Consider the following 137,687-nt stretch of genomic DNA (forward strand, 5'->3'; position numbering starts at 1 on the left):
TTTGGTGTATTTTTAGACATATTGGCACGAGCCGCTTGTTTTGTTTGCAGAAGCATTGATTTGCCTTCTTTCTTTTTACACGCTTCCAGGAAAACGCCAAACTTTAAACAATGTATTTCAAGTAGGCAGATTTAGGTTGCGTACAATTCAACTGTAAATTTATGTAGAAGTTAGAACAACTCATTTTTTTTCTTATATTAAAATCAACTACTGTAGATTCGTTATTATAAACAATCATAATGTAGTAACTGTGAATACAAGCCTTCTAGAAGTATATTAAGTAGTTTTTACATTGTAAGCTTTTCATTATCTATTCATCACAACAAAACAAAAACTAAGGTCAGATGGTTATGTTGTACTAGTTATATTAAGTTAAATTGTTTTTGTATTTATTTTCAACTAGTTGAGTACATGCAGTTCTTATATTTTACTTTTCATTACTCGATCAGCAAGTCAAAACAAAAAATTTAGGTTAGGATAAGATTAGCTTCGTTTAGAGAATGTTACATTACATTAGTTTTAGGCACAAGATTCAAAACATTTATTACATAATTCTGTCATAAACTACTGACTTCTGTCATAAAGTAATAGTTTCTGTCATAAACTAAAAAGTAAGGTTAGATTATTTTGGATTAGGTTAGGTTATAACTTTTTAATTGTTCAATATTAGTCTTTTTCAATTCAATTTCAATTTTAACATTCTTTATTCAGTGTAGATATGCAGATACAATGGTGTTGTTATAAAGGGGTGGCGTACATGTGAGCTTAAGCTCATTTAGCCAGATATTAGTCTTTTGTAATTTTTTTGTTCTTATATAAACATTTTTTTATTTGTTAGGAGGTTTCTCTTTTATTCGTTCATCGGCTATAAGGTTCTTCAGCGTTATGTGAACGTGTTTGGAGTTATAATTTTAGAATTACCAATAAAATTGTAATAAAACTGATTTCCAGTGCATTTATTGCCGACAGCAATAGTTATAATTGTTTGACCATTTCCTTCAACCTAATTTGAAGCGATCGATGTGGGCTTTCAATGCCGATTACAAAATGCACATGTGTGTGTGCGTACAGTCATTTTCCCATTCTCTAAATTGTATTTCATAAATACAATTAGCGTTTATTAATTAGTTAGCCCACTCAGAGTGGGCGCGACGGGTGCTGCCTGCTACAGATCGAATCTTCTGGAACTCTCCTCTGAAGCCATCTGCATTTCTTTGCTATCTGAAAATAAAGGAGGAAGATTAAGAGTGAAAGATTTATTGTATAAGCAAATTTTCCAGAATGCTGAGCAACAGTGTACAAATTGTCCGATGGAGACCTGTCCATATGTTCGGCCCACGGTCGAATGCCCCAATCTGTATTATGGACAGGTCCGGCTTACTTTTTCCACGTAATCCGCGGCCCACGTGCCATAGAGTGGAGAGGAAGAAAGAAATAAAGAACGATGAAAGAAAAAAAATGTATAGAGAAGAGTGGAGTCCGCTTAATCAGGCAATTACTTCACGCGCATAATGTACATCATAATGGAAGTAATGGAATACGGAATGGATTTCCGCGAACCAATGCTATCGGCCTAATCGAATCTTAATTTGCAAACGGCCGTACGTGTGCAATATTAATTTCATTTCTCGCGCCGTATGTTAATACCCTTTTATTGCTCCTTTGTATTCGGTTTACATATTGAATATTTCCTCTTCGGATGGACTTTGTGCGTGGTCCGAGGCTATGATCACTAAAACATGCGAGTCTTAATATCAATTGTTTCAAAGCAAACTTTGATACTGACAAAAATAATTTATATATTGCAAACTTGATCTGACTTTTCTATAAGATGAAATGACTAATTACTATTGACGCTTGTTCATACAGAAACTATTTGAAAAAAATTGATAAAAAAAATATAAAATTTCATTGTAAAAGAACAGTATTTATAGTAAAGTAATGTTACAAAGGCAACTGCAGTAAAGAAGCAAGCGTTTGAAGAACATTTAATTCTTTTTTAACAACGGTCTTCTTCTCTGCTACGTTCCTCTTTAGCTGCTGCGTTTTCGATGCGCATCAAGATAAAATACTTCGAGATAAATTAAGCTCATTTACTTCTCGTATTCTTAGCGAGTTCCTTCTTTTTTTCTTCTCTTTTTCATCCATCTCCTGCTCCTGCATCTCCTCTCTTCGGCTGCGCTTATGCGATTAAATTGCAAAACATGTACCTCATAATTGCGGCTATTACATTATGAAAACTCACGATTAAGAGCCTTAAAAGACTCAAAGTGTGCAAAAATAATTGTGGCAGCAGATGAAAGTGCCATTTATGTAACAAACGCGTGTGTACTTCTGCGCGCAGTTTTCTTTTCTTTTCCAATCTCTGTTTCTTTTATTTCTTCTTTTTTTAGGCTGGATCCATTCTTGTCGAAGCGCGAACCGTCGAAGCCTCTTGATTTCTGGAACTGAGATTCCATTACTTCTATTTTATGTCGTAATGTTACACTCGCTCCCCCATGATGAACGTTTCTCATTACAATTTCAAATACAATTTTGAAATATACAAAATTGTTAAATCTCATATAATTAACGTACATACTGATTCTGAAAAGTAAGTATACTAAGCAAAAATTTAGTAAAATATACCAAAATTTTATAGTATAGCGAAATATCAATATGACTGGACATAAATAAATAAAATTTAACATCATCAATTTAGGTAGTAAAAAATGATCTAATTATGTGATCTTGCATAATTGTAGATTGTCAGACAATAATTTGTCTGATTATGTTGTCATAACTTTCTCGTAATTTTTCTGTCAGAAATAATTATGTTGATTATAGTTGATTGTATTCAAATCTACCTTACCTTTATATAATTAGTGTCTATTAGACAAATGGGTATCAGAATTTATTCGATCGAAGTTTCATAATTGGTATTAACTAAATTAGGAAGTTGAATGAAACATAAAAATTTCTTGATTCTCGATATCCAAATAAGAATGAAGAGGAAATGAAGTAATGTCAATTCTCCATCTAATCATCAATAATCATAATTTGTTGAAATTAGAAAAGCAAGTAAATTAAATAAAAATTATATTTGGTAATATTTGGCAATTTTTTGAAAATATTGTCAGAAATATTTTAAATAATTTTACAAAAACATTACAATTGAAAATGTTGACAAAACATATTTCTAAAATTACTTTTTAATAATGTACATTTCTGTTATATCTAACTTATAATGAGACCACAAGTCTAACTCAGTCATTATTGCTTGTTAAATTAAAAAATAATTGTATAATAACTATAAACAACGACAATTATACACAAATTATTGTCAAAACTAAATTCTTGTTTTTCTTGCAAAATATGTTAGTTTTTCGCATTTATTTTATTCATTAAAGTATGCGATTATTTGTTTATTTGAACAGGTGAAGATCGATTTCATTATGCTAAAAAAAAATGTGACTAGTAAGTGCACGGTTTTGCAATAGAGAGTAAACATTTACCCCCAAAGTGTTAAAATGTTAAGGTTAAATGTAAATATAAATATTAGTTGCTGAAAGTTGCGAAACTCTAAGGAATTCCGATCGAGGCAACAAACATAAAGGATGAATGCAAAAAAAGAATATGCGTTTAATTGAAATTAGATGTAATTACGATAGGTAATTAAGATATGATTATCAATTAATGTAGTTTGGATGGAGGATAGGATTAGGAGTGGGACGAAATCGTCGCATCGGATATAAATCATAATTAAACGTAATCATCCAGTCGTTAGTTTTTCCCACAATGGGGAAGAAGCCGGGCGCGGCCTCCGAAATGGGGCCGCAACAATTGTTGGTCGTGGGACGACGTCGACAATCTTCCATTTACAATTGAATTCGTTAATAATTATTGTCTCCAGCCGCATGCGTCGACCTCCCGATGAATGTTTTTTTCGCATTACCGTCGTGTGTATGTATTGTATGTGCAAAGGCGGATCCGAATGGAGCTTTAATGTTCTTGTTATTCCGAAACGATCCTCTCGTTATTCCTGTTGCTGTTGTTGTTGTTATTCCTTCGATTTCGCAGTCGCAATTTTCCGCAATTTGCATTTTGGCTAGCGGCGTTACCATCGCCGACGTAAATTTCCACGACCCGCAGGACCCCAAGGTCCTTCCAATCGGAATTTGTTAGGTGTGCAATATCGATCGATCAAAAATCTAAAGAAAACTCAAATACTTATTTTATTCTTCCCATTAATTTTCTTCTTAGTAATTCATAGAGTTACGATGGCGCTCGTTGCATAACGCACTGAGTCACTCCCGAGTCCTTCGGTTCGCTCAAAGCGTGCGCCCACGCATCGCACTCTCGTTTTTTTTTTCTTCTGTTTCTCTACACTTTTTTTTCTCTCTTCCGTCGTCGTTTCATTTCGTTCCTCTCGGCACTGATTGAAACGCGGCTCCTTAACAAATGCGAGCCATTTATTATTATTAGATGATGATGGTATTATCTGGTGCACTTAAGGCGTCCAGGGTCAGAACGAGTCCACGCAAATGACTTTATACAATCATCGCTGACTGCACACGATTTCATAAACCATTAACATATTTGCATTAGAAAAAAATATATAAATTCAAGCATTGTGCAATTATGCATTTAAGACCGCAGTTTGTTTAAATTTCTAACATCGTTTTATTTCATAATAATAATAATAATTTATTGGCCAAACATCGATACGTAAGAAGAAGAGAAAAAAAAATACAATTTATATATAAATAAATTTTAACATACAATAGTTTTATTTCATTTGATCCAAAAAGTTATAGTAATAGCTTTGATTTAGAAAACTTAAATACATTTACAAGTCTTATATTAATGACACATTTTAGTAAATCTCTACCACAGATGTAAATCCACATGATTTAATAATATTGATATTCTAATAGTTTAATTCATTTTATATATATGCCTTTTTGAGACATAATCAATAATGAACGCTACAAAATAAGATTTTTTAAAGAAACATCTTCAACCCTTTCGGACGTTATTCAGTGGATAGTAATTTGAATCTGTGGATTGAATCCGTCTCGAGATTTGGATACACTGATTTCCCAATGATGGATGGGTTGACCAAAAATTACTCTAACTGGGAGCGTGATTATACGACATCACAAGCATACAACCAATTACAATCGGTAAACGCTTATTCCTTTTTTCTTCCTTCAAAATTGCAAGTCGTTCATTAGTACACTGTGCGATGTACATACACAAAGAGGATGGGAATGTTCTTTTTAAATATTCCAGTGATGTTAAGTTCTTCTTTATATCGGAATGAAATTTGCAGCTACGTTTATCAGCAATACTGTATTTAGGGAAGAAGGTTGAAGTATCAAAACAAATACAAAACTTGCTGGTATATTTACACACTATTTAAAATGCATTATTTCACATTTAGTCCAGAGAAAACACTGAGTGGTACATATGTGTACCTGGAGTACTGAAATGGTTAAAGCCTCACTGTTATTGACAGACTAATTTTCGTCCGATATGCACTAACGTTACTTCAAAACATTTTTGCATCTAAGATTATGATATTTTTAGCTTGTTAGCCTTTCTAATTCATTATCAATGGAAATCTATTGGCTCGAAAAGAACTTTCGGTTTTTTAGTGTGAAATAAAACTCTTTGTTTCTATATAAAGAATGAACTTATTTCATATATTATATATTGGTCCGATGACTTTTTATCATCTTTCTGGAAGCTTCATGATTCTGCGCTCATATAACTTATCAGCAAAAAACGTGCAATTTTAGGTCATCATAATTAGTGAAAGTTTTACTATTCAAAGTATTTTGCAAACTTCGAAGTAAATGGTAATCTAATGGTGCAAAATAAGTGTTATTTATCACTTCCCAACAAAAGCTCAATAATTTTCCACGAGTTACCAAAGATGTGTGAGGTTTTGTATTGTTTTGATAGAACAAGATTTGCCAATTCTGTCCATTGTCCTTTGATTGCTTCCTCCAGTTTCATTAGTTGTTGACAATAAACATCTGAATTGATCGTTTAGTTTCTTGGATGCAGCACAAAATACATCCCACAAAAATATAATGATCTCTTTTGATAGAATACTAAAAATTTCAATATTTTTTAAAATATAAATTTATTAATTCTACCATAACTAAAACATGTTATTCAAAATCTAAAAATCGTATAAACTTACAAACTAGTTCCGTTCCAAAGGGTTGATCGTAAGTCGAGGAACTTTTAAAAAATTCAAAATATACTTATCTTACCACATTTTATCATAGTTTTCACTTTTATATATGTTAAATTCCGTATTACTGACTGCATATATTTGAAAAAGTACTTACTTACATATACTTTTCATAGAATTTTGTTCGTAAATCCGGGAGTTCGTAAGTCGTGGGATACCTTTATTTGGATATGTATTCAATAAGATCAATCTATATAAAAGAACAGTACAAAACTGGAAACACATTTTATTTTAGATATAAAAAACGAATCTGAAAATCCGCAGTTACAATTCCGTTATAATTGGATAATTAGACAAAATGATATAATAATTGTTATTTCAGTTAACTTTGTATTCTTTGAACTAAAAAACGGATATATTCAATTAATTTGCAACAAAGTGTGGGAACATTTAGAGATTTCTCTATTTACACTCTAACTTTTGAACTTTTAGAATCAGTTAGAAATATGTATTTTTTAAAATTTACAACAATACCTCGCAATACCGCTTCAATCAGTCCGGATTCACTATAGTACGGTTTAAAACTTTCAAAACAAACGGAATTTTAATTGGGTGAAATAAATAATAATAAAAATAGTAAACAATTATTTACATAATGTAACAAATAATTTTTTTATTATGTTATATTAAAAAATGATTAATTATTTGAAAGAATTGTTATATAATTATATTAAGAAATTAAAGATTTTTTTAAATATTTCTAATGATGTATGGTTAATTTATATTGAAAGTTTTGACGAGTTTTACATAATTAATCATCATTAATATAATAAAGAAAACCATTAATAGTATTTAAACTTCGAACCATTTGTTAATAGTACCAACACATTTCCAATAATCAATCGATGACTTTTATTGAATGATATGACGAATTCTATAAATAATATTTGCTAATCGTTTATTTATATATTTTTTTTGAAGGAAATAACATCATCGTTGGTTTTTCTCTCTTAAGTAACTTCCCATCAAACAAAACAAACAAAAAATTGTGACTAAACCGACAAAAATAAAAGGAGATTGCATACATCCATCGAATTGACGCTTGAATCCAATTAAATGTAAATTCCACGTGGAAAAGATCAAAATCACATCTCGCCAAGAACCATTTGGCGGCGTCCAAGATTATATGCGTGTGCCTACGCTACACACATTTTTTGTTTCACCTCTTCGAACCGTGAATGAATGAATTACCAAGAGATCGTTCATGTTTTGAATCCATTAATGGTTTCTCTTTCGCGTTGCAACAGTCCTGGCTAGTAAACGAGACTAATAATAATAAGAATAAAATAAATTATTTCACTTCATTAAACACCTACGATTGGAACTTTTCCTTCCATCAACCAACCAACACACAAACACGAGCGCGTAAACATACGGATCTGCTGGTTCGTCTTAAGAAATCTGAATGGGTTTCATTCACGTTTCTCGTTTTGCATAATTCATTCAAGGATTCGGCTCCGAATGGGCATCAATCATATTACAATCGTTTGTGTTCAGCCAACAAATAAGCATATCGACGTAATTTAAATGAGATACAAGAACCATCAACGCCTTTTCTCTGCTCCGGCAATAGAGAAAAGTGCGTTCGTTTCGAAATGCTTTGTTTCCGTATGCTAATTGCAATTCAGATCTAAATTGCGTTTGCAGCAGGTACAAATGTGTAAATAATTGTTTGATGATACGGTGTTGCCTCGAAATCGAATAAATTAGTTGGTCTGTTTGCGGGGAGACGCGGCCAGATAAATCAGAGGTATAGCAAACTTTGGCAGCGTGTCTAACTCGCGATGAATTATAGTTGGGAATACTGCAATCTGGAAAGTATTTCCGTCCGAACTATGTTTAGATGAAACGTTTTTGATACATTCGCCGAAACTCTGCACGACGCTCGTTTATTATGCATTAATTAATGCCTGCATACTACACCAATTACTCTGGGGGGAAAACCCGTTTTACCTGAGTTAAGTCATGTCTCTCAAACGCGCAATTCGTTATGTAAACAATTGTTGAAAGCATTACCGAATTGTTTCAAACATGTTTTGGTTACAAACATAAACAGTTGTTGGATCGATTAGGAAGATCGTTGGTTTCTTTTCTTGCGATAACAATTATCTCTGATTTACATTTACATTGACTGTACGTTTTCAATACAGAAAAAATACGAAACATTATTACGCAGCAGAGATTAGTTTAATAAACAATATCAAGGCTTTGTATAAAAACAAATCAGAGAAATATTTGAATATTTGATTTGTGGACAACTGAAAGAATATTTGCATTTCAGTGTCTTCAAGAATATCTTAACAAATCATCAATTATATATTTGATTGAAAATATAATTGATACACGGAATACCTAAGCAACTTTAAAAACGTCTGCAAATTGATCGATTTTTTCAAAATAAACTTTTTTTTTTCAATTATTTTCGCTAAGGTTTTAAATTTTTTGTAGTATGACTAAAAACAACTTTTGGGCAATATTCGACTTTATTCATCAACATAATCTCCTTCAAGAGTGATACATTCATTCCAACACTTCTCTAACATTTCGATACCTATCTTGTAGAACGATTTATCTTTGGCCTCAAAATACGCTTCAGTTTCGGCAATCACTTCTTCATTGGAGCCAAATTTCTTTCGCTTGAGCATTCTTTTTAGGTCTGTATATAGATAGTAGTCGCTGGGAGCCAGATTTGGAGAATAGGGTGGATGGGGGCAATTTGTGCATTTTTGCTACCGTGTTCATCGACTTGTGGCACGGTTCAATGCCTTGGTAAAAGAGCACTTTTTTCTTCTTCATTTGTGGTAGTTTTTTCGCAATTTCTTCCTTAAAACGCAACAATAACGCCATATAGTATTCGCTATTAATGGTTTTCATTTCTCAGGGTAATCATAAATAAAATTCCGTGCGCATTCCAAAATACGGAGACCAAAACCTTACCAGCTGACATTTGCGTTTTTCGTTGCTTTGTGCGGCTTTCACCCTTTACTATTCACTCAGCTGACGACCTATTTGACTCTGAAGTGTAGTGCTGGATCCTTTTTATTTTGCTTGAACAGCTCCAAACAGCGCTCGGAATCATCAACTCGATGTTGGTTTTGGTATACTGTGAGCAAACGTGGTACCCATACCGAACAGAGCTTTCTCATGATCAAATGTTCATGCCAAATACATTGCCTTCTCATATCTTCAGGTTGTCAGCTATCTGACGCAACTTCAATTTATGATCGGTCAAAACCGATGTTTTTTGCAACAATTTGCCAAAATTGGGCGACGGAGAAGAGTGGAACGAATTTTTTTCTCATCAAAAAGCAATATTTTATCAACACAAGAAATTCAAATTTTTCCATTGTCTTGAAAATTATTACAAAAGTAGCGTCACTAAAACCACTGTAACTTGTGAACTAAAGGTCAGATTGCCATGCAATTTTGACAAGCATCGTTTGAAGGTTGGTACTTCCTAAAAATGGATTTTTCGGTAGAGGCTCTATCTATATCTCATCCTACGAACTTCTTGAGTAAGGAGTAGAATTAGTGTCAAGTAACTTTTTAAAATACCGATTTTTAATGTCTTCACCTTTGGTGTAATTACTAGATAACCACGCATGCTAATTAAATCATCATGCATATTAAAGATAAAACTATGACATTTCGAATAGACTTACATACAGATTTGTGGAATATCAAGTATTCTTGCAACAAGCTATCAAATCTAAAATTACAAAAAAAATCTAATTATTTTCAATTTTTCAAAAATAATAAAATTCTGATAAAAGCAATACAAAATAAATGTACGATTTTAAAACTGAATGAAACAATAATCAATTAAATTATGTTAACATAAATCATGTTCGTCAAGGTATTACACTAACCTAGATAAATATTGAACGCGTTTCGAATGAAATCAATGCAATTAATTTCTCCCCATATTTGCGCGTATTAATTAATGGTGATTGTCAAAATTGCAAATGCATTTCCTTTGTTCCGATTTGCTAACAGCTTCGTTTTCTTTATTAAAACATTATTAATATCAAATGATTCTTAGTACGTTCCGCTTTGATTACCACATTTTTCATAATTTTTTTGTATTTCTTTTAAAAACTTATTTAATGGAAAATAATAGTTGTGCGGTCTGCGATTACGAATTGTTCGAATGAAGTGGGAATCACGTCGCAATTGGACAAATATGGGTGCTGAGGAATACAGTAAACACTGTGACACTCTATGAATATTTACAAAGCGGTTCTCTCCTGCACTCATCGACACATCTTCTACGCATGTTCGTTTTGCGAATCTTCGATGTGCTGAACAAAAAAAAAATATAGTAGCGAAAACACACACGCTTTGACAATCGAAATGACGTAATCCGTAAAATTATAAACGAATCGAAAGTCAGCTACCGTGATTCATAATTTTCTCTTTTATCCAGATTGGGGCATGTTTCATGTTCGACATTAATATTTATCAACTGCAAAACACAAATATTTGCATACTATTTATAATAAGTCCAAGATAACATGTAATTGATTAACATTGTTTGATTAACCAATGTTTCCATGCTCTTACGTTTTTTTGTCGATTAATTAATCATGAATACAAAAGAAAGATATAAAGAATGTTATGTAGTTAATATTAGATTTGGAATAAGGTTGATGGATTGCTTTGAAAATCATCACAGATTAGTACAAGCAAAGAAATATTATTACTCATTGCAACAATACCTCGCATAGTCCGGTTTTGAAATTTTTGAACATTCTTTTTAGGTTTGCAAACAGGCTGTGAGCCAGATTTTGGAGAATAGGGTGGACGGGGAAGCAATTAAAAGTGCAATTCGTGCATTTTTGCCATCGTTTTGATCGATTTGTGAAACGGTGCATTGTCTCACATTTTTCTTCTTCATTTGTGGGTTTTTCGCAATTTCTTCCTTCAAACGCACCAATAACGCCGTATAATATTCGCTATTGATGGATTTTCCTATCTCAAGGTAATCAATGAATAAAATTCCGTGCGCATTTCAAAATATGGCTATAGTCGGATTTTGAAAATCAAATCAAATTTTAATTATGCTACATACAAATCAGTTATTAAAATTAGTACAGAAAGTTATCTTTTTTGTACATAAATGATACAGACAAATCTCTTTTTGGGCGGATTTCAAACAGATTTCATAACTAAATTTTGATATCAAAAAGCATCAATTCAATAAAAAAATATATATTTCAGAAATTGAGTTATTTATAAATCTGTTATAAAAATTAGTACACAAAGTTATATTAATAAATGATTCAGACAAATCTCTTTTTGACTGGATTATTTTTTGTATATATATTGTATGCAGTTCCTCGATTAGTCCGATTTCAAACAGATTTCATAACTAAAAATGCAACTAAACTTCAATTCAATAGATAAAATAATATTAAAAAAAAGGTTTTACAGATTTCACACTTAAAGAAATTAACTATCTAAAAGAACAAATATCAAAAAATAATTGAATTTAATTGATTGAAGAACAAAACTTGATTGAATTATTTTAATTATTATAAAAATATATACAAAAAAAAGTTACATGAAAGAAACAAGCAAAATATATTAATTTGTTAATAAAAACAAAGAAATGATATTACTCACTGCAACAACTTCCCCATCTATCCATTATAGTCTGGTTTTGAAAATTTCAAAAAAAAAAATGAAATTTTACTTGAGATACATACAAATCAGTTATAACAATTGGTACACAATTATATTTTATATACATAAATGATAAAGACAAATGTCTTTTTATGCCGATTATTTTTTGTATTTATTTTGTATGTAGTTCTTCGCTTAGTCTGATTTCAAACAGATTTCATAACTAAACATGCACATGCTTTTCGTATCAAGAAACTTAAAGTCAATAGAAAAAAATATCTTAAAAAAATAGATTCTAAACTAAACGAAATTAACTATCTAAAAGAACAAATATTTTTGTATGTATTTAGTTCTTCGATTAGTCTGATTTCAAATCAACAAACTACAATTCAATAGTAAAAGTATATTTAAATAAACTTAAAGAAAGAACAGATAACAAAAAAAACTTAGAAAATTATTTCCTTTGATTGAATAACAAAAATTGAGTAAATTAAATCAATTATTATTAAAATAAACAAGAATATATAAAAATTGTTAGATTAAGGAAAAAATTACGTTTGGGTTTGAGCTACAACTAAAAATAATAAATTAATCCGTAAATAAAAAGTGTAAATTTAAATATAATGAAAAAAAAAATAAAAATGCACGTATTATTTTAATAAACTTAAACAGATGGTCATTTCTCTAAACTACAATTGTAATTATAAAAATCCTTTTATGTTGTGTGATTCTGAGAAAGGAAAGGTAAGAAAATATGTTTCAAATAAATTATTCTTATTATATTTTTATTATTATAAGTTTTATAAAACATATGGCTAAACGACTATAATAATAATAATATAGAAACTATTACTGTTAATATAATAATCATATAAAATAATGACTAATATTTAAATGTTAGTAGAAGCAGACGTGTGTGGTCTTAATACTTGTTACTCTATTAAATGGTTTATGTTGAATTACTGTATCATTTTTATAATAATTCTTGAAAATACAAAAAGAAATTATGAACTTCTATTAAACCTAATACAATTTTTTGATTCTAACAATTAAGTTATAATCAATACTACAAAATTAAGGATTATTTTTATGAATTTAATGTTTTAATATTTTGTAAAAAGAAAAATCTGTTTAGATTTTAATGATCGAAATGATAATTAATATATTTAGTTAATTCCTGATTGAAAGCGCAGAATTATCTGCAGTTTGTATGAGCACTGGTCCATCAAACCATTATTATTATTACTTTCTCTTTAATTCGATAAACAAATCTGAAACGAATTCCTTTACGCTCAAGTGAATCGCATGCAAGTAATAATGATACAAACATCTGCTCCATCACATGCATAATGCACTCCACACTTGCGCATAATGCGATCGCTTCTTGCCGCGATGAACATATAAATATCATTAAAGCGATAATAAGACAAATACCCAACTAATTATCCAAGCAGAAGATTTAACTTTTTCCAGATTGAATTATTTGGATATTCGGCGCCAAGACACCTCTCATCCCACGCTCCTCTATGACATAGAATAGAGTGTAAAGAACCTTCGATGTCGCCAATTAAGCCCACGATTGTTAATAGGTAAGAGCAGAAACTCTTTCTTTCTTCCTTCCTTTCGTTGCGCGGATTACGTAATTGTTTGCATACCGGGCCGGGACGGTTTTGCGCAACGTGTCGATCATTATTATATTGTTGTTATTGATTTTGCGTGTGTGCCCACGTCGAAAAGTATTTGTGCAGGAGAGATTATTCGGCTCGATGGTAAATGCCTTTTTATGGTGGCGGTGGTCAACGTTGGTAGATCCGTGTGGGCCGACGGCGCCGTCCGCAATTTCGACCTACAAAATCCACGAAGGTAAAGGAAAGTAAACGATCTACGGAGGATGAAGATAATTTTGATTTTATGAGGTGTCTCGCGTAGGTCAGAGATCCCAAAGTTTCAGGAAAAAAAAAACAACAACAACAACAAAAGTTTGCAAGGATAAACTTGTTGCATTATCTTCAAGAAACTGGAGCACGCTTGCAACTCAAATTGGTGCAGCAAAATGGAAAGAGAAACAAAAGAGAAGTAAAACTAAAGCAGTTTGTCTATTTTTTCATCTTGTTGTTGTTGCTGGGGAAATATTGCAACATCCACCCGATAAAGTCATTAGGAAATAATTTATTCGGTCAATAAATTCCCGTTTAATTCGTGTCTATTTATTGCACGGTCGTATTAATTCTGCAAAATATTGCAATTCAATTTCGCGCAGAATGCTAAATATTTATTGCGGACAACTAGGTCTCTCCACTATATTTATCAGTTACTAAATAACTTGGATTAACCGAGCATTTTCATTTCGAAAGACACTATATTTATGCTGATACTCCGTATCTGCTATTTGGGTTTATGGTTACTAAAACGACACATCTGCTTCATATCAAAATTTTGTTCGCGTTCGAAAATACTTATTAGAAAAATATCTTATTTTAATAATATTTAATTCAAATAAAATTGAAAAATTAAGTTCAAATCTAGTAGATGAATAATTAAGATGAATAGAATTTAAGATTGAAGAAATACTGTAGATCAGCGTTTCTCAACATTTTGTCGTGACAGCTATCATTTCGTGATCGCCTTTGAGAGGTGGTGTGACACGCAATGTACAACCTTTTGAATATGTCTTGTAGAGCATTATTATAATTTTGTAGAAAATGTACAGGAAAGAGGAATGTCTATTTAGTTTGGTTGAGTCAATACGATGTTGATTCAGTTGACGAAGTTGTCTACAAATTTGTTGGGTTTAGAAATTTAGGAATTTATGACCCCTTAAAAAGAGCAACCCATAAGTTGAGAAACGCTGGTGTAGATGACTTTACAATATTCATTTTATAAAATACAGGTATTACCCGACTTATGAACTCCCGAACTTACGAACAAAATTCTAAAAGCTCTAACTTGCTACAAGGATAAAAAAATTAAGTGTCCAAACATAAATTGATATTTTTTTTAATAAAATATAATATATTTGGAAGATTTCTGTTTTATTGTATTTGTTTCTTTTAACGTTTTTTACTAAATAATTGTGATGTCTACATTGAAGAGTATTTGTTAATAAGTATTTTGTTTATTTTAATATATTTTTTCAAATTTATGTAGTCAGTAATAAGGAATAAAAGTAAAAACCACGATAAAGTGTGGTATATTTGGACTTTTTTTTTAATTCCCCCGACTTACGAACAAATTCGACTTACGGACAACTCTTTGGAACGGAACTAGTTTGTAAGTCGACCTGTAGTATGAAGGTTACTTCGAGTTTTCTTTAAAATTTATTATATAAAATTATAATCTGATAATATAAATAATATTTTTATAATATATTATGTAATTTATTCACAAGTAAACTATCATCATAATAACAATGTTTTTTTTATGTTTTAAACCGCCTACAGAACATCAAACCATTTTCAATTATTTTTAATCTGCAATGGAAATAACAAGAAGGCGTATGTTATGAACGTATAAGAAATTAACGTTTTTTTTTTCTCTCCTGCTTTCCAAACCTACATCATTATATAAATAATTTATTGCCATGCATTCCCATAATAACATATCTTTTTTATTGATGTGTTGTCAATAATATTACTTTAATTTCTTTCACACATGTACGTGTTAATACTGTAATATTATATTACGATTTAAAATATAAAAATTGTAACATCGAAAACGGGTTTATCTTACATGAAATCTTCATTTAGAACAGGAAATATTAAAATTAATCGTTTTTTTTTATCAAAAAGGTGAACGAACACTTATTTCTTTTTGGACAAAGAAGCTGGACAAAAGTATTTGAATCATAAAATGAAAATCGTGAACATACTTCATTCCGTATTTGTCTTTATCCGAACAATGAATAATTAAGTGACCATCTGGTTCATATTATTTACTCCGTCGTAGCGTTCCGAGCGTAAGATTTATACGTGTTAAAGGAAAACAACGAATCACGTTGCTGCTTTGAATATTTTTTTGGTCTTCCTTCTTCAACGTACACATTTAGGTCATGCTCATACAAATGTATATAAATGAAAGAAAAATCATTGCCGGATCATTCATTCATTTCTAATCGACTAGTAAATGTTGATGCAGAAGCAAAGATGTTATGTTGATTCAATAAAAATAATGTCCAATAAACTTGTATTGTATTGCATATTAAATGAGTAAAAAGAACCAACGAATAAGTTGGTTTTTTCTCTTATCAAAATTGTTTATTTCTCATATTATTCAGATAAATTTAAAGAAGTAATGCTTTTTTACTTAGTTTAAACCTGATTCAATTCAATTTAACAAAGAACGTAAATATGGTGAATTCAATAATTTGATCTACGTTAATTAGTAAAGCAGTTATAATTATTGACTGAATATTTATTCTTATAAATATGTAATGGATTAAATTTCAATATGTAAGAAAATGGATAACAAAATTTGCTTATTAAAATTCATTGCTAAATAGCAAATGCATGCGTCACTATGTTAGATAAACAAGAAAATTTTTGATCACAAAACAATAATAATACTAATTATAGATCTGATCATAGTTAATTCACGAAACAAACATAAACCAACTATTAATTACTATGTACAGTGGAACCTAACGAGGAAAATGAATTGTAAGCAAAATTACTCGCTTAATGAGCGACGTTTCACATAACGAGAAGAGAAGTCCCGGATTGCGCGCCTTCTACATCATTTTTAAAACTTGTGTACACATATTATGCGTTAAGCGAGGTTCCACTGTATTTGAACGTGAATTACAGCCGAAAGCCACAACAATAATTAAAAACACGTTGCAACTTCCAACTTTCATATACGTCTTTTGGATCAATTCTACCCATTATAGTTTCCGCTTTTTCGAGAGTTTTTCAATTTGAACGCGAATTACAGGCAAATATAATATACATTCCTCAAATATTCTGCTTTCATATTCATCTTTACTTCTTTTTTTAACACTAGATAGATGAAGCCACAGCAATAACTGAATATACGTTGCATTTCTCAAATAACATCCAACATCCAATAAGATCCATATGCATCTTTTGGATTCATTCTATCTATTATAGTTCCCGAGAAAATCAATAAAATGTAAAAACACTGCTTTTCCACAGTAATCTATGAATATCCGCTATATTACCCAAACATCCAGCATTCATATGCATCTTTTAGATCAATTCTATCTATTTAAACGCGAATTTCAGACAAATTGATGAAACCACAGTAATATATGAATATTTACTAAATTCCCCAAATATACAGCTTTCATGTGCATCTTTTGGATCCATTCTATCTGTTATAGTTTCCGACAAAATCAATAAAATGGGAAAACACTGCTTTTCCACAGTAATCAATTCTATCTATTTACAGCCAAATAGATGAAACCAGAGTAATATATGAGAATATCTACTACATTCCACAAATATACAGCTTTTATATGCCTCTTTTGGATCCATTATATCTGTTATAGTTTCAGAGAAAATCAATAAAATGTGGAAATTGCTTTTTCGAGCGTTAACTTTTCAGGTATGATTGTGATGTTTAATTAATTTGAATAAAACTAAACTGTAGCTTATAACATTATTTATTACATTAAATAATTATTAAAATAAATTCACTTTCATATTTCTTTTATAATTAGGTAAATGACATACAAATAAAAAACATTTATCTTCGCTCTAAATGCAATTAGGTGGTTTTTGTGACACGAAACTGAAACAGATCCACCTCGATGTCCACCGATTTCTTCTTGTGGAACTTGTAGGTTGATGGTAAATCATATCTAAGCTGCGCGAGAACTTCACCGGTCGCCCCATGAGATTTAGCAACTTTCAAAACGTGCTCTCTAAAACAGAACACAACAATCAGCAGATGTATTAAAGAAACAAGAAAATCCACCTTGTAGAACTTTTGTGTAAGGAATAGACAGTGTTGTTAGTCAATTTCAAAGCCCGTTCTAAAAATTTCATATCTGTTCCTGCATTGTGTTTAGTACCGAATGGGGGATTCATGACTACCGTGTCAAAGAATCCGTTGAATCTAAAATTTTCATTCGGATTATATAAACGCCAATTGATCGAATAATGTTTTCGTTACACACTTTTCCGGAATCGAATTAACATCGCAATTAATTACATCGACATTTTCAAGTTCCTGTTCTTCCACGTTACATTGTAAAATTTCTAACGCTTCCGGATCAATTTCAAAGCCAATTGCCAATGAGGCCTCAAGAGCAGCAGCACCAATTGTTAAAGCTCCGCAGCCGCAGCCAAGATCAGCGACAACTTTACCTTCAATATCGCCATACTGAGACTAAAATTAAATTTTCAATAGAAGCTTCAATAATTTTTGTTAAACTCTATACTTGTATTGTATGTAACATGTGGGATCCGAGGTGGGGAGGTGTGACATACTGTTCAAGCAAAATCTTTGGTTTCTCAAACCCATCAATATCCTGCAGAAGTTCCTCCAGGTGTCTCAGTTTCATGCATGGCCACATCTTACTTAACATCAAATCTTGGTAAAACGGGAAGTATTATATTCCCAAATGAGGAGTCCTGAGTGATAAAATACCCTGCAGATTGAGAATTAGCTGTCTGCAGAGCAGTGCGTTGCATGGAATTATTATCTGAAGTCGATAAATTGCCTGTGCCCAGAGATGGTAGGGAAGCTGTATTCAGAGTAGACGCAACTCCTTGTTTGAGAAGCAACTGCTTCTTCTGATGCAGCTCCTCAATAATCTTTCTGTTTGCTAATTCTAAAAACAAGAAAAATTAAATTAAATCCATGTAGCATTATATTTACAAAGACACTCACCTCTTTGGGCATTCTGTTGTGGGAAAGCCATTAAGTTTTGTTATAAACAATATCGCACTATGTTATTATTAATTCTGAATACTTTTAGGTTATGTTAGTTTTGACAACTGAACTACCACACTTTCAACAAAAATAAGAGAAAATATGCGTACTATTCTTAAAAATTACTCAATATTATAAGAAAGATTAATCTACAAGTAGTACTTAAATGAAAATAACTGAGTTTACTATAAGTAAAATGAAATTTAGACGCTTTTTGCAGGGATTTAGTTAATTGTTTGAATGTTGGCATCCTTGTACATCCATATTTCAGTGTCAGGATCACAGAGAATAACCTCAATTATTATTTACATGTGTACAGTGTTTTGGTTAAGATGTCTGTGTGGAAAAATGCCCAAAAATCGAACCAGAAGACTCATCGGGAAAGACATCAGCCCGAAGAAAGAAAACACTTAGGGCTTCTGGAAAAGAAGAAAGATTATCTGCTAAGAGCAAAGGATTACAATGAGAAGAAAGCGACTCTGAGGTTGTTGAAGAAAAGGGCCCTCGACAAGAACCCAGATGAGTTCTATCATCATATGATAAATTCCAAAATCGAAGATGGAAAGCATTTTGAGCTTGAGCAAGAAGATGAAGATACCAAGGAACAAGTGAAATTAATGCAGACACAGGATCTCAAATATATCACTTTCAAACGGACACAAGAGCAGAGGAAAATAGATAAGTTACAGTCCCAGCTTCACTTGACCAGTGTCAGTTTACAAGTTCAAAGATCACACAAGGTGTTCCCTAAAAATTTGGAAAGCGAAGAAAAGAAAGAGGAACCAGATTATTTGGCTACAACTTCTCTGCCTGATGTTGATATCAAAGCATTGACATCAGCCACTGAAACTCAAAAGAGACTTTACAGGGAACTCTCGAAGCGTATACAGCGTGAAAAGGAGCTGTCTGTCATTCAGGATAAATTGGAAATGAAACGGCACACATCTAGCAAAGCACATGTTTTGAAACCTAAGTTAATTGAGAGAGGTACAAAAGATACAGCTCCAGTGTGGAAATGGAAGTATGAAAGAAAGAAGTGATTTTCTTTAATAAATGTATTATATATAATAAAGTTTTATTTTTTTTTAATGTATATCATCAATCATAATTGATTCATCCTCTTTAAAGTCTTTTAACAAGACTTTCCCAACCACTTTTAGTAATTCACATCCATCTAATCCCTTGGGCTCAGCAACCTTTACTTTAACATCATCCTTAGTTAAAATATATCCCTTATGTAAATCCCGTGCTGCAACTAAAGTTTTACCCAGCTTCTGATAGCAAGGTAATTCTGATTTTCGTAGTAGCTTTTGAGGCTCTCCTAAAGCAATTTCAAGCATACGTATTTTTGTTACCATTTGCTTGAATTCGTGTGGTTCCAATGAGCAAGCATGATCGGATCCTTTGTAATTATGGTCCAAAGTTAAATGACGCTCAATTACCTGAAAAAACATGAATTAACAGTCTTGAAATTTTAATTAATTATAAAGTAACCTTTGCTCCCATAGCAACAGCAATTGAAGAATACTCTATACCTAATTCATGTCCTGAATACCCAATATTAATATCCTGATATTTTTCTCTATATAAATTAATAACATTCAAATTAATACCGTTTATTGGCGTTGGATACGATGAAATGCAATGCATCAAAACGAAATCTTTGTGCTCACTCTTCACGATATTATAAATACAATCAACAGTCTCCATTGATTGCATTCCTACAATTTTCCATAATATAATTAAGTTCGTTATTTCCCATTTAATTACCTGTAGATATAATTAAAGGGAGGTTCAATTTTGAGGCCGTTTCCAGCATGGGAAAGTTATTTGCATCGCCGGAACCGATCTTGATAAAAGGTACCCGCATCTTTGCCAAGAAAAGCAAAGAAGTCACGTCCATTGCGGACGCGCTAAACACGAGTTCCAATTTATCGGAATAACTTTGCAGCTCGAAGAATTGTTCCTCGGAGAATTCCAAAAATCGCTTGTGATCACCGTACGTTCTCCCCCATGAATTCACATTGGAATATTCGCGATTCAGAGCTGCATCGTTGAATTTCTCGGCTATACAAGTTTTCTGGAATTTCACGCAATCCGCACCACATTCCTAAAGATAACATTAAAAAATTTGTTGAAACACAACTTGCTAAAAGCTTAATGGACACATAATAAATTATGTCCAATATTTCCAAAAATATGTTATTCAATACTTACTTTAGCTACTTTAATTAATTGTTTAGCAATGTTAATATCACCTTGATGATTTTGTCCAATTTCCGCGATAATAAAAGCTCTGTTATCACCGCCGATTGCAACATTTTCCGTGAGTTTTATGGCCTGCGGCATCGTCGTACTTCTCTGAAGAATTCGAACTGAAGAACTAATTTAGGGATGGTAAATTGAAGCGGATGCTACTGACGTCACGTCCGCTGTAAAATAAAGTTGGAGCAGGCGTAGCGGGATAAAATTTAAATTTATTTCATTCATTAAACTCTCGTTTTCTTTTTTTTAACAATCGTTCTATAATATATGTAAATCTACAATTCATACAAATTTTATTTTAATACTGTGTAAACTAAAAGAACAAATGAAAATAGTTTAATGAACATTTAATAAATATTGTATATATCATATACTCTGTGCATTGCAATTAACATTAGATTTTTTTTATTTTTTGATATTATACTCAATTTTTGTTGATAACCTGAAGTGGAATTGAAAGCCCCCATATTAAATAAAAGAAAAAAAAATATATAATAACATTTTGTGTGTGTGTGTTTGTATAGTTTTCAGTTTCCTGAATTACATAAGAATATTATATAAATGCGATTCTCTACTGCTTTCTGTCGGCGGGGCGAATGTATGTCATACCGCCGTGATTGTTCCATTCCTTATCGAATTCTACTTCCAAAATTTCCGCACCTCTTTTTCTAGTCAATCCGGTCTCTGCCAAGGATAGTTCGCACATCTGCATGTCATCCTTACCTAAAAAAGAATATTGGTTTTTACAGATGTTTTCAATTTGAGAGCTATTCGGTTCATCGTAATACCAGCAACTAAAAGCACGGATGGTTTGTCGTTGTACAGTTCCATTTGACGGGCGACGTACTGTCCGTCGAAGTGGGCGAACCACCAGCCCTTCTTGCCCTGATCTTGGCTGGAAGTGATCGTTGGCGGACGGAGGAAAGGTATCTTGAAGTACCTTTGTCCTCCTTCGGAGAGCACAGACTTTTGTTGATCGCGAGGACTCTTCTGCGCCGCGTCCATCACCGATTTCGGCGCTCTCTCGTTTTCGTCCATGGTGGTACGTTTGCGGTTCTTTGCCTTCCACGCGTGGTAAACCTTCAAGCGGCGGTGGAACTCATGTCTGCAAGCCTATCAAAAATACTACATTTAATACCTATGAATTGATGAATTACGTTTAGTGTTTACCTCCAACAGATCAATATCACAAGACGTATTTATAGTATCACGCAATTCCGAATACTTCCACTTGGAAAGGTCATATTTGCCCTTGCTCAGAGCTGCCTGCTGGTTCTTAATGGCATCCGATCTAAACAAATTATAATAGCATCATTTTTTTTAAATGTAAAGACTTTGATGGAATGTTTCAGTAGGTTGGTTTTAATGGGTTTAGTTGGATAGTGAAAAAATTATTGTGTATTAGTCCTTTTAGCACCGACATGCATAACTTGAAATAATTCAGGTTGTACCTTACGAGCTTTTGGGATTGCCGCGTCGGGTCCAGAATCCTTCCGCTGGTTCATGGAAAGAACAACAAGCATTGAGCTGCCACCACAAATATACAATATATACAAATAATATAACGGAATATGCAACAACATGAGCCTGGTTCATATAACAAAATAAGACATCAATAGACGTAACAGAAGCATTGAACATTCGGAATGCAATAACGTTCCAAACTCAAGAGTAAACAGTATTCGAAATATCTGGCAACAGTTAGTAAATACATACTTGCGCGGCAATGGCGGACTGTCCTCTAGTTTTTCGTTGCTCTCCTGCGCCAATCTCAAAGCCAATTCGTGATCCTGCCTCTCCTGTTCCAATTGTTCCTGGTACTTTCTGTTATCCAGAGCCTCTTTCTCCTGCTGGGCATGCAACAGTGCAGCTGCCTTTTTATCTGTGTCCTCCTAAAGTTACCAATCTCAAGTATACTCATTTCTTCGTTACTAATAAATTAAGTACCTGTAATTTCCGTTGCTCTTCCTCCTTCTTACGCCTGCTCTCCATTTCAGCTTTCTTCTTTCTATTTTCCTCCTCCTCGCGTACCTTCATCTCTTCCTCTTCCTTCCTCTTCTTCTCGCGATCCATCTCCTCCTGGATTTTGCGTAACCTTTCCTGCTCCTCGGCGTTCTTCTGTTCCTGCACCTTCTTTTGAAGCGAATTCATTTGACAATTTACTTTTTCCAGTAACTGCTCACATAAACCATCAATGGTGGCTGCACCAATTTTATCATCTCTCTAAATAAATAAATAAATATATAAACCAATTAATATTGATCTATGCACTTTAAATATCTGCAACAACCTTAATCCTGTCAATTGCGCTTTTCACTTCATCATTTAAAGCCCCGATATCCTTCATACTGCTCTCCTTATCTTTCTTCAATTGGGAGCAGATCATCTCCAGCTGCTTTAGTTTAGAGTCTAAACCTTTGATCTTGGTAATGCCTTTGATCCGAGGCGAGTGCTTCTTCTTCGTCAAATAACCTTTAACCGTTTTCTGGATGACGATCAGTGCGTTTCGACGATACTCAATTTTGTTTTTCACTAAAAACAAATAATACCATGTTACTTATAATTGTAATAATTATTTACAAAATAAAGTTACGTTTGATAACAGTCAGAGTAGCGAATTGTGACTTAATCCATCTGGACTTGACCAGGTATTTTTTAACGTTCGATACAACGGATTTAAGATTTTCCGGATCGCTCTTCATGATGCGGTCGAACTCGGAGAATTTCCCGGGTCTGAAGAAGACCCTTGTTATACCGAATCTGTAATCCTTGGGTTTCATTCTCAAACTGTGAAGCATGCACTAAAAAATATTGCATTTAACATAAGCAAAGTCTTAGTTGAGTAAATTATTATAAACCTCGGAAAATATTTTGGGCCTCAACGATCTCAGTTCAGGTGGCAGATATGTTTTGTACATTTCGTAGAGTTCGGCGAACGGCGTTCTGCTTGGATATCCATGTTCCATGAGTTCCAAGACGCTGGTCATTCCGGAACACTTAAGTTGCATCAAATTCAAACCTCCATCGAATTGCTGATCCACCATTTTGTTATTAGGCTTGATGCATCTTATGAAGTTGGTTCCCTAAAATCAAATAGTTCATTAGTCAACAGTTAGCATTAGCTTCGATTACAATTAGTTACATTGTTCTGCAATTTATCCATCAATTCGGATAATTGAGTTTTGAATTTGCTGCCTACGCTGATGAAGCTCAATTTTCCCTTTTGCGTTTCGGCGTTAGCGAAAAGTGACTGAATCAATGAATTGGATGACTCTTGCACTATTCCTTCTAATGAAGCATGCAGTGCGTCATTGTTCTTCTCAATAAAATGTTTCTGAAAAAATATTCAATAGATTTTTTAACTCTAAAACTTATTTCTAGCGTGATTTTACCGTTTGATAGCACACGGCTCCAGCGAAATGTCTGATCAAGAAACCCTCCTCATCGATGATACTTCGGTGGGCTTTCAATCTCGATGATCTGGGGAACGCTAATCGGAAATGATTCTTCCATTGATTATGAACTTCGGAAGTGAAATGTGTGTAGTACGGTTTGGGCAGTTTAGACTCTTCATCTAACAAGTTCAAGATACCCTTGTTTTTGGTTTCAATCAAATCTAGAATATATAGTAATTTAGAAATCGGTTGATTACATTCATTTTTTTTTATAGATTACCGATGCAATCTTGATTATCGACAAATTTAATTTCAGGAACGTTGAGACCTTCTCTCTTGTACAACTCTTGCTCGAATTTAAGGATGGTTTCGTTGAAGAACTGCTGGAACTTTTCGTTGCAGTAATTGATGCAGAACTGCTCGAAACTATTCTCCGCGAAGAATTCTACAATGATATATTATTAGATATAAATTAGATTTTGATTGAAATGAGTGATTTACCGAAGCCAGCTATGTCGAGGACGCCAATGTAATAGCTGGATGCTTGGAACGGAATGCTTTGGTTGATTCTGTTGACAATGTAATCGAAGAGTTTGCTGTACACGGCCTTGGCAAGAGCGTCTCTGGCGTTGCGAGCTTCGTGAATCTTCAAAGGAACCATAATAACGGTACCCTTCATTCCTCCCCTGCTGCTCTGCATGACCCTCGAGACTAAAGCCTGCCTCAGTTCGCTGGAATCTATGCCCAACAATTTCGAGGCAATGACCAAAGCTTTTTCATTGCCATGGGAAACCCTGCATCCGCCTCTGGTGTCTTCCGGATTCTCTTCGAATTCGACATTTCCCAAATGCAGAACTGCAGCAACCATTCCGTATATCTGCATCTTCTCGACATCGTTCAGTCCTAAGCGGCCTAAAGCTTTGTCCAAATCATTGAAATCCTCGACATCGTCTAACAGTGAATCCTTCAGCGGTCCGCTGGACGAATGCGCTTTGCTCTTCTGAATTGCGGACAGTTTCTTTTCAGTTGCAGCGGACGTAAAGTATTTGGTGCAAGAAGACTTCAAGTACTGCAAAAAAAAGAAACTTTTAATTAAGTATAGTAATTTTATACTCGTAAATAATTTACGTTGAAATTGTCCGGTTGCGTGAGCTGCAGACTTTGACGGATGTGCTCCGGGGCTCCGGCCATCAGCATGTAGAAAACGTGATAGCTGCGTTCGTCTGCTGCCGGGCTGCAGATCCTCGACTTCTCCAAGAGATAGTGCGAGATGTGACCTCCCACCACCTGGAATTTGTTGTTGAAGTGAACCTCGATGAACTTTCCGAACCTGGAGCTGTTGTTGTTGCGCGTGGTTTTGGCGTTGCCGAATGCCTCTAGCACCGGATTCGCGTCCAATATCTTCTGCTCGATGGGACCTGAGTCGGCACCCCAGGAATCGCACAGGTAACGAAGCAGGTGCTTCGTGGATTCCGTTTTTCCCGCTCCGGACTCGCCGGAAACGATGATCGATTGCGATTTCTTTAGTACTCGCATATCTCGGAACGCTTTGTCTGCAATGGCGAAGACATGCGGTGGCAATTCACCCAATGATTTCCCTTGATATTTCTTTATTGTCTGCGGTGTATACATGTCCGGAATATCTTTGTAAGGATTTACTGCTATCAGGATATTTGCTACATACGACTGTAATATGAAAAGAAAAACAAATATTATTTAATTTACTTACTTAAGCAATTAAGCCACATTGTATACAACTATTATTAGTAATTATATAAGATGATTATAAATATGGTATTTGAATAATAAATTTATTTGTAAGTCTCCAAATATGTAACTGAATAGATTTTTTAAATCGTGATATTAATAATCCAATCAAATTTATTATAACAACAAAAGAAATATACAGGTCATTAACCTTTCTTAAATAATTATCTAAAAGAATTGAAAACTAAACTGCTTTTATTCTATATAATTTCGAACTTTAGGCTTTGATAACGTCAGTGGTATTTTTAGACTAAAGGGCACGTTTGGCCTTTTGCGTGACGAGACAAATATAAACCTAATTCGCAGAAAGCAATCTCCTCGAAAGAATACTATTTTCAAATCCACGCCCTGCAGAAATACAAATGACCTAATGAGATCGATTCGTGCGACAATACTTACGTAAATTTTATTCTTGTAATATCTTTTTCGCACGTTATTCAATAGCGTGGCCTCGTTTAGGAACATCATTTCACCTGCGAATAAAGTAAGGGAATCGATTAATATGGAAAAAGGTCGATGCGATTAAAAGACGTACAGTTATCATCGTACTCCTTGTTGTGATCGCCGGTTTGGAAGATGTCGTCGTAGGAGCAGACCCTTTTCGGAAATTTGGAGTTCAGAGGGATGATCTCGGCGGCGTCGTCCATGAGCTCGTTGACGTGGCCCAGGATGAAACCCTCCTCCGGGTCTCTGGCCCACACCGTCTCCATCTGCATCAATAATAACACAAATCAAATCAGTATTTGCTTAAAACATATCAAATCATACGGGCGTCCTAGACCTTGGTCACAATCGTACACATTTCCCCATGTTAATTAGCATTAAATTATTGCCGACCAAGGCCAGTCTCTCCGATGTAACTGCCCATGTCCATCCTCCCACACGTATCCCAGACCGACTCAATTGGTGCATTTCGCTTATTATTAAATTGTTTCCAGTAAATAAAAAGCATTTAAAAAACTTTCCGTCCGTCCGAATCGAAGCGCGCAGGGAGAAAAACACAACACGGTCGGATAGAAATAATCATAATAATAAAAATAATCATGTGAATACGTTTGTGGTGGGCAATTATACCCGACCTAAGCATCGTCCTGCAGAAATAGCTAACTGTAAAGTAACAGCTGCATCGCAGTAAGAGCCATTATCATCGCACCTCTTACTGTAAACTCTAACGAGTTAATATATATAAAAAAAAGTAACACTAAAAGACAAATAATAAAAGCAAAAATACTCGTGATTGCTTTGCACTATTCGCGCTGTTGCGATGCCACAGTCAATATTAAATATTAACAAACCGTCGTCAACATAGAACAATTTTATACGTAAACATTGAATAATCTAGAACAATTTTACGATAATTGTTATAATTAATAAATTAGTAATATAATAGGAAATTTGGACTACAAAGTGCAACTTGAAATATCACAGTTAATTTCCATTATAAGCACGTCTGATAACTCAACTTTATTCCCTAATCAATCCATTGTTAAATGTTTCCCCAATAAATAATTTATTAAAATCCATCTGTAAACAGGAAGGATTTTAATCTAATCAAAAATTCATTGAAAATAAATTAGTCTATTGAATCGATATTATGACCTTCATGTCTTTTATTTTTATTTTGATCATTAATTCAACCATTTGCTTCAATTGCATCAACAAAATTTAAATTTCATTAATTTTATTTATGCTGTAAACCTCAATAAGTTCCATGAAAATCCGGAAAGTTCGTGCCGATATTTCGCGATTCAGTGGAATGCTGAAAGTGCATTGCCTGGTGAATAATACGGGTGAACTAATACAACTCTGTCTGACTTCAACAATTTTTGTGGAGTTGTAAAAGAAATATAAAGGCTATTTAGTGACTTTTGTTAGTTAAATTGTGCGAAATTAATATATCTAACGGTTTATGTAAGCAAGCTTCAAAGAAATGCTTGTGAGTGGTTGATTTTGATATTTTTAATATCTCTGATAATTCACGTGTCATGTAGTGTGGGTTAATCTATCAGCTCTAAACTTAAAAAATTACTCTCGTACACTTCTTTTAGCTAAATCAACTTCTCCGTAACCAGAACATTTCTTCGTTATTGCTATAATGGCATTCTTGTCTTTACAGCAATAGAAAAGTATCAAAGTCTAAAATGCACTTTATTTTCTTCCATCTTCAAGGGGGCACTAAATTGACACAAATCATTTTTTTCTTAAGACGGTTGAAATGTCACCTTTCAGAATATATACACTAATATAAATGATTTTTAACAATCCTGATATATTTAGACATCACCAATTGTACTTACCGAAAATCGGCACGAACTTTTCGGATAACCCAGTAAATAACTGATACATTTATAAACTGAGAAACGCTTGATTTTTGTAGTTTTAGTAACATATTTATTTAATCGTAATATATCCAAATAAATTAGAGAACAAATGATTATAAATATGTTTAATGTTTATAACGTATATCAATTTGTTACAGAAATTAATCAATTATTAGTGTAGTTAGGGATAATGTACTGATGATGATTGATACTTTATTTATTTTATATATAAATGTTTATTATTTGACCAGATTACGTTGAGTTCTGCAGCAATTAGAATCGTCTATATTTCCTCTAATAATTCATAAAATAAAGTTAGTTATTATGCAACTAACACAAGAAAACTTTAAACTTTGAGAACTACACTTAATAGAATATTTGAAATTTAAATTTTAAGAATTAATGCTTAGCAATTCTATATACATTTTATCTTATCTATGTATCAGAATAACCGACAGCGAAATTTAATATTTGCAGGTGACACAGTACCAATATTATCTTATAATAATTTTAAAAAAACAAGACAATTAAAAAAATAAGAAAATCAAATATAATTATCGCAGCAAAGTAGAAAAATACATAGAATTAATATAGTATAAAAAAACGAGTAAAAGTTATTATCAGAATAGTCGCTATATAAACATTTATTGTTTAAGAAAATTCTGGTTCAATATATTCAGTTCAATTGTTACAATTATTTAGATTATTTGTCTACTATAAAATGTCCATATTTCCCTGTAACAATAATAACTATAGAGGAAACAAAATAATCGAAAACATAAAGCATTTTGATCCAAAAAATACGTTGATAAAAATACAATCGCAGCTCATTTCTATTTCAGGAAAATTATTAACGATAAGCTAAATGAACTAAGAATGTTATTTCCACATTCACCGAAACCAATTAATCTTATGCGAGAGAGAAAGAAAAAAAATGTTTATTGTAATAAAGCATTCGGGTGTTGTGCATAGACCTAATGACTCATAAATGCCACATTCGCATTTACGTGCAAATAAAAACCAGTTGTGAGCTCGCATTTATATCCGATTGTTTTTCTCCGCAATTTCTTCCAGCCAATAGAAGAAAATTGCTCGCAACGAAATTATTGTAATTTCGTCAGGGAGCAATGTTTAAGTGCGTTCATGCCCATCGCTTTTGTTTCAAAACAAGCATTGTTTTCAGAGAAAACTTACCTTAATCCAGATTAAATATTGTCGCAATCCTTTTTTCCTATTATTAATTGAATCATCAGATTATATGATTCAATGTTTATCTTGTTTAAACCATATGTAATTATATAAATTTTACAAATGATTCGTATGTCCTTGATGTAAAGGAAAGTATAAAACTCTCATCTAGTTTAATGTTAAAGCATGAAGTAAATCTGTGCAAAATTGAGATTTGAGACGAAAGCAATTGGAAAATAACAATTGAACACTTTCTATGCAAAACTGCAATCGATTCGAAATGGAACGAAACAAAACATATTTTATATAACGATGGAAAGATTTTGAAAAAATAATGTCTTTACCTCAGAAAATGATTTATGTAGCGTGGAAGGATTATTTAAACTTGTATTTAGAAAGCAATGAAGTTACTAACCGTAAAATGATGTTCTTTTTAAAAAAACTTCAGTTTTGTGATATTCATCCGAAGAACAGGTCTTTCCGCGCTCATGCCAGTCCACGTTTATATTTGTTTTAATAATGTATTTGGTGATGAGGACGACGATTTTTTTTTCTCTATAGTTGCAATTACTCGCGTATTATGAAATGCTAATGCTTGCGTTTCGAATGTACATAATACCATGGGAAGTAGACTAATGTCATTACTAAAAATATAATGCAAAGGCGTTCATGACACAATTATTATAAAAATCCAGAATCATTTCAATGAAAATTTATACATTTGATTACTGTTTTTTTTAATTTTGAAAGATTTCCTCAAATAATAACTAAAAAAACTAAAATATTTACAAATATCCTGTAAATTTTAATTTGTATTAATTAATTAAGTCCAAGAATCTTTCTTTTATGAATCAAGAACTTACAAAAATAAATCAAGATTTGAGTAATTTTTCTCAATAAGAAAGTATTTTCTTATATCCAAACTATCAGAAATTGAGTTTATTCAATATCATGATCAGTATTTTATAACGAGATAAAAGAAATATATAAATTAATTTTCAATTTTGACCTTTAATGTTGGTTATTTTTTTTTATTGTATTGCATTTATATAATTGTATCCTTGTCGTGCGGAATTCCGCAGAAATCCTTGAGATTCGATGAGTATCTCCACTTTTAAGAACAAATCAAATCAAGAATTGTAAATTAATAAGAGGAAATCGTATTGCCATTGGCTCACGATTCGCCAACGGTTTGTTTATCATCGGATCCGTAATCTTATCAACAGCTGCGATAAGCACACTTTATATTAATACTATTTAAGAATAAAATTGCTTTCCTGTAGGTTTCTATCGAAACCTTTTCGTTTCGTCTAATTTGTTTTTTTTTGTTATTGTTGTTGAAATTCTTCATATTCGCAATTGATGCAAATCTTCAAACACAAAAGACTTTTCATTTCAATTTTAATAGACACTTCCCACGGACTCAGCGAGAGGTACATGCCAACTGAAGAAAGGTTCGTTGCATTATTTAACATTGCAATTTGCATGCGAAATTTTGCTTTGTCTCGCGCATAAGATGGATGGAGCGTTTAATTAGTAATACGCGATTATTTATAATAAACGTGTTCGATTCACTTTCAGACTTCCATTTTAGTTCTCCCCCGCATTATCGCAGCTGATTACAATATTATTTTGGATACTAGCTGTTGCGTAATCTAGTTTATACGGGAAACATATTCAAAAATATGATTATTAATAATCTAATAATATTCATTCAATTCACTTTATATTTTATAATTTTGTACTTTGATTATCAACTTTATCTACTGATTAATTAATTAGTTAACACAAGTATTAAAATTCTAGAAAACTATAGAGATATATAAATAAGTTAATTGAGACAAGCTACAAATCTTAATGTTATCAACATAATTATTTTTTATACAATCTAGATGCATGTGCATTTCTCACAACAATAATAGTAACGAAGTCGTTGCTTCATTTATGTAAACTAGACAATTCGAGTACTTTTGTAGAACCGGAAAATATGTAGAGCATCGTGATTTACATTAGCAACAATTGTAATTATAACGGTTTTTTTTTATTTGTATACGTTTTGCGTTCAAAATTGACATGCTTTATTGAATCTTACCCTAATGCAAACATTCTGCATTGTCTTATCCTTACATGGAAAATAACGTTTTCAACATTCATATTCATGTGACATTTATCGAAGCGATTATATAATGATTATTCTAAAAACATTCAGACTACAACTCTTTTTTCAATCGAAATAAACTCTGTTAAATATTGTATTTTTCTATATTTATTGCAATATGTATTTTAATTTGACACTACACCTCCTAATTTTGTGATGCAGACTATTTCTAATATGAATACAGTTGTAGTTCGACCATCTGATATAATTCTATAAATATTTATTACTAGGCAACGGGTTTATTTGATTTCCTAGAAATACTCTGCTTTGTGTAGAGAGAGGTGAAGAAGGAATTGTGGCTACTGCCTCCGTTCGTAAAGGTTTTTGAGTGATCGAAGAAACGGTTTCGCTCGAGTCTTTGGTATTCTTCATCCGGACGCATCTTCATAGTTCAGTGATCTCGGTGGCCGGCAGCAGGTAACAAACTAACTATCATAGCTCTCGTTTCTCCTTCTGCCGCAACAAAGGGGTATAACAGTATAGCACACGTTTGTGCCACTTTTCCGCCGTTGCACAGAAACGTTCATTACGAAACCAATGATCTTGATTATCGTCTTCCCACAGATTGCGCATTTCGCTGAAATTAATGCTCGTTTTGTTTCCGAATTGAACGCATCAATTACAACGGTTAATTAATTCAGACATTAAGAAAGAAACAAATCGCTCGTAATTTTAATTTCCTACTTCACTTTTGTAGTTTTTACGGCAATGAACACGGAACATTCTTGAACTATATCAATGTTGAATGATTGCTTAAGGAGTTAAGTCGTTAAGCGATTATACGTGTTCATTTATTTGTTCGGCAGATGGCAATAACAATTTCGTTAAGCAACAAGGATATCAATAAATTTACGTCGATTCAACTCTCCAATATTATTTACGGTATTTCAACAGCAGATGCTGCAATTGATGATGACAGGAAGAGCAATAATCTTTCGAAGACAAGTGTACTCAAAATTCCTATACTTCTGACAATTTCAATGTCAATGTGACAACTCGAGTGGTTATATTGATCAAACTTTTTGACGTACGAAAACTAACGATTTAATAAACACTATTATATTACTGCATGGAAATGTAATCTAATGTTCCATTCATTTAGTATCTTATCATTAATTGAATATTGCAATGTAAACATGAAATTGATTAAAATTTTGATACAGATTTTCAAAAAAATGAAAGCTTTATTGGTATATTTAAATGTGTATCATTCATATTTATATCTGCGGTCATAATTGCGTCTCGAGTCGATAATCCGTAGATCCGGTTTGTATCCGGTGGCGCTATTGTTGTCCGAGCCACCCCAACGTCCGGTCGAGCTTCCGGTTTCCATCAAAACTAATGCTATCCGTAGATTTTCAAAAGACCACTCTCACTTGCAAATGACAATTCAAACTCTTACAAAAAAAGAGGACCAACAGATACAACTGATGTTATCTGCAAGAAACAGGTGTAATTTGAATAAATTTGCAATTAAGGTAATCGCTAATAAGGTAATTTAGAATCAAACGTATTAAATGAAATAGTCAACGATTCCTTGATGCTTCAACATACTACTTTTAATTAGACATTAATTTAATTATGTCTTTAAGATATTATTTCATCTCTATGTTATGATTTATAATAATAGTAATCAAATATAATTATAATTTTAACACAATAATCGAGAGTAACAAAGAAGTGTTTACATTGAGTAAATTAGATTTTAGTATAATTATTATATGTATTTAAGCTCATCGCTATCAAGGAAATTATAATTCCCTAAATTATCTACCGAGTTTAACTACCTGGGAAAGATAAAACAATATAATTAGACATTCATATACTTTCTAGAAACATTTAAAATTACTGTTTTTAATTACAAACAAAATTCACACAGTGATGAAATATAATAAATTGATATAATACGTGCATCAAGAAATAAAACAATGTTTTTTTTAATGTTTCATGCTTTTAATACAATTGTCAATATATAGTAATACTTGTAGTAAGTATAGAAATAGCAAATAATAAATCAATAAGTTATGGCCAATAACCTTTGGAATTTGAAACTTAAGCAATTATTAAGTATAAACTTATTTGTTATCAATGATTTTACCGGTTTTGTAACTTGTTTTTTTTGTGTTGGATTTTTAAAATTGAATAAACAACGATTTAAATTTGAAATTTTGAAACATTGTTTTTAATTTACGTGTATATTCTTTTTATCGGTTGCCGGCTGCTCGTTATCAACGGTGTTATGTAAATACGTAGCGCAAATGCTGGAGAACGTATGTTGAACTTGGATTATTACATTTACTATTGACGTCCCTGAACACTTATTACATACACACAGAACAAAGAACAAAAAAAAAATACAATTAAGCAACAAAACTTTCTTGCATAATCTATTATTAAATGCAATGAGTCAACGAGAAAATATTATTAATAGACGGTGTCTGTGTAACATTAACAAACTTTGAATGAAACGTGGACACTGCATATATTTCGTTTAATAATAAACAAAAAATGTTAAACAAAATTTTGCAGAGACTCAGTCGAATATCTTACATAGATTCCAATTAGATTTTATCTGCAAATTATCATTACTTTTGTAGAATAAAACAATATGAGAGAAAAAAATAATAATAGCCGTATCTAGATTAGATACAAAATGTTTGTATGTTTCGTGTTCAATTTTTTTTTTGTAATATATCGATATCAATTAGATATTAAAAGTTATAGGTTTTGAGTTCATGGAATTATTGTAATTTAACTAATTACTTGTTGATTGAATTGTATTTTTCTTTAATGTAATTTCTCTTTATTTAATGTAATTTAAGTAAGTGGATTTGCAGAGCGGAATTATATAGATCTTGGAAGCCGCAAAAGCCGACCAGCAGTAATAATTTGCAGACACATGTGTATTTCCACGTACTGCATTTACATAGCCGAGATTCGCATCTGCGAAGGGAGAATAAATGCTCGGATAATTGGGTTTTAATTGCAGCGAACCGAGATAAGTGTGTTTGTTGCACTTCGTATTTGATTGCCCCGAAGTGAAGATTACGTAAGATCGTTCATCCCTGTTCTCACCGTGTTTTTTTGTTATTATCATTTTTTTTTTGTAATTACAAGTTTCAAGGACTTTCCATTTATCATGGAATAGACATGTACTTTACGAATTTTGATTTTAAAAACGTACACCCACACGATCGCTCACCTTTATTTTGTCTTCCCTGGTCTCGTCGCGGTGGAGAAGAACTTGCCGGTCACCGAAAAAAGAATCTCAACTGAGGAGTTCCAATGGCAGGAACTTTAATGAAAGGAGAAACACGGCTCGAGTCTGCGGATGGATATGCACCTGTTTTTTTTTTGTATGTAACAAATGCTGTGTGCACACATCCAGATGAACTGGCCGGACAACAAACTCGCGCTCGCCGTCGCGGCTCTCAACTAACTCTACTCACCAACAGCTAGTTTGAGCGACACGTAGTGCGCATCCTATCACCTGTGTGTATATCTCAAACGGACAGGTAGATACGGTATATGGAAGGATATACATTTTTTTTTGTAATGCTACGATTCACGTTTGGTTCTCTTTCGGTACCATCTTTTGCTTATTACTAAAACATCTGCAATATTTAGTAAATCATATATTTACACTCTGGCCGTTCGAGCAAACTCCACAAGGATTATTATACTTCATGATCATCGTAATAATTGGATCATAAGTTTGCTTGGTTGCCTAATGAAAGTTTTTTTCACTGGAAAAAATGTTATCGCTTCGTAACCAGTTCTTGTGTCTACCAAAACTAGACGTATGCAATTATATACAGGTTGTATTAAATACTTAAGAGCTCGTTTCTTCGTTTACCTATTATTATACCAAGGACGAATGTCTGGAATATACATCATTTAAATACTTATTTTTAAACATATTTGATATTTGTAACATAATGATGAATAATTCAATGATGTCAAGTTTTGTGGTGTGGAATTTACCAATCAATAAGTGTAAACAGAACTATAGTATGAACAAAATTGTGTATTTTGAAATAACATAAAATATAATTCGAAAAATATTAACTTTTCTTTAAAATTATTACATAATACGAAATTAGGATTTTTAACGATCATACTGCACTAAATATATGTAAATATAGATAACTGAGAGTTAAGAACGTTATTTTTGTTTCGATATGCCACTTAAAATATCAAATTTATATAATACGAGTTCATCTTGTATCTTATATTTATCTCGTATTTTCGTATAATTATTTCTAGTTGAAAACTATACTTATTCGTGTAATAATATAATTATTATATAAGACAAAATATAGGTAGTTTTTGTCTTATGCTGCAATAATACTGGATAATGTCTATATAGGTTATGCATCACAATTCACAAGTAAATATAGTTTATTATTTTTGCATGTTTTTCTTATAAGTGGTACTTTTTGTATACTATTATAGGTTCTTACTTTCATTTCCTTTTGTATTCAAATTAGTAACCTAAAGATTGCTACTGATAAATGCAGTATAAAAAAAAATGAAATACTCTTTGTTTTATTTAAGTACTTGAAAACAATACTGTTAACGGTTTATAATGCAGCTATAAGGTATGAATAATTAGAGGCGCTTTGGGGAATTCAATTGTTCCTTGACTAAAACCGTTACGTTTTTGCATCATGTATATATTGTTTTCTATTAATTCTACAATTTGTTGTTAGTTACCAAATGCTGAGATACAGGATTAACGAACTCATCTTCATTTGTTTATATTGTTCGTCTTCACATTTTAGTCACTTTGATTACATATGATTTGCACATCTTTAATATTGTATTATCGCTTGGACGATTAAGTAAGATAGATATGAACTATACTTTACTATAGTTGTAAATTAATGTATTTATTTACAAGTATATATATTTTTTTTTGGTTTCTTCTTATTTACAGTTTAACTAAAATTAAACATTTAGATGATTGATCATGTGTGCTTTGTTCCTCTGTTTATTGCCTGTAAAAAAATAACAACAACCTCGAAAGAGTGATTTGATGTGTGTGTTTATGTGTGTCCATGAAGTATGTATATGAAAATACTTTGGTCCGAAGGACATGCTTATCTAAAATATACTTAGATACTTGTTGCCGGTAGGAAAGGGGATGAATAGTGTTTGAGTATTTATTCTTCATTCGCTCGCCGGAAACGTAAACAAAATAAATAAATAAGTTGCATTCACCCGCACCGTTCATTCGTAACAGAATTATCATCAATTCGGGAGTTTCATTTCCAAAAAAAAAAAATAAGAAAAAATTCTCCCAAATTAGTTTTGCTTCGGATGTTGCGTGGGCGGAGGATGGTGTGTCTTGAAACACTGCAGCAGGAATGCTGTATAGGTGACGAAGGCGATGCCGATTGCCAGAAGGGCGTACATGAAAATGTTTAGTTCCGGCTGCCGGTAACGGTTCTTGCGTAACCATTCCAGCACGTCCTTCTCTGATTTGAGATCACCTCTGTATATGCTCGGAAACCGTCGACGGAAGTACACAATTGAAGGCAGATGAGTGACACCCCATTTCCTGGCGTACCGAGCGTCCGCCATTTTCACGAACGTTATATCGAAATTGTCGGTCTCGCTGTCGATGTTCTCCAATTTCTCCAGAATCACCTTGCTCTCCTCCGAATGCACTTCATCTGCGAAAACAAAGAAACCCAAATTAAGATTCGTCGTTGAAAAACGTACGGGAGGACACGCACAGAAAAACACCGTGACGAATTCGTTCTCCTCCAGGAGTTTCTCCAGCATTTTCTTGTTGACCTCTTCTATTTCGTTTTTGATCTCAAAAACATCTTGCGAAGTGAGCCATCCAAGAATCTTTTCCGCCTGCGTGAGGTCGCCATCGTAAACCATCGGAGTCTTTTTCCTGAAGTACATCAGAGCAGGCAGAGTGTGCAATCCTTGCTCAGCGGCAGCATCGGCGCTGCAGATTTTAACGAAATCTATGCCAAACAGATCGGCTTCACCATCGATTTCTTCCAGCTGCTCCAGAATTTCTTCGCATTCCGGACAATCATCATCATCTGCAATTCAACAATTATAATAACGTGATCGGTAAACCCATAACAAAATAGCCTTACAGAAGAAAACAGCTAAGAACGGCGATTCGTTCAGCAATCTTCCGAGCATCCTCTCATTGACAGATTCAATCTCGTCAGCCAATTCTCGGTTATCATCATCTATTAACCACTCCAGCAAAGATTCCTCGTTCTGCAGATCTCCTTCGAACAGTAAAGGATTACCATTTCTAAAGTACACCAAAGCCGGGAACGTTTTTATGCTGTATCTCTTCGCCAATTGCGGATCTTGAATTTTCACTAAATGGATTCCGTAGACATCGCATTCATCGTCAACGTTTTCCAAGTCCTCGAGTATTTCCTCGCAAATATGGCAATTCTGCTTGTAGAAATACACAGCCAAGTATTGAGTATCCTCAACCAAATTCTCCAACATCACTCGCGTGATCAACTCAATCCGATCCTCGGTTCTCTGTTGAATCAACCACTGCAGAACCTCCTCTTCCTCAACAATATCTCCTTCAAAGATTCCACCTACGCCATTCTCAAAGTACATCAGCTGAGGCATGTCGGTGGTACCAAATCGTTCGGCAACTTTAACGTCATACGTTTTCACGAATGTGATGCCGTGCCTCTCGCAATCGTCGTCAATATTTTCGAGTTCTTCCAAAATTTTGGTACATTGCTCGCAATCTTCAGTATCTAAAATTGGTTTGAATTGATAATGATTAGTAATGAATTGTATACATTCACAAAGGGTCTTCGACCAAAGCACAGTTAGCTAAGACTACTACAGCAATCAAAAGTAAAAAAACCAATTATTTACGGGGTGTTAATTTTCATAATTTCGTTATACCGTTCGTTCCTGATTCTTCTGTAGAGATTGCGTGATGTTTATGGACCTTTTTGTTGTTATGTTGATTGTCGCACATATCACAAAGTGTCTTGTTCCCTGTACATATAGATTTTAGAGCCTGTTAGTGCATAAGCAGTTTACGACATCGAGATATGTTTGTTGTTGATTGTATTGAAGTTGATCATGTTGTTGTTGTGTAACCGATGACATGTAATGTACTCACAGAAATAGACTGCCAGGGCTTCCTCCTCCTCGATCATGTTCAGAAGATCGCTTCCACCTGTCGCCTCGATAATTTCTCCTGCGGGATCCTTTTGGGTCAACAGCCATTGCAGAATCTGTTGCTCATCATATAAATCACCGGCGTAGATGACAGGTTCTTTTGATCCGGTCTTGAAGAAGAGAATGGCTGGCAAAGCAAACACTCCGTACTGCTTGGCCAAGTTCTTATCATCGATTTTAACGAAGTTGATCCCAGCTGAGTCAGCCTCATCGTCTATATGCTCCACCTCTGCTAGAACTCTTGGACATTGCTTACATTCGGCGCTATCTAAAATAATAAAATTTATTAAGTACAAGCAAGTAAATCGAAATAAAAGCAACATACAAAGAAACACTGCAACGTAATCGGAGCTCTTCTTGATCTTCTCGAACATCTTCCTATTAACCTTTTCAATGTGATCGGTAAGTTCCATATTCTCTGGATCCGTTAACCAGTCCAAAACTTCCTCTTCGTCATCGATGTCACCATCGTAGTTGATCATTTTTCCTTTACGGAAATAGCTGATACCTGGTGGATTCCTGAAGCCATATTTCTTTGCCATCAGCAGATCCTTAACTTTGACAATTTTGATTCCGTATTCGGCGGCTTCGTCGTCTATCAGCTCAATGTGTCTCAAGATTCTTGGACTGTCTGTGTCCTCTTCGTTGTCTTAAAACAGCTGTGAGAACAATTTGCAAACATATTGAAAATCGCTGAACTTACAGAAGATCACGGCCAGGAATTCCTTAGTTTCAATGTACTTGAAAAGTGTATCACGAGTGATTTCCTGGATGCTGGCATCATTCTTTTGATCCATCATCCATTCTAGTACTTCGCTCTCGTCCAGAAGATTACCTAAATGTTTTTAGTTATTCATACGACATGTTCTATTGAGTCTGATAAGAGAGGCTCAGTAGTTTTGGAATGGCTCGTCGACAGAAAATAATAAGATTATAGAATAGAAAAACAATTTATTGGATAACAAAGTTTACATGTTGTTTTTATGCTTTCTCTTTCTTAAGACACTTTGCACGGCGCGGCAGTGAATTGCGATTTCTTTGGTGTTATCAACAAATTGCCCCCCACTTAGAATTCAATTGAAACATCGATTATATACACGTAGAGGATTTCTTTGGTAGGTATAGGTTTTATGTTGCAATTGTATTCGCGGTGGTTTATATCATGCAGCTAACTAAAATAACATGCCTAAACTTAACAAATAACAATTCTTTTAAAAATATCTTAACAGTAGGTTAAAAAGACAATTTTTTATAATTCAAAAAAGAAAAGAAATAATAATAAATAATAATATTATGAAATAGAAATTATAAGTATTGATGAAATGAAATTAAAGAAAGTAAAAATGAAAATGTAAAGGAAAACGGCTCACTCGAAAAGCTTCAGATAAGAGCAGATTAACAAGAATAATTTTGATCTCCGAGATCACATCATCGAAGGCATCATTTGGCTTCACCATGGAAAACATGTTTTTTGATTTATTAGAATTAGTGCTTACCACCACCATATATATTTACCAGTCCCGAAGAAGCCCTTCTTGCCTTTATCCTTTTTGGCAATGGCCATGTCTTTGCCTTTCTGTTTCGACGGAGGCGGAGGCTGTTTGACTACTTTGGCATCTTTGCGAACGGTTTGCATTGGCTTCGGACTTACTACTTGCTTCGTCGGTTGGTTCAATTTGGCCACCTTCGTCCCTTTACTCGGTTTGCTCGGACAGCATTGGTACGGCTGGTAGGACGCAGATTTCGGAAGTTGATTCTTCCCGCCTAACCCGACGTAGAAACAACCATCGCCTGCATCAGGAAACATAATGTCAGATTCATCACTCGCAACAGAATATTCAGAGAGATATTATATTATTATGATATTTTAATTTCATTGGTTTTAGCAGTTAGTAGAAAGAAATTAGACGTAAACAAAAGGAGTGAGTCTGACACTATGCCCTGCATGCAGCATGGGAAGGAAACATGCACAGACAAGGGACGCCCACTCCAGCAGCGTCTACTTCGTCCACAGGTCCATCTAAGGGTCACTACCGCCGTTACCTGACGGCTTCTTTCCTTTCACCAGATGATCAACAACATCCTCATCGTCATCGTCGTCGTCATCATTACTGTTGTCTTCATCGTCATCATCATCATCATCCTCGTCACTATTGTCTTCATCGTCATCATCATCATCGTCGTCACTATCGTCTTCATCGTCATCATCATTACCACTATCATCATCATCCTCATCACTATCATTGTCGTCGTCGTCGTCGTTGTCACTGTCATCGTCATTACTGTCGTCATCACCTAAGACATCAAGGCAACATGCATCCCCCATGCAAACAACCACACCAAAAAAATCCCAGTTTTCCTTTTTCTTTGATAATAGACATTGTACCAATTTAAGCAAAGCACGCGCATCCTCGTTTTGTTTTAATATTAAAGTCACCAACATTTAACAGATAGATAGAGAGAGAATAGACCCGGTCAAGATATTTTTAAAAAAAGAAAACCCAAAAACAAATCAAATATAGTCTTACTTTTCTGTTCAACAAGCCATTCCAGAACTTTCTCCTCTTTTTTGAGGTTACCTATAAAATAAGAGTGATTTTTTTCAATTTCACAACCCTACAATATTGTGCACATGATATGAATGAATTGATGAGAAAGATCAAGTAACCTTTCGTTTCCTTGTTAGTCAATGTTATCTTAAAACTTTCTTACCATCGTACATAATGGGAACACCGGTTTCGTAGTAAACCAGTGCCGGAAAACTGAAAATGCCAATTTCCGAAGCCAGTTTAGAATCTTTGCTCTTCACAAACTGAATTCCGTGTTTGTCGGTATCATCGTCGATGGTTTCGAGCTCGTCCAAAATATCATCGCACTGTTCGCAATCGTCCGAATAGAAGAACACGGCGAGATGCTCGACATCATTGATCAAAACCTAAATGCTGATCGTTAATAAATACACTTAATATATGTTAACTAGTATAAAAATTGACCTGCAACGTTTTTCTATCGACATTCTCAATTACATCTGGAGCAGAGTCATGCAAATCCAAAACCCATTCCAAAATTGCCTCTTCGTGCATTAAATCACCGGTGTAAATATCCCTGAATCTGTGCCTGTAGAAAGCCAATGCTGGTAAACTGGGCAAATCATATTCCTTATCGATTCCATCATCGGAAGTTTTTACGAAATCAATATCCTTCTCCTCGCACTCATCATCGATATTCTCCAGTTCTTGCAAAATCTTTTGAGACTTCTTATCGCCTTCTTTATCTGCAATTCAATTCAATTGAAATATACAAATACACAACTTATTACCAGTAACTTACAGAAGAAAACAACAACGTGATCATTCTCCACCAAAAGTTTATCCAACATTTTGCTGTTAACTTCCTCGATACGATCTGGGATTTCTAAGGTGTCTTCGTCAGTTAACCAAGCCAAAACTTCATCCTCGTCTTCAATATCGCCAGAATAAATCAAAGGTTCCTTATTCCTGAAGAACACCAGTTTAGGGAATCCCTTGATGCCGTACTTCTTTGCCAGAGACAGGTCTTCGGTGGTCACAAAGATGATACCAGTTTCATCAAGCTCATCATCAATGTTCTCGAGTTCATCCAAAATGTTATCGCACTCTTCGCCTTCCTCGCATTTGCCGCTGAAATAAACAACAACGTATTCGTGTTCCTCGATCAAATCCTCGAGAATCTCATCGGTGACTTCTTCAATTGTTGCGGAATTCTTCTGTTCAATCAACCATTGGAGAACTTCGTCTTCGTTCATCAGATCGCCTTCGTACAACGATGGAATTTTGTTCTCGAAGTAGATCAACGTTGGCAAATGATCGATTCCGAATTCTTTGGCTTCGGCGTCGTTGTCGATACGCACAATAACGATGCCTTCCTTTTCGAGTTCATCGTCAATGTTTTCCATTTCATTCAAAACGCGAATGTCCTGTTTGTCATCCTTGTCGTCTGAATAAATATGGATTGGTTATAAAGTGAATTCGAAATGTTACGTTAAACTTACAGAACAGAACGGCAAGATATTCGGTGCCTTCAATGAGACGATCCATCATTTCGTCGGTGATGTCTGGAATTTCGGAGTGTCTTTTCTGGTGAAGCAACCAACCCAGAAGCTCTTCCTCCTTAGTTAAATCACCTTCGTAGAGGTGAGGAATTTTCTTTTCGAAGAACACCAAAGTGGGAATGGTGTCGATTCCGTACTCTTTGGCCTCATTGTCGTCATCGATTTTAACGAAGGCAATGTCGTTCTGATCACACTCATCGTCGATGTTCTCTAATTCATGCAAGACCTTCTGGCTCTTCTTTTGGTCTTTATCGTCTGAAAATGAATACGTAAATGAATATTTACAAGGTAAATGCAATTAGATTTAAGTGGCTTACAGAAGAGGACAGCAACATAATGCGTTTTTTCGAGGATGATGTCCAACATCTCGTCATTGATGTCTTCGATCTCGTCGCTCTTGATTTGATGCTCGAACCATTTAAGGACCTTCTCCTCCTCTTCCAAATTGCCTTCGTAGAGGGTTGGAATGCCTTTCTCGAAGTAAACAAGCGAAGGAATCTTTTCGATTCCGTATTCCTTGGCCTCGTCATCGTTGTCGATCTTCACGAAAACGATGCCGAGTTTGTCGCATTCGTCATCGATATTTTCTAACTCGTTGAGGACGCGCTGTGACTTTCTATCCTCGTTATCATCTGCAAAAACAACAAGATTTAGAAATAATACCCAACATGACGGAACGGTTTTAATTACAGAATAGAACAGCGACGTTTTTCCCATCGTTGATGAGTTTGTCGAGCATTTCGTCAGTAACGTCCTCGATTTCGTCTTTCTCGAGTTGCTGCACCAGCCATTCGAAGAACTCCTCTTCCTGCTCCAGGTCACCATCGTACACGTTAGGAATACCCCTTTCAAAGTAAACCACTGCTGGTAAATTGTCGATTCCGTAGTCATCAGATGCACCTTCGTCGTCGATCTTGACAAATTGAATTCCGTGCTTGTCGCAATCATCATCAATCTTTTCGAGTTCTTCTAACACGGCCATAGAATCTTCGTCACCGTGATCATCTACAAATTAAATTTTCAATTGCGAACGAATTCTTGAAATGGAAACTAAGACTTACAGAAAAGTACGACTAAGTTATCGACGCTATCGATGAGAGTGGAGAGAGTTTTGGAGGTGACGTCTTCGATGATGTCTTCATCATCTCCAGTGCTTTTGTGCTGGACCAACCATTCCAAAACATCTTCTTCCCTTGTCAGCTCACCTACAAAAATTACCCGAATTTTTAAATATTATTAATTGCACTCGTTAAAGTCTCACCTTCGTAGATGATGGGCGTTTGATGTCTATAGTAGACAAGGGCTGGAAGTTGACCAAGATTGTACTCCTCTGCAAGATTTTCGTCATTGATTTTGACAAATCCAATACCCAGCTGGTCGGCCTCATCGTCGATGTTCTCCAACTCTTGCAACACCTTGGAGCATTTTTTGCACTCTGGTTTATCTAAATGATGCACAATACGAATTAGCAAAGAAACCCTGGCCTATGGGGGTTCATTCCACGTTTGATTTTTTTTGTAGATATTAAATATGTTGGTTTCTTTATTATTAATTGCTATTAAGACGCGCGCTGCGAATAGTTTGGCAGCGCATCTCGTTTAATGCAGATCTACGGTTCGATTTACGATGGTGTAATTTTAGAGCGTCGACATTTTAAGAATAGATTTTATTATTAAGTCTTCATTTCAAGTCTCAAAGTGCTCGGTGTCATGCAAAAAGACAGCAAAAAAAAATATGATATGAAAATAAAAAATAAGTCAGAAAGGGGTGGGGCGAAAACAATTGATGAAATGAGGGCGTGATAATTAATTTGCGGAGGGGAGGACCACCAACCAAGAAACAAAAACAACAAAAAAATCATTAAACTATTATCCTACAGAATTGGAATTTATTAGACGCTGATGAATATGACGATTGAAAGAAAAAAACACAGTTATTGGGGGTGTACGTTCTGCTGCTGACGCATGCTTGGTGCCTGTTCAAAACGCGACACATGACGTTAGGGCGTACCCAGGGGCGGAGCGACGCGCATTGCGCACGCGTAATTGCTAATTATGCAACGTTAGAACCGCCCCCGAATTAATCGCCCTGACATATGTCACAGCACAACATGGCAGCTACTTACTTACTCCCCCGCGTGTACAAGTATTCGAGTCCGGACCTGAAACATGCCCACACCACACGACATTCCTTATAAAAATTAACACATAATTAATCTATAATTAATAACCATTCGTTTCCCAAATAAAAAAAACAATACCCACCGACGATAACAGTTATTCACAAATATTATTACGTAAAAAGCGTAATTTTTCCTCTCCTCTCTTCATTTTATTTCCAACCCAACTTTGTTTACATTACAGCGGCCCAAACGAAAAAAGAAAATACGACAGAGAGAGAGAAAAAAAAGGCCGAAATTTAATTTTATGTGCTAGCAAATAAACAATGGCCTGAATCTTGAATATTTTTAGACCGCGATGGGGGCTACAATATAATTTATCACTTACAGAATAAGACGGCAACATAGTCCGTTTCTTCAACGATCTTATCCAAGATTCTGGCGTTCACTTCTTCTATCCTGTCAGGAAGATCCATAGCCTCTAGACTTGTCAAGAAGTCCAGGACATTCTCCTCGTCCATCAAGTCACCTGCAATCATAAACCATACATTAAATCTACTTGTTGCAAACCTCTAAACGACATTCAATACATTGCGAATATTTTTATCGTAAATGCACGAATAGATTGTTGCTGTCCAAAGAAAACCTAACGGCAATTTAACTATATTTATATACATTTTTTTTGTTGCTCGGGCATCTCGGATCATATGAGATGAGTAGAGCTTCGGAAAATGTGTTTAAAAATAGCCGTTCACTAAAATGCTCTCTCTCTTGGTGTGTGTGTGTGTGCCCCGCTGCGCGGCTTAGAATAGCAGCGTTTTATTGTGTTAGGCGATTTGGGCATTTGCGGCAGACATTCAGAAATAGATGGTACTTCAATTAATCCTTCGAAAGATTCCTTCGAATTTCCGGACACGGATACGTCGATCTCAGCTGAAGGACTTTTTGTTTGACTTTGCGAAACGAGCAGGAAGAAAGAGCGACAGTGTTGCTCAATTCACGGTCCCGTGTCCCCGCGTTTATTTTACATATATTCTAATTTAATATAGGTCACACCGAATGAATCCACCTTGGGCCCAAATCGGAAAAAGAAAAATATTCCTGAAATCTGTGTCAGTCAACTTCCATTCCCACAGAAATAGATTCCGTCTTACATTTGTCCACTATTTTTAATATCGCTTCGATTACAAATATTATCCTAATTTTCATCCAACAAGCGTCAAGTTCTTCCACTAATTGCTCAACATTTATTTCAGATTTACCATAATTTTAAAAAAATATATAAATATAAAGAAATATTAAAATTCTGATATTATAAACTAATATTCATATTATAATTACTAATAAGTGGTGATAACAGAAAATTACAATCATGTTTTTGTTTTGCCTAAATATGCAATATTACTTTAATGTAATTGGAAACGTGCTTCGTTGTTATGAGATAAAAAAAAATGTTGTGTTCAAGAATGCATCTGGACTAGGCAGAATTGTGCCAAGTGTATAGCTTGTAATACATGCAGATTCGTTCCAAAATACACTTAATTGAACTGTTTAAATTTGGAGCCAAAAAAATAGGGGAAAAAAAGAAAGAGAAGACAGATGAGTTCACCTTCGTAGATGATCGGCTGCTTCTCCCTGAAGTAGGTGAGGGCAGGGAAGGTCTTGATGCCATACTGCTTCGCCAATCGTTTGTCGTTGATCTTCACGAAGTCCACCCCAAAGGAGTCTGTGTCGTCGTCGATTTGCTCCAGCTCCTGCAGAACTCGATCGCATGTGGTACAGCTGCGAGCGTCTGAAACATCAAACAACAGAGATGAACACGTAAACAATTGCAACCGGTTACGTAAATAGTTATTGATTCGAAAAGAAGCATCCGAGTGAGAATGCTCGTAAACGACTACATAAATCCGACGATTTATGCGGCTCAACGTGTAAATAATACTGGCGTGCACGAAGATCAGTAACAATTATAGCTTATTTTTAGGCACTGCAATCAACAGATTCTCCTCTATCTAGTTTTTTTTTCTATGTATTATTTTTTTTATATATATATTTGATTCGAAGTGCGGATAAATCAAAGTAGAAAAAATCGACAGGGTCGAATACGTAACTGATTTTGGCAAGTGCACAGAGCTGCCGATTAATGGATTTGCACTCAATAAATTTGGTGCCTGGTTTACGTTACGATCCGTCTTGTTTATGCAAATCGTTAATTCAAACTATACCACCAATAAATACATAATTTCATGTTCATAATTTATATACAATGTTTACAAAATTTTAATTAAAATCATGTAGAAAATATTCAAATTTATTGCTCCGCTTGATTTGAAATTCATAATATACAGCTAGTATTAATTAGTATATAGGATTGTTGCAAATTTATTAAGTTTTCAAGATGTTATTCTATGCAAATAAACTATTGAATTACATTAGTGCAATTAATGAAAAGGATCCATTCACGATTTAAGTGGCGTCATTGCGTAACGCGACTGAAACATTTACATCGTGTGAAAATAGTTTTCAGATGTTGGGACTGAAATTATAAATCGCCTCTCTGAAAATAGCGAATGGTGCGAAATAAAAATGGCGCAGAGAGAAATAAAAGAGATGGAAATTGTAGAACCTGTGAGTTAGAGAAGGACAGATAATGAGAGTAGCTGAAACATATAGAGAGAATGTCGGTGAGAATTGAAAGGATTATCCTAACCACAGTTTTGTCAACCACCGGCCAATCTAAAATTAACTATTTGAACATAAACATAATACGTTTCATTATTTTTACAAGATGATACTAGTCGTTTTTTTTTTACTTCCACAGATGTATTTTAAACTTTATTACTCTCTGCTGTATCAGTGATATTTGCACATTACTCATGCATTTTGTTTGCATTCATATTGAATTCAACTTAAAAATATTTAGTTTACTTATAAATTGGGCATTTTACAAGATTGATACTAATAAACTATTTTAAATAAATGTATGTTTGATAAAAAAAAATGAATGTTTTATTTATTATAAAACCTGAAACAGTTAACATTAATAAAATATTATTGTATTTTCTTTTTATTATTCTAATAATAACATCACACTTATTAGTAGGTAGGAAATAGTCAATAGTATAGATTTTGAGAATGGAAAACCAACAGAATATAACTTGACTATATTCACTCAATTGTGTTCGAAGCGGCGCTCAGTTTTTCCTATAAAACTAAGGTCATTAGTGGATTCGATCAAAATGAAAATAGTTTTATGTAAACTGAGCATCAATCAGGTCAACGAACTTGTAATGTTAATTATAGCACTTCAAGTTCGCATACTCTGAATACATTATATAAAAATAACCGAGCATCTAATAAATCTCATACAATTCAACTATTTCCAATGTTTTACTGAATGTTCCAAAATTTAGTCATATTATTTTTTTTTGCAAAAAAAAATATATTTGATTACATTTTTTATTATACTCAAGTGATAGATAAGTATTCAATACTGCAAACTTCTAAATTATTTTTATTTTAAGTTATTTTTAATGAAGATTACTATTAGATTAAATTTAATTGAACTATGTAAGTCTTATTGTTGACTGTTGTAATATAAATGTTATTTTAGTTCTTAAAATAACATATAAAATCGTATTTAGATAACTGCACATTTCAAATGCTATTTATAGAATTATTTATACAGCAACTAATTCAAGAAAAAAAACATATTATGGGTTAAATCATAATAATATTTATATTTTTTTAATAGAAGAATTGCATCAAGGCTTTTAGTAAATACTAAATTAATCATTTTAATATTAGGAGATAAATAATGAAATTATACATGTAATGCACGGTTATTTGATAAATTATTTCTAAAGGGATGGTCTGAATCTCGTTTGGAATTTCATTAAGGCTCCGCAAAAAGGGTCAGTTGCTGTTAAAACGGTCGACAATATTGAATTTCGGAGCATGCATTAATACGATTATAGTCCAAACATTGCTTGCTTTTCATCTGAAATAACTTCATATCTTTCATTTTGCTAAACTTATAGATGAAACAAAATAGTACTTTTTTTTTCATTATCACAATTTTAATTTAAATAGTTTGATTATACAAGAAAATATTTGATACATTTGATAATACAACTATCCATTATTTTAAGTATGATACAACTATTGTTGTATTATAGCTTTTTGCAACAAATTTTACAATTATTTTATATATTATTTTTAAATGTTTAGTTCAGTTTTAATTTGAAAAAATAATTTTTTTGATTTTTCAATTGTATTCAAATCACGTTTTTTTTACTTAGGTCTAAAGTAAATTTGACAAATATGTAAAAGATGAGCTTTCAAAGTTCTTTTAAGTTTTTGAAAGATCTTGAACAAGGTTCAATTGTTTTTTTTTTATTCTGAAGACTTTTCAAGCAACAGTCAAGTTAATTCATGAAAACAACTTGTAATACTGGTATAAACTCTGATGTAGGAGTTTGAAGGAGATCGAATTACTTTTTATCTTTCCAATGGGAGGTTCTTTTGGCATTCATTGTTTGAGTATATTTAGTCTTGTTTCGAGAATGTTAGTTTTCGTTTCTCGGTTTTCAGGGGTTTCGCCATTGTGTGTATGTTGATGAAATATTTTGGTCTTGGGTGCTTTAGAAATACATTCGCTGTTACGTCAATATTCATGCGTGAGTGTTGGCGTGTGTGTGTGTGTATGCACGTGGATAGATGGGTTGTAGTAGGTGGTGGTGGTATTATTTGTGAAAGAAGATACGAGCGAGCCGTGGAGTTCCGCGAGGTTCTAAAGGTACGCTCGTCGCGGCCGTTTCGAACACTCTCTCGCACACATGCAAATATACATACACAAATACACACACACACACATATATACACGCACACATAGACACACACTGGTGGTCGCGCCAAATCGGGATATGGCATCCACAGACCAGGTCCAACTCACAGACTCCCAAAGCGATAGAACAACCGCGTCTAGTGTTACGCGCCCCGGGAGTTGAAACGATGCGGATGCTTTACTCTTGTACTTACACCAGAACACGGCCACATAGTCTTTCTCGGCTAGAACGCGCTCCAGCTGCTTGGCCGTGACCTCCTCGATGACGGGATCTTGATGGGTTGTCGGGCCACGTTTGGCCGTCACCACTGCCACGAGTAGAAGCCACCACCACATGCTGCAGTCCACTACTGAGATCTTGGACGCCGAACGTCGCGACGCTATCCCTCTCCCACCACCACCACCACCGTCGCAGCAGCAAACCGTAGGCTCAACGACGCCCCGGATAAAAAACACTCATCTACAGATTGCTCCCACATCCTACACGACAACATAACTCACATACACGCATCCCAGGCATTCGTCCAACACCATTGAAACGTCCAAACTTCCAACCTTTCCTTCAAGTACATCATCGCTTTCACTAAGTTATTGAGCTATGTTGAAACAAATTCAATACGTTGAAACAATGACTATAGTATTTTGATACAATTTGATGATGTTGCAATATTCAAAATAGACAACGTTATAGATGACAAAATTATCAATGTTTCAACAAAGTTACATTGACATATATAGTATAGTAGATAAATTAATAGTTTTTTTGGACTTCCATAAAGTGAGTTACAAAGTCAATAATTATATTTGGACACCTTTAAATATTTCATAATTATTCATAAGTATTTTGAACAACGACTGATTATCTCAGATGACAGTTATCACGTTGAAGAAAGTTCATTAGAAATAATTATTTTAGAATATTTATCTTAAGATAACTTTTTTTTAAACTACTGAAGAATAGTATTGATTATCTATTCGATAAATGTTGTGTTGACAATGTGTGTTCAGTCGTTATAATGGATTAACAGCAAAATTCACAACAGAGTAAATGTGATACTCACTAATTCAGTAATCTGATCGGCTTCGTGTGAAATCTTACGATCGCCTGCATCAAATTACCTATAAATACACGAGCGTACTATGCTACACCGATAGAATCTAGTTAGAATATACAAACGATCATTTGAAATGGATAAAGACAAGCAGAAAACGGTTGCCATTATTGGAGCTGGGCTGGTAAATATTAATTGTATTTTAGAGAAATATTATCATAAGTGGTTATATAGGTAGGTTCTTTGGCTGCAAATATAATGGCGAATAGAGGATACAGAGTGGAGCTGTTTGAGAAACGTCAAGGTTTGTGATCAAAATTTAATTTAAAGAGACGAAGTTATTGGTTTTACAGATATCAGGAAGATGAAAGTAGCGAAGGGAAGATCTATAAATTTGGCGCTTTCAAATCGAGCTAGAGTAGCTTTAAGAATTATTGGACTAGAAGATGAAGTTCTTAAAGCCTCAACGCCGATGAAAGGACGTTTGATACATGATGTTAACGGAAATACCAAATCAGTTCCCTATGATTCTATAAATGGACAAGTGTGATTATGCGTTTGATAATCATGATAGATTATTAATAAATAACTTTTCAGTGCTTATATTCGATTTCACGAAACTTTTTGAACAAATTATTGATTCAAGGTATTATTTATATTATACATCTGCATATTTTATTTGAGTTTATTTGCAGAAATGGAAAATAAAAGTGATATTAAAATAAATTTTAATTGCAAGTTAGTCGATGCGGATTTCACGGATCAAAAGATAACTTTTCTAAAGTTTGTTAACTAATAATGTGCTTTATCACTATATTACATTATATATTATGTTGCAGCATTGAAAAGAGCGAACATTTTAGTTTAAACCCAGACTTTGTGATTGCTGCTGATGGTGCTCACAGCGTGATTAGAAGAGTCATGCAACATAGATGTAAAATAAATTACTCTCAAACGTTCATCGATCACGGTTACATCGAGCTAACTTTAGACTCCAATCATGGCCATCTCATGGTTCCTAACCATCTCCACATTTGGCCTAGAGGAACGTTCATGATGATAGCTTTACCGAATTTGGATGGTAGTTGGACAGTGACACTGTTCATGCCCTTTGAAAAGTTCAATGCGTTAAAAACGAGCGACAAATTGCTCTCATTCTTTAACACCACATTCCCTGACTTTTTAGCGCTCACCACTTCGAGTCAACTTATCAAAGATTTCTTTAGAAAACAACCGTTGCCGTTGATATCGGTGAAATGTGAACCGTATCACCAAAAGCGATTCCTTTTGATAGGAGATGCGGCGCACGCGATGGTTCCATTTTACGGGCAAGGAATGAACGCTGGTTTCGAAGACTGTTCTATTTTAAGTAATCTCTTGGACAGGCATTGCGACAACGTCGATTTGGTTTTCGAGAGGTTCACGGAATTGAGGAGGAAAGATGTTTTCGCGATATGCGATCTCGCAATGTATAATTACGAAGAGATGCGCGATTTGGTCACTAAAACGAGTTATCGGTTGAGGAAGTCCGTGGATGAAACGCTGTACAGATGCTTTCCGGGTATCTGGATACCCTTGTATAATTCCGTTACTTTCACCTCGATGGGTTACAATCAGTGCATGCAGAATCGACAATGGCAAAACCGGGTCAGTTATTGATTTCCTTTTCTATATATGATCGCCGTGTGTATTCATATAGTTTGCATATTTCAGGTTCTAATGGCTAGCGCATTTTCGATTATTTTATCCATATTCTTAGCATCCTATATTATGTGTAATATTATATAAAAAGTAATGTTGAAATGTTCAAAAATGCACATTCTTTTCTATTTTAGTTAATTAAAAGAAGTGCGTGTTAATTCCTTCCCTGATCATATGTAAGTGAAATAAAAAAAAATAGCAACGGTTTAAGTAACATATATATTTTCTTATATAAACAAACGAGAAAGCTACGATTTAGCTTCCTTAACAGATTAAAAACGATATTGAGCCTTAACTTTCTTAAATAGTCTTACGTATGATCTCCTTCCCTAATTAATTATGTATCACTGTGATCATGAATAAATACAGCAAACTGCAAGTCGCCGAGCACTTCAAATAAACTCGAGCTTCGTCTGCTCGGGATTTTGGACGTAGTTATATTTCTGTTCCTCGAACAGATTAATCAAATGCTGCTTGAATTTCTCGTGCAGAGTATCGATTTGCTCTTGCGTTGGGTTGGCGTTCTTCTCGACTTCCATCGGTTGACCAACTGCAAATAAAAAATACCATTTAGAATATGTTATTGTTTTGGGATGAGACGATGGACAGGTTACCAATTGTGTGGACCGGTTTCCGTTTCGGAATCATTCCGAACGTGTACTGAAAGAATCCGCGACCGACGGGAATCGCCGGCGCCAGACCGATGTACTTCTTCAGCCATTCCTGCACGGATCTCAGCAAGGATCCTTCGGGGTTCTCGAGCTGATCGAACAGATCCGTCTCGCCGAACGATATCACCGGCACCAAAGGCGCTCCGGTCCTTATTGCGATCTTGATGAAGCCTTTCCTTTTGTCGTAGATGATCTTGTACACGCCGGGTTTGCAGTAGAACGCTTCGGTAGCTCCGCCGACCATAAGTATCGCAACATTACCACCTTCCTCCTTGTTCAGGATGTGAGAAATGGATTTTGCGGTGGCCTTGCAGCCGCCCAGGCCGAGCGCCAGCTCCCTGAAGAACGGCATGCTGAAGTGCTGATCCAAGGTGATGATGTGTGTCTTGTGGTTGGGGAAGAACTGATCGAAACCTCCGTAGTTCGTACCGAAGGCCATAAAAGGCCCGGTGCACAGCATCCCGTGCGGATAGCAGCAGAAGAGGTAATTCTTTTTCTTGTCTAAGGTCATCCAGGGGACGCGTTCCAAGCTAGTGGGGAAGTACTCTCTGGTATATTTCCACCAGCTCCAGCTGCGCATCCACTCGTTTCTTCTGCCGCTACGCTCGGACGTGTGTCTGTCCATAACCAAAGCCCAGAAGAGGTACAGAAGAGTCAACCACCAGTATTGGGTGAAGAGCACCAAGTACACGGCTAAAATGGAGCCGGCGAATCCTCCAAGTACCATAGTTATGAACCAGAAACCTGCTGCTAGAGTCTGCAGTCTCCGTCTGAACGGAATGTTCAGCGGAGCAAATTCCACTCCCAGGCACTTCATTATTCTGAAACATAAAAAGATTGATATGTAATTAAATAACTCAAATTACCTAAATAGCTACCACAAATTGATATATCAAAGCAATTTGTGTACTCTGAATAATCATCTTATCCAATTTATATAATTGTATAATATGACCATTCCATGCATTCATTGCATAAGTAAATGATATAAGTGAGAACAACAATCATATACAAAAACATGTTCATATTCTGTATACCTCATCTTGCACGCCATCACCATCAAGAAAATTGAAAAATATACCACAGAGCTGCTACAGATAAACATGCTTCTATTACATAAATCCTTAAATTTTGATAGAACTCTTACAACGATTGACTATAATGACAAACGACATTTTCAATATGTAAAACATTATCTGCTAATGACACGAATAAATAACCTTTATATTAATTTTAATTACAATAATATTACTTAATCTTTGCCTTGAACTTTAAAACAACCAATGTAAATCACCAATTTAATCAAGTATTGGCCGACTCGTGCTTTCATATCTCGTGATTATAACATAATAGAACAATATTAGGTACGTTTATAAGCTACATTGTTTGTTGATTGCTCTGAAACGAAGCCAATGAGATCTCAATCACATCAGCAAAGCACCGAATTCATTTACACGATAAGTGCATGTAGCGTATAATTAATTATGCGGAACGGTACTCACTCGAATCAATATTGATAAACGGAGATATTCTCTTATCGTCCGTGCTGTGTTCCGTTGCATCCGCCGCAGAGTAAAACGAGAAAGTTGCGGAGTAAAATTGAAAATTTATTTTCATCGCGCTTTATTGAATTAGAGCCTCACCTTGAACGAACATTAGCGAATTAAGGTGCTTTCTACATTACGAAATCAATGCAAAAAATAAATACTTTCTCGCGGATCGTATGATAAATTTTAAAATTTATTTCAGTGCTACTTGTGCTTCCTTCCCATTCAAATACGAACAATGCCTTAGGTCAACAGCCTGAGACTAAATACCTTTATGTAATCGCTTCTAATTGCGCATTCGGTGTCCTTGTTGCATTTGATCTTCTAGTCTCAATTACAAAAATAGAAATAAGTTGACATAGTTATTTTATTATTATTATTAATAAATTGAAAAACGATGTAAAAAAATCTGTTATTGATAATTAATTATACAAAATTACACCAATTAAATATAATTTTATTTCATAAATTATATATATTTGTTTATAATAATATTCTCAAAATTTATGCATATTTATGCAGTCGCAATTTATAATCAATGATCGGACGATCTAAAATGTTGTTACGAAACGCTTTCCAAAATATATGCAAATACGCTTTCTAAATCCGGTAAACTTACTATAATGAATCTCTTGGATCGATACGCACTGCAACAGGTGCAAATTGAAACTTATATCACGATTTAATTTATTACAACTACGTTTTACACTAATAAAGATTGGATATATCCAGAAAAGAAGTGATTTAAAATTGAAAAATACTATACCCACAATTCGAGGCCCGTTCTCTATGCATGTATTCCTGCCCCGATGAAATTTAAACACAATGAGCCGTTTCCTGTTTCGCCGTACTCTTCTGCCCTTACGAAACAATGGAGCAAGCGCGCTTTGAAAATAATGTTGTTCTCTCCTAAATTCATTCCATTTATCTGATTAAATCTCTGTACAATATCCGGATGTTATGAATGTACACAGCGTTTGTGTACGAGAAAGATAAATATAGACAAATTATGTATTATTTCATTGCCAGTGCAAAAATATTATTATCTGAATTATTGTTCATAATAAAAATACACTAGTTATTATAGTTTTATTGTATTAACTCTGATAGAATGAATATAAAATCGTAATTAATATTATACAAATGATATTGTTTTCAAAACCAAGCTGAGAGAGAAAAGTTCAATGAAACCTGTATATTTTTACCTTCGAAACAAACACTAAAAAAATACACGTATAGGCCAAGAACGAAATAAATTTACTCAATATATAGCTGAAAAAAAACTCGATTACATTAATTCAACTTTATTTGGGTTAATACTACTGGTTAACATTTAAAACCTGTTTCAAAATAATAAATTTCGCAATAATTACTCGTGAATAATGATTTCCTTAATTAAGCATAATTATTAACGATAAACGAATATTAGCCTCACAAAGTCTATTAGAGTTAAACTAATAGACTTTGTAAGGCCCTAGGCGCAACCTGAATTGGACACCCCATATTGACCCTACTAAGAAAATCATAACGTTCCTTTTGGCGATTTTTAGCATTAAATTAACTTTATTTAAGAGAAAAACTCGAGTTTGTTGTTATGGGATGGCATACATGTGGGTTTGTCGCTCATTTAGCCAGTTTTTGGCAATTTAGAGGCCTCATTAATTTAAGAGGTCGTAGGCGCGCGCCTACTGAGCCTATGCGGTAACGCACCACATCTAATAGAACTAAAATTGTAACCAAATGTAATTTGAATTCATTTGTGTTAACTTTCTTTACGTTCTGTAAAAGTCTATTATCTGATGCATTTAAATCACTTTGGACAAAAGTATGAACTTGTTAACAAATTGAAATGCACGAACAACACGTGTACGTGACTGTCATGACTAATAATTTGGGTGTAGCAGATCAAATTTCTGTAGAGTTTTAAGTACAAATCTTATAGTTTTGATAAAATATTAATGATAATTCCAAAAATATACAAGCATGATACACAAATTATGAATTATCTACACAAAATAAATAATGAATTAAAGAACTTAAATAATTATCAAATAATCTTATTTAAATTTTAATTACACTTTGGTTTATATAAACTAGCTTGTTTAAAAAAGGAAAAATTAAGTTGTTAGAAAATTTGAATGTTTGAAATTACAAAAAAAAAGCAAGAATTAGAATTTAGTAGTCCAAATCACGTAATATAGTTCCAAATATAGTAGTAGTATTAATAATAAATTAACTTGATCAATATATTTGTAAGATTTTCTTATAACTAGGTAGAAATTGCAATGAGATTTCACAAAATTGCAAATTTATCAAAAAATTAGGTATATCAAAATCTCGACAACCATAATCCCGACTGTATCAGAATCTCAACAACCATAATCCCGACTATATCAAAATCCCGACTGTATTAAAATACCGAATATAGCGTAGTCACCATGTGCTACACTTTTTTTTAATTAATAACAATAAATTATTATTAATTTAGTTGATTTTGTTGAATTATTCATAATAAATCTTTAAAATTATGGAATTTAATAACAAATAACAATAACAATTTAAAAGTCACTACGCTCCGGAATAATATAAAAATATTAATGTAGACATTTTCGATATAGTCGGGATTATGGTTGTCGGGAATTTAATATGGTTGGGATTTTGATATAGTCGGGATTATGATTGTCGGGATTTCTATACAGTTGGCATTTCAAACGTCGGGAATTTGATTGACGGCATTTCGGTTGTCGGGCTTGCGATTGCCACCGGTTATAATTGCATTGACATGCTATGAATATTTTCTATCTGAAATATACGTCCGTAACGTTTACGATAATAATGGCGTATTTAAATAAATAGAGAATATTGACAGACTGCCAACGAGGTTTTAGATCAAATATATCAGTGGATAACGTATGATGTTTGCTAAGACATGTCATTGTACGTTTTTGCGATAAAAATACCGACTGTTATAGTACACTCTGTCACTATAAACTATAAACTTAATGTTAAATCTTTTGATGAAATACATAATACAAATTAATGATTAATTTACACTTTGTTGTAACAGTGCAAAAACTACAATAAACATTATTAGTGATTAAGACTACATGAACAAAACGGGTTTGTTATTTTGAATAATCGCAATACCTATTAATATTTAATAATAAATAAGCGTTTCTCTTTCTATAAAATATATAGTTATGGTTAAGGCGATCGACAAGTATGTAAGTTTTACATTCATAGCGAATGTTATTAATAATTGCAATTGAAAGTTTTCATTTCTTGGACAATTGGAATTCGCGTCGAAACGAAAGCATATTCCCCGCGCAACAAGCGTTCGCTTTATATTATCTTATCTGTAAAGTTCCGCAGCAATGGGAATAATTATGTAAAAGAGCTAGACATTTCTAAATATAATAAATAATAAACGTGTGTACCTTCAGCAAATGCTTTGTTATGCCACCATATAACGTGAGATTCGACTGACACGTGGTTTTTTCTTGTGGTGTGATGCGCGGAATCGACCAGAATCACATATTTCCTTCTCGAATGAAGCAGAGTAGCGTCGTCTTCATTAACGGATGGCCCGAACAATAATAACAGATTTATATTTTTGTGCGTCTCCGAATGCGAGAATGTTGTGTTGCGTTGTTGAGTCAACCAACGGGCAGTGAAACGCGTGCGGGAGAAAACGTTTTAAAATTAAATACCATTGGCCCCACTCGAGCTCGGACACCGTTCCAACTGGTATTGTCGGTTCAGTCGGTTACCACTCTCCATCCTTTCCCGATACCACCGACAGGTCATCATCATCGTCGTAGCAAGAGCGGCACGAAGAATTCCCTCAACATTGTTCTTCGAGAATACCTGTTCCTTTCGTTGCGTTCCAAGTACCATTCTTGCATTAAAATGCTACTTCCTCTAATTACATAATGAGTTGTATCAACAAGCTGATTAGCAGCGACAATAACAATTGTTATAAACTTAACAAAGTGTTAATAAAAAAAACATCGAATCAAACACTTTGTAACTAATTATTTACAACTTGTTACAATCACTCAATTAACTATAAAATGATTAAATAATGATTTTCATATGAAGTGAATAATTTGTGAATAGTAAAAGATGATTTTCACAAATATATAATATTAGTATTAATAACTTACAAGAAAACATTCAATACTAAAATAGAAAAAATTGTTGACAAAACAATATTTGTTTTTAACAATTTGCAAATCAACACGCGATTCTTTTAACACGAAGCAGGATACTTATTTTAAAGTATACTAAAACAACTTACATGAAAGTCGGTAGTTAATTGTATACTTATATAGAAGATTTACATAATGCATGTCCCACTTCAAAAAAATGTCATATCTAAACAAAGAAACTAATCAATAATGTATGTGGTAGATTCATTAACTATATGATAATTAACTCTATATAGTTTACATAATGAACTAAATATAAATAAATGAATCTTAAATAAAATAAACTTAATACTTTCGACTTTATATCTATACAATGAAATAAGTTTACAATGTTATTGTTTTGTGTGTATTAAGAAAATAAAAAAAAAATCGGAAAATCCATAATGTGGATTGAATGTAAAATAAAGTTTTATCAAATTTATTTTGAAAGTGATGACAAACTGGTTATTAGTAGTTAGTCATGTAATGTTTTTTTTTTTTTTTTTGTAAAATTCAAGCCAGGCAAAAATATAATTGAGCTTTATACTTGGAAGTACAAAGAAAAACGTTATCTAGTGGTACGTGTGAATAGTCACAGAGTTCATACGAAACTGTACTCTTTCTACATTAACAGCTGAGTGCTCTCGTGTGCATGGTTTATAATACAACAAAAGGAATAAAATGAATCAAAGGAAGATTCTTTATATTATTAATACTCGATATTTTCAGTGTTAAAAGAAGGGTTTTTATCTAAAAAGATTAAGTGTATATGTTAATATAAAATTTGTATTATGAAATTGTCTACAAATATGATTCATTAAATGTTCTAATTAATATAATTAACTTATTTTTTTTTAAATTTGATTTCAATATTGAAATACAAACACTACAATCTTTGTTCCATAACAAACTATATTTTCTTATTTCCAGTACTTAAAATAATGCACCTTGCATATTGAACTTTATTCATCGAGGAAAGTGCACAAATAACAATATTATCTTAGCATTGTATCATGAGAATAACAAAATTGACCGATCCAATTAGGTACACAGTCGTGCGTGTACTAAAAATGTAAACAAGTTTTATCTAAGCGAAACTTACTTGAGCACAATTTCTGCAAAATCCATGCTGTTGCTTCCTGTGTCCGCTTTCTCCATTTTCAAATAATTACGCTTATTCGATTATTGGGAAAGGAATTAAACGTTGAAAGGTGTCAATACACGCAACGACTTCACGTATTCGTAGTAGATTGAGCCGGATCTAGGAATTCGTATCAGTTACGATAAAGAAGTGGAGATAAAATTTGTATAGTAAAAAAGCTTGTAAGAATCACTTCAAACTTTGTTCGCTTTTTTAAAATGCATTTTGCATAAACGTTGTATTGTATTTGTGTCTAATCAAAATGTATCTAAATTAAGAGCATCTGATTAGATACAAATACGGGTCTTTATCGCAAGCCCGACAACCGAAAGACCGTCAATTGAAATCCCGACTGTATCGAAATCCCAACTACCATAATCCTGACTATATCCAAATCCCGACTACCATAAAAATGTTAATGTAAAAAAATATAATAATAAAAGACACTGTCGGGATTTTGATTGTCGGGATTATGGTAGTCGAGATTTTGACATAGCCGGGATTTTGAACGTCGGGATTTTGAACTAGCCGGGATTTCGATAGACGGGATTTCGGTTGTCGGGCTTGCGATTGCCACCGATTTTGAATATTATATTATGGCGTTGTTTAATTATACAATATTTATAATGTAAAATCTTAAAGCATTATAAATAATATGATATTATATTATACTAGACCTAGATTTTATATTTCAGGACCGTATTATCAATTAGACACAGCGCCTAGGTTCCACGAAAATTTTTGGGACTTATTTGGGACAGACGAATCAGTTTTTGGAATTAGAATCCAATAATACATATTTTGTTGTTAAGTTTTAATGAAGAGAAGTAGAGGGTGTCAAAAGGTGCATTGGACCCACGATAACCTTAATACGACCCTGCTTCAGTCGTGTGAAAATGGTAAGAAAAATGTATGATGGTTTTCTTTAGATTAATCAAATTTGTACACGCAAAATATGCAATTTTCATCAGATTCAAGCTCAATTATTTGTCTTTACTTTTAAATTACGCAAAATTGTTGTTAATAAAAGTAATAGGATAGAGTTTTAGGATTAAATAAAAAAGGATTTAAGTATTATAACTATAATTGCTACACTTTATTCTTTATAAACTTAGGATGTTTCATATGCAAAAGAACAAGTATCTTAAGTTATATATTTAATAAGTATACATATTGACATATAGTAATACTTAGGTATAAAACGAGTTTTTCTTGCTGCAATTATAGAAAATAGTGTATTTCCAAGAAATGGAATTTAGTTACGTGTTTACAAAAATACTGATATTGTTTGTTGTATCTATTACATTATTTGGTTAAAATAAATGTTTAAAACTTAAGACATTTACAAAAATAAATACTTACATTTAAACCATAAAAAGTGGTATATCTTGTATAATATTTTTTTTTTCAACTTATTCTGAAAAAACGTTAATCTGATATTGTTATTGCTTCTGTTGGACTACTTGTCTCAAATAACTGTTTCAGCTGAAGTAATGTTACTTTATTGGCATCCCAGTCTTCTGCATTTGCAGATGTAGACTCTTTAATTTTCTTCTCGATGGTGTTCTTAATCAAGAAATGATGAACGAATGTTGACCTGTGTAGGAAAATATTGTAATACTAAAATTAAGAGTGATTGATAATGATTGCTCACTTCGTTTGACCGATCCTATGGATCCTTCCTATAGCTTGCAGTTCATTGGCGGGATCCAAAACGGGATCAACAAATATGACGTGCTTAGCTTCTATCAAGTTGAGGCCTTTCGCTCCTAACGATATTTGCAACAGTAAAGCTGTGACCTCCTTCTCGGGATTCTGCAACGACGCTACATTAGTTTTCAATTTTCGTTTTGGTCGATCGATCGAGTTACTTTGAATTTATCGATCGTTTTCTGGTGATTCGCTGTGCTTAAAATCACCGACGACACTTTGTTCAAGCTTAGAACATCGCTCAAGACTCCTAAAATGACAGACCAATTGGAGAAGACCAAAACTTTTACATCCGGTTCCTCTTTCTTCAACTTCATTATTAACCGGACCACAGCTTCAATTTTCGATGAGCAATTCCCTTTAATTTTGCCATCATCGTCTTCAGTTTTGTTCTTGTTTATTTCAACGAAATTAATGTCATTGATTGACAGCTTTTGTCGACACACTGAGCATTGTATGAATTTGGAAATGTTCTGAAATCGATTAATTAATTTCAATTATCTTTACTAATGAAATAAAATAATTACTCTTCCCAGTATAACCTGCATACATTCCAAGCAATAGGAATGACCACAAGGTAATATATTCCATTTGGTTTCGAGCTGATCTTTACAGATTGGACAAGCGTCCAAATTTTGACCGGTGCTTTGTCGCTGATGCAAAGTTTTTAGATACTTATTTGTACCTAAACATTTCTCCAACGAAGCCGTGTATTGTCTATATTCACCCTCCAAAGAAACCCTTTGAAAATCCAACTACAAGCAAACGTATTATTAACTGATTATAAAACAGCGTTTCTCATCCTTTTGGTTTGTATCACGGTTATAAAGTATTTTTAATTTATTTTACCTCAAATTCATCAAGTTGATTAACGTGTTCCAATCTATTTTTAATTTCGTAAGAGAGACTACTTATTACGCGATTCTCTTTGGGACTCTCTTCATCTCTCAATTTAATCTGAAGCCTTTGTTTACACATAGCAACCTCATCCAATGCACTGACTTGGCTTTGGAAATACAGCATGAACTTTCGCATTTCCTATAAAATTGTTAACGATAAAAATATATTGTTATACATATAAGCAATTAATACCTTAAAGTTTTTCTTAAACAAAGCCAGCAATTTAAACATTGATTTTGCATCCTTTATAATTTCTTCATCCAAATTGTTGGTTTTGGCGTAGTTGTACAATAGGCGAAAAATGTGTTCTTCCGCAGTCGGTTTCCAAGACCCCGTATTCGCTTCTTCTTCAGTTGTATACGGAACTGATTTCTTTTGAGCCATATCGTAAAGTTTTCTTTCAAACTTAACCAAATCAACATTGATATTACAAATTGGACATTTGCTTTTCGTCTCGCCTTTCTTTAACTTAACTGGGCGTAAATGACAATCTGCCGCTGCTTGAACTAACGCCTCGTTAACCGCAACTGATCCTTCCTCAATGTAGAATAGCTTGAATAAAGAAACGGAAACTTCGTCATGAAGATATGAAACATCATCAATCCATGAAGATATTAAATCCAAAACTGATGAATAATCTGTAACACTAAAATAAAACATAAAATACAATCGAATACACACATTTATCAACAATTTACGTAATGGATTTATATGAATTATTGTCTAAGTATGTTACTATCTTCGACAACACTTCGTTCCAAAGTGAATTTTCCGTTAAATAATTTAACAGCACTGTACTCCATAGTTCCGTAGCCGTCAGATCCACATCTTCATTGAGTTCTTCAATCTCATTTATGTAATTCGAAATATCACTGCATATTTTAGAAGTCTAAAAATTGAACTTATTATTTGAAATTCTATTGCAAATGTATTTCACTTACTTGTTTTTCAAATCTATTCACGTATTTCCACTGTAATTTCTCGCATTTTGAGACTAGCAATTCATCACCAGGCAATTTCTCAAGATGCGGATGAGTTTTCAGTGTATCCGCTAAATTATGAAAAGTGTGTATTAACTGTAAATTATCGACAGTTAACTGGAAATCGGAAGCATCCGCTTCATATTCGTTTGAATACTGCAAAACTTTTCTATACTCCACTAAAGCCTGAGGTGGATTGCTGAGTAATAAATATAATCCAGCCAAACCTAAAACATTTTGAATTTAATATTCATATTATATAATAATGTAAAAATTACCGTTCAAAGATGACACGATAACTCTCAAGTTTTCTTCTGATTCAGTGATGTTCTTAGCGATCAAAGCATCCAATAATTCCTCGACGGAATTAACTTTCTTTCTGGTAACTAAGTATCTCCCTTTAACAGCGTTGTGGTGAGCGCAAGCTTGCCTCAGAGATAATAATGGTGCTACCAACTAATACATTAATATTAGTAATTTAAAATGAATTGGTATTTAGAAGATACAACCTTTTTGAGTTCGTGCTTTTGAAGCGACTTCAGAGGTAACTGCAGATCGTAATTGGCCAATTTCTTGAGGAATTCAGCACTACTCATTTCATGCTCCCTGTCGTAAAAATACCGCTCAACGTCTGAGAATTCGAGCATATGGGTAATTGTTTTTTGTTCCGGTATATTAATCTGAAAGGTGTTATTATGATATTCATAGAGATCTAATTAGGAAGTACATACTTGATCTAGAACGTCTTCTTTTTGCGTTCTCCAAAGAACTTTCGCGATGAATTCAATTAATGGTTCATCGCAACCTTCCTTGTAAGGTTTATACAATATATTTGTCCACGTTTCGAAATTGCAAAATGGTTCCAATTGCAAATAGCTGATTAATCCATGGAGATCTGAAATCAAGAGATTTTTTCTCTATATTTCATGTGAATAATCATATAATTTATTTACCTGATATTCCTTTTGAAATTGGAGTACCTGTTACAGCCCATCTATAGGCGCTGCTGATTTTTTGAGCCATTTCGGACACCATTATAGTAGAACTTTCTACTATCTGGGCTTCATCCAAACATAGACGCCACCAGTTTAACAAAATAATGGGACTACCAGGCGCTGCGTACTTTGCGGCATTCCGCAACGGTTTGCTCTTTAAAATCATATAAATTACTACATCGAATATTACAAATTTTAAATTAAATACCTCTGAAACTTCAGAAAGCTTAAGATCATTTTGTAAGACGTTATAGGTTGTAAGAACAATATCGTAATTGAGCAAATCAGTGGGATAGACGGGCAGTTCGGATGATCCATTATATATAAAAACTGTCAAGCAACTCTCGACGTGCTTCTTAATCTCTTTTATCCATTGATCCTTTAGATTTCTCGGACAAACGATAAGTGTACCTTTCGCATTAAGTAGAGGCTAAAAGCAATGTAATAAAAAAAATTGGTTAAACAACAAACTTGTTTACCTGTTGTTTCCAACATTGCGGACATCTGTAAATTTCGTTAACATCAGCATTAAAACCCATACATTTCTTGTGTTGCATTTTAAGACAATCGACGCATTTAACGCAACCCTTTTTATCACCAGAACCGCCACAAACGCACGTAACTACTTCGACTTTTTCTTTCTTTCTTGCAGTCATGCTTTTCAGTTCTAAATCATACCAGGATTCCAGAGCCGCTCTATTTGCAGATTTCCCAGACATGTACAAATCTTCTAATTTTTGTCGCTTCTCGCAAACCTCATCGTCCTTTTCAACTCGAGAAATACGCTTCTTTCCTCTGTATATTTTAACATCACTTTTAGATGCACTGTATGGTTCCTTTGGATGGGCCAAGATGCAAGCTAATACTTCAACAGTTTTCCCTAGACCCATTTCATCAGCTAATATTCCACTATTGCTTAAAGGTTTGCAAACTGGTTGCTCTAACAAAACGTACCCATTAAATTTATTATAATATATGGATTCACCAGATTTGAGCAATATAGACAAATAACTGGGATGTATAGTTTCCTCATTATTCACATGTTTCTCACGATGGACCATCCACATAACAGCTTGCTCTTGATACTGTCTTAATACTGGTTTCAAATGTACTGATTGTACTTCATACTGAGGTATTTTTGAGCACTTCTGTTTTAGGTGGATTTTCTTATAAAAACTTCTGAGGTTTTCTGTTGTCACAGCATTATCACATTCTAAAACCAATTTAAGATAACTAAATAGTATAAGCAGTTTCAATTAATATTTACGATTGACTTCATGAATGTTGAATAAGATTTGGAAAATATCTTTTATTTTATTACTAAATCTTCCATTAAAATTAGTTGACAATTGCTTCAAATATAATTCAATTTTAATGTCTCTTTCCTGCTGGATGAATCTTACTGAAAACGCTTTTGTTTGTGGTATACCTAAAAAGAAATAGTTCAACTAATTTCTAATACTATAAAATATTGATAACAATACTTATTATTAAGGGTGCATCAGCCTGCAGATCAATTGCATATGTTTCAACCCCTTTGTCAAACCTCAGGATTAAATAATCGACCGTGTCTAAACTCTCGATTTGGAATGTGCAAGTTTTCCACTCTGCTGGCAAGACTGTGTCTGTAATTCCTAAATGAAAATCTCCAAGACAATACTTTTGCATATCATCTGTGGGTGAATTGATTGCATAACTTTTGGGATTCTGTGTTTTCTTGGACCTTGCCTTCTTAGCCTTTTTCACCTTAACAATTATTTGACTGTTGGAAAACATTTCTGTTGTTTTCTTTGTGAAAGAGGTTATGTCTGTAATAGAAATTTACGTTTTTTTACATAAAATTCAATAACATTCTAATTACTTACGCAAGAATAATTGATTTGTCGATATAGAATATATTTTATTAACTTATAATATGCAAATCATGCACATTTTGTACTTAACGAAAGTAAACGGCAGTGTTTAGCAGTGTTGTTGATTGTGTTTGTTATTTGACTGATTTGACATTTTCAGTTATGCAACCAAACATATACCCAAGCTTGGTATTCATTCTATTAGATTATAGTCCACTAAAATATAAAAATTTAAATGAAGAGATTCTTGAATGTAATGAAATGCAATCAGTATAAAAGGAAACTCCAGGATCCTTCAAAGTTTCTAAAGTTTTAAAAATGTTGAGCCTTGATTCAGAGATTTTCATCCCTTAGATGAAATTTTCAGTTAATCCCATTGGAGGATTTGGCCTCATTAAATAAGGGTCTCATTCATTTTGAGGCCCATTTGTATTCTAGAATTTTAAGGGATCATTTCTTGAAATATAACATTAATTGTCGTGGGGCCATTTTAAGATTAAAGGCCTTTTTGAGTTTCACTTTCTGTGAAAATAAATAAAATGTAAAGACATTACTTTTACGAGTTATAATTTTTGTTTAGTTCATTTTTGAATGCAAATTGTATCCAAATTATTGAAAACCCCGTAATAATTGAATTCACGTACATTTTACATTCTCCAAATAATTCTACTTTCACATGCATCTTTTGGATCTATTCTATGTATTACACTTTCTGTGAAATTAAATAAAATGTAAAGACACTGCTTTTACGAAAAATAATTTTTCCTTACTTCATATTTGAACGATAATTGTAGGCGAACTAATGAAAACACATCAATGATTGAACTCACGTTGCATTCTCCAAATATCCAACTTTCACGTGCATCTTTTGGATCTATTCTATGTATTATAAACAATATTTTTTTCTTAGTTTATTTTTGAACGCAAATTTTATCCGAATTGATGAAATAGCAGTAATAATTGAATACACGCTGCATTCTACAAACATCGAGATTTCATATGCACCTTTTGAATCTATTCTATGTATTACACTTTCTATGAAATTAAATAAAATGTAAAGACATTGTTTTTACGAAAAATCATTTTTCCATAGTTCATTTTCGAACGCGAATTTTAGCCGAATTGATTAAAAAACAGCAATGATTGAATTCACGTTGCATTCTCCAAATATCCAACTTTCACATGCATCTTTTGGATCTATTCTATCTATTACACTTTCTGTGAAATTAAATAAAATATGAAGACACAGCTTTTTCGTGCAATAATTTTTCCTTATTTCAGTTTTGAACGCGAATTTTAGGCGAATCGATGAAAACACAGCAATGATTGAATTCACGTTGCATTTTATTTGCATCTATACTATCTATTATAGTATCTAAGAAAATCAATAACAATAATATGAATTCTAACTCAGTCTTTGTTTGATGATCTTAATTTCTGTGAATTTATTTTATTTTTTAATGTATGTAGACTATAAATATATTTATATATAATACAGCATTCAAATTAATTTGTAGGAATTGCAATAATATAAAGTTCAAATAATTGTATTTTAATTCTTCCAACCAACACAAATTTGAAATTCCCTTGTATACGAGGTGTAATTAATATAACTTTCATTAAGCAATTAAAAACTTATAGCAAGTACGTGTTCTAATAAACAAAGTTTTCTTTTTACCAACTGACGATCCAAGGAGTTCAATTAATCATTAACCTGTGATCTACGTCTATTGTATCTTATGTACTCTAAGAACAAAGTATTTCAATTCAAATAAAAATATTTGCTATTATAAATTTAATAATTGTTATATAATCGAGCAAATTGAATTGCAAATCTAAGGTCATCTTTCATTTAGGAAACCATAGACCTTGTCATTTATTAACAGTTCTTCCGTATGCTGGCGGAGAATATATCCGTTATTGTAATAATGTAATTGCCCAAAGCAATTCTTGATCTTACTCACTATGAGGAAACAATTAACAACAACTATTTTAATTTTATAATGTTATTGAACTTTCACTTATTCACTTTTATTTATTATAGATAAAGTTAGTACAATTTATTGCAATTTTGCAAAATTTCAATTTACTTAATTCATATTTCTGTACATTTTACAGCCATAATAATATATTGTTTGGATTCGTGTAGATAGGATTAGTTAAGTATATATCGACAAATGAATACACATGTTACTAAAATTCTATACTTGCAATAGAACTTAATTCATTTTTCATTCATGTAAACAGTAAATAAAAATAAGTACAAATTAATGGAATAATTATAGAATATTAAGCATTAGCTCACTAATTACTTGATGCAATGAGGTATGCATATTTCTTGTATAAATATGAAATTTCCTACTTTTTGATATCACATATTCGAAAATGTCCAAAGTCGTTGTTTTGTTCATTTTGGCGTTTGCCACAACAGCGATTTTTGTAAGAAAAATCAAAAGATTTATGATTTTTTAAATATTAATTTTACTTTTGCTTAGTGCGCTGAGAAAAATATACCGGCCGCCTACAAAGTTATAGGCAAATCCATAAGGGCGTCATGTCTTGCTGAAACTGGAGCTAACGAGGGTTTGAATCTAACGAATTACATAATGTTTTTGCATGAATGAAACTATCTGTTGCAGATGTTGTGAACGCTGCGAATGACGGAGTATTTCCGAATGACAAACCGTTGTGGTGTTATTTAAAATGTCTTTTTCAGAGGATGGGAACGGTAGATATTATATAACAACATTTTGTTTGTTATTATCATTAATAATTTGCAAATTTAGGTGAAAGGTGAAAACATTGATTTCAAGAAACTTATGACCGTTTTTCCAGGGAAGATTAGTGATACTTATGTGCCCGGCTTCAAATATTGCAAAGATAATGCCCCAGGTAATTGAATTATTCGCTTTTTTTAATCGTTACGTTAATTAAATAATTGTTCCAGTTGGTGCTGATGGTTGCGAGACACTTTTCCTGTTCAACAAATGTTTGTTTGAGCATAATCCAGAGGTAGAGTTTCTAAGCTTCGTATGTTTGGTTTTTTTGTGTGTAAATGTTTTTAATATTTTCAGGTATTTTTCATATTTTGAGAGACTATTTCTGTACACGCCTTTTATATTTTGAATATGGATATGATTTGGATAATTCGCAATTACATTAAAATTAGTGTTTTATTCTTTATATACTACAAAAAGATTATGCTTTTCTCTGTAGGATGATTTTTAGTAATATGCTTATCTAATTTGAAAAATAGGTATCAATTATAGATTTATATTATCTTCAATTATGCTTTTTTAATTTTTACCATTTACCATTAAATTTGTGGAAAAATGTATTTAGAATTGCAGTGGATGATCGTTGTGAGCTAATGAGTTTAAACTTCATTAAGACGCTTCTTAAGTCATTGATCGGTTCAGTAAGAATTCGGGTAGCGAACATCGACTTTGACGGATTATATTCTAAATGTGCTAATAGTTGGGGCTAAGTTACCAAACAATTTGCATAGTGAAACATCACTAACTGTTTTTTGTTAATTGACTGTCTCAATTACTGCAACTGAAATCCAATTTGATATTAGTCAAATCCCATTAGAATAGAAGTTGAATGAAATCAAAAAATCTTCCTTAAACCTACATCTTTTGGATCCATTCTATCTCTGATATTTTTTTAGAAAATCACAAAAATGTGAAGTGTTAACATTTAATTATTTCATTTGCAAATTGCAGCCCAATAGATGAAACAATAACTGATATTTGCATTTTCCAAATATCCAACTTTCATATGGATCTTCTTAATCCATTGTATTTGTTATAGTTTCTGAGAAAATCAATAAAAATTGAAGACACTGCTTTTACTATCGTTAATTTGTAATTACGTCAGTTTTGAAGGAGAATTGCATGCAACTGGAAAATTTGAAAACACGTTACATTAACCAATTATTCAAATTTTATATGCATTCTGTCAATTATAATTTCTGAGACAATCAAGATTTCATTACTTTATTTTTTTAATCCAAATTACAGCATATTGATGAAACTTTTTGATTTAAGATGAAGAATAGGTTGAAGCCGAAGAATTAGAGCCGCAAAATGTATTTGATATTCTTTTCTTGTTAATTTGTAAATAAGCAATTCATTTTCATGCAATACATACATAAAAAAAAGTACATTCTAACATAAAATAAAAAATATATAAATAGGCAGGCCAAAGGGCGAGGTCTTTCCGCCCGGGAACCTAAATTTAAATATGGAATAATAACTATAAATATGTTTACTTATAATTCAGCATTAAAATTAATTTGTACAATAATAAAAGAAATCGAATAGTTTACCAACAATTGTATTTCAATTCTTCCATCTAATTATTAGATTCTAATATAATTTTGAAATTATACCTTTTGTCAATTAATAAGTCAATTAGCATTCATCTGTTATTGATGTGTATTATATTTTATACATTCTAGGAACTAAGTATGTCAATTAAAAACAAAAAAATGTATTTAAAATTTAACAATTGTTATATAAGTAAGTGAAACTAAAGACATTGTCATTTATTAATGGTTCTTCCATTATAATAACGAAAGTAAATTTTTTGCCTAAAGCAATACTTGTTCTTATTCACTATAAAACAAATTGCAATTTACTGTACTTTGTACAGCCAAAATAATATAGTATTTGGTTTCGTGTAGATAGGATTAGTTAAGTATATATCGATAAAGAACTAAATATACAACATGTTACTAAAATTCTATACTTGACAATACAACTTAATTCATTTTTCATTCATGTAAACAATAAATAAAAATGAAATAACTAGACATGAAATTAATAAAATAATTATAGAATATTAAATGTTATAATGCTTACTAATTTCTTTGATACAATGAGGTATGCAAATTTCGTATATAAGTATGAATTTCCGTACTATTCTACATCACATATTCGAAAATGTCCAAAGTTGTTGCTTTTTTCATTTTGGCGTTTGCCACAACAGGGACATATGTAAGAAAATCAAATGATTTACGATTATTATGAATTTTCATTTTTCATAGTGCGCAGACACAAATGTACCAGCCGTCTTCAAAGATATAGCTAAATCATTAAGGGCGACATGTCTTGCTGAAACTGGAGCTAATGAAGGTTTCCATCCAAAGAATTACTTAATATTTTGCATGAATAAAACTATGTGTTGCAGATGTTGTGAACGCTGTGTTTAAGGGTGAATTTGGGAATGATAAACAGGTGTGGTGTTATTTCAAATGCATTTTAGAGAAAATGGGAAAGGTAACTATTATATAGCAAAATTTTGCTTATTAGTATTGTCAATAATTTGCAATTGCAGCTGAAAGGTGATAACGTTGATTTTAAGGAATTTATCGATGGTTTTCCAGATGATCTCAGAGGTTCTTATGCGCCCAGCGTCAAACATTGCGAAGATGGCCCAGGTAATTGAAATATTCGATTTTTTTTGTTACGTCAATTAATTAATTATTTCAGTTGGAGCTGATATCTGTGAGACAGTTTTCCTGTTTAATAAATGCATGTACGAGCATAATCCAGAGGTAGAGTTTCTTAGCTTTGGCGGTTTGGTTTGTTGTATAAATGTCTTTAATTCTTTCAGATATTTTTCGTCTTTTAAAAGCCCATTTCTGTACACGTCTTAGATATTTTTGATATGGATATGATTTGGATAATTCACAATAACATTATTCTTTATATACTATACATTTTTTGAAGCTTTTAGTTGTGGATAATTTTTTAGTAATATGCTTAACTAATTTGAAAAATATGTATTAATTGTAGAAAATTATAAATGTTCTTGAATTATGGCTATTTTAAGTTTATCATGTATCTCGAAATTTGTGAAAGGATGTATATAGAATTATAGTGGATGATTGTTTAGAGCTACAGCTAGTAATGAGTTTAAGCTTTATTAAGACGCTTCTTAAATAGATGATCGGTTAATAAAGAATTCGGGTAGCAAACATAAACTCTGTTTAAATTTATTAATTATTAATGTTGTGTCCATTCTTTAAAGCTATCCAATAGCTGCAACACGGCAAAACAGAGCTCATCTATCCAAGGTGTCTTTCAATTCAATTTAATTCCAGTTGAATAGAAGTTCCATGAAATCCTAGAATGATAATTATACCTACATCTTTTAGATCAATTCCATCTGGTTTCTAAAAAAATAAAAAAAATGTGAAGATAATGCTTCTTCGACGTTAACTTCATTTTTTGACGTAAATTACGGACAAATGCAAGAAACCACAGCAATAATTAAATACATTTTGCATTACCCAAATATCCAACTTTCATATGTAATTGCGATCTTGGACTGATTGTTTTAAAATATTTATAACTTTTGAGTTTTGTATAGCTTTTAATCTATTTTTGTTGCAGATTATAAAGAAATTTAAATTTTTTTATAGGCTACATAATCAGTGCAAGAACGAGTCAAAATTATAGAATAGGGACGCGCGCTTTGAGGGCCCGGCAGCCTTATGCGAACCGGCAGGCAGGAATGTGAGCCTGTACCAATCATTTAGGCTGCGCTACGTTTCAAAAGTTTCACTAGAGTTGCGATTTTAAATTATAAAAAAAAATGTTTAAAGGGCCCCAAAATTATTTTTTAACATGATTAGAAACTTAATCAGCCGTTTTTAGGAACTTGGTGCAGTATGTGATCATGAACGATGAAATGTTCATCGACCTGTTCGCAATGAAGTAGCTGTGATGGCTGCAAGACAGAGTGTCAACGATGATTCATTTGTGTCTACTCGTCGACGTGTTTGGCATCTCCAGAACATAGCTAAGACTAATATTGAAACTTGATTTGAAAATGTTTCTATACAAATCAATTGGCCTAAAACTTGTTAGCATGAGATTCAGAACAATGATGTAGATATGACAATAAATTTGGGGACAGAATTATTTCGAAAATTTCAGATTTCGCTTTTCCTCCCCGTTTTTCAAATTTAACGGCACTTGATTACATAAACCAGCTTAAATAAAATATGTAAATGTAAAGAAATAACAAATTTGGAGCCAGAAATGCTTTAAAAAGAGTTATTACGTGTCAACAAGAAAATCGAGGTCATTTAAGTGATATTATTTTCCACACTTTATTCTCCAAACTGTTAATGAACATTATTACATAAAATTATTCTAATTTAGGTTTAAGAATTATCGGGTGATGGTTATGGTGATGGTTATCTACAAGACCGAAAAATATACTTGATATTCTCTTCTCGCTAATTTGTAAATTAGCAATATAACAAGTTCAATAAACAGTATAACAAAATTTCATGAATTAGAATTGCAGTGTTTGCTCGATGCTCTGAATTTTTAATAATTTTATACAGATTTTTATTTGATATACACTATGGGCGACTAATAGCCCTTTGTGAGCTCACTCGGTTCTTGCAGCAATAGGGCCATCGTTCATCACAGATGGACAATCAAATGAATGAGGTTCAGCACATGGACCTTTAGCCAATTCGATGGACAATGACAGTGTTAAGGATAGCAGCAGATACACAAACAAAGGGAATAGTGGAATCGCAGAGCATCAATATACCGAAGTTTACTTATAAGACGGCATCCAACCAACAAATTACAGAAAAATATAATGGTAAAAACTTCCATTGGGAAGTTTACCAAATGTCTACCGCCATTAGATTTAATGAATGTTCGCAGGAATAAGATTGTAAATTAAATATACTATGACATAATAAAAAAAAGATATACACTATAAATATATTTATTTATAATTAAGCATTAAAATTAATTTGTATGAATTGAAATAATAATAAAATGCGAGTAGTAAGTTCATATAATTGTATTTTAATTCTTCCAACCAACACAAAATAAAAATTATACATTTTACCATTCCTTCAGATAAAAGGTATAATTAATGCAACTTTTATTGACCAATTATTCCCAGTTTGTATTATAAAAAGCATAGTTTTATTTTTATTTAATTGACGATCTAAGGAAGGAGTTTAATAATCTTAAATATCTTACGTTAATTACAAGCTGAAACTTTTCTTTTACATTTTTTAAACAGTTTATAACAATTATGAGAAATGTGTCTCGCAATTTATTTTGTAAAGTATTCATAAATTATGTCACAATATCACGTATTATTAAAGTGTGTATAAAAAATGTATTGGAGTTTAAGCTTTGTAATTGACGTAAGATATTTAAGATTATACTTAGTCAAAATCAGTGGCGTGCATAGCGACAAAACTATTATACACTGTTTATGACCCACCGGTGGGTCATGCCGTCTTCAACGTGTTAATTAATTATTAACCTGTGATCGACGTATATTGCATGTTATGTATTCCTAGAAATATTTCAATACAAATAACAATATTTGTAATAATAATTTTAATAATTACTTTATAATCGAGCAAATTATTTATAGAACTAAGGCCATCTCTTATTTACGAAACCAAAAACCTTGTTAATGATTCTTCCGCATGCTGGCGGAGTGTATAGTAATAATGAAAGTAAAATTTTTGCCTAAAGCAATTCTTGATCTTACTCACTATGAGGATGTAATTAACAACAACTATTCATATTTGTTTTCTTTTATAGAATTCATAAATTTTAACACAGTTTAACTTGACACAGATTAATTTATAATAAATAAATGAATGAAAATTTATTGCAATATCAATTTATTTAACATATCTGTACTTTGTACAGCAATAATAATATACTGTTTGGATTCATTTAGATATGATTAGTTAAGTATATATGGATAAATATACAACATGTTACTAAAATTTTATACTTGCAATACAAATTAATTAATTTTTCATTCATGTAAACAGTAAATCAAAATTAAAGTACTATATATTAACTTAATAGAGTAATTATAGAATATTAAACGTTATAATGCTAACCAATTTCTTGATACACTGAGGTATGCAAATGTCTTATATAAGTATGAATTTTCCGACAATTCTATATCACATAATCGAAAATGTCCAACGTTGCTGTTTTCTTCATTTTGGCCTTTGCCACAACAGGGATATATGTAAGAAAATCAAATGATTTACGATTTTTATTAATTTTATTTTTTCATAGTGCTCTGACACAAATGTACCGCCAGTCTTCCAAGATATAGCCAAATCTTTAAGGGCGTCATGTCTTACCGAAACTGGAGCTAATGAAGGTTTGCATCCAAGGAATTACTTAATATTTTGTATGAATTAAATTATGTGTTACAGATGTTGTGAACGCTGTGTTTAAGGGCGAATTTAGTACTGATAAACAAATGTGGTGTTATTTCAAATGCATTTTAGAGAAAATGGGAAGGGTAAATATTATATAGCTTATTAATATCCTTAATAATTTACAAATTGCAGCTAAATGGTGATACTATTAACTTTAAGCTATATATCGACGGTTTTCCAGATGATATCAGAGATATTTATGCGCCCAGCGTCATCCATTGCAAAGATGCCCCAGGTAATTGAAATATTCACTTATATTTTTTGTATCGTTACGTTAATTAAATAACTCTTCCAGTTGGTGCTGATATGTGCGAGACAGTTTTCCTGTTCAACAAATGCTTGTATGAGTATGATCCAAAGGTAGAGTTTCTTAGCTTTGTATGTTTTGTTTGTTGTATAAATATTTTTAATTATTTTAGGTATTTTTCATCTTTTGAGAGCCTATTTCTATACACGTCTTGGATATTTCAAATATGGATATGATTTACTTTAAATTTAGTGTAGACATTTTATGCTTTTCTCTGTAGGATAATTTTGAGTAGTATGCTTATATTATTTGCAAAATATGTATTAATTATAGAAATATATGATCTTGACTAATTTTATTGACGAATTGACTAATTCATGTTTTTCATTTAACTTGATATTTGTGCAAGTACAGTGAATGGTCCTAAGGAGTTAACATCATCAAACATTATCTTTGAACGGTTTATGTTTATTAAGAAATTAATAATTGCAAGCGTTTGAATAAATTTATGATTTTGGCGTAGTCCATCCTTTAATTCGAAGTAAGTTCATTGGAACTATTATATCCAATTTTTGATAAAATCAATAAAATGTGAAGAAATTGCTTTAATTTTTTATTGCGTCATTTTGAACTTAAATTACAGTGCAATTAATGAAACTACGGCAAAAATTGAGTATACGTTCATCAAATATCCAACTTTCATATGCATCTTTCGAGTTTATCTTTTATAGTTGAGATCAATAATATGTGAAGATAGGGTTTTTTGAGCTTTAATTTTTCATTGAACGTGAATTACTATGAATAATAATTACTGACAAAGAAAAAACAATTGATAATAACTAGAAATCTATTTTTTTTAATGCAATTAATCTTTCACGTATTTACTTTTATACGAGGGGTCTAACAAAAGTTCGCTACATTGGCATTAATTCATTTGTTTCTGAAAAAATAAAAATTGTTTCTCAATTTGTTATAATCTAATTTCATATCATATTTCAAGAAAATCGGTAAGAATGGATAGGAGAAAATGCAAGATTAGTGATGTAAGGTTGGTAGAAATTCCACAACCAACACAGTAAAAATGTGTTTTGCCGTTCTATACGGATTTCGACGTCAAATTTTCCAGGAATGCCAAAATGCATATGGATTGAATGCATCATCCCTTGTGACTATTTCCAAGTGATTTCAAAGATTTCAGGCAGAACATTTTTCTGTGGAGGACGATCCTTGTGAAGGTTTCCCAATATCTTCGACCGATGATACAAATGTAGCCCCGGTGAAGGCAAAAATTGACGAAGATCCAAGAGACATAGGAAATGGTAGTTGATGAACTAGGCTTGAATGCTATGGCTTTGTCGCAAATGTCACTTTGGCTGCACGAATAATGCTCCCTCTCACACTACCAACCAACCATCAATGAAATTCGCCCAACATTTTATTCTACCGACCTAGCGCCTTCTGATTTCTGGCTGTTTCCGAAAATTAAATAAAAATGAAGTAAGAGTCTTCAGTTCCAATGAATAGATCAGATGAGTTGAAACGCTCGATTTTGAGAAATGTTTTGAAAGGTGGCTCTACTGATTTAAGAAATGTATTGAAATAAATGGAAATTATGTAGAGAAATTACAAAAGGATGTAAATTAAAAATATTAAAATAAAATTGTTTTTATTTTGTGTTATTCCAGCCAATTTAGCGAACTTTTGTTAGATATAATAAATAAATGTATGAAAATTTATTCTAATTGTATTAAAATTTCAGTTTACTTTATGGATACTTTTTACAGCCATAATAATACATTGTTTGGATTCATTTAGATAGGAATAGTTAAGTATGTATCGATCAATAAATATACAACATACTACTAATTTTCTATACTTGCAATAATTCATCCATGCAAATGTAAATACGAATTAAATAACTATACATTAAATTAATATAATAATTACAGAATTGTAAACATTACTCGATGCAATGAGGCATGCATATTTATACTATAAATATGATTTTTTTTACAATTGTACATCAAATATTCGAAAATGTCCAAAGTCGTTATTTTGTTCATTTTGGCCTTTGCCACTACAGGAATTTTTGTAAGAAAAAATCAAACATATTTACATTTTTTTATTAATTTTACCTTTACATAGTGCGCAGACTCAAATGTACCGGCCGTTTTCAAAGTTATAGCCAAATCTTTAAGGGCGTCATGTCTTGCTGAAACTGGAGCTGACGAGGGTCTGAATCCAAGGAATTACATTTTATTTTGTATGAATTAAAGTATGTGTTGCAGATATTGTGAACGCTGTTAATAAGGGCGAATTTGTGAATGATGAGAAGATGTGGTGTTATTTAAAATGCATTTTTAAGAAAATGGGAACGGTAAATATCATATAGCAACGCTTATTAATATCGTTAATAATTTGCAATTGCAGATAAAAGGTGATACCATTGATACTAAGAAACTTGCCAACGGTTTTCCGGAGAAGATCAGAGGTACTTATGCGCCCGGCATCAAACATTGCAAAGATAATGCTCCAGGTAATTGAAAAATTCGCTTATTTTTTTTGTTGTTGTTACGTTAAGTCAATAACTGTTCTAGTTGGTGCTGATATTTGCGAAACAGTTTTCCTGTTTAACAAATGCTTGTATGAGCATAATCCAGAGGTAGAGTTTCTTATCTTCGTTTGGTTGGTTTGTTGTATAAATGTTTTGAATTATTTCAGATATATTTCATCTTTTGACAGCCTATTTTTGGATATTTCGAATATGATTTGGATAATTCGTAATTACATTAAATTTAGTGTTTTATTCTTTATATACTATAGACATTTTATGCTTTTCTCTGTAGGATAATTTTTAGTAATATGCTTATAAAATTTAAAAATATGTATTAATTATAGAATTATATGCTCTTCAATCATGCCTATTCCATTTTTATTCTGCTTTCTACATTCTACTTATTCATCTTCTAAATGTGAGTTTAGTTGGGGCTTAATTACCAAAAAATATGAGCGATTTATTTAATTAATGAACAATTGTAATAAACAAATTTAAAGCATTTTATGAAATTTATGAATATGGTAGAGTCCATCCTTTGTATTGGAATCCGAGTATGTTCCTTATGCTTACATCTATTGGATATATTATATCTATGATAGTTTCGGAGCAAATCAATGAAATGTGAAGACACTGCTTTTTTGAGCGATAATATTTCATTGCTTCATTTTTTAACGTTTATTACAGCCAAATTGATGAAATAACAGCAATAATTGAGATAACGTTGTATTTACCAAATATGCAACATTTATATATGCATATGAATTTAATGTGAAGAAACTTTAATTGTTCATTAAATCATTTTTCAATGAGAATTACAGCCAAATAGATTTTACTATAGCTATAATTGAAAACACGTTCTATTCCTCAAATATCCAACTTTCATATGCATATTTTGTATGTTTAAGACAGTGCTTTTATAACGTTAATTTTTCATTATTTATATTTGAACGCCAATTACTCTAAATAATGATTACTTAGTATCGTGCAGATAGGAAAAATTAAGTATATATATCGATAACTAAATATATAACATGTTACTAAAATTCTATACTTGTAATACAACTTAAATGATTGCTCATCCATGTAAAAGTAAATATTAATTAAATAACTATACATTACATTAATATTAAAAGGATTGAAATCATCGTAATACTTATTTGATGCAATGAGGCATGAATTTTTCTACAATTGTATATCACATATTAAAAAATGTCTAAAGTCGTTGTTTTCGGCGTTTGCGACTTTTGCGGTACAAAGTTATAGCCAAATATTTAAGAGCGTCATATCTTGCTGAAAGATGCTTTTCTCAGTAGGATAATTTTGAGTAATATGCTTATGTATTTTGAAAAATATGTATTTATTAAGAATTATATGATCTTGATTTATGGTTATTTTATGTTTATCGTGTACCTTGAAATTTGTGCAAGTATGTATATAGAATTTCAGTGAATGATCGTTGAGATAAGTTAGCAATAAGTTAGCATTAAACCTCTTCTGTAATCGATGATCAATGAACAATGAACAATTCAGGTAGTGAATATCAGATTTGACCGGATTATGTTCATTAACCGATCACCCACTAAAATCTATTTACAAGAATTGTTTCTACTTTCTACGTTCTAATTATTGATCTTCTCAATGTGAGTATAAAATACCAAACGTTTTGTGTAATTAATGAACAATTGTAATAGATAAATTGTAAGCTTCTGATGAAATTTATGAATTTGGTGGAGTCCATCCTTTGAAGCGTTTCTCCAATTGCTGCGCCACTGCAAAACAGAGCCTATCGTTCCAAGGAGTTGCTATGACCTAGTAAATCATTGGTAACTATTATTTATTAACTGACTATTTCAATTGATGCACCTGAAATCCAATTGGCAATTTCTTGTTATTCAATCCCATTGGAATAGAAGTTGCGGGAAATCCGAGAATGTTCATTATACCTACATACATGATAGAGCTGGTTCTCAAGAAAAATGAATTATGCACAAAGGCGCAAGACGGAAACACTGGCATCAAAAGCACACCGTTATCTTTCAATGTCGTCTGCAAAACGAGAATCATATAGACTTATATTACTTTTTCTTTTCTTACTTCTTTTTTTTGCTCACAAGAAAGTTCATTCTGATCTGTTCCAACTTTGCTGTGTAGTACGGCTTCTTGCTTAGGGGCACGAAACCCTTCAACGCCATTATGGTTGTAAGTATTAACGCGTTTTTTGTGTATTTCGATTTGTTAAAAATACTCTTAAAGATCTCATTTACCAGCTTGTCGTTCTGGTTATCTCCATTTACGATGTGAGGTATTTCTCCGGTGGTCAGCATTAAAGATAGAACTACCTCCAAGGTGTTTGCCATCGGGAATTTCTCTTCGTGCAGTATCGCACCGCATGACTGTAAGTATTTCGCTGCTTTCTTAATGCAGTTCTTTATATCACTTTCAACTGGCGTCAGAGTCAAGGTCGGTTCGAATTCCTCTAAGTAGTATACGTGCAGAGTTTTCAGATCCACCTGGAAATTGTGAAATTTAGATTTAAATGCTTAGAAGCGATTCAACATTTGTACTGGATCGTTTAATCGAAGGTTTTCCGCTTTCGGTCCTGACATGATTGTCAACATCAGTGGCAAGTCCTCCGCGTATCGTGTCATCGGCCCAATTGATAAGTACGTAACTATCGTTGGCTTTTCCATTATCGGAAAATGATGTTTTGACGAAGTTGAAGCTATTGATTGAACATTGGTTATCATCATTAGAAAATAAATGTCGATATAATTGGCTTACTGTCTGTAGGCTTGTGACCGAAAATTCCGGTAAAATGAGCTGGGGATCGAATAGAACCCACCAAGTCTGAACCTACTCCAATGAGTGATGCACCAGCTCCCAGCAAAGCCGCCTGAAAAAAATGATTTATTAGAAATATAAAACTGTTTACATGATACATTCAGCAAGAACCTCTCCACCAGAAGATCCTCCTACGGAGAAGGCTGTGTTGTATGGATTTCTGGTACGTCCAGTGACCATGTTGTATGTTTCGAAATAGAAACTGTATTCCGGAGTATTGGTCACACACAACGGTATTGCGCCAGCCCTCATCAAATACACAATTGTTGGTCCTGTCGCTTTGGCTCTAATATGTTTCCTTGCTAAGGATCCCGCAATTAGGGTCATACCTTAAAAGCAACAAATTAAAAACATCATATACGAAATTATTGTAACAAAGTTATTGAAATATATGATTATTACCTTTCACAGCAACACCTTCTTTGACGGTCAATGGTACACCAAGCAACGGTTGCTCTCGACGCACCGTCTCCATTTCTTCCGTTTTATGTTGAATAGAATCTAGGTATGCATCAGCGGCTTTCGCATCAAGTATAGCATCGGAATATCTATCTTCGACAACCCCATTTATCAATGGATTCACCTCATTTATTCTGTTTATATACATTTTAATAACATCTTCGGCTTTCAGCTAAAGCATCATATTTTTATTCATGTTTTTATATTAAAATGCTTACAATATTGATAGTATTCAAACTACTTACCTCGCGTCTTCTGATCTTTCCAGCCAACTTCTTTGCAGATAGAAACAACGCTTCATTTGAAATCGGCGGCACCGTTTTTCCATTCATAACTTTCAATAACCAAAATATGGGTGTTGCCAAGAAAACCATTATCCTACTGAAAAGTGCAACTAAACGCAATAACGGTTCCATCTATATTTATTTAAAATCCTGAAGAAATTTTACTCAATTATTAAATCATTAACAGCTTTTTATTTAGATTCAAAAATCTCCATATATTTCAGGATATTGATGATGATTATTTTATAATAATAAAAATAATTGATGATGTAAATATTCTCAAGTTTAGTCCAATTTATATATCCTTCAGGAAGCGTTTGATTTAACTATTCGTCTAAAGTGCTCGTAGTCAAATGCTCGTAGTTGACTGAAAAACTCGTTAGAAAATCTGTAATATAACTCCCTTATCCCTACCCTTATTTCTCGGAATTTCTTCTCTTCCAATCTAGAATTAATGTATTAACATTGATTATTCCCTCCAATAAGTAAAAATCAATTTTGCAAGCTTATAAGCATCAAATGGAATAGACAAATTTCTCAAGAAAATTAACAATTCCTACAGACTCATTAGTATTCTGCCTATTATGTCTAAGCTACGTAGACTGAGGCCTTGGCTAACAGAATAAAGACGTCATACCTGAATATTAGTTGGGTTAGAGAGTTTGGTAGATTCTGTTCCGCTGCTTTTTTTTACATCTCTCAGGCTTTTCCCAAAGGTATGCAACGATATGCACCAATTGTATCGGACGGAAAGATTGTTCCATGTTAAAATAAAAGATTAAATTACATCATTTAGACCAATGCGAACCTTAATATACCTGATTGTCAAAGCGTAATTGCCATCAACATAGCAGGTCACAGTACCTCCCTTTGTAGATAACACTGCAATGTTCAAATCTGCTAAAGGAGAGTCTGAACAATATCCAATACTGGATGAAAAGGTAGAGAATGGACCAAAATCCGTACATGTCACGTTTATAATGCGTAGACAAACATGTCCACCAGTTTTTTTTAAACAACTCCCTCAAGCTGAAGGAGCCAAATATCTGGGGATTCCCCTAGATCATTGCTTGACTGGGAAGGACCACGTAAAGGTTAAGTGGAAGATAATACACTTTAATACATCCATACAGAATAAGGTACTGATATATAAAGCCATCCTAATACCAATGTGAACATATGATCTACAATGTTGGGGATCTTCCTGCAAATCGAAGACATTGATGCACCATGGTATTCTACAAACGAGGAAATAATTTGCTTACTGAAGGGCGACTAATAGCCAAATGGTTAAGTTGCCCTACGCACAACATCGCCGGTTCGAATCCTGGTCAACCAGGACCTTAGTGAGCCCTCTCGGTGCTTGCAGAAATAAAGCCATCGTTCATCACAGTTGGACAGTCAAATGAATGAGGTTCAGCATATTGACCTTTAGCCAAGTCGATGGACAATGACAGTGTTAAGGATAGCAGCACATTCACAGTCAAAGGAAATAGTGGAATTGCAGAGTATCAATTTACTACTGAAGTTGACCTAAAAGACGACAGCCAACCAACAAATTAAAAAAATCAAATCATCATAATGGTAACTATCCACTGGGAAAGATTATCCATTAAATGTCAACCGCGATCTTAATGAACAGATTGTGAATAAAATTATACGACATAAAAAAATACCGATACCAAGCTAATAAAAGAAAAGATTAGAAAAGACTACCATCAGTAATCCACCCAAACCATCTTGCACTAAGATTGACCAACACTGCAAGCCATCGACGGAGGTGGATGGTATAAATGCAAAGCAAACATCCTTGCTGGACCAATCCTTTTGTTACCTCCTGAACAATGCCAGTATTATTTAAAAAATATACCATATTATTAGTAAAATCGATACATAAAAATAGTAAATAATTAAAATGCAGCATTAAAATTGATAGTTGGGAATCGCAATAATAATTAATTGCGACTACTTTTTCTTGTAATTCGCATGACGACTATGATTATTAAAATATAACTTTTATTATGCAAATAAAAACTTATCGCAGGCACGTTTCCAATCAAGAAACTTTTCTTGATTGTTAATGACCATGTTCAATTAATCATGAACGTGCGATCGACGTGACTGCTACTTAAAAAAATATGTGTTTCAATTATTTGAACTCAAGCATTATGATAACAATTATATAATAGAGCAGTATCAAAAGAAAAGTTATCATTCTTCACAATTAACGGTTTGAATTAAAAACCTCAAATATGATTGAATATATAACATTTAAAAATAATCATCATAATAGAAATCTGGATGTTACTAGTCTAAATAATCGTTGACAATGTGCAGAATTGTAAAATCATCAAGAATAAGCCCTTTGGTCCATGTCAAGGTCAATATAAATGTGTAAATAATTAAATAAGAAAAATATAAATTTCATATTTTCATCAAAAACAATTTTATGTTTTTTCATTTGAAAGGATGTAAATAAATTTTCTATAGAATATAAAATATTAAACCCAATAAATAAGTATATTGTCGTGGATGACAAACATATAAAAAAAATAATAATAATGCAAATATCACTAATAACAATACATATATTTATTTCACTTAACTCTTAAATTTGTTATGTACAAATTACGATATACCATTAATTTCTAATTTTTGGCTTTTAACTGATGATTGCGGTGGCACCCAACCGGAGAATCCTTTTTCCAGTTCCTTAGCTACGGCCAAACATAATCTATCGTTGTGAGGAGTTGCTATGACCTAAAAAAAAATAAAATTAAATATAACAATTGTTTAGTTATGATTAAATTATTTTTACTTGGATGCCAATTGGAAGTCCTTTTTTGTTGAGACCCATAGGTACCTGAGTAGCCGGGAATCCTGATAGATTACAGAAACCCAAATACATGATTCCGATAGATTTCAAAGCGAATTCGTTGTGTTGGTAAAGGGTTGGAAAAGTTGGTAGAATGAGTACACCGTCATCACCCAGTTTTTCCTGTGATTTTATTCATTCAATAAATAAGTTATTGTTAAAAAAGTTAATAAGATTATGTTAGTTACCAGTAAATTCCGTTTCATTTTATCGAAGGCAACTCCGTAAATATCTTTCTTTCCTTTCGGCATTCCTCCGTTGAAATGAAGCACCAAAGAAACCAGCAAAGCGTGTGTGGAATATTTTGATTGGTTAAAGATGTTCTTTACGAACTCCAATAATAAATGATCATTTTTCTATATATAAAAAGCATTTTTTTTATAGTAAAATTTGTACTTTTTTTTGTTTGTTTAAGCAGTATTTCTCACATCCAATTTTGGGTCGTTGAGAAACGCTGTGTTTAAGCACTTACGTTATTGTCTTTCAAGATTTTTGGAACATCTGTCGCAGACATCATGAGAGCACAAATCATTTCCGGTAAATTTTCCATATCAAATTTTTCGTCTTCTAATTGAGATCCGCAGATCCTCTGCAAGTAATTGGCGCTTTTGACGACAGCGTTTTTGATTTCTTTATCGACCTGTGGTAACGTTAGACTGGACTCGGTCTCCTCCATGTAATAAACTCGAAGCTTATTCAAATCTACCTATAATTTTTTAGTTTAAATTAGGCGATGTTCATATTAAATGTAAGTCGATTTATTACTGGTTCATCTAATCTCAAGTTCGAGGAGTGAGGAGATGTGATTAGTTTCAACATCAAGGTCAAATCATCCGCGTATCGGGCCATCGGACCAATGGAGAAGAACTGTCTTAAGGTTTCTCCTTCGCACGAGGGAAAATGTTGATCGATTGGAGTCACATCTACAATACAAATTTTAATTATTTTCTGCTAATTTAATTCTAATTTCGGGCTTTACATTCTGTTGCTTTATGTCCGAAAACTCCATTAAAATAGGACGGCAATCGTATGGAACCCAACAAGTCTGAACCTACGCCAATGAGAGAAGCACCAGCTCCTAGCAAAGCCCCCTAGATAGTCCAAATTATTAATTTATTGATTTTGTTTTTATTAAGGTAAAACTTACTTCTCCTCCAGACGATCCACCAGTTGAGTAAGCCGTGTTGTAAGGGTTTTTGGACAATCCCGTTACCAGATTATTGCTTTCCCAATAGAAGCAATATTCTGGCGTATTGCTGATCAGCAACGGAATGGCTCCAGCTTTCAGCAAATTCGCAACGGCTGTTCCATTCTCTTTTGCCTTCAAACCTATCCTACTCACGGATCCCGTAGCAATGCTCATACCTGTCCAATTTCCATTATCAATAAACATTTAACAAAAATAACGAAATATGTTACGAGGTAAATTATATATAATTTGCAAGTAAAACAAAACTACAAGGTTAGTGTAGTGAATTTAGTTGGTTTTGTGAATGAAATACGTTAAAGTTTACATTTTTTGATATTATATGGAAATACTATTAAAATAATTCAAATTAGTGTTTATTGGTGTGATCTGTGCATTATTTATACACTATTTATAACAGTTTAGGTAAGTTCACTAATATTTACGCTTTTCAAGGTTAGCATTCCAAAGTGCAAAAAAAATACACGTGCTCTAAACGTATTGCAAGGAAAAGCTTACAAAAATAACTTTAATTAGTTATAAATTTTCCGGTTTGTCCGATGACCTTTTGCCATCTTTCTGGAAACTTCATGATTCTGCGCTGAGTCTTATCAATAAAAAACAGAACCATGAGCGATTTCAGGTTATAATTAGTGAAATTTTACGATTCAAAGAGATTTGCAATCTTCAAATTAATTGGTAATCTGATCGTGTAAAGTGATAGGATATATGGGCATGCGACATTACTTCCCAAATAACCTCGAATCATTTTTCATGAGTTACCAAAGATGTGTGAGGATATGTATTATTTTGATGACAATGCTGGCCCTTTTTTTCTTTCATTGCTTCCTCTAGTTTAATTAGTTTTTGACAGTAAACATTTGAATTAATTTGAAACATTTGGTTCCTTGGATGTAGCTCAAAATAATCAATCCCACCAAATTCATAGCAAGCATCATTTGTGAAGCAATTCAAGTTTCGATATGATCACTCTTGGACCATAATCCTTTTCGATTGGTGTTATTATAGACGATCCACATTCATCACCAATAATGTGTTAAGTGAGTCTTTTTTCAATTCATGTGAATATCGAGATTCTTAATGGTTCTAAGACATTTAAATTATTTTCAGAATGGAAAAAATCTGCAGAATGGACTTTTTTTAACCAATTTTGACACGCGCATTCTGTTAAACAGTGAACATCATAAAAACATCACATATCTCTTTGTGAACCTCAGAAAGCTTTCTTTGATCGTTTTGGTAATTCTATTAAAATTGAGCTTAAACTAATAGCTACAAACAAAATTACGCCTTATTGACTTGTTGACAAAACATAACATTGACAGAACGGCCGATGTTATACTGCATAGATAATTTGAGATATTGCAATGCCCCAATGTATAAAAGTTTGGGAATCGCTGGCGTCGACTATAAACCCAAAAAAATATGTTTTATTGGATTTTATTTTATTACTTCTTCTATGATAACTTTTCACAAGAAAAATTACTATTCTATAATATTTAAATTTTATAATTATAATATTATATAAATTGTTTAAAAAAATAATTTGTTTAAATTGAAATGTGTTTGGTAACGCTTCTTTATGACAACTTGCAAAATGTTGCTTAGAAATTAATGTGCATGTTTTTAGTTTATAAATTAATTACGTGGGAATCGTGAAATTTACTTTAAAAACAGTCTTCATCCAATTTTCTCTGACCTACAATGATAAATTACGTTTTTAAATTTCCGTTGCATTTCATGTAATTTGTTCTAATGCAACACTAAAAATTAAACTAATGAATGTTCGTATCCTATTAACGCATGATAAAGACCGCATTGCGTAATTTACTTGCAATGGGTATTGTATTGAATTGCACATCGTTTTATAATACGGCAGATCAAGTTCGATGAATGCAATAGATTTTTCCACTCTGACGCGGTGAAAGCATGCATGTGCAACGGATACATGCATGCAGAGAAGAAACTTTTCTTGTTGTTATTGTTGTTCACCGTTGCGCAACGCAGATTTACCTTTCAGAGAACAACTCTCTTTGACGGTTAGTGGGACGCCGAGCAGAGGTTGATCCCGCTGCACCTTCTGCAACTCTTCCTTCTGACTCTGTATGGAATCCAGGTAAGAGTCGACGGCTTTCGCCTCGAGAACAGCATCGCAGTATCTGTCTTCGACGACGGCGTTCACCAGACGATTTACCTCTTGGATTCTTGCGACGTACGCTTTTACCACATCCACGCTCTTCAACTAAAACACATAAAAACATTCAAGGTCATAGACGCAAATTAAAAACAAAAACAGTGTTTATTTTATTCGCCTCCAATTTTGCGTTTGCGAAATTACGATAATTCTGATTTGAATTTAATTGCACGCATTAGTTTCGTGTCCAACCTTCTGTAAATGCATTTTTTTACGTTTCCTTTCAATTGAAATAAATAAAATTGTTGACATTTTTCATATTTGCAAATGATTTCAAATTTTTTTAAAGATTTAGTAAAAAATACGATAATTATAAATTTCATGAAATACGTACACTTATCGATAATTTAAACTTATTTTAGAAGTATTTAATGATGCAACTAAAAAATAATGCATTTATGCTAATACCAATTGCAATTTGTATAAAAATTTCTGAGTAGAAAGTACTAGTATCTAGGTTTCCTCTTACTTTGGAAAGCAAGTGAAAATTTAATAATATATATACGCAAAACTATAACTATCAACAACAAATAAACGTTTCAACGTACTTATCAATTATTTCTCTTCATCGTCATTATTGTAAGTGTTTTTATTTTTATACACGTGGAAATTACTTTGTTTATGCTTAAAACTTGTTAATAATAAAACAATATACGCGTTTGCTTCCACGCAAAATAGCAATTTAATTTCGTGCTAAAACAAAGTTTACTATTTATTACGCAACGCGAATTCCATACAAATATGTAAATCCTATTGCGGGTATCATAAATACATTAAATAATACGGTCGATACGTTTTATTTTAACTGTTATTTTATATATTTTAAGGTTTATAGATTTTTTCATTTTTATTGACTTTTCCAAATACTAATATTTATTGCAACAATAGAAACCCCTAACATCTATTTTTTTTATTATAGTATAGAATTTTTATTCTGGTCAATGAATTAACAATATTTAAACAATAAATGATGATTGCACAATAAAATTGTAGCTAATTCTCGTGGATAATTATGTAATTGGATGTTTTGTAGGGCTGCTATTAACGTCTAATGCAGTGACGAAAGTAAATACGTTTTCCTTGTCTCAAATTATTATGTATCATACAAACTTTCCCCAATTTCGCGTACACACGCATTCAATTTTCTTTGCTTTTATGCGACACAACTCACCTCGCGTCTTCTAATCTTTTCCGCTAATGATCTGGCATTAATGAGGAGAATTTCGTTCTGGATAGGTGGAACTTTCCGACCAGATGTTGACATTATCCAGAATATGGGACTTGCGATCCATGAGAAAATACGTAAAATCAGTGATAATATCCTTAATAACAGTTCCATTTCTTCAGTCCAATGATTATTTTTTCACTGAAAACAAATATTTGATTAATCAAGAAATGCATATGAAACAAGAAATGAAATAAAATTAAGGAATTGTTAAAAAAAAATAATTTGATGACTTGAATTTTCTGTTTTAAAATTATATTAATGACTATTGCATAGACCTTGATCAACTTTTTTTTTATATAATAAATAATATAGACGTCAAAGTTTTAAAAAAAAATCATATATTTAAAAAAAATGATACTGAAAAATGATAATTTTAAAATTATGTAAATGCTGCACCAATTAGTGTATATGGCAATGAATTTAATTTGCAGTGAAAATGTGTTTACACATTAAATAATTATGTAAATTTCTTTTTATAAGGAATTAATTGATGTATGTATAACAAAATTTGTTATGTTTTAACTTATTTTGTTACAATTGCAGAAACCTTGATCAGAATTTTTGTTTTTCAAATATGAAATCAACCGGAAACCTTAATTATTAATTTATTTAATTCGAATAAAACTATTAAACTATTCTAATTTTCATATAATACATATTCATATAAATTTAATGTAAGTTATTATTTTTTTAAATGGCAATTAAAATATTTTGTTGATCTTCCTATACAATGATTTAATTGTTTTGCTCTTGTGTGTTGTTATTTAGACCTTGATTAATTTGTTTTCCTTCTATATGTACAATTTATATTTTGAATCAAATATAAATTCAAGGTTTGACAAATTCAATTGAAATATTAAGAATTAAATTTATGTTTTAAGTAATAGTTTTCATTTTCAATTAATTTATTTTTGTTGAAATGAAGTTAAGAGAAGTAACAAACATTAGATGTGTAAGAAAAAAAAGTAAGAATACTTAAATATTTGCAGACTTTGAGAATATGTAAGTGTTTAACAATTTAAAAATAAAATATTTGAATAGAAATATTGATTCATAACATTGCAGGAATGCAAAATAAATAACTTACTTAAGTCAAAAACATAATGTATAATTGCTAGACTAAATATAAATTGAATAAGCATTTTAATGTGTCTATTTATGAATGCTTTTAATTGTAATTGCGGCAAATTTAATTGTGAGTATCAAATAGAAAAGTTGTTATAACTTACCAGAAATCAAATTTGTAAGCATTGATTCCAATTCAATTGAAATAAACTTTTCACATAGAACTGATAAAAGGTTTAATAGAGTGTCGTTGATAATGCTGCTGCTGCGGTTTCTTAACATTTATGACAATGGTAAATCATCAGTTAGTAAACCAATTTCACTCACTCTTACCAACTCTCGACTTCATCCGCCCCACTTCAATAACACTCATTGGCGAATGAACAATTTCAAATAGATTCTGTTGTGTTTAAGTACGAGTAGCGTTTAAAGAAGACAAGGAAAAAACGCATAATGATTAATAATTCGCTTTATTTAAAAAAAAAGTTTTTTTTTTACCTTTTAAACATGTGTATTAAAAACACAAATCTGCGATACAGTTACGGACTGTTAATTATTTATTTCTGGACACTGTGGGATATCTTCTTCTGTTGTCTGTTGTGGAGCCTTAGGTTTGATAAATGATAAATTGAACGAGTTTTAGTTTCGGTTTATTATTAAAATATTCGATACGACTTGATTCTTTAACGTTCTTCGTAAGACTGATTACAAATACTTATAATTAACTAAGCAAGGGTGTGGGAGTTTGAGGAGTAAGGCACGGTTTTGATAAGACGCTCCGCTTCACTTGAACATATGAGCGATGTTCTTATCAGTAGTTGGTCTCGATGAAACTGCCTATTGTCAGTTAAAAATAGGAAGGAATGTTGCAATCGCTGGAGGTTCCTTTATGCTTATGTATATGTTTATATAATAAGGCGTCTAAGAGACGCTGTGGATGTCTCTAATTCGTTAATATACTATATTAACAATAATAATTGTAATAATAACGGTTGGACACAACAAATAATTCATTTATTTATTATATAATAAAATTTGAAAAAAAAAATAATGATGATGATTGAGTTTTCGGAATTTTGTATTTTTTGACCCATCGAAGGACAAAACTTTAATTTGAGTGTTTACGGAAATCTGTTTACAAAACAATTGATCGAATTAATATGATGAAACTAGTTTAAGTGTAAGAATAATAAAATTTATTTACGTTTTATTGATATTTTGTACGTAGTTCATTTGTAAAACGTATGATTGAATTAAGCAGACCAAATGCAATTAAATTCAAGAAAAAAAATATTATTGGAAATTTTGTAAGTAAACAATATAAAAGTTAATTTAAGTACTATTTTTTTAATGTTTAAAATATCAGTTAATAGCTTTGTAATGTATCTACAATCACTTCTAATCTTCTCGGAATTAACTTAATGTTTTTGTACTTATTCTAATTCGATAATAATTATGGTTAAATACATTAAAATATAATAAATCTAATTATTAATAATTAATTTAGTAATAGTATAAGTCATAGCCTATGGTTTAGTCTAGAGACCAGGGTTTTCCAAACTTTTCTTGCAACGAAACACTTCATAAATCCTGAAATTTTTCATTATTTATTAAGTAATTAGTTCATTCCAGGTTTTCACGGAACACCAATTAACTTTTCGCGGAACACTGGTGTTCCCAGGAATATAGTTTGGAAAACCCTGCTATAGACTATAATAATCTAAATTTTGTAAAATTTACCTATTAAAATAATCTTAATCTTATTGTATCTTTATTTGTAAAGGAGACACATGCATTTTATCCATTAAGTCTCATCAACTTAAATATCTTTAAAAACAAAATTTCGTCAAATCTTGAGAATTTCATAAAGAAATTATTTATTTTCTTATTCGATATATTTAACAACGAAATTCCTTTTGAATCATGTTCTTGGTAATCTAAGATTTTACATAATTTATTTAATTATAAAATTATCAGCAAGATTTATTTTGTATCAAATAATATTTGTGACAAACACGTGAAATATGTACAAATTACGGAAAGACGATTGGGTCTGAATTATGTATATGGAATATAAATCGCGCTGGTCGTGATCGGTTGCATAATTATTGTTAACTTCGTGGAAGGACAAAATTATGTTTAGAATAATGTTTATTTCATTTATTTCTTATTGCTGCGTTTAGCAAAAAAATATTACCATTTCCATTGTAAACACACAACATATTAAATTCATGCTTCACTTAGTTCCTAGGAAACGCAATATGTTATACAAAGCATTCTTTATTTCAGGAAATATCAAAACTATGATAATATTTGTATCCTAATAGAAAATGTGTATATTCCAAATCTTATATATATATATATTTTGACTAATTGTTTTAAGATCGTAAAAATTTGTAGACGCTTAAATAAATGTATTTATTCAATTTTAATCTTTATTTTCAAATATCTTCAAGTATTTTACGTTGGTGGAACCCAGCCACCAAAGCGTTTGGACAACTCCTCGGCTACGGCAAGGCAAAGTCTGTCTTGTTTGGGAGCGGCGACGATCTGCGAACATCGAATTCATTAAGACGATTGTTAAGTATAAAGTTAATCTATTTAACAACCTGCAGACCGATGGGCATTCCGCTTTTATCAAAGCCAATTGGAATCTGCGTACTTGGACATCCCATTACGTTGAAGATCATTGAGAAGCAGATGCCGTACGCTCTGGTCGCCGTACGGTAATGGCCAAAAGCGGAGCTCGGAAAGGAAGGATAAATGAACACTCCGTTATCCCCGAGCGCTTCCTAAAAACACATTCAATTTAGCCTTCGAAAACATTGCATACTTTGTGTTTTTACTAACATTGAATTGCGATTTCATACGCTCCATTTTTTTCTGGTAATATGGGAAGTGGCTCTTTGGAATGAAACCCGTGTAACGATACAGAATGATGAACATCAGAACAAACAGCGAGAGTCTGCTCTTTCCCATCAGATTTTTCAGTACCTCCATGTAAACGTTAAGATCTTTCTGAAAAGAAACAATACATCGATTTTAATTAATACACGTTGTTGCGTTGTCTTTAAATATTTACTTTCGGATTGTTTGGGTTTTCTAGAAAGTTGGGCAATCCGCCTAACGTCAGGTACATCATGATACAGATCTCAAAGCCGTGCTTGAAATCTTCGATTTCAATTTCTTCCGTTTCCATGCTGAGATGAGACTCCAAATATTGTCTGGCCTCGTTGATTCCTGCCACGATCTCCTTTTGCACCTTCGGCACACCGAACTGGTCATATTTTCCTTTCGAGAAGAACACTTTCAGCTTGCTTAAATCTACCTGAGGATGATTCAGAAATTAGAAATAAGAATTCTCCAAGAGGAACTTCAATTTGTCGTACTTTTTCACTTAAATTTAAGCACGTTCCTTCCGCGCCGGATAAGATCTTCAACATCGGCATCAAGTCTTCGACGTATCTAGTCATTGGCCCGATCGTGAAATAGTCATAGGTCCTATCATCTGTTGTATCCGGATAAAAGCCTTTCTTCGGAACGATCCCTGCGAATCACAAGAAAATAATCTATGTAAATACTTGCGATAATGCTATTTTTACGCGTCGATAATTATAATATGTTTATTATTTACTTGAAGTGGTTTTGTGTCCGTAGATGCCATTGAATTGACACGGAATCCTAATGGAACCGGCAAAATCCGTTCCCAATCCGACAACGGATGCTCCTGATCCAAGCAGGGCTCCCTAAAATATAAAATCACGATATTCAAATGAACAATAGCAAAAGTTGAATTTGCAACCTCTCCGCCAGATGATCCACCTGATGTCCTGTTGGTGTTGTACGGATTCTTTGTCCATCCATTCACCAGATTGATGGACTCAAGTCCAACGCAGTACTCGGGCACCGAACTGACTAAAAGCGGGATGAATCCTGCCCCCTTTAGCCGTTTCAGCGCCTCGGAATCCTCGTAAGCTCTGATCCCCTCTCTCAGGCGTGAACCGACGCTCCACGTTAGACCTAAACACCAATTATTACTATTTACTAAAACTACAATTTATATATTCGATAGATTTACCTTCAACGCCGCAACATTCCTTCAGCGTTATCGGCACACCGAAGAACGGTTTCAAATTCTTCAACTTTTCTTTCGAAAGGTAATGGTTCTTGATAAAACGGTCCGCTTCCCTCGCTTCGTGCATGGCACTCTCATAGCGTTCCTCTGATACTGCATTGATTATGGGATTTACTTCTCTGATGCGATTTATGTACGATTTTATTACTTCTTCGCAGCTCACCTATAATACAATAACTGTTATTTAATAATACTATAGTTATAAAAATTAGGGTTTATACAAAAACCGGTTTTCGAATTTTCACAAGAAAATAGAGAAAAAGGAGTTTCACAACTTATTTTCTATTGCTCACACGGATCTATTGGGTGTACAAAATTTCCAGAAATAGAACAAACTCACTTGCTACAAAGCTGGGTTTAATCGCATTAAATAATGAAGTAAATTATTTATTCTTCTCTTTGTACCCTCTAAAAATTCCTTTTCTTTATTAGGTTGAGGCAGGACAGAGTAACATTTTTAGGTTCTTGAAGATATTTATGAATTGATTGTTTCAAAGCAAGCTATGATTTGTTTTTCTTCTTCACCGCTTTTTAATCATCACAGTCATTCAATAATTTGATACAATCTTGTTAATATTTGTCTAAAAAACTTAATGATCTCACTTTTTGAAGCTAGTGAATGAAATAAACTAGACGTTTTTGTTTAAACTGTAAATTTTGTAAATTAACAAAAATCCTTACTAAGCTAAAACCTTAGATCTAATTTCAGTTTTAATTTTTTTTTCAATTCACGTAACAGAGATTTTGTGTCAATGTTTTTAATCAAATAATTAAAATAATACATATTAATAATATAAATCGACAAACCCTAATAAAAATATACATTTTTTCAAGTCCATTTACATGAACACTCAAGTACATTTTCCAAAAGTATGATTATTTATTAAAACGTATATTGATAGACACGTGAAAGATGAATGAGATGTTATCAATGAAAACATAAACACATCGTCTCACATTTGCTTTCTTGCTTAATTAATCAATATACCCGGATATTCAAATAAAATATGACGAGCAACACGTCCGTGTTTGTTTTTCCAATGCAAAATGTCAATCAATATGTTGATAATATGTTGATAATAATACATTAAATTATCAAAATTGTTAGTTTTCTGTATACATTTCATATCTCTAATTTGAAAACATCTAAATTCAAGGTATAAATATTAATTTTAAACAACACTCATTTATACATTTACTATAGCTTTTAAACATCCTTGATGGTTTTCATTTTCACATGGAAGCAAATTAATTATTTACTGCAACAAAAACATCTTATCAATACCAATATGTTATATTACAAATAGAAAATAGTTCGAATATATATACAAATATTGATCTTCATAACAAAAATAATAATATTTGTTTTTGATTATTTTTACTGTAATCAAATTTGTATGCTTAATCGTGCAATCATGAAATCATTGATATAGTTGGTATTTAAACAAATATTTATAAATAGAAGTTGTTATGATAGGCAACTTATTTATCTCTTTCATATAAAACTATTGATTTAAATCAATGTTTAATTTTGAAATTTATAGTGAAGTTTACAAGATCTTTATTTTATAATATTATTTACATTAATTATTTGTTAGAATTGTAAATATTTTTAAAAGAAAATTGAATTATGTTGATTCTTATTGATTACTTAATTTCTTGTTGTATTTTACAAATTAAGTTCTTAGTCTGACCACTTATTTCTGAGAATGTTATAAACTTTCAAATATCAAGAAATAAGAGTAATTTTCGAACAAAACCTTTGTATTTCTTGAGTATAGTAAAAAGTTATGAAGCTGGTTTCAAATTGACTTTAAAATATTATATTGAGATTGACACTGTTACCTCAGTAGTGATTCAATAAAATTATAATAATCGTAACAAATTAGATTATGAAAATGTTAATGTTAATTTACTATAAGAAGAAAATAGAGATCTATAGGATCACGAGGAGAAGAAACGTATGTTGAGAATGTACTAAAATAATTTGAGAAGTTAACAATTTTTCATTAAAGAAATACCAGTTTTTAAGAAAAATCTGCTGATTCTAAGACCTATGCCAGTTGAATTCTTGTATTTGTCATTCCAGAACTTGAAAAATCTTCAGATGAAATTTTATAAATGAATAAACTTTAAGTAAACTTTTGTAAATATTTTTATATTGTTTTCTGTGACTTATTTATAACTTACATATTTTATTTATTGTTATATTTATAGCAGCATGACCTTTTGAACTCAACAATTGTTATTTATTGTAAGAGAAATTAATTAATTAATTAATTAAGATATTTGATTAACCAGAAAGACGAAGATTGTTAAATACCAAAATAATTGTAAATAAATTTTATGTGTAAATATCAAGGTAAATACCTGCTGATTTCTAATTTTCTTCGCGAGTTGGGTTGCACTCAAGAGGAGCAGTTCGTCCTTGATCGGTGGTACCCTCTGCCTGGGCAACGAATCCAATAGCCAGAGGAAGGGCGCCAGAAGAGTTTCACCGAGTATTATGAAGAATCCGGAGATTCTCACGAGAAGATTCATCGCTATCGCGTCTCGATGAGAACTGACTATTCCTTTGCAGATAACCGCCGCTCGACTTCTTCACAAACAGGACAGAAAAAAAATATCAAATTGCCGACAGTTGATTGCCTCGTGCTTCGGAAGGAAAAAATAGAGAGAGAGAAAGAAGAAAGACAAGAAAAGTGCAAAATGCTTGGAACAGATTACGCCGCATTCGTTATCGCCGTTTTTAGAAAAATCTAAATTTTTGGTGCACGAACGTGGAAACATATATAATTTTTGTTATGCGGAAGATAAGAAGCATTTATCAGCAAATGTTTGATACCAAAGGCCATCCTTGTAGACTACTACCGCCCGGATTTAGTGTTCTTGATTTGTTTTTAATAATTTTTTTATTAACATTTGAATCTAAATATACCATCAATAAACTTTAGATGTTGGTAATTTTTTTTTACTGATATCTGATAATGACTTAGTATTTAATTATGTAACAATTTAAAACTGAAAAGTGTGTATTTACATGAAATTAAAACAGGTTTTTAATATAATTGAGCAATATTTGCAGACAGTTTTCTTAGAATAAATTATTATATAGATAGGTGAAAAGGACTTTTAGAAACCAGTTCAAATATATAATAAGTAATTGATCATAATTTTGTGTCAATTTTACATCTCATTATATAATGATTGTTGTAGATTATATTTGTTTGCATAATATTGTTATTTATATATTTTGCAACTAATAACTAATCTATTATAGGTTGAATGACATCGAAACCTACTGACCTCGACGCATTGCAAAACAAATATTTTTTTCAGTGCAAATGTATTCAATCTAACGTAAAACAGTTTAAAAGAATGCAAAACCTTTAAATCTAAACAAATATAAAAACTAAATTTTTTTAAAAATTTATATATTTTTTTTTTATAAAAAAAACAATTAATCACTAATTAATCTATATAAAACTTTCAATATTACTTAAATACATAAATAATTCTAAAATTATTTGCAATTCAAATATAAAGTGAGATAAATAAATTAATTAAATATCTTTTAAATTTCTACTGTAGTCGGTGGAACCCAACCACCGAAATGTTTGGATAATTCTTCGGCAACTGCAAGACACAGCCTATCCTGATTCGGTCCTGCTACGATCTAAAACAATCAAATATTGATACATAATGGCATAATTTGAATTCCTATAATTTGATGTTAGGCAATTCTTCTAACAATAAATAGGCAACAATAGTTACTTTATACCAAACAATTTGTTATTAACTTCTCTTATTAATTAATAACAATAAATATCAAAAAAATGTATTAGTAATTGTTATTAATGATAATTACCTGTAAGCCAATGGGCATTCCATGTTTGTCGAATCCAATTGGAATTTGAGTGCTGGGACAACCCATAACGTTGAAGATCATGGAATAGCAAACGCCGTACATCCTCGTGAAGACCTGGTAATGTCGAAACGCGGAACTTGGAAACGTTGGATACACGAAAATTCCGTTATCACCTAACGACTCCTAATAATACAGAACACGTAAACAAACTGTAACAAATCGCATTTATGCTTAAACTCACCAAGAAAGCTTTCTTTAAGGTTTCCAATTTCTCTTGGTAAAAGGGCAGATGTTTCCTGGGCATAAAACCGTTGTATCTATAGAACACTATGGTCATAAGCAAGTAAAGTGAAAAACGACTTCTACCTAAAATATTTTTTAAAATCTCCACGAAAAGATTGGCTTCTTCCTAAACAAAAAAAAATCATTCATTCGATAATTTGACATTAAAGGTTTTTATTACTTTAGGGTTTTGCGGATCCTGCAAGAATTTGGGCATTCCTTTCAAACTCATGAACATCATAGCGCTTATTTCAAAACCTTTTTTTAAATCTTGTATCTTAATTTCTTCGGTTTCCATCTGGTAATTCGAGATCAGAAAATTTCTGGCTTCATTGATTCCATCACGAATTTCCTTTTGCACTTTTGGAATTCCGAAGAGGTTATATTCACTGTTGGAATATAACACTTTGAGTTCCGTCAAATCCACCTTCAATATGAAATGCGTTATTGAAATGTTAAAAATGATACAGATTCGGTTACCTTTTGATCTAACTTCAAATTGGATCCTTCTGGTCCGGAGATGATTTTCAATAAAGGTTTGAGATCTTCCACGTATCTGGTCATTGGACCAATGGAGTAGTATTCGTAAGTTCTATTATCTGAACTATCCGGATAGAAACCTGTGTAAGGTACAGCATCTAGAAATATAATCTTAAGTTTATTGTGTTGAGAAATAATTACTTATGGAATACTTGAGGTAGTTTTATGGCCGTAGATTCCATTGAACAAGCAAGGAATCCGAATCGATCCAGCCAAATCTGTGCCTAAACCAACCACCGAAGATCCTGATCCAATCAGTGCACCCTAAGTTCATTAAAATATTAATTATTTTATTATGTAACAGTTTTAAAATTCTTAATAACCTCTCCGCCTGAAGATCCTCCACTAGTTCTTCTAATGTTGTACGGGTTTCTGGTGCATCCAGTTAAAAGGTTAATCGTTTCCAAAGAGACGCAATATTCAGGCACAGTCGTGACTAAAAGTGGTATAAATCCAGCTAATTTCAATCGCCTCACAGCCTCGGAATCTTCACTAGCTTTAATATCTTTACGTGGGCAAGATCCAGCGCTCATAGAAAGACCTAGTACGTAAATATATGTAAGAAACATCTTAAGAATTGTGTATTTTACCTTTGACCCCGCAGCTCTCCTTGAACGTGATGGGAACCCCAAGGAACGGTTTCAGATTTTCCAATTTATCAAGGGAAATTTTAGTATTTTTCAAAAATAAATCGATGGACTTTGATTCATCCAAAGCCTCGATAAATCTTTCATCAGATACCGCATTTATTATCGGATTTACTTCTTTGATCCTGTTTATGTATGCTGTTACGACGTATTCGCAGCTCAGCTAAAATTAGAATTTTTTAAATAAAACTAACATTCATTGACTTATTGATTGATTTTCTTAAATTTGTAGTAGAAATAATCGAAGTGTTTTTTTATAATGTTACCTCTCTATTTCTGATCATCCGCGAAAGTCTGCAAGCGCTGTACAACAACACTTCATCCGTGATTGCGGGAATCTTAGGTTTCGGAAGCCAATCTAATAATCCCAAGATCGGAGTGATTATTTTGTCGAGCAGTATTGCAAGGAACCCGGCGAATCTCACGAGCAGATTCATCTTGATTCAAACTCGAACTAAATTCGTAAACAACATATTTAGTGTTTATATAAGCGAATTATCGATCATTAGAACTCTAGTCAACATTTTTTGCAACGATGCTGTTTATGCGGTTTTTTTGTAATTATAAAATCGCTGCGACCTTTGTAAACTCCATTTTTTAAATATTTGTAAACAGTGAATAAATAAAACAAATTTATACATACATATCTATTCATAATTATCCATGATTTATGCATTAATTATGATGAGAAATAAATTGTTCTTTATTAAATTACAAAATATTAACATATAGATTATTACTGTTAAACACGGAATTGAAGTAATTATAAAATATTGATAACCCTCTTATCAAAATTAAAAAAAAAAAACTATTTGCACTGGACCATCTTTTCTTTAAATGTGAGTCAGTCTTAATTATTAATTTGAAGGAGGAATCCATCCACCGAAGGCTTCTCCAAGTTCCTCAGCAACAGCAAGGCAAAGCCTATCTTGATTCATGTTGGCAATTACCTAAAATTATATTGGATACATTAAGAAGTTTACTAAACATTAAGTAGATTTATTTTTACTTGTATAGCCACTGGAAGTCCTTTCCTGTCGCAACCTATTGGAACTGTGGTGGATGGGAAACCCAAGATGTTGACAATAAATGCGTAATAGATGGAAGCGTATCCCAGCATCCATTCCTTGTGTCTTTGGGCGGTTGTCGGATAAACCGGATACAAAAACACACCGTTATCTCGTAAACTTTCCTAAAATGATTATTTTATAGGATTAGATTAATACATCTCATCATAGATTTATAGAATCCTTACGGCCATTTCTTCTCTGAGCTCATCGATAACTTTGAAGTACTTCTTGACTTTGCGTTTTGGCGTCCACTTGGTGACAGTGTCGAGAATATCATGGACCATAGTGTATTCGCAGAAACGGGACAGGCTGAACGCATTGATCAGAAGTTGTGGAACGGCCCAGAATTTTTCCTGTAAATTAATAAAAAAAAATAAATAAATACGACATTTTCTAACATCATATTTTCACTCACGGTTCCGGCTCTGAGAGGAGACACGTATTCCAGAGTACTGGATGCAGCTGAGCACATTTCCGGGGATAATCCCAAATTCTGGAACTTCTTGTCGCTGATCTCTGCTTGACATTTATCCTTAAGATGTCGGACGGAATCGCGAATCGCCTGCTTAATTTCCCTTTGTACTTTCACCAGACCAAAGTTCGTCTTGCAATCTTCCATGAAGAAAACGCGAATTTTACTTAAATCTACCTGAAAATTGAATAACACAATATAATTACAGCAATAATATATTTGTTGCCACTAATAAATATAAGTATAACGATAAAAAATAATTTTCAATCAACAATCAACATTATAAGAATACTTTAAATCTTCAAGTTTACAATGTCAATTTCGAATATGTGAAAATTTGAGTTAATCATACCTTTTCATTCAATTTGAGACTACCCATGTTTTCACCTAAAACGTTCATCATCAATCTGAGATCTTCTGGGTAACGCACCATTGGACCAATTGCCAGGTACCTGTTAAACTCCTCGTTATCAGATTCAGGTAAAGATCCATTGGTAGGAATGTAACCTGAACAGTAAATATTAAACTTAGAATTACATCGAGGAATATCTTATAATAATCATTACCGTGAGTTGGTTTATGACCGAAAATGCCATTAAATGCAGACGGGAAGCGAATGGAACCAGCCAAATCCGATCCAACTCCGATTAGTGAAGCTCCACTTGCTAACAAAGCTCCCTAACAAAACAATAATTAGAATAACATTAACGAGATTTTCTTTTATATATAAATTTATATTTTAAAGCACGATTTTTTATTTTGCAGTTTCGATCAGCCTTTACTGCGTCCTTCGAATTTTAAATGTTAATTTTTGTCTCCCGTATTTGAAGACCAGTTTTATTATCTTGGTACACAACAATTATTTCCCGTAAATTGATTTCTACCTTGAATAAAAACGCCTTGAATTTCTCTCCTTGCTTTTAAATTTATTGAACTTGTATTAAGTGAAAACTCTTTGTATTTCTCACCTTACTCATACATTTTTTAATCTTGCATTAAACAAAATCTCTATATATTTCATGCTTATATTTTTTGATCTAATATTAAGTGAAAACTCTTTATTTTTCTCCTCTGGTCTTTATTTTTTTACAATATTTCCTAAATGAATTTCTCTATATAGAAAATATTACTTATGAATTCATTTTTTTAGATTTCAAAATCCAGTTTCAATGTTGAAATTATTACCGAAACTATAAATTAACTAATTTTAGAAATACACATTTTGTAGTCAAAACAATTTAGATCTGAGTGAAATGTACGTTCGCGACTTTTGGACTTTAGTTCATTACTCTTACAACATATACAATATTCGAGACGTGTGCTACATTTTGATGTAGCAAATAAGAAACAGAACACCTGGGCATTGAACATCGACCGATTGATTGAATACGTTCAGACAGATTCTAAATTTGTATCGACGTTCGTGCCTTGCATAAACTATTTTTACAAATAACAAACTTCTATAAACTTATTCAATAATTATCACGTTTTTTTCTATTATTGCATTCAATGAAAGTTTGAATTTAAACACACTTATTGCAATAAACTAGTATATTTTAAACAGTTTTTTTATTGCTTTTAAAAGCTATGATTTATGTAAAAAATATTCTATAATTATACAATTATTACGTTTTTTTATTGTTGCAATCAATAAATTCTATATTTATTCAATAATTAAGTATGTAAACTATTATTTTTAGTTTTGTTTTAAGTTTATTTGTGAATTTATGACTTCTATAAAAATTCTTCTTTAATAATTACTAAACTAACACGTTTTTTCTCTGAAATGAATTTGATTTTAGTTATGGATTCAACTATTGTAATCAATAAATTCTATAGTTATTCAATGATTTCTATTTTTCTTTCAATATTAAACAGTTTTGCGTACGTTTTAGCTGATAATTTTAAATATGCCACGAATATGATGCGTGATTCCAAAAGTGAAAACATTTAATTATAATGTTCGTGCTCGTGGCAACTGATTGTTAATAATCAAGCAGTAATTGCAGTATATACGATTGTTTGTTTTCTTTAGATTTTTTTTTCCCAAATAATTATAAACTCACGTAGCAATTATCTAAAACCATTATGAAAGCTAGTTATAAAATGTAGATGTTTTATGTGTTCATAGCAATATAATATTTAACAATATTCTCTTTATGATTGGCTAGTTAATAATAAATTCGTTTAATTGATAATGACGTTGTCGCAATCCGAGATCAAAGCGCAAAGTCCATTCGAGAATCGTCATTTTTTGTTTTAATTTTGATCTGTTTGCGTGCTGAGTAAAAAAAAACACACACACACATGAAGTGATGTTTCAGCGCAAGATTTGTCGGCCATCAGCTGTATGATAAATATTTACAGACAACGCATCCTGACCGAAAGTCGCGGTGGAGTTCTAAATTTAGACGCACGTTTAAAGATAGAATGTTATTACAGGAGACAAACGAATTCCTTTTTACGCGAGAAATATAAACACTCGAGAGACGCTTTATAATTAGAGCAGATGATGTGGACCTCTTACCTCGCCTCCAGAAGAACCTCCGGTGGTGCGCATCGTGTTGTAAGGGTTATTGGAAATACCGAAGACTTTGCTGTATGTCTCCATGCACATGCAGAACTCAGGTGTTGTCGATACCAAAATCGGTATGGCACCTGCCGCTTTAACCTTAACCACAACATCGCAGTCTTCCTCTGCTTTGAATCCGATACGAATCTTCGAGCACAAAGTCGAACTCAAGCCTTGAACAGGTAAATTTTCTTTGATGGTGATCGGAAGCCCCAGAAGAGGTTTCGTTCTCCTCAGCTCATCCAGATCCACGTTATCATCGTCCAACATAAGATCTACTTTCTTTGCATCTTGCAAAGCCGCCTCGAACCTATCCTCAGCGACGCAATTAATCGTAGGGTTAACTTCTTTGACTCTCTGAATGTACGCGTTAACTAAATCATAGCTTTTGATCTGAAAACAAACGTAAAGTAATGACACAACTTAATTTTTATGATACAAATTACCTCTCGATTCCTGATCTTCTCCGCCACTTTAGAGGCACTGATCTTCAGCACGTTGTTGGTGATTGGTGATACCTTTGTGTACTTTCTGTAGAAGAACAGGATGATTTTCATGTACCGCACGAACGTGAATATCGCGACGATGGAGCCGGTCATCAGCCTTAGCAGGATGTCCATCGTGGTCAGCGGTGAAGGCGAAACTGAGAGCGCGTTGCACGTTGCTACTCTCGCTGCAGCCGACTTACATAACACCAACAACATTGGACATAGAGGCATGCATTTGTGTAACGCAGAAAAAAAACTCCAACAGGTTTTTTTTGTCCTCTCTGGCGACACGCATTCGTTAAAACCAATATAACATTTTCATTACGAGGAATTAGAGGTCAAGATCGAAAATATTTATTAAGAGCTGTTTTTTTATTAAACGTTTTAATTATACACAGATATAGATTTAAGTGCATCCAGTTTTTTTTAATAATTAATCAATTAAAAGCACTCAGTTTTAAAATTATTGACATAGACTTTACAGATAATTGTTTTGTTCAATAATTAAGTAAAAGCGAAAGTTCAAAAATTTACAGATAATTTCATTTTTATCAAGATAAAGAATTAAATCTTGATATAAAATTGATTTGAATATTTAGATACATATAAGAATATAATTTTTTAACCAATTTCTTATTTTATTATCAAAATTTTCAGACTGTTTTTAAAATTAGATCATCAATAAAATTACTTCAGTTTAATTTCAATACATTTTTTTATGGATTTTAATAAAATTCTATTTTTTATGATTTGTTGTAGATTTGTTTAACCAATCTCTTGTTTATGATTATTTAAAGAGAAGTTCCAAAGTGCATTTAAAATATTCAATTATTTAAAGCAAACAAAGTCAATGTTGTTGCTTATTGATAAAGGACGTGTATTGGGAGCAAAACAGTAGACGAGAAAGTGAAATCAGTAAAGAAAGGAAGTGAAGGACGCAGCCTGGAAAAAATGTTTCACATTCAACAGATTCTTACATTATGTTTCATTCCCGTCAATCTAGCTTCTTTCTACTTTTAATTATAAACATTTAAATGCATACAAGTCATGCATTAATCACGAGGACAATGATTGTTTAAGAAAATGACAAAAATAAAATTGTTAATGTATAAAATGAGTTGCTTGAAATTATACAAATCTTTGTGCGCGGATATTTTTAGAATTGTATAACGTCTGTTTGTGCAACTATCACATAATAAATTCTAATTTGATTCAACGTAAAAGTTTTTATATATTCATAAATAACAAAAATATAAAAAGGGAATTAAATTTTATTATTTATTACTTTTACTTTAACATTGAATATATTCAGATTTGCTTTATAAAATTTTGATAATACACGATAAAAAAAGATTTTTTTTAACTAATCTATGATTCTTGTGGTTTCCGTTTCCGAACTAAGTAGAATTTCTTAAAAAATTCTATGAATAATTGAGTTTTCATTAGTATTATTACATAATGTTTGGATCTTTTAGAGCTATTGACCAAAGTCTTTCTGTAGCATATTTAAATTTTAAGTAAATATGTAAAATTAACTATATGATTTAAAATAAATATTATGGATTCTAGTTAAAATTAATTTATAAAAATGAAATATAAGCTCTTTTTTTCGGTTAAATTCCTTTTGTTTTCGATGAAAATTGCAATTTTAGAATAATTTATCTAGAATATCTCAATGTGATCAATAAGTATGTGTATGCAACCAAATATACGCATTGTATTTTATAATTATTAATCAGAAGTTGATAAGAAGAAAGGATTTTATATATTTATATTAAATAATTGTATCCAATTATCTTTACATATATAAAATAATCAAAGTTAAAAATAACTTATGCATATTTTTAGCCGGTCGCAATCGCAAACCCGACAACTGAAATACCGTCAATCAAATTCCCGATGTTTGATACAGTCGCGATTTTGATATAGTCGGGATTATGGTTGTCGAGATTCTAATACAGTTGGGATTATTGTTGTCGAGATTTTGATATAGTCGGGATGTCGAACGTCGGGATTTTTTTCGGTTGTCGGGCTGCGATATAGACCCATTTTTAGCATGTTAAAGTACATTTTTATCTTTGTATTTAAATTTGTTACATTAATCTAATACAAAAATAGTATATCCCATTGAGCAGAAAGACATATGCAGCAGTTGAATTTTATTATTATTATTGCATTAAGTTTTTTTTTCATTTTTTGTAATTTATTGTTGCAATAAATATTACGCCCTCTGTACGAAAATATGATCTACATTTGTAAGAAAATCATAGATTATCTAGAGTTTCGAAAGCAACTGTTAATACTCATTATATAGCTATTACTTACATTAATAACTAAATAACATAACATATTTAACAGTCGTTACTTTTGAGTTAAGTTGGAATTTGAAGACCATAAACTAGTTTTTTTTTAAGAAAAATATAATAGAAAAATTTAACCCAAATAACGTGAATATACAAAGAAAATATGCCAAATCGAAGCAATTGACTAATGATAAATATCTTGCAAGAGCTATTACAGTATATGAAGAACAAAGAAAAATTAGAACATGGTTCTACTGATGGTTGGATTATTCAACTTAAGTCACAACCACTACCGATTTAAACGTTCTCGATTTGTTTTTTTTTACTCTATTTAATTACTACAACTTGAAGCTTCGCCAAACACAATTGTTGCATAGATTTAATGTGTTCAATATGAATTTAATAAATTAGAGAGAAATACTCTTAACTACGTTTTTATAACATTACTAACGTGTATGGAATCAATTATGTTAACAGGAGGAGAATATTTCAATAAATTCCAACATATAAATCAGGTAAAACTTCGTCGTGAGAGTCTATTAACTGAAATGTATACAAAATGTATTTGTTCAAAAGAAGCGTTCAACAAGGCTAAATCTCACATTAAGTAAATTTGGATTACACTAAAATTATTTGTATTTAATAATTTTATTATTGTGGTAATAAAATTTAATTGTTTTCGCAATTGTATACCATATTTTCGGACAGGGAGTATTACTTCCTTGAATATGTTTCAACTATATACATTTACTTAACTCTTTGAGGAGCCAAAAATTCCCAAATTTCTAGACCCAACAAAGTTCTAGACAACTGAATTAGACAACTACGTCAACTGAATGGTATGGACTATCAAAATTCATCATGTCAAGACATACCAAAGGGCGGCCGTAGCCGTGTGGCTATGGTCGCCTGTATCACGAACATCTGATACGAAATGTCGTTGGTTCAATTCCGAAAATCAACAAAAATTTGTGGTGGCTGTTAAACCCGAAAGGGGTAGAAATAGGGCCGGAGAGATTTATATCAATAAATAAATTGATATAAATCTCTATTTATAAAAAAAAAAAAAAAAAAAAAAGACATACCAACCAATTTCTAGAAAATTATAATAACTCACTACTAGGCATGTTTAAAATATAGTACATTGCGTGTACCACCGTCCCTCAAAGAGTTAAACTGGATGTGAATTAAAAAAACTTACTTACTGAAGTAGACGTGGTTGCCTACCTTGTATGACCATTCGAAACTGTTTCTTTCTTCTATAATTAAAAAAGATTTAATTCCTTCAATTAATACTAAGTAATACTGCAATAGTCATATATATTATTAATATTTTTTAAATCTAAAGATTCTAATCCATCTAATTCCTTATTATTATAATAGTTTATTTATGTACAACAATCTTAATTTTAAAATGTAAATAAAAATAAATTAAAAGGGGTGTTTCCATCCATCAAAATAACTCTCTAACTCTTGTGCTACAGCAAAACATAATCGATCCTGATTTGGAGCAGCCATCACCTAAATTTCGATTCAAGTATAAAGTTATTATGTGATTTCAAGAATTTACCTGTATTCCAATTGGTAATGCCGTATGGCCAACACCAGCAGGTAGGGCAGTTGTAGGTAAACCTAACACGTTTGCTATGGCTGAGTATACGAAACCAATACTTGCATAAAAGCAACGTTTATGTGGGAATGCCGATGTTGGGAATGATGGCATGATGAGAACACCATTATCTACTAACTCAGAGAACTAAAAATTGTGTATTAGGTAAATGAATTTTACTTTAATTTAGAATCTCTTTTTTCAATTCTTCAATATCATCTTCATACAAAGATATGTCCCCGACGGTTAACGAAGGAAAAGATCTGAAGAACAAGATCATAAGCGTGTTATAGGGTAAATCTGATTATCCGAAAATGTATTTGAACATTTCCTTTATGACATTGACCTTAAATTTTTAAATAATTATTAAGAATTATGGAATTAAATTTGGAATGTTCACATTTTTTGTATAGATCCATGTCGTTTATCGAGATAATAGAAGCGGCGCAAAATCTCCAGCTTCTTAAATTTCTTTTCGCTTATGGATCGACCAATAAGTTTTTCCCATGTAATCCACAGACTTCTCAATAGCAGATCGGACCTCCTTTTGCTCTTTCAACTGTCCAAACTCGTTACCCAAAGCTTCCATAAACAAAATTTTCAGCAAACCAATTTTCACCTGCAATTAAAAATAATGAAATTCATGCTGAAAATCTAGCTTCAATCAATTACAGGTTCATCTAACTTTAATAATTTCGCTTTGTTTCCAGTTAAAATTTTAGCTATCAACGGTAGATCTTCAGAGTATCTGGTCATTGGTCCTAACGTCAACATATATTTTGGGATCTTGTTTGTAAGGAAAGTGATTGATCAAAATCTGCAATAATAGTTATTGAATTGATGTAATTGGTTTGATTAGATAAAGTTAGCGTGTTACGTGGTGAAAATTTGTGTCCGAAGATGGCGTTGAAGGCACAAGATATCCTTATGGAACCGGCAATGTCTGAACCTATTCCGCAAATTGAGGCTTCAGCTCCAATCAATGCGCCCTAAAATGTTATTACAATTGTTAAATTTTGATTTAATAATGAACTTAATAATAACTAACTTCACCACCGGAAGATCCTCCGCTATTGTAGAGAGTATTGTACGGACAATTAGTGGCTCCACTGACCAAGTTGTAGCATTCTATGCTATTGCAGAACTCAGGTGTGTTGGTAACGCAAAGAGGTATAGCTTCTGCAGCTTTTAATTTAGAAACGCAATCTCCATCCTCTTCAGCTTTAACACCAATTATTTTGCAGCTCCCACCACACAAGCTCATGCCCTTCAACGATGCGCTCTCCTTAATGGTAATCGGAATACCAAACAGAGGATTATCAGTTTCGAGCTCTTCAACGGTGTAATTTGAAATCGTTCTGTCGCATTCATTCGCCTCCGCAAGGGCTTTCTCAAATATGTCCTCCACGATGCCATTCAAACACTATAGGATTAACGACTTTCAAATGTTCGATGAATAAAGAAACCAACTGCTCGCAGGTGATCTAAAATCAAACACGGTTTAGCACCTGCAGCTGCTTATTATAACCACTTACATATCTCATGCGCCAAAGAGCTGGCACTAGTAGTAAACACCGGATTCGTTGGCCTTGGAATGCGTTTCCTATTGTCGAACAGTCTCATAATAGGTGCAAACATGTAATATATTATGGACACGAGAATCCTGATTATACGAAAATGTACAACGATCGAAGCCATCTTTCATAGCAACTATACTCAGAATTGAATTTGTTAAATATTTGTAAGAGAAACACCATATTTGTATGATTATTGGGAGGTCAGCTATCATCGCTATCAATGTTTGCTTTGAAAATATCATTTTTATAATATGCACTTTGGGTACAACAGATATAATAATATCAAACAGTGTCTTGAATCGCAATGTGACATTAAACAATAATAATTGTCTATCTCAAGTAAATATTTCTTTAAATCTATTTACAAAAAATAAGCAGACTGCAAATCATCAAATTGATATAATCTTTTAAATGTGATGAATTTGTTTGGTGTAAGGCGGCGGTGTCCATCCGCCAAAGTACTTCTCCAATTCTTTAGCCATGGCAAAGCACAGTTTATCGTTGAATGGTTTAGCAGTAAATTTGATCGTGGAAATGAGCAGTAGATGGAAATCCGGGGTATATGAAAACCCAGTTATCGCCTAAAACATTAATAAATTTCTTTCTAGAAGCCGCAACGAGTTTCATATTGCGCTGATTTATTTCATCATTTGAGAGCCAATTAAATATGGCTTTAACATAAACGTATATGAACCCATGCAGAACAACATTTTAATTGCTTCCAAACAGAACGATTTCTCATAAGAAAAAACATTGTCCGCAGATTCAATATATACAAGAAAGTTAAATCAAATGAATCGGACATCTCCTCTAATTGTATCTAAAATAAACCAAATCTTTCGCATTTATCTAACTTGAATTAGGCATAGAATAACTTCTTTCGTAAACATTTCTGAGATTTTAAGTCTCCTAATAACTTTTCTTATAGTGTTGACAATATCTTTGTAAACTATATCTGCTCCGAAATGTCCTCTCGATTCTATATAGTATACTTTAATAGTTTTAGGATTGACCTGTAAAGACATATATTCAGATTGGTATATGTCAACATAACAGAAATAAACCTCTTGAAGTAAATTAGCCGATTGCCTCATATTTGGTTTAGCCATGATGTTGGTAAGTAACGGTAAATCTACCGTGTATCATGTCAATGGGCCGAATGAGAATACAAATTTAAACAATTCTTCATTCGTACAACGTGGGAAATGTCCAAAAGTCGAAATCAGATGAGGACTAGGTTTATGTCCGTAGATTCCGCAGAAGGCAGGCGGTATTCTCAAAGACCCAAGAACATCTGATCCGACTCCGATAACAGAAGTGCAAGAGCCTAAGAGAGCAGTATATAAAAATGCATTTTAAATTAAATTTTTGCTAATTTATTTTGATCACTTCTCCTCCAGAAGAGCCACCGCATGCTCTTCGTGTATTGTAAAGATTTAGTGTTCTTCCTGTGACATGATTAAATGTCTCCCAATTGTAGCAAAGCTCAGGAGTATTCGAAACTAATAATATAATGACTCCAGCCGTTTTTAATTGGGCCACGCAATCCGCGTCTTTATCTGCCACCGTTTTGACTCATCAGGTGTAATTGGTACACCTAGAAGAGGATATTTTTCTATATATGCATTTGTAGTACAATAGTTTGGGCAGATACAGAATGGTCAGAACTTTGATGGACAACAACCAGAAACAGTGGATCACCGCTCGAATCATCTTTTTAAAATTATAGAAAAAAATCCTCTGAGCGGTTTGAGATACGCACATACATCGTATTGCATAATCCAATTGTCGGGTTAATTAAAGGAAGTTTCAGTGTTTAATATAAATCTGATTATATCCGATATTCTTCTCTTTAAAACTACAATGAGAAGATTATAGAGTGCTTAGATTATACAACAATAAACGTATAATTTTATTTATTCTGTAATTAGAAAGTATATGCAATCCTAATGACATTAATACATTAATGTTTATAATCCATTACGAATTTATTATCTATTTATAATTAACAATAAATAAACTGCAAATCGTCTAATGACTATAACCTTTTAAATGTTATGAATTTGTTTTGTGTAAGGCGGGGGTGTCCATCCGCCAAAATTCTTCTCCAATTCTTTAGCCATGGCAAAGCACAGTTTATCGTTGAAAGGTTTAGCCACAACCTGAATTCCAATCGGTAATCCTTTGGTGTCCACTCCCAAAGGACAAATTGTGACTGGAAAACCTAGCACATTGAAAATTCCCAAGTATGCGGTGTTCAGAAACTTGGAGTAGATCTGATCGTGGAAATGAGCCGTAGCTGGAAATGCGGGATATATGAAAACCCCGTCATCGCCTAAAATGTTAATAAATTTCTCTCTGAAATCCGCGACGAGTTTCATGTTTCGCTGATTTCTTTCATCACTTGAGAACCATTTGAACATGACTTTAACACAAGCGTAGAAGAACGCATTTGGTATCACCGAACCCATGCAGAACAACGTTTTAATGACTTCCAAGCAGAACGATTTTCCATAAGAGAAAGCATGCTCTAAAGTCTTGATATTTAGTAGAAACAAGAAAGTTAAATCCAACGAATCGGACATCTCCTCCAATTGTATCTAAAATTAACTGAATCATTCGCATGTCTTTAACTTTAATTAATCATTCAATAACTTTTTTAGTAAAAATTCCTGAGATTTTAAGTCTCCTAATAACTTTTCTTATAGCGTTGACAATATCTTCATTAACTTTATCTGTTACGAATTCTCCACTCGATTCCATATAGTACACGTTAATAGTTTGAGGATCGACCTACGAAGAGATATATTCAAATTGGTATACGTTAACAATACAAAAATTAAACCTCTTGAAGTAAGTTAGCCGATTGTCTCATATTTGGTTTAGCCATGATGTTTGTAAGTATAGGTAAATCTACTGCGTATCGTGTCATTGGGCCAAATGAGAAGACGAATTTATACAATTCTTCATCGGTGCAAGGTGGGAGATGACCAATAGTCGAAATCAGTTGAGGACTAGGCTTGTGTCCATAAATTCCGCAGAAGGTAGGCGGTAATCTCAAAGACCCAACAACATCTGATCCGACTCCGATAACAGAAGCGCAAGAGGCTAAGAGAACAGCCTACAAAAATCACATTTTAAATTAAACTTTTGCTAATTTCTTATAATCACCTCTCCTCCAGAAGAACCACCGCAAGTTCTTCGTGTGTCATAAGGATTAAGCGTTCTTCCCGTGACGTGATTAAACGTCTCCCAATTGTAGCAAAGCTCAGGAGTATTCGAAACTAATAATATAATGACTCCAGCCGATTTTAATTGGGCCACGCAATCCGCGTCTTTATCTGCTCTTCGGATTGGACCGTTTCCCTTATAACCACCGTTTTGACTCATTCCGGCAACAGCAACCACTTCTTTGATTGTAATTGGTACACCTAGAAGAGGATATTTCTCTCCAATTTTCTGGACGCTCATCTCACCTCTCGCCACGTATGCATCTACCAGTCGGGCTTCTTCCAAAGCCGCATCGAAACGCTCCTCCACAACGGCATTTAATACTGGATTGACTTCTTTGATTCGGTTTATGTAAGCCTCTACGGTTCTAGCACTCGATACTTCTCCAGTTCGGATTCTTGCAGCCAATTTGGTGGCAGGTAAAAAGTAAATGGGATCGGAAACCGGAGGACATCTCTTTGGAGAGACACATTTGTAGTATAATAGTTTGGGTAGATACAGGATGGTCATAACTTTGGTTAACAGAAAGCAGAAACCGTGGATCAACGCTCGAATCATCTTTTTAAAATGATAAAAAAATCTTCAGCGCTTTCTAAGCTTCGCAGATATATCGTGCTTGCATAATACAATTGACTGGTTAATGAAAGGAAGTTTCAGTGTTTAATATTTATCTGTTAATATCCGATACTTTTCTCTTTAAAACTACGATCAGAAGATTATAGAGTGTTTAGATTATACAACATTAAACTGTGACAGTCCAACATGCAAACCATAATTATACGAAACGTATAATTTAAATATATTAGAAGTTCAATTTAAAATAAAGTTTCATTAGGTATTATTATTTTTTCTCACATAATCACTGTTATTCATGTTATTATCGGTGTTATAACAATTTATTTAAATATAATATATTTAATTAAACTGCATTTAACTTACGTTTTAGCAATGTAACAATTTTGAATTAAAATCAATTCACTTAATCGTATTAACTTCAAACCCATGCACAACAAAATCAATTGGCTAAGGTCCAACTGTTTCCCAGTGCCAAATAGTATTAAAGTACCTGCTCAAACTGACATTTTGCGTTTTGTGAATCTCGAATAGCTTTTACGTGCAAATAATATGATTAAACTGGTAACAACCTACGACAATAAAAATAAATTATTATTTAGTTACCTCAATAGAATTCTTCAGAAAAAAAAACAAGATTTATATAATATATGTAATAATATAATTTATGAAATATATGTAAAGCAAGTTTAAAATGAAAATACTAACAATAAATGAACACAAAAAGAACAATAAAATAATAATTGTGATGAAAATCCAAAAATTGCAATTGCAAAATAAAATCAAGGAAAATGTTGTAAGTATTATGAATCGAAGTTTTAACTTCAAATTAACAAAAACTATTAGAAAGATGATTAATCTGAGATGAAACTTTAACAACTGGTAAAAAAAAAACATGAAATATCACTAAGATAAAACGAAAATATTTCATTTGAAACCATTGAAGAATTTATCACATCTTTTATTATAAATAAAAAATATTTAATTTTTTTTTTATAATCGATTCTCATAAGTTTATTTAAAAGGAATAAAATAAATTATTGTAAAACAAATTTATATAACAATATAATTTCAAGGTAAATATATTTTAAGTACAATAAAAAATATATGTTTTTTAATGATAGTAAAATTTCTATTATAAATATGAAGAAAGTAAGATTTTAAAATTTCTTCGAAAATATAATAAAAACAGGATTGTTTCCAAATTGCAATAATTTAATCATAAATGTGTCAAGCTGGAACTTACCTGTCGATGAACAGCTTTCCAGTAACTAAACGTATGTTAGTTAATAAGGTTTAATTTTAACAAATTATAACACACATCTGTCTCAAGCGTCATTAAAAAAATAAATACATGCACGTGTATTTGCATCATAAAGTTCAAAGTCAATATTTAAAGATGAAAAGTATCTCTTTCTCTCTCTTGACTATTTGAAATTTCAGGGAGGCTGCGGGGTCTGCGTGGAAGCGCCACAGGTATCAGGATAACAGAACTTGCGAAGGATCGTTCGTGTCCTTGCGCACAGTAGCAATCAGTAAAATCGTTTAATCAGAAAATCATTCACATTTCTTTATATTATTACAATTAAGGATTGCCGACTCTGAGGTTTTTTATCATTATAAGTGTATTGAGTTGATTATGTTGGTCCAAAAACTCTCATGACAGGATTTTACAGTAGCTTACATACAGGAAATTCTAAACGAAATTTCAAAAACGTTAATTTCAACGCGCGTGATAGGTTTAGTGTTACTATATTAGTTTTTATGCAGTAAAGTAAGTCTGTCAATTCAAAACTATTGTAGAAGTTATCCATTTAAAAAGTATGTCCTTTTCCTAGGTATCTTTTGAATAGTTCGAGCGCTACAAATACAACATGACCTATCTTATGGGTAACAAACGGTTCTTTTGTATGTAAATCAAAATGTTTAAAATAAAACCATAAATTCATACAGATTTATACTATATTTTACCTTATTGTTAGTCTTGACATAGGAGGCATAGCTTCATATAAAGAGAAAAAAAAATCTCCAGAGCAATTATCTATGTTTTCCAAATTGTCTGTCTATAATTGATCAAATTTGTGTATTTGCTTAGTTTTATCATCGTTTTCATTATAAACTGCACATAACATTAAATGCATATAATATCAAACTGCATATTAGATAATATCACATATTTGTGTCGGTTGTCTCTCACAAAATTTGAACCTTCATACATAGGGTTTGTCGGTTTGCCGTTTTTTTAAGGATTTTTTTAAAATTCATAAACCGGTTTTTCCAACTAAACACCGAATTTTAAGGCTTAAAAACATAAAAATGTTGACACAAAATCGTGTCTGTTACGTAAATTGAAAAAAATGAAAACTGGAATTAATTCTAAGGTTTTAGTTTAGTAGGTTTTTTAGTTAATATACAAAATTCACAGAACGTTTACACAAAGACGTTTAGCTTATTTCTTTCACAAGCTTGAAAATGTGAGATCATTAAGTTTTTTTTGGACAAATATTATCAAGATTGTATCCAAATTATTAAAAAAAAACTGAATATGTGACTATAGCCTGCCTCAACCTACTAAAAAAGAAATTATATGGTACAAAGAGAAGAACGAATAATTTAGTTGATTATTTAATGCTCTAAAGACGATTAAACCCATATTGGCAAGAACTGAATTTCTTTCATTTCTGGATAGAGAAGAATTCGTGTGAGCAATAGAAAATACGTTGGAAAAATCCTTTTTCTCTATATTTTTTTTGTGAAAATTCGAAAACCGATTTTGTAGAAAAGTTGAGATTGGAAAACCAGTTTTTTTCTAAGTCGGTTTTTGTATAAATCACACATATGTGAGGCCAACCTGTTAATAAATTCTTGGAATTTTGACTTGCAGAGTTCTTTAATACAAAAAATAGCGTTGTTCTTGTTGTTTTGATTATTATTGTTAGTATCTGTATTTGTTGGAATATTTCTGAATACCTATAGATTTTAAGATTCTTCATTCATTCAAAGTAAATCAAATTATTAAGACTTTTTCTTCTTGACGATTGTTTTATTTTTATGCGAGTTTGTAGCGGGTAATAATCACCAATTTTCTGTAAACTGTATTCTATTACTTATTGTAACTTGTAATATACAAAAATGTTAACGTTGCTTAAATTTCTGAATGAGTTATAGCAAATTCCCCATGTACGTAATAACGTGACTTTGAAACAAAATGAAAATTCATCCCTCTCGCCTGTTATAATTGCAATTTTAATCAAGAGGGCATTCTCTCGTTTTGAAAGACGTCTGGTGAAGTCGAAAACGTGGAAAGGTCGTATATAATATTTCCGAACTGGCTGTACATTATGCGATTATGTTCTAATTATTTCGGATGAGGCAAAGATGCGGAATGCTTTTAAGCGCAAATGAAATTGTTGAAGATAATCAGGGAGCAATTCCGTCGGATTATTGTTGAGGGTGGGCGAAGAGGAATGCACCATTTATCAATCCGTCCGCACTTTGCGGGCACCGCCCCCGCGTGCGCTCTTCTGCTGCTTCTTCTTCAACCCCCGCCACTGCTCCCTATCCAACCCTCAACCTTGCGCTGCCACCGCCCTCTGCAACCGCCGCACCAAATCACCCCAAACCCCCCTCTCTCGCACATCGCGAACTGCATCGCGCGTTATAATTCATTCTGGGGGGCGGTTGGCGGCTCCGTTATAAATTTAATACAAACTAAATCCCAAGCGGCGGCTAATTTCTTGCGAACAACTCTACTCCGGAACGGTGCGAAGAAAACACAGAAATGTTACGAAGAACCTCTCGAATGTTCTAAGAACACATTATTTACTTCATGCAATATGTCACCTTTTTGTGACACTGAAATTTCTAAACGTTCTGTCAAAAACACATGTTAATTCAAGTTTATTGTTTTATCATTACTCATATTTTGAAATATTTACAATTAAGACAAAAAATAAACAATAAACAACTTTGGGACAAAAAAACCTAATATTTGAAATCATTGTTTTCTCTAATCAATGAATATATGAATTTAATAATTATAAAAAAAAAAGTATAATTTTAACTTTAAAAATTTATTGTGTATAAATATAATTAATCCATGAATACAGTTGATGTTTAAAATCAAACGTGAATGATGTGAATATACAGTAGAACCTGTTTTTGTGCGGTCCTTTTTTATGCGATTTTTTTTATACGGTCCCTACCGCACAAAAAAAGGTTTGAATATTTCTCAAAGTAAAAATACAATTTTCTACATTTTTCAATTTGAACTTTGTTTTCTTCTTGCTAATGTACCAAACTTCATCAAATATATTCAGGATTTTTAATATTTTTCTAAATGAAAAATTGAAAAATATTTCATATTTTCATATAGATACAAATACAACAACTTGATAAGCTTAAAGTCAAGCCAAATGTTCTAAAGCAAATGATTTAAGAGGATAAAATAGAACCTATAAATTGAAGTGTATTGCAACAATAAGTTTAGGTGATTTTTACGAAGTGTTCTTACTATATTAGTTTTATGCCGTAAAGTAAGTCTGCAAATTCAACACTATCGAGCGTTAAAGATACAGCATGGCCCAGCTTATAGGTAACAACAGCTGATTTTTTAGTGTAAATCAATATGTTTAAAATAAAACAATTAGGATACATATAATTTACCATACTTTGCTTTTTTGTTAGTTCTGTACTGTTTGAAAACCAATCAGTCTTGACATAGAAGGCATAGCTTCATCTAAAGATTAAAATTCTTCAGGATAATAGCAATTCCCTATGTTTTCCAAAATGTGTGTACTCAGACATATACCTATAAATTGATATATATATCTAAGAAATAGAAATATATTTAAAAATTATAGCCAAAAGATAAAGGATAACTGATTGAGTAAGGTTCATCGACAAGAAGAAAACAAGATCCAAGTTGAAATAGTAGATAATTGTGTCAAGTAAGAAAGAAACAGCTATTAATAAATCAACTTGACAAGAGCTTTTCAATCCAATCGTTTCAAATCAAAAGATCTAAGAGGATAAACTAGAACGTATAATTTGGAATACTATAGATTTTTACGGAAACTAAAATATATTTTATTGATTTACAATAAATTACCAATAAGATTAATAACAAAAACATTTTAGAATCTTAAAGATTTAATTAATACTTGTACTACAAATATTCATAGGGTTAATTTAATAAAAATAGATTATGTACGACGATATAAATAAAAAATGATAATAATTATGATATAGTTCACGCAATAAATGCTGTGGTCGGTGTTGAATAGCTGCGGCCTATATGAATGTGGAAAATAAGTAATAGCTTTGAAGGGGGAAAAATGATGGGTCGTATAATAAAACCATCACACCCTTGACATGAAATCACCTTATTATACATTATTTCGGCATTATTTTCCTCTTTTCCGTCTCATTCTCCTTCCGACCTTTGCACTCTTAAACGTCCACGGAAGACGTAAACTTTATTTATCGATACATCCGTACTAATTCGAATTAAAATCGCTAGTTTATGCAACACGGAGTAATAAAGAGCTTGTGCTTCGATATCGACCCACAGCACTACAGTTCTAGTCGCATTACCACAGCGTACAAATCCACGTAACGATATTTTACATATGTACATACATGCATGTATTCATTTTACTGTACGCTATATCTCTTGTTTCTGTACATGTTTAATACGTTTTATAACTTGTGTTTCTATTATGTAATTGATATAATCATTATAACAATTAGCAAAAACCTTTAACAAATTGGTTGTTTTTTGAATGAAGTACAAAAACTTTTTTTCAGCAATTAATTAAATAACAATGAAATTAGTTTTAGTTATTTAAAGATTGTAATAAAAATATTTTTTTATTATATTCCAGTTTGAGTTCATAATTTGTAATGATAACTTTTTGAAAGTTTGTGAAAATAATCATTATTTACAGTAAATATGTTCATATTGTGAATTTATTTCTACTTGATTGAATCATTACGAAACGATTACATTTTCTATTTATATTACAAATTATAAATATTGATGCTAAATCATAGAAGTGTAATAAAAAGTCTGGATTTAGATGAGTTTCCTCTCGTTTCCAGTTTGTGCTGAAAATAAACCTCATTGGTGAAACGCGCGCGCTCCGTCCATCCGTTTTTCCGAGTCCTGCACAAAAATATGTGCCCCTCGGCAACAAAAATATTTACATTCCAGTAGCTAAAAATATTTATTAATACGTAAAACAGCACACGCACCATTTTCTAATTTTAATCCCAAATACTATAATATAAATCGAGGAAATTGCATGGACGAAAACATGCTAAAATTACCAATCCACGTGATATTCACAATATAATCAAAATACACTGCAACGCAATCAAATGCAATTAACACAAATTGACATTCATCATTATATAATTACGGTTAATTATAGTTTAATGGGTGTTTTGTATAAACAAGTAAAATTGTTGGCAACCAAACATACACAAATCAATAAATTTGTTTTCGGCATTTTTCTTTAACTATAAAACGTTACATGTTTCTTTTTATGTGATTTAATAATTCGAATTACGTAATTTTCTAAATTTTAATTAGAAAATTGCAATTAATTTCGTTTTAATTTATACATAAAATAGATACAATTAGGCGGAACGCGATGGAACTAATAATCTAAAGATATATTCAAGCCTACTTGATTAATATTTTTAAATTAATTAACTTGAATGAAATTTTTATTTAAATTACTTTTGTGACAATTATTACGTCAAATAAACTGTCAAATCGATGATTTTAAATGCGGATTGTTGTAAATATTTGATTAATGCAATATTAAAATGCTAGTGAAAATGGATACAGCGACAAAAGTATAATAAAATATCGTTATGTGATACGATGAATGCAAAAAACGGGTCGAGTTTGATGATGCATTAATGAAGATTGAAACATTAATGATGTAGAGGTGTGCGAAATGGGAATGCGCAATCATAATAGGAGCGCGTCCGGATTTCGGGTCGGGCTGGGCTCATTTTCGGGTCGATTTTCTGAAAGACAACTTCGTGCTAGGACCGAGTTCAACCAAGTATTCCTTTGGAACTCTTGCACACTGCAGATATTACGTTTGCAATGGAGTAGAAGCGTTGTTTACGAATGTTATAATTAGATGTGTTTTTCATAGATTAGTACATATATAAAATTTTGCACACTTGACAATTATAATAAATTTGTTTAATTTGTAGACATGGAATAGTTTATTATTACGTGTTTTACATATTACTTATTTATAAGCAAATATAATTAACTAATTATTTTACATTACTTACAACAACAAATAATTTTATAATTTACATTTATTATTTACCTATTTTGATGTTGTAATAATTACTTTAATATGATTTATAAATAAGCTAAAATAATTAAAGGTATTTCACAATCTAATAAGACTTTGATCTGTAAGTAAATATGGTGATTGATGTTACTGTAGTATGTAGCATTAAATTTTTAATGACAGCTGTCACCTTGGGACAAAGCAAAGAACAAACAAATATGTTGTGTTACACTGCAAAAAAGGTGAGAAACGCTATGTATAGTTCACAATTTTATTTTGTGAAGATATTTGATGATTTGAATAAAAGTTATTTAGAAATAGTTGAATAATGTCTGAAAGTTCTAGAGAAGTCAATAGGAGAGAACAAAAGTTAACCTTCAATTTCAATATATTTAAATTTTCAATACATATGCATATATCAGCTAAATGACACTTTCAGTTTCATTCATAATTTAAATATTTTTTTGTAATGTACTTAATATGAGATTGAGTTAAATTTACTTTGACAGCTAATTATGGTTTATACAAAAACCTACTTAAAAATAACCGGTTTTTGAATCTCAACTTTTCTTCAAAACCGGTTTTCGAATTTTTACAAAAAAAATAGAGAAACAATTTTTACAACTTATTTTTTATTAATTTAATATATGTAAAATTATAAAATATATTAAATAATAATGAAGAAAAAATAAAACTGTTATAGATAAAATTTATTCAAGAGAAAACTATATCAAAAAGTGAATTTTGTGTTGTTGTGTTTGTTCCCTATAATATAAAAAGCTCTTTTTTTGGACAGGATTTCAGGTTCTTGAAGATATTTTATCATTTGATTTTTCTATTATGACTTCTAATCCATCTCATTCAAAAATTAAGAATGAGACTTAATTCCTTCCCAATTTTCCGTTTTATTTTATTAAACATACGATAGTGTCAAAATGTTTGTGTTTTAATCAAATAATTAATTCATGTTCATATTTTACATCTACGCTCAAACCCCGGTTTTGTTGGTTGATAATAACCGGTTTTCAAATTATATAAATTTCTTCAATGAATATAAATGAGACTTAATTCCTTCCCAATTTTCCGTTTTTTTTTATTAAACATACGATTTTGTGTTAAAATATTTGTGTTTTTAATCAAATAATTAATTCATGTTCATATTTTACATCTACGCTCAAAACCGGTTTTGTTGGTTGAAAATAACCGGTTTTCGAATTATATAAATTTCTTAAAAAAAAAAAACGATTTTTCAAATTGAATGAAATTCTGACTTCAATTTACATATATTTTTGTACGCACTATACTAGATATCCACATGAAACTTGTCAAGTTACTTGTAAAGTAATAAGTAGTCTAATTATATACTAAATAAGGTACACATATTAAAGTTATGTTGCAATATTACAACCATAAGTAAAACTATAATTACTTGATGGCTTTAGCAATTACGATTGTAGCTAATTCGTTTTCAGAGTTCATATATATTTTTTGCTCAGATTGTTTATTTTTTTTAGTATCTATTCGTGTATGTTTCTGTTCATTAAAATGGTAATTTAAATTAATGCTAATTGCGACAACAATTGCATTCTTTTGCAGCATCGTCGGTCGATCCTAGGCGCCGGGATTGTAATTGAACCTTAATAAATAATGAACGGTTTAATTAAATTTTATTGCACGCGCGTGGGTGGATCCTCTCTACTCTCTTCCTCACACAATCACACTCTCTTTGTGTTTGATTTTTTTTTCTGTTTATTTTTCCTCTCTCTGTTTTCGTTGGAGGCGTTGTTGTTCCGGTGGGGTAGTTTTAGTTTCAATATTGTAACCTTCCGTGTGGTTTCGGTGGGTGGTTCTCGGATGAGAGGTTCGGGGGGTTTCATGAGTTGGAGGATTCAGTTAATGTTTGGAGAACGAGAGCGGAATAAAGGACGCCGGTGGTGGAGAAGGGGTGGCGACGCGGCATAGGGATGAATCGGTGGAGGAGCGGGAATGGTGGGAAGAAGGAAAGGGTGAGAGAGGCGCCAGGAAGTTGACCGCCTAAAGCGTCGCGGCGCCGCGACTTGTTGGATTCCATCGGTCGCCCCCGTATTCCTCCTCCTCCTGATTATTTCCAATAATATTTGCACAACTGATACTCCCACGCGCACACCAAATGTATACGTATACGTACACATCCATGCACGTACATTACGCTTTGTTTTTCTCTTTTTTCGATATCCGCTTTTTACGCGAGCGCCAAAGCGACAGATGGTGTCGGGTTTTCGGTTAAAAGTCCGCACGATACATCACTTCCCTCTTACACCCCCTGGACCGCTCCGCCACCCCCAAAGTTAAGGGTGTATATATATATATAGATATGTGTGTGTGTATTCGGAGCAACCCTATTCCAAACCCGGGACCCTCTCCTCCACACCCTCGTTCCTCCCTCGCGCTCTGCACTCACGGAAAATTGAGTTCGCCGTATTTATTACCGCATCTACTTTATATTACAACACAAAGATGTTGCGCTGCTCACGAAACACGGTTCTCCGCCACGAAAGAATTGATCCAGAAATACGGCCCTGACCGAAAACACCCCCCTCTCAACCCTCCACCTTGTAATTAATAAATTAAGCAAACGAATGCGTGCAAGAACATAGTGATCTCCAAATGGACATCCATATCGAAATTAGATCGTGCTCAATTTACACGACCAAATTAAATCAACGTAAATGGATCTAACTCACCCTTCAAAACCTTTATTTTGGAAACATTGCAAAGTGTACACTGCTATCAATCCTAACACATTATTTTTATTTCTTATTCTTTATATTAATTTCTCTTTCGTCATATTTATAACTTTGATACTCAGTTTAAGTCAGTGGTTTCCAAACTTGATGTTACTACGCCTCCCACAAAAGTATGTAATCATTTGGCGCCTCCCCAATCCCCTCCATTTTATAAAAGAAATGCGTATTACAGCGTATTACAGAGTAAATCAATGAAATGTGAAAACACTGTTTTTCGAACGTTCTAATTTCAATTTTTCAACTTTGAACGCGTATTACAGCAATATGGTTACAGCAATATGGATAAGAGCACAGCAATGTATCTATACTTGTTGGATTCCCCAAACATTCAGCTTTCATATGCATATATTGGATTCATTTTATCTATTATAGTTTTCGAGTAAATCAATGAAATGTGAAAAGACTGCTTTTTCGAACGTTATTATTTCAGTTTTTCAACTTTGAGCGCGTATTACAGCAATATGGATAAGAGCACAGAAATGTATCTATACTTTAGCAGATATTTGGAAAATTGCTCACTGCTACTAATATTCGCGCTTCCCCTTAGACTAGTCCACGCCTACCCAGGACCTCACAGTTTGGAAAACGCTGATTTAAGTAATGTCGTTTCTTTTTAAATTGTTTTTATTTTTATTTAATGATGTAATCACTCTCGTTATCAACAACCGTTTGGCATCTAGTGTGCAAATTCAAATAGTTTTTCAAAATATCTGGAAATAGCATTTTGGATGTCATTAAAAAAAATTTGTCACATAGAATATGTTATCGTTTCGTGTTGCATAATAACGCCTTTTCTGTTGACAATCGCTGACCACATTTAATTAAAGATTGATTTGATCGAACAGTAAAGGTCTGCATTCACAGTTTTTCCAGGTTTCAGCACTTCAAAATGTACGATTTCGTGAATCCATCACACACACAAAAACGTTTTTTGGAATGTAAACCCACTGCGTTTTGCGTTTTAGATTATCATGGAGAACCCATTTTTCATCTCCAGTGATCGAGTGATCAAAATATGAATATAGGAATTGTTTTCCTTGGACAGATTATGTGGGACCCAAATACCTGCTCTGCTTGCTTTACCAATCTGCTGTAAATGATGGTAAACCAAGGTCGGTTAAGACTATTTGACAGTTCCTCGATTGTCTGAAATGGATTTACTTCTACTTCCGCTTTTAATACGTCATTATCAAAAGTCTTCCTGATCGATACGAGTTGTAAAGATCAAAATTACCGTATCTGAACTTAGAAACCTTATATTTGGTATTAGGAACGTCTAATGCACTTGGAAAACATCGAAAATATGTTTGGTAGCGTCCTTCTGAAACCACCTTTTCTGGTATTTGGCTTGCTATTTCACCCAAACTTGCAAAGATTAAAATATCTTTGAAGTACACAATGAGCTGATAAATTATAACAATTACAAATATTGACATGCGCAAAAACGACATTACTTTCCGATCCCCCTAATATTAACATTTCTATTCTAGATCATAGCTTCTTAAAAAGCCTACTTTTAATTTTGTATTATTATAATTATTAAATATTAATTTAGAAATAAAATATATTATTAAAATATGTACGTATGATTTAATGAATGCAGAAAAGTACAGTTTGAATATGTTATATGTAACTAACTTATTGATATTTATCTGTTGAGCGACTTGAATGAAATATTGGTATTATCCAGAGAATGACGTGCGCGCAATGATAAATCCTCGTTCAACCCTCATTCAAGCATTGTTAGAGCGGGCAGGGCTGCAGGGGTTTGGAGGCGGCGTTGGCGTTGCCGCTGAAAAGAGAAACTTTGCGCCCTGAATGTCATTTGTTATTTTCTTTTCGTTTCATTGTACATTTTCATTTGTCTGGTTTGCAGATCGGTCTCGTCGCGTCTCTCTGTGTTCCCAGCTCGGCGTTTTTGCGCTGCCACCCCCCCGCACATGCGCCTCACAGCTTTGACAAGGGAGGTAGTGGTGGACAGAGGGGAAACAGCCGCCGCCTCCCGCACTGCCGTAGCCGCCACCGAAACACAGCCGCCGCGCGTTTATTTGCTTCTGCATGGAACGTGATGCTCCACTCGCTGATATTAGCTTTAATTACAACACCAGGGGCTTCACCAGCTAATTAACTAATACTAGCAGCCGCCCCTCCACACACCACGGCGCATCAACAAAACGTTGGTCATAGTTTTTGGTGGATGTGCCGGGTCAATCAACTGTTCTTGTGGTGCATGGTTGCAACTTGGGTTGCCTGTAACAATCCTTATGAATCAATTTTATTTTGACTGATCTATCTTTAAAATCGAGACCTTGAAATGTTTTAATACTTCAATTAGCTATTTATTGTTAGTTTTACTATATTTATTAATATAAATGCTATAATTACTGAATTTCAGGAAATTACTTAATAAAGTGCAATAAGCCAATATTTACATATCGGGGGTGTAACTCAGTGGTAGAGTGTCTGCTTCGCATGCTGAAAGTCCTGGGTTCAAATCCCAGCTCCTCCAAAGTAATCTTTTTGTTCTTTAAACAATTATTATAGTATTTATATTATGGTATTAGAATACGCAGATTCTATACAAATGTTTTGTGTTTAGAAATTACATTTTATGTGTAATAACAATAAACAAAATCTATTAATTATAATTAATATTGAAGTATAGAATTAGTATGTGATAATTGTTTGTTATTCTTGTTGATAAATTATTTTGATGCAAACAAAAATATAGTAGAAAATGTAAGTAGTTGTATTTATTATTTTAATAATGAATGAATATATAAGCAATGTAATTCATTGGTTTTAACGGTATGTAATGTACTTATTTGATTATGTTTCGTGCTAATAAATACATTTAATTACATAATGGTATTAATAATTGAAAGCAGGCGCGTTGCGGGTTACGTGTAGGATGTGGGTCAGAGAAGCGCATTTGTGTTGATTAGTTTGATTCATAGCTCGGTCGGTGCGAGTTTTTCGGGTCACGTGGCGACGGGGGCGGCGCGTCGTAGGTGGTGGGTTTTTGTTTTACCGAACGGCGTCGGTAGCGTCGGCGACGTCGGAGGCGGCGCGCGGTAAGGAGTGGGGCTGCTCGCAGAAAGATGACAGCCGTCACATGGGCCGTTTTGTAATTATCCTGATCCTGCGATATCACTCCCGGATACGGCCGACTTGTGCCGAAAAGCCCCAAGTATTGATTCACAGAGTCAACAAATGAAGAAGTGTTAGATTGTGTGAGTGTGTGCGCTGCCGTAGGGGTACATATTCTGTTGATGGTGGGGGTGGCACAGTTTGTAGGGGTAACGGGAGATGAACGAGCGGCGGTAGCAGCTTCGGATCGTCTGCAGGGGTGGTGGTGGGGGGAATTTGGAGTGAGAGAGAGAGAGGAGGTGGTTGCTTGCTTGGTTTGTACGAAGGATAGGGGTTATGCCATCGGGATAAAAGGTACAATTTGAAGAGTCTGAGGGGAACTTTCGCGGTTCCAGCGGACTTTTGATCATAGGTTAAACTGCGAAGGAAACAACGGGACAAAGATGGATAAACAAGTGGAGTGGAGTGGCGCAGGAGCAGGATCGTAACCAGCTTTTATCGCTGTACCAATAACCCTTATGTAATTAAAGCAGATATCAGAAGTTGCTCTTTATTTCATAGACTTTAGCTTAATATGAAAACAACTTTCAATACGTAACGTCACGCTTTTGTCACGTAACGTGACAAAAGACGTCACGTTACACCATACTCACGTCACGAAAACCACAATACTGACATATAAAACAATCTAGGCTAACTATTGCTTTATTATTGTAAAAAGTAAACAATTAAAACTGACATTAAATATAAGAACTTTGTACGATGAGTAAATTATGTAAATTCTTATGAATAAACCCTTATGAAATTAATACAGATATCACAAGTTGCTGTTTATTTCGTAGACATTATCTTAATATGAAAACAAATTTTAATACATCGTGTCACGTTTATGTCACGTTAAGTTATTATCACGCCACATCAAGTCTTATACGTCACGTTACAACATATTCACATCATGAAAACTACACTACTGACATATGATGAATACAATCTAGGTTAAGTAAACAATTACAACCGACATGAAATATAAGAACTTTGCATGATGAGTAAATTGTGTAAATCGTTATGAATAAACCAGCTTTTATCGTTGTACCAATAACCCTTATAGAATTAATGCAGATATCAGAAGTTGCTCTTTATTTCATAAATTTTAGCTTAATATGAAAACTACTTTCAATACGTAACGTCACGCTTTTGTCACGTAACGTGACGTGATAATAGACGTTACGTTACACCATACTCACGTCACGAAAACCACAATACTGACATATAAAATAATCTAGGCTAACTATTGCTTTATTATTGTAAAAAGTAAACAATTACAACTGACTTTAAATATAAGAACTTTGTGCGATGAGTAAATTATGTAAATTCTTATGAATAAACCCTTATGAAATTAATACAGATATCACAAGTTGCTGTTTATTTCGTAGACATTATCTTAATATGAAAACAAATTTTAATACATCGTGTCACGTTTATGTCACGTTAAGTTATTATCACGCCACATCAAGCTGTTATAACGTCACGTTACACCATACTCACGTCACATAAACTACACTACTGACAAATGATGAATATAATCTAGGTTAAGTATGGCTTTACTATATTAAATAGTAAACAATTACAACTGACATGAAATATAAGAAATTTGCACGAATTATGTAAATCCTTATGAATAATATATAAGAAATTTTCTTCTTAATAATATGTAATATAATTTTTTTATTAATGTTTGAAAGTTTAATATAATAATTGCTTGATTTCTTTCTATTTCTTAGTAATTGGATCTTAAATTTATATCTCTATTTAATGGGGTTAATCTATCAATGAATGGTTAGTTAACTTTGTGTAATAAATAGGTTTGGTATGTGTGTGTATATAGGAGTGGAAGGAGAGAATTATATAGATTTTTGGGATCTGGGCCACCCCTCTGGTTACGTGCCTGTGTTGGGAGGGCGGCGGTGGCGGTGGCTGCAATGGGGTGCGCCGCTGGAGTGGAGATATCTGCGAAGAAGGGGAACAGCTGATAAAAATAAGAATACTATCTGTTTGGATAGACAGAGAGAGAAAAAGAGATACGAGAAAGAGGAAGAGGAGGATGCTGAGTTAACCGCTGGTTGAAAGGAGCCAGGCAAACGGATGGCAACATCGCTCCAAGAGAAAGAGACAAGGATCAGTGCCACCGTAAGTTATATGCAGGCACTCTTTATGTATGCATTTGCAAACGAGATGTTTATACACCGCGTCAATTCAAAAATGCGACGCCTTATGTATATGCATGTATATATACACACACACCAACACATATGTATATATATATATCTACGGGTTCACGAAGATCCTGCTTGCATTCTTTCTCTTTTCTTCTTGCGCGGACTTGCACTTGATCTTTTTCCTCCTCCTTTTCATCCTCATCCTCCTTTTAACTCCTCCGCGTTCACCGCGACTCCAACCGTTTTAGCCCGTACGGCTTAAATGAGCAGCAGAAGCAGCGTTTTCAAAAGCCCGCCGCCCCCACCATTCTGCGCAAACCACTTCAAATACCACAACATCCACTGAACTTGAATACAATGAATGATACAACCAACACACACAACAATAACTTGACGCGAAACTTCTTTCGACGCATTCGCACCATACACAAAAAGACACGTAATTGCAACGAAACAAACATCGATTACAATCGAAAAAAATATATAAATCCAGTGTTTCTCAACCATTTTTGTTTGACCCTAAACTTATTTTTCAAATATTACTTAGCAAGTATTATTCATATGTGTTTATAAAACTAATTGCATCAATCAATTAAGAAGAACTTTTTTTTTGAGACGTACAAGTACTTAGAAAATCTCAATTAATAAGTTGATTTAATTTGAAAAATAATGTAAGGCTTTAGTTACCTTACATAAATGTTTTCTCTAATTAATCTTAACAATGTAGATGATTTTAATGTATGGAATAAAATGTATTACATCATCGAAAAATAATTGAATTAATTATTTTCACGGCACACTGGTTGAAAATCGCTGTTCTAACGTTTCAAATTTGCTGTTACAGTCTATACTTCGTGACAATTCGCGTCGATTCGTGTTTTCGTCACCATATAAGACGGATTTTAAAACAATCATGTATTTTTTATTACTTTCGTATCGAATGCACTCTTTCCTTGCCCAAATAAGGATTGTTTAAACGTGCGCAGCTGCAAGTAATTCATCGTGACGCAGATGAGCTACGTTTTCGTGCCCAAATAAGGCGTTTTTGCAATAATCAGCTAACAATTATTGCATTTTTTTTTATGAAATTCACATATCTTATGTCACATTTTCTCATTCTAAAATATATATTTTAATATATAAAATGTATTTTTTTTAAATTTAAAAATTAATGTATTATTTTCTTAAATTAAATCTAAAATAAATTAGATTACACAAATCCTTTCAAATATTAATTAATTAATTTTTGTGTACATTTGGATTAGATATGGTTATAAGAAAATTTTATATTTCTAGCCAGAAACAAAAATGAGGGCTGACTTTAACGATAGAACCAATAAAATTGTTAAGAACGAAACATTTGGCGGTGTGATTCTCAGCTGCAACTAAATTTTTGTTACTCAATTATCTACTGTTCAAAACTCTTTTTGTGGCCTAATACGAGTTGTGTGAACGTTCAAAGCAGCGGCGATTCTTCGTGTCTGAGTCATAAAAGATATATAAATATTCATTTAATATAAAGTTGACACAAAACTCATTTTTTAGCATTCTCATCAGATAATGTAGGTAAATTCTATTAATAAAATCACCAATTTCAATATGAAATTAATAATTTCCATTGTTTCTCAACTTATTGAATTTATTATTTAAAGTTGTCTGGAATCTTCCATATACAAGGTATTCCGACTAACGGACTTACGAAAAAAATTCTAAAAGCTCTAACTTGTTACAAGGACATATATAGTGTTAAAAAATAACTGTCCAAACAAAAATTGATAATTTCTGTTCCATTTTTTTCTTTTGTCGTTTTTTATTAAATAATGGTGATGTCTACATTGAAAAGTATTTGTAAGTACATTTTGAAATTTTTAAAATTCCCTCGACTTACGAACAATCCTTTGAACCGGAAATAGTTCATATTAAATAAAAGCAAATAGGAATAAAACAAATATAAATTAAATTAAAAATAATAATTTATCGAATAGTTAGAGTATAATATAATTGATATACAGTAATTAGTTTATAATATGAAAAATTTAATTTATTATTTATAGATTTGTATTTATTCAACAAATATTTTTTAATTATACGATTTTTCTGACTTTTTTCTGTAAATTTGAAATAAACACAATTTATAAGAATTGGCACAACGTTCGATCGACGGCAACAGATGATTCACCGCGGCAGCGACTCGTTTTCGTAACCATATAAGGCAATTTTTAATAATCATTTAATTTTTATAACTTTCTTATCGATTGTACTAACTTTTCATGATTGGTTTATAATTTGTTTCTACAGTAATCATGTAAGGATTGTTCTAACGTTCGTGCTTGTCCGTAGCATCATCGTTATTCACCGTGACGTGAAGAACACATGTTTGTAACCATATAAGGAAATTTTTATGAATCACCTAATTTTTATAACTTTCTTATCGATTGTACTCACTTTTCATGATTGGTTTATATTTTGCTGCTACAGTAATTATATAAGGATTGTTCTAACGTTCGTGCTTGTCCGTAGCATCATCGTGATTCACCGTGACGTGAAGAACACATATGTTTGTAACCATATAATGTTAGTTTTTAATAATCTTGTTAATTTTTATTACTTTCTTATCGAATCGAATCGAATTCTTATCAGTCTGTAAATACATTAAATATTTATAATTACTGTTAAGAAAACTAATTAAATTATGTATTTCATTGTTTTTGTAAATCATTTGATTATAGGAATGGCAGTTATAAAGGTTTAAGTAAGCAATCATCGGAGAATTGAAACCTAATTATATATTTAATGACTTCATAATTGTTTTGCGAATGTTTTGTTAGAAAACCGAAAATCCACATGTACTGAAAAAAAATCTTTTAATTTGACGTCTTTAGAACCTATTTTATAAAAAATATTCAGTAAAGTCACATTATGTTGTATTATGAAATATTTAATAAGTTAAATGTTCAAAAATTATATATTTATATCCATTGTATTTAAAAAAATATTAAAAATAATTTACGATGTGAAAACTTCTGCCTTTTTCTTTCTCTCTTTCCTCACATATATAAATATTGAAGAGATATAAACTTAACGCTCTTTTAAATACGCATCGCCAGTGGCATTAAAGTCAATTAATACAAGCTACTTCCTGAATATGCCGAGCGATAATGCGATACAATGTGAGATTACAATAATTATAAGAAACTGTTAAAGGGAGATGCAAGGCAAAGCAAGGCGTATTAAAAAGCTGTAGCAGCAGCATCAACAGCAGCACTACGCAAAGTAATATTATATATCTCGTATCATGCATATGTTCTACAACTAATGGCTTAAATGGTATTTCATTATGCCGCTCATTTCTGAGTGCTGGCACGAACAAAATGTTCGCATCTCCGAATCATTCCATCATTAATATTATTTCTCATTAATTTAAATTAATGAGAATCTCGAGTGGATCTTTTCAATTCAGATTTTCCAACCATATTCTTCTTCTTCTCCTTTTTTTTATTCTTGTTCATTTTCTTTGGTTCCCGTTGAATTCTTTAATTATTTATTAATAAGATCGTTATTGTTAGATGCGCGCATAATGGGAATGTATATACAGAGTGCAGCCTCCTACTTAGCGTTTCTTCCGTTGAGCTGTTATGTAACGAACGCTGTGCTTAAGCGTTTACTTCTTCAATAGATTCATTTAGAACAGTGGATTTTAACCTGCAGATCAACTGTTTCAAAACCATTATAAATGTGTATACTATCAGTACAACTATATACTCAGGGCGGTCCTATGATATTTGGCGCCCTTGATCTACTAGGAATATTGTGCCCCTCTACATAAGGAAAATACATGGGAGAAGAAGCAAAATTGCCGCACCAAAAGGCTGGCGACCCGGGACTATTGCCCATTTAACCATATAGTTAGGGTTGCCCTGTATATACTACGCAATATTTGTCAAGTAACTTGCTTAAGTACTTGTATCATGAAAAAGGACTTAAATGAAATACGTTTTATATAAACACTACACGTTACTTGATGAATTACTTTAAAAATATCGTAATGGTTTTCAACTTGTTGAAGAAGTTTTACTGATTGACAATAATTTTATAAATGTGCATATTAACATGCAGCTATATACTACGCAATATTTGTCAAGTAACTTGCTTATGTACATGTAGAATAAAAAGAAACTTAAATGAAATACGTTTTATATAAACACTATGCGTTACTTGATGAATTACTTGAGAAATGTTGTAGTGATTTTCAACTTGATGAAGAAGTTTTACTGATTGAAAATAATTTTATAAATGTGCAAGTATTTGTGCAGTTATAAAAATATTATCAAGTAATAATGATTGTCGAATAACTTGCTTATGTACTTGTATCATGAAAAAGGACTTAAATGAAATACGTTTTATATAAACACTACGCGTTACTCGATGAATTACTTTAGAAATATCGTTGTGATTTTCAACTTGTTGAAGAAGTTTTACTGATTGAAAATAAATTAATAAATGTGCACATTATCCTGCAGCTATATACTACGCAATATTTGTCAAGTAATTTGCTTATGTACATGTAGCATAAAGAGACACTTAAATGAAATACGTTTTATTTTGAATTACTTGCTGAATTACTTGAGAAATATTGTAGTAGTTTTCAACTTGCTGAAAAAGTTTTGCTTATTGAAAATAATTTTATAAATGTGCATATTATCGTGTAGCTACTACGAGTAACTTGTTCAAGTACCTGCATAAAGATGGACTTAAATTAAACAATTTTTACATACACACTACGCGTTACTTCACAAGTTTTATATCCTACTCTTCTCAATAATTGGTAAGCCAGAGACTCACACATTACAAAATATTTGATAAGGTACTTGGCAAAGAAGTTAAAAAGCCTATAAATGCGTAGAGTTATTTGTCAACTAACTATACGTTACTTGACAAGTATTGCGTAGTGCCGGGATCCCCAACTCTATACCCGCGGGCGCCATGTCGCCCGCCGACAGTTTTACGTGTGCGGAATTATTTTATTGTGCATTATGAGTATTATTGAATATGCCCAACTATAAATTTACCTTGAAAAAAAAATAGATGGTGCCCGACTGGCATTCTTGGGTGCAAAAAGGTTGGGGACTCCTGGCGTACTGAAATTAGTATTTTTATATACATTTAAGTTGGAACCTGTCGAAAGGTTTCAAGTGATTTATTTACTTATACCAAATTAAATTAACATTAAATTTAAAGTATAAACGTCGATTTTGCCGATTTAGTTACAGTGAATTTAATTAAATATTAGATTTTTAATATAGATATTTTTAGAGATGTTAATTGGTTTCTTCGTTGTAACTGTTTGTTTTATTGTATGAGAGAAGATGAGTTGTTGTAGTTGTGCGTTGTTTTGTCAAAATTTAGGATGCATTAATGGCTTTGTAAGGGATAGGAGTGAATTGTTCGGGAGTAAGGTCCAGTGCATGTGGAGTGAGTGGATGGTAAATCGGGCGTGAAGAGCCGGATGACATTTAATCAATATGAGCTCTCTCTCTGTGTGTGGACACTCTCGGTCACACGTACATACACACTAGATATGTATATCCCTGCTGATGCTGCTAGCTGCTCCCTGCTAATATCCCATCTCGCTCTCTCCCCCATATAATCATATACACACAAAACCAATTATCTGGACATGTATATAAATACGCAGCTTGTTATAATTATGTACGTAAATGTATGCAAATTATATTGATTTCATTGTCGATCATTGGGAGCGAGAAGCTTCAGCACACCAGAACCGCAACCTGTATAACATTACATGCGCCAGTATACAGCTGGATACAGCCTTGCATGCATCCATCCATCCATACCATACATACTATACATACATAGGTAGTAGGCATGTATCTAACCAGCATCCGACGCAAAACGCACGCGCGTCCTCATGCCGCATTAATTAATAACGGATTTATTAGTTATTCCTGATGGCCCAATACAGCCCACACTCATAAACACCTCAACACTACCAATGCGCTGATAGGACGCTAACTATGCACCAAATACCATCTCAAAATCTGCAATTCCAAAACACATTCCCATTTCTACAATCACATTTCATAATCAATATCCAATTATCAACGAAAAATAGAAATTATTGCTATTAAATCTTGCTAAATAACCTATTTTTTTTCCATAAAAAGTTTAATCTTCAAAAGCGTTTCTCAACCTTATTCCCACGCAACCATTGTTTATAATATAATATTTTGACACTTCATTTCATGAACCATTTTAATTTGTAATAATAATTTTGTAAGTAAATACAAAATTTTAAAAAATAACTCACATAATTTGTATATCTACTTATTAGTAGATCATTTTTTTATAAAATTAATATTTTCATCTATAATAATAGATAAATACAAAGATTCTACAATTTTAAGGAAGAATAAAATTTCAACAAAATGAGAACTGCATAAACGTTGTTGTTTGCTGTCCCGATATTAATTCGTATAAGTTTGCACAGGAATGGTTACGCAGTGTACGGAGTTTAGGACTTTGGAACTAAGTTATTAACAGTGAGTTAATTACTGTGATCATCACAAAGCAATGTAAGATGCGATCAGATGCAGGGATTCACTCCGACTCGGTTTAATTCTAATTTTTTTGTATGCAGTTCAAGAGTGAAAGGGATGTTGCAGGTGGATAATTTATCGGTTAATTAGTGTAAATATTATTTTATAGATTGGTGTTTCGGTGTAGGCTCGTATGGCGGTAATTAATTTGGTTGAGGGGTTGGGCGGATGGGGTTTTGGTTCCGGTAACATTGTTGTAATTACTGACCAAACGGTGCCATAAACAATACGGCAAGTGTCGAGGACGGCGCTGCAAACTGCATTAACATTCCCCCAAATCCAGCGAATCCACACACACACACACACCGTCCCTCCTGCCGTCTCTCTTCAAAAGCCGCCAAAAGAGGGGATGGTAATGGAAGATGGGCATAAAATGCTACTGCCCCAAACGGAATTATTTGGTGCCGCTGCTGCAGCGTCCGGATACTACAGCAAGGCGTGAATACAAATACATTTCCTCTTCACTTTGAATTCCTTCTGGTTCTTCTATACATTTATTTTCTCCTTTCTCTTGTGTAGGGTTAAAATCGATTCAGCTGGAGAGCCCCGACCCGCCACCGCCGTTGCCGCTGCTACTTTTGATAGTAGGTCAGTGTTTCTCAACCTTCTCTATAACTAACAAGAAGATAATTTTCTATAAACATTTTATAAATAAAAATATTGATCAGAAAATTATAGTTTGTATTGAAGCGATTACAGAAACCAACCCAAACGTAATTTTGTAATTTATATTTATTAGCAAATGATCCAAAATATAGTTCATTAATTATATTCAATCTGCGTCAATCAGAAAAATATAATTTGTATTGTCCAGTAAATAAGTTCCAAACTCGTATTATGTAAAGTTTACTTAAGTCATATCAAATGAAGTAACTTAAAATTAGTAATCTTAAGTTAAGTATTCTTAAATTAAGCCATCTTAAGTTAAGTATACTTAAATTAAGTCATCTTATAGTTAAGTCATACTTAATTAAGTTATCTTAAGTTAAGTATACTTAAATTAAGTCATACTTATTTAAGTATACTAATAAGTAACTTAATTAAGTCATCTTAAATTAAGTATACACATAAATATAAGCCAATTTAATTAAGCAACTTAGGTTAAGTCTATTATTAGACAAATGTACTCTTTTTATACTTAAATTAAGTCATTTTAGATTAAATATGTTCAAATTGAGTAATCTTATGTTAATTTTACTTAAATTAAGTATACTTTAAATAAAAAAA

General features: G+C 32.5%; 17 protein-coding genes, 1 non-coding gene and 1 pseudogene across 28 annotated transcripts; 6 read left to right on the forward strand and 13 right to left on the reverse strand.

Annotated features, from left to right (window-relative positions):
• Positions 1 to 17,528: 17,528 nt before the first annotated feature.
• Positions 17,529 to 18,848, reverse strand: LOC108567396 (methyltransferase-like protein 5). The gene is given in 6 exon segments (XM_017927826.1): positions 17,529 to 17,753; positions 17,807 to 17,947; positions 18,009 to 18,220; positions 18,273 to 18,398; positions 18,400 to 18,665; positions 18,725 to 18,848. Coding segments are annotated over 6 exon segments (933 nt in total). The 5' UTR covers positions 18,756 to 18,848; the 3' UTR covers positions 17,529 to 17,596.
• A 156-nt stretch (positions 18,849 to 19,004) lies between these two features.
• On the forward strand, positions 19,005 to 19,859 carry LOC108567399 (probable U3 small nucleolar RNA-associated protein 11). Its single transcript, XM_017927830.1, has one exon. The coding sequence runs from the start codon at positions 19,099 to 19,101 to the stop codon at positions 19,804 to 19,806; it is 708 nt and encodes a 235-aa protein (XP_017783319.1). The 5' UTR covers positions 19,005 to 19,098; the 3' UTR covers positions 19,807 to 19,859.
• On the reverse strand, positions 19,852 to 21,127 carry LOC108567369 (sialic acid synthase). Its single transcript, XM_017927785.1, has 4 exons — positions 20,984 to 21,127; positions 20,537 to 20,876; positions 20,261 to 20,487; positions 19,852 to 20,208 (listed from the first exon to the last, which is right to left on the reverse strand). The coding sequence occupies exons 1-4, from the start codon at positions 21,113 to 21,115 to the stop codon at positions 19,852 to 19,854; spliced, it is 1,056 nt and encodes a 351-aa protein (XP_017783274.1). The 5' UTR covers positions 21,116 to 21,127.
• Positions 21,128 to 21,338: 211 nt separating this feature from the next.
• LOC108567393 (myosin heavy chain 95F) lies at positions 21,339 to 35,343 on the reverse strand. 4 transcript variants are annotated; one of them, XM_017927817.1, is made up of 17 exons: positions 35,063 to 35,343; positions 26,729 to 26,903; positions 26,593 to 26,666; positions 25,555 to 26,112; positions 24,928 to 25,495; positions 24,707 to 24,871; positions 24,424 to 24,647; positions 24,174 to 24,365; positions 23,890 to 24,114; positions 23,625 to 23,832; positions 23,322 to 23,563; positions 22,979 to 23,254; positions 22,748 to 22,923; positions 22,483 to 22,527; positions 22,202 to 22,322; positions 21,820 to 22,144; positions 21,339 to 21,754 (listed from the first exon to the last, which is right to left on the reverse strand). In XM_017927817.1, exons 2-17 carry the CDS (start codon positions 26,901 to 26,903, stop codon positions 21,603 to 21,605), a joined length of 3,726 nt encoding a protein of 1,241 aa, XP_017783306.1. In that variant the 5' UTR covers positions 35,063 to 35,343; the 3' UTR covers positions 21,339 to 21,602. The 4 variants fall into 4 exon arrangements, with proteins under 4 accessions (XP_017783306.1, XP_017783307.1, XP_017783305.1 ...); XM_017927818.1 differs by lacking the exon at positions 35,063 to 35,343 and adding an exon at positions 26,962 to 27,052; XM_017927816.1 differs by lacking the exon at positions 35,063 to 35,343 and adding an exon at positions 26,975 to 27,010.
• Positions 35,344 to 36,520: 1,177 nt separating this feature from the next.
• On the reverse strand, positions 36,521 to 50,618 carry LOC108567391. 4 transcript variants are annotated; one of them, XM_017927811.1, is made up of 19 exons: positions 50,307 to 50,618; positions 46,876 to 47,058; positions 45,655 to 45,795; positions 45,273 to 45,308; positions 44,409 to 44,591; positions 44,209 to 44,352; positions 43,838 to 44,152; positions 43,465 to 43,779; positions 43,088 to 43,402; positions 42,388 to 43,032; positions 42,051 to 42,331; positions 41,770 to 41,992; positions 39,761 to 39,892; positions 39,383 to 39,706; positions 38,999 to 39,325; positions 38,776 to 38,871; positions 37,983 to 38,621; positions 37,602 to 37,925; positions 36,521 to 37,538 (listed from the first exon to the last, which is right to left on the reverse strand). In XM_017927811.1, exons 1-19 carry the CDS (start codon positions 50,446 to 50,448, stop codon positions 37,168 to 37,170), a joined length of 5,136 nt encoding a protein of 1,711 aa, XP_017783300.1. In that variant the 5' UTR covers positions 50,449 to 50,618; the 3' UTR covers positions 36,521 to 37,167. The 4 variants fall into 4 exon arrangements, with proteins under 4 accessions (XP_017783300.1, XP_017783301.1, XP_017783302.1 ...); XM_017927812.1 differs by lacking the exon at positions 45,273 to 45,308 and having other exon boundaries at positions 50,307 to 50,617; XM_017927813.1 differs by lacking the exon at positions 38,776 to 38,871 and having other exon boundaries at positions 37,168 to 37,538; positions 50,307 to 50,448.
• A 405-nt stretch (positions 50,619 to 51,023) lies between these two features.
• Positions 51,024 to 53,070, forward strand: LOC108567394 (kynurenine 3-monooxygenase). Of its 2 annotated transcripts, XM_017927822.1 has the most exons (8): positions 51,024 to 51,348; positions 51,399 to 51,468; positions 51,518 to 51,708; positions 51,762 to 51,810; positions 51,860 to 51,947; positions 52,004 to 52,811; positions 52,878 to 52,955; positions 53,000 to 53,070. In XM_017927822.1, the coding sequence occupies exons 1-7, from the start codon at positions 51,301 to 51,303 to the stop codon at positions 52,950 to 52,952; spliced, it is 1,329 nt and encodes a 442-aa protein (XP_017783311.1). In that variant the 5' UTR covers positions 51,024 to 51,300; the 3' UTR covers positions 52,953 to 52,955; positions 53,000 to 53,070. The 2 variants fall into 2 exon arrangements, with proteins under 2 accessions (XP_017783311.1, XP_017783310.1); XM_017927821.1 differs by having other exon boundaries at positions 52,878 to 53,024.
• Positions 53,066 to 60,522, reverse strand: LOC108567395 (2-acylglycerol O-acyltransferase 1-like). Of its 3 annotated transcripts, none has more exons than XM_017927823.1 (3): positions 60,376 to 60,522; positions 53,480 to 54,357; positions 53,066 to 53,415 (listed from the first exon to the last, which is right to left on the reverse strand). In XM_017927823.1, the coding sequence occupies exons 1-3, from the start codon at positions 60,429 to 60,431 to the stop codon at positions 53,258 to 53,260; spliced, it is 1,092 nt and encodes a 363-aa protein (XP_017783312.1). In that variant the 5' UTR covers positions 60,432 to 60,522; the 3' UTR covers positions 53,066 to 53,257. The 3 variants fall into 3 exon arrangements, with proteins under 3 accessions (XP_017783312.1, XP_017783313.1, XP_017783314.1); XM_017927824.1 differs by lacking the exon at positions 60,376 to 60,522 and adding an exon at positions 58,521 to 58,826; XM_017927825.1 differs by lacking the exon at positions 60,376 to 60,522 and adding an exon at positions 55,039 to 55,125.
• A 1,130-nt stretch (positions 60,523 to 61,652) lies between these two features.
• Positions 61,653 to 66,982, reverse strand: LOC108567392 (E3 ubiquitin-protein ligase SHPRH). Its single transcript, XM_017927815.1, has 17 exons — positions 66,865 to 66,982; positions 66,484 to 66,807; positions 66,267 to 66,428; positions 65,479 to 66,212; positions 65,208 to 65,429; positions 64,958 to 65,153; positions 64,736 to 64,899; positions 64,514 to 64,684; positions 64,283 to 64,460; positions 63,966 to 64,231; positions 63,723 to 63,913; positions 63,217 to 63,670; positions 62,974 to 63,162; positions 62,652 to 62,879; positions 62,286 to 62,597; positions 62,069 to 62,229; positions 61,653 to 62,011 (listed from the first exon to the last, which is right to left on the reverse strand). Exons 2-17 carry the CDS (start codon positions 66,773 to 66,775, stop codon positions 61,843 to 61,845), a joined length of 4,089 nt encoding a protein of 1,362 aa, XP_017783304.1. The 5' UTR covers positions 66,776 to 66,807; positions 66,865 to 66,982; the 3' UTR covers positions 61,653 to 61,842.
• Positions 66,983 to 69,108: 2,126 nt separating this feature from the next.
• On the forward strand, positions 69,109 to 72,558 carry LOC108567397. 2 transcript variants are annotated; one of them, XM_017927827.1, is made up of 10 exons: positions 69,109 to 69,291; positions 69,348 to 69,435; positions 69,492 to 69,580; positions 69,639 to 69,744; positions 69,800 to 69,864; positions 71,906 to 71,993; positions 72,049 to 72,137; positions 72,196 to 72,298; positions 72,351 to 72,415; positions 72,475 to 72,558. In XM_017927827.1, exons 1-10 carry the CDS (start codon positions 69,238 to 69,240, stop codon positions 72,490 to 72,492), a joined length of 765 nt encoding a protein of 254 aa, XP_017783316.1. In that variant the 5' UTR covers positions 69,109 to 69,237; the 3' UTR covers positions 72,493 to 72,558. The 2 variants fall into 2 exon arrangements, with proteins under 2 accessions (XP_017783316.1, XP_017783317.1); XM_017927828.1 differs by having other exon boundaries at positions 72,245 to 72,298.
• Positions 72,559 to 75,849: 3,291 nt separating this feature from the next.
• On the forward strand, positions 75,850 to 76,626 carry LOC108567400. The gene is made up of 6 exons (XM_017927831.1): positions 75,850 to 75,903; positions 75,954 to 76,041; positions 76,097 to 76,185; positions 76,235 to 76,337; positions 76,398 to 76,462; positions 76,522 to 76,626. Exons 1-6 carry the CDS (start codon positions 75,850 to 75,852, stop codon positions 76,537 to 76,539), a joined length of 417 nt encoding a protein of 138 aa, XP_017783320.1. The 3' UTR covers positions 76,540 to 76,626.
• A 1,760-nt stretch (positions 76,627 to 78,386) lies between these two features.
• On the forward strand, positions 78,387 to 79,189 carry LOC108567370 (general odorant-binding protein 72-like). The gene is made up of 6 exons (XM_017927786.1): positions 78,387 to 78,440; positions 78,495 to 78,582; positions 78,638 to 78,726; positions 78,780 to 78,885; positions 78,947 to 79,011; positions 79,071 to 79,189. The coding sequence occupies exons 1-6, from the start codon at positions 78,387 to 78,389 to the stop codon at positions 79,086 to 79,088; spliced, it is 420 nt and encodes a 139-aa protein (XP_017783275.1). The 3' UTR covers positions 79,089 to 79,189.
• Positions 79,190 to 80,622: 1,433 nt separating this feature from the next.
• LOC108567371 (fatty-acid amide hydrolase 2-like) lies at positions 80,623 to 82,580 on the reverse strand. The gene is made up of 9 exons (XM_017927787.1): positions 82,452 to 82,580; positions 82,150 to 82,378; positions 81,859 to 82,076; positions 81,688 to 81,799; positions 81,471 to 81,628; positions 81,171 to 81,416; positions 81,018 to 81,086; positions 80,770 to 80,952; positions 80,623 to 80,715 (listed from the first exon to the last, which is right to left on the reverse strand). The coding sequence occupies exons 1-9, from the start codon at positions 82,578 to 82,580 to the stop codon at positions 80,623 to 80,625; spliced, it is 1,437 nt and encodes a 478-aa protein (XP_017783276.1).
• Positions 82,581 to 85,094: 2,514 nt separating this feature from the next.
• On the reverse strand, positions 85,095 to 91,630 carry LOC108567385 (fatty-acid amide hydrolase 2-like). Its single transcript, XM_017927804.1, has 12 exons — positions 91,558 to 91,630; positions 91,393 to 91,459; positions 91,224 to 91,333; positions 89,938 to 90,132; positions 88,586 to 88,814; positions 86,513 to 86,730; positions 86,345 to 86,456; positions 86,131 to 86,288; positions 85,838 to 86,071; positions 85,554 to 85,721; positions 85,309 to 85,488; positions 85,095 to 85,250 (listed from the first exon to the last, which is right to left on the reverse strand). The coding sequence occupies exons 4-12, from the start codon at positions 90,103 to 90,105 to the stop codon at positions 85,119 to 85,121; spliced, it is 1,599 nt and encodes a 532-aa protein (XP_017783293.1). The 5' UTR covers positions 90,106 to 90,132; positions 91,224 to 91,333; positions 91,393 to 91,459; positions 91,558 to 91,630; the 3' UTR covers positions 85,095 to 85,118.
• A 1,828-nt stretch (positions 91,631 to 93,458) lies between these two features.
• On the reverse strand, positions 93,459 to 97,781 carry LOC108567378 (fatty-acid amide hydrolase 2-A-like). The gene is made up of 9 exons (XM_017927794.1): positions 97,565 to 97,781; positions 95,138 to 95,357; positions 94,862 to 95,079; positions 94,694 to 94,805; positions 94,449 to 94,606; positions 94,142 to 94,387; positions 93,910 to 94,077; positions 93,669 to 93,851; positions 93,459 to 93,609 (listed from the first exon to the last, which is right to left on the reverse strand). Exons 1-9 carry the CDS (start codon positions 97,733 to 97,735, stop codon positions 93,520 to 93,522), a joined length of 1,566 nt encoding a protein of 521 aa, XP_017783283.1. The 5' UTR covers positions 97,736 to 97,781; the 3' UTR covers positions 93,459 to 93,519.
• Positions 97,782 to 98,729: 948 nt separating this feature from the next.
• On the reverse strand, positions 98,730 to 100,977 carry LOC108567384 (fatty-acid amide hydrolase 2-A-like). Its single transcript, XM_017927803.1, has 9 exons — positions 100,798 to 100,977; positions 100,475 to 100,694; positions 100,208 to 100,425; positions 100,037 to 100,148; positions 99,825 to 99,982; positions 99,526 to 99,771; positions 99,304 to 99,471; positions 99,063 to 99,245; positions 98,730 to 98,870 (listed from the first exon to the last, which is right to left on the reverse strand). The coding sequence occupies exons 1-9, from the start codon at positions 100,966 to 100,968 to the stop codon at positions 98,769 to 98,771; spliced, it is 1,578 nt and encodes a 525-aa protein (XP_017783292.1). The 5' UTR covers positions 100,969 to 100,977; the 3' UTR covers positions 98,730 to 98,768.
• Positions 100,978 to 101,220: 243 nt separating this feature from the next.
• On the reverse strand, positions 101,221 to 105,358 carry LOC108567484 (fatty-acid amide hydrolase 2-B-like). Its single transcript, XM_017927980.1, has 8 exons — positions 105,092 to 105,358; positions 104,601 to 105,038; positions 102,640 to 102,751; positions 102,426 to 102,580; positions 102,017 to 102,250; positions 101,787 to 101,954; positions 101,541 to 101,723; positions 101,221 to 101,481 (listed from the first exon to the last, which is right to left on the reverse strand). Exons 1-8 carry the CDS (start codon positions 105,347 to 105,349, stop codon positions 101,389 to 101,391), a joined length of 1,641 nt encoding a protein of 546 aa, XP_017783469.1. The 5' UTR covers positions 105,350 to 105,358; the 3' UTR covers positions 101,221 to 101,388.
• Positions 105,359 to 108,867: 3,509 nt separating this feature from the next.
• LOC108567372 lies at positions 108,868 to 110,589 on the reverse strand (annotated as a pseudogene).
• A 2,081-nt stretch (positions 110,590 to 112,670) lies between these two features.
• LOC108567373 (fatty-acid amide hydrolase 2-like) lies at positions 112,671 to 114,567 on the reverse strand. The gene is made up of 4 exons (XM_017927788.1): positions 113,794 to 114,567; positions 113,468 to 113,743; positions 113,278 to 113,415; positions 112,671 to 113,222 (listed from the first exon to the last, which is right to left on the reverse strand). Exons 1-4 carry the CDS (start codon positions 114,409 to 114,411, stop codon positions 112,671 to 112,673), a joined length of 1,584 nt encoding a protein of 527 aa, XP_017783277.1. The 5' UTR covers positions 114,412 to 114,567.
• Positions 114,568 to 126,974: 12,407 nt separating this feature from the next.
• Positions 126,975 to 127,046, forward strand: Trnaa-cgc. The gene has a single exon. It is a non-coding gene; the product is annotated as a tRNA-Ala (tRNA).
• The last annotated feature ends 10,641 nt before the right edge of the window (positions 127,047 to 137,687 follow it).

Source organism: Nicrophorus vespilloides, unplaced genomic scaffold (assembly GCF_001412225.1).
Source record: "Nicrophorus vespilloides isolate i.1.1-1 unplaced genomic scaffold, Nicve_v1.0, whole genome shotgun sequence".
Lineage (NCBI taxonomy): Eukaryota > Metazoa > Arthropoda > Insecta > Coleoptera > Silphidae > Nicrophorus > Nicrophorus vespilloides.

Bases quoted from the DNA above. Each gene is read 5' to 3' on its own strand.
- LOC108567399 (XM_017927830.1), top strand. From the start codon at position 19,099: ATGTCTGTGTGGAAAAATGCCCAAAAATCGAACCAGAAGACTCATCGG.
- LOC108567369 (XM_017927785.1), bottom strand. From the start codon at position 21,115: ATGCCGCAGGCCATAAAACTCACGGAAAATGTTGCAATCGGCGGTGAT. The intron at 20,877-20,983 runs GTAAGTATTGAA...TGTTATCTTTAG, and splicing joins AATTAATTAAAGTAGCTAAA to GAATGTGGTGCGGATTGCGT. The intron at 20,209-20,260 runs GTTACTTTATAA...ATGTTTTTTCAG, and splicing joins CTGTTGCTATGGGAGCAAAG to GTAATTGAGCGTCATTTAAC.
- LOC108567393 (XM_017927816.1), bottom strand. From the start codon at position 26,995: ATGTGTACGATTGTGACCAAG. The intron at 25,496-25,554 runs GTAAATTATTTA...TTTTTTTTGCAG, and splicing joins CGCAACCGGACAATTTCAAC to TACTTGAAGTCTTCTTGCAC. The intron at 22,924-22,978 runs GTACTTAATTTA...TGGTAACTTTAG, and splicing joins AAGAGCAACGGAAATTACAG to GAGGACACAGATAAAAAGGC.
- LOC108567391 (XM_017927811.1), bottom strand. From the start codon at position 50,448: ATGTGGTGGTGGCTTCTACTCGTGGCAGTGGTGACGGCCAAACGTGGC. The intron at 44,592-45,272 runs GTAAGTAGCTGC...TGCATCATTTAG, and splicing joins TTGTACACGCGGGGGAGTAA to ATAAACCAGAGTGCAAAAAA. The intron at 43,403-43,464 runs GTAAGCCACTTA...ATTCATTTTCAG, and splicing joins TTATGTTGCTGTCCTCTTCT to ACGATAAAGACCAAAAGAAG.
- LOC108567394 (XM_017927822.1), top strand. From the start codon at position 51,301: ATGGATAAAGACAAGCAGAAAACGGTTGCCATTATTGGAGCTGGGCTG. The intron at 51,709-51,761 runs GTGTGATTATGC...ATAACTTTTCAG, and splicing joins ATGATTCTATAAATGGACAA to TGCTTATATTCGATTTCACG. The intron at 52,812-52,877 runs GTCAGTTATTGA...TGCATATTTCAG, and splicing joins ATCGACAATGGCAAAACCGG to GTTCTAATGGCTAGCGCATT.
- LOC108567395 (XM_017927823.1), bottom strand. From the start codon at position 60,431: ATGGAGAAAGCGGACACAGGAAGCAACAGCATGGATTTTGCAGAAATT. The intron at 54,358-60,375 runs GTAAGTTTCGCT...TTTATGTTTCAG, and splicing joins TTTGCAGAAATTGTGCTCAA to AATAATGAAGTGCCTGGGAG. The intron at 53,416-53,479 runs GTAACCTGTCCA...TTTTATTTGCAG, and splicing joins GAAACCGGTCCACACAATTG to TTGGTCAACCGATGGAAGTC.
- LOC108567392 (XM_017927815.1), bottom strand. From the start codon at position 66,775: ATGTTTTCCAACAGTCAAATAATTGTTAAGGTGAAAAAGGCTAAGAAG. The intron at 64,900-64,957 runs GTAAATAAATTA...TCTTGATTTCAG, and splicing joins AATTTCAAAAGGAATATCAG to ATCTCCATGGATTAATCAGC. The intron at 62,880-62,973 runs GTAAAATAAATT...GTTTGCTTGTAG, and splicing joins ATCAACTTGATGAATTTGAG to TTGGATTTTCAAAGGGTTTC.
- LOC108567397 (XM_017927827.1), top strand. From the start codon at position 69,238: ATGTCCAAAGTCGTTGTTTTGTTCATTTTGGCGTTTGCCACAACAGCG. The intron at 69,865-71,905 runs GTAGAGTTTCTA...CATTTTTCATAG, and splicing joins TGTTTGAGCATAATCCAGAG to TGCGCAGACACAAATGTACC. The intron at 72,138-72,195 runs GTAACTATTATA...TTGCAATTGCAG, and splicing joins TTTTAGAGAAAATGGGAAAG to CTGAAAGGTGATAACGTTGA.
- LOC108567400 (XM_017927831.1), top strand. From the start codon at position 75,850: ATGTCCAACGTTGCTGTTTTCTTCATTTTGGCCTTTGCCACAACAGGG. The intron at 76,042-76,096 runs GTTTGCATCCAA...TATGTGTTACAG, and splicing joins CGAAACTGGAGCTAATGAAG to ATGTTGTGAACGCTGTGTTT. The intron at 76,186-76,234 runs GTAAATATTATA...TACAAATTGCAG, and splicing joins TTTTAGAGAAAATGGGAAGG to CTAAATGGTGATACTATTAA.
- LOC108567370 (XM_017927786.1), top strand. From the start codon at position 78,387: ATGTCCAAAGTCGTTATTTTGTTCATTTTGGCCTTTGCCACTACAGGA. The intron at 78,583-78,637 runs GTCTGAATCCAA...TATGTGTTGCAG, and splicing joins TGAAACTGGAGCTGACGAGG to ATATTGTGAACGCTGTTAAT. The intron at 78,886-78,946 runs GTAATTGAAAAA...TAACTGTTCTAG, and splicing joins TTGCAAAGATAATGCTCCAG to TTGGTGCTGATATTTGCGAA.
- LOC108567371 (XM_017927787.1), bottom strand. From the start codon at position 82,580: ATGGTTTTCTTGGCAACACCCATATTTTGGTTATTGAAAGTTATGAAT. The intron at 82,379-82,451 runs GTAAGTAGTTTG...ATGATGCTTTAG, and splicing joins GAAAGATCAGAAGACGCGAG to CTGAAAGCCGAAGATGTTAT. The intron at 80,953-81,017 runs GTGAGCAAAAAA...CTCGTTTTGCAG, and splicing joins AGATCAGAATGAACTTTCTT to ACGACATTGAAAGATAACGG.
- LOC108567385 (XM_017927804.1), bottom strand. From the start codon at position 90,105: ATGGAACTGTTATTAAGGATATTATCACTGATTTTACGTATTTTCTCA. The intron at 86,731-88,585 runs GTAAATCTGCGT...GAAATTGGACAG, and splicing joins AGAGAGTTGTTCTCTGAAAG to GTATGAGCATTGCTACGGGA. The intron at 86,289-86,344 runs GTAAAGCCCGAA...TTTGTATTGTAG, and splicing joins CGGACATAAAGCAACAGAAT to ATGTGACTCCAATCGATCAA.
- LOC108567378 (XM_017927794.1), bottom strand. From the start codon at position 97,735: ATGAATCTTCTCGTGAGAATCTCCGGATTCTTCATAATACTCGGTGAA. The intron at 95,080-95,137 runs GTAAATCTATCG...ATTGGTGTTTAG, and splicing joins GGAATGTTGCGGCGTTGAAG to GTCTAACGTGGAGCGTCGGT. The intron at 94,806-94,861 runs GTTGCAAATTCA...TTTATATTTTAG, and splicing joins GTGGATCATCTGGCGGAGAG to GGAGCCCTGCTTGGATCAGG.
- LOC108567384 (XM_017927803.1), bottom strand. From the start codon at position 100,968: ATGAATCTGCTCGTGAGATTCGCCGGGTTCCTTGCAATACTGCTCGAC. The intron at 100,426-100,474 runs GTAAAATACACA...TTTACGTACTAG, and splicing joins GGAGAGCTGCGGGGTCAAAG to GTCTTTCTATGAGCGCTGGA. The intron at 99,983-100,036 runs GTATTCCATAAG...TTATATTTCTAG, and splicing joins CGGCCATAAAACTACCTCAA to ATGCTGTACCTTACACAGGT.
- LOC108567484 (XM_017927980.1), bottom strand. From the start codon at position 105,349: ATGTTGTTGGTGTTATGTAAGTCGGCTGCAGCGAGAGTAGCAACGTGC. The intron at 105,039-105,091 runs GTAATTTGTATC...GTTTGTTTTCAG, and splicing joins AGAAGATCAGGAATCGAGAG to ATCAAAAGCTATGATTTAGT. The intron at 102,752-104,600 runs GTAAGAGGTCCA...TTGTTTTGTTAG, and splicing joins GAGGTTCTTCTGGAGGCGAG to GGAGCTTTGTTAGCAAGTGG.
- LOC108567373 (XM_017927788.1), bottom strand. From the start codon at position 114,411: ATGATTCGAGCGTTGATCCACGGTTTCTGCTTTCTGTTAACCAAAGTT. The intron at 113,744-113,793 runs GTGATTATAAGA...TGATTTTTGTAG, and splicing joins GTGGTTCTTCTGGAGGAGAG to GCTGTTCTCTTAGCCTCTTG. The intron at 113,416-113,467 runs GTTTAATTTTTG...ATCTCTTCGTAG, and splicing joins CGGCTAACTTACTTCAAGAG to GTCGATCCTCAAACTATTAA.